Raw genomic sequence first — 121896 nt, 5'->3', positions numbered from 1 at the left:
CTAGGTTTCTTCAGCAATAAAATGGGAAGAATAATAGGTCCCTGCCCCTTAAGGGACTATTATTATTGTGTATATAAGATGAGACGAACCATGCAAGACAGACAGCGCCTAGCATGTAGAAGGTGCTCAGTTCACCCATTCTCTAAACCTCCCCCTGCCCTGTGTGCCTCCAGGGCAGGTTCTGGGTTTAGAATGTCTACACAGATATGAGAAGATGCTCTAAAATCCTAAGCCTTAATGGAGAATGTCTCCCCCAAAGACCCACATCCCGTTTTGTCCTCAAGCACCACTGGTGCCCCTAGTCTCCGCCAAAGACCCACATCCCGTCTTGTCCTCAAGCACCACTGGTGTCCCTACCATGCACCAGGAAAGCCACCTCCTGTTCCCTCTCTATCCTTATAAAAATCAGAGATGGTTTGAGTACTTATATGTTATTTCATTAATCCTCACAACTCTGTATGAGTGAGGGTGTTTTGGGCTGTAAGTAACATATACCAAACTAAATGGAGCTTAAACCATAAGGCATAAAGACATTTATTATTTCACTTAAGAAGAGTGGCCATAAGTGATTCCAGAAATGGTTAATTCAGCAGCTCAACTGTGTCAGGACTTCTCTGTAATTCTCATGACCTCATCCTTGCAAAATGGCTGCTGCAACTCTGGGCACTGCATCCTCTTTCAAGCAGGAAGAAAAAGGGGCTTCTCATCACACAGTTCTCCCCAACCCCTCCCCCACTTTTGTTAAATCAGGGAGGTAAATGTTTCCCAGGAACCTTCAGCAAACCTCTCTTTAAATCTCATCGGCCAGAATCAGATCACATGCCAATCCCTAAATCTGGCAAATAGAATTAAGATGAATTAAGATTACAAGGTTTGGTTTAGGCCAGTGAGGGGGCAGAGGGTGGGGAGAGGGTGCTAGCATGTTGCTTCCTGATACGGAGGGAAATTAAAGGTCTTTTAGCAAAGAGAAACACGGGATGGGTGTTGGCTGGGACAGGTGCTCAACCGTGTCTACCCCATCCTTGAATAAGTTAAAAGCTAACACTTCTGTAACACTCACTAAATGCCAGGCATTGTCCTAAGCACTGAACCCACACATGCCCAGGATCCTTAAGGTTTCCACTTCGAAATAAGAAACTTTCTGAAAACCAAAGTGTGTTCTTAAACTAACTTACTGGCAACACCTGACTGGAACTGACAGGAGGCTGCTTATTGTCTTTATTTGTCCTACTTAGGGAAAATGTTCTCTACGATTGCTCTAGAAAAATGTGTTTGAGCATGAAGGGCTGTGGCAGACTCCATTTGGGGCTGCATCATACCATCTTTCTAATATCTGGAAAATTCTGGAACATATCCTAGGGGTTTTGAAGAAGAGATTGAGGACTTGAATTAATTTTTTAAAATCCTCACCAAAAGTCTGAGATTGCTTAATTATTCTCATTTCCCGACAAGAAAACTGGGGCTCAGAGAGGGTGAGTGACCCCCTTGGGGTCACACACCGTGGGAGTGGGTGGGGAGGGAGCGGGCAGCGTCAGGCTTGGAACCTCGGGACCAGCGTGCGTGCTTTTCGCTGCAGCCGACCTGGTGGACCTGTGCGGCCAGACGTGGCAGGGGGACGGGCTGCTGCTGCGCTCGCACCCCGCGTCGCGCCGCTTCTACTTCGTGGCCCCGGACACTGACTGCGGGCTCTGGCTGCGCGCGGCGGCCCCCGGCGACAGGATCCGCTTCCAGTTCCGCTTCTTCCTGGTCTACAGCCTGACCCCGGCGGCGCCCAACGCCTCCTCCGCGGGGCAGGCCGATCCTTGCGCCTTCGGGTCCTACCTGCAGTTCTACGAGGGCCCGCCGGGGGCGCCCCGGCCCCTCGGGGCCCCGCTCTGCGGCCTGACCATCCCGGCTCCGGTGGCGTCCTCTGGGGACTTTCTGGGTCTGCGTCTGGTCACCCGAGGCCGCCAGCCCCGCGTGGACTTCGTGGGCGAAGTCACCTCTTTCCGGTTAGGTGGGTTGGGGCTGGAGCCCTGGGGATACCAAGAATGGACGGGCTGGTTCCTCAGAGAGGGGAGGAGGTGACACTTGGTGTCAGGGTTCTGGGGTTACAGTAAGGGACATTCCAGATCCCAAGAACCAACTCCATAAATCTGACTTCCATGGATGTGCATACCAGCCCCCTCGCCTGTTCACACACAACTCCCACGCAATTCCCACACACTTACACACCTCACACCCTGACACCCACCCACACACACTGCGCATGTCCACAACTCACACCTCATGCACAGAAATCCTTGCACACCCACATGCCTCACAGGCACTGTAGCACACAACCCACATACCTCACAAACTGCACACTGACACGGTTCACATCACACACACACCTCAGACACACACAATACTGTCTTGCACACTGATACAACTCACTCATGTTTATGCGCTGGCTCCTCTTTCCCAGGTCAGCCTTTCAGATGATTGCAGAGGGGCCAAGTTAGGATTCTCGTGATTGTAAGTGACAGAAACCCACTTGAGCAAGAATTTAACAAGACATTAACAATAATCTCTTATTAAGCATTGCCTTTGGCCCTTCCCATGCCACATCTCATCTGTTCCTCACAGCAGCTCTGTCTGGCTAGTGCTCTTACTCTCATATTTATAGATGAGAAACAGGCTCCGGGAGGTTAAGCAAAGTGCCGCAGGCACTCACAAGTGGAGCAGCTGGGATTTAACTGCTGGAGTTTGTCCTCTGCTGACACTGAGTCAAGGCTTTAGTCTCTGCAGGTTCCCCCAGGGCTGGAGACACTCACTGTTGTTACAGCAGATGAGCTGCCAAAGCCCAGTTTCCAAAACCACAGAGAAGCTTTATTGCCTTCTTTGGCAAAATATCCAGACTGAAGAATTAAACATGGAATTGTGAGCACTTTGAGACAAGAACATGAGGGGCTGTGAGCGCCAACACGGGTTCACCAGGAGCTGGACCCGGACATGCCCAGCCCTGGACAGCACTTCAACTTGAGCTGGTCAGAGAGTGTCCCGTTCTGTCTCATGTCTCAGTCAAGTCCCACCTTTCTTCTTTCCTGGAATTGGGCATGGTCTGAATTTTGGATTTTAGGTTCTCTCGCTCTTCCCCATTAGTGTCTCTGGCACTGGAGGAAACATAAAATTTGTACCCTAAATCCTTGGAGGTGAGGGGAGGCCTTCCGATGAGATGATATTTGAGCGGAGACCTAAAGGGAGCTAGCCATGCAGTTACTTGGGGAAGAGAACACCAGGCTGAGCTGATGGCAGGTGTAGAGCCACGAGTGAGGATTTGCTTGGCGTGTTCAGGTTCCCTGAGCTCACACATACTTACACACACTGGGTACCACAGTGTTGTGATCATGGGACTGAATTCCTACTGTGTTGCTTAGATACAAGCTGTGTGGCCTTGAGCTAGTGACCTAACCTCCCTGTAAACCTCCCTGTGCCTCAGTCTTCTCCTCTCTCAAATGGGGTTGGTAACAATATTGACCCCACAGGGTTATTGTGAGAACTTCATGAGCTGGGATGCAAACCCTGCCTGGCCTGGAACAGGAACTCAGTAGATGTTAGGAACCATTATCACCATCACCATCACCATCATCATCTTCATGATGATACACCTGTCTCCCATGAAATGCTCATCCATACTTGCATCTGTATGCACACAGAAACAGCCTCTCCTGCTCACGCCTCCCACATTCCCTCACTGTAGACCCACACATCTCTTGCTGCCTGCGCTCCTCATCTCATGATTCCCTTCTCAGCCCCAGGATCCTGTGGTGCCTACTTCCCGTGTCGGAATGGCAGGTGCATCCCCCAGAGCCTGGTGTGTGATCGCTGGGGCATGGACAACTGTGGTGACGGCAGTGACCAGGCTTCCAGGCCACCAGCTGACTGCACAGGTCAGTGATGGGTGTGGCCTGGGCCCAGCTGAGCAGCTAGAATGGAGGCTGGTTCTGACTCCCCTTCCCTGGGGCAGGGCCTCAGAGGGGAGGCTGGAGGCAGGGGTTCAGCAGGAGGGAGCAAGTTGAAGCACAGAAGTGGGCAATCTGTTTAGACCAGAATGCCTGATGATCAGAGGATGTTAGGATGAGAATGATGCTTGAGATGATCTAATCCAGCTGCTTTCAAATGTGTTAGTGGTAGAAGCTTTCCCTAAATGGACCCTTGCACAGAGAACCCAGGCATCACAAAGAGAGAAGCTCTGTTTAACTGGACATGGTGGGGCCCAGGCCCTGGCTGACTGATGTCTCAAAGGAGAGACTTGAGTTTGATCCTCAAGAATTACTTTGAAAACCATTGACCCAACTGGACTCCCACATTTTACTGATGGGGAAAGCCAGGCCTAAGGAGGAGAAATAACTTGCCCAAGGTTATAGTCAGCGAGTAACATAACCAGAAATGATCTCTGTAGATGGACAGACGATACAGACTAAGTTACCCAGGGTTATCCTTCCCAGGAATCTGGAAATGTCCCACCCCTAGCCAGGGCTGCCATGTCCTGTCGAACAGGTTGTTCACTGCAAAAAAGCACCTGGCTGGGGGTGAAATCCAGCTTCCCAGGGTCCCACACACTGCACTCCCCAGCCACTCCTCAGTCTCCTAGGCAGGTTCCTCCTTAGCTACCTTACACTATGCTTTGTGCCATGAGGCCCAATTCCTGTATCCTCTCCTCCATCCGCCACACCTGTTCTCCATGGTCTCCTTTACACTGTATCCCCAGCTGGACTTGTCTTTGAACTCTAGTTACATAACCACCTCCCTCCTGGGCATCGCCACATGGATGTGTAGGCAGTTCTCAGAGTTAACTTGCCTAAAACTGAGCTCGTGATCCACAGTCCCCCCTGCATCCTCCTTTCTTCCCCTCAGCCCATAACCCACCCATCCACATTGTCAGATTTAGGCTGATATTTTCCTCGTGATGAGAGTGGAGTGATGGGTTATCAGGAGGAAGACCAAAGAGGTAAAGTACCATTCACATCACATTGCGCCCGACCAGCACAGTTAATCACTGACATGATGTAATGAGGCTGATGTTGGCCTGGATCACTGGGCTGAGGTTGTGTTTGTAGGTTTCTCCGCTTTTACACTTTCTGCGTCCTCTCTCAACACTGTCCTCTTTGGAAGGAAGTCACCACATGCAGCCCACACATAAGGGAGTTAAGCTCCCCAGCCAGAGGAGCCTTTAAAAACACCAAGTCGGATTGCATCACTCCTGCACAGAACCCCCTACACTCCTCACTCAGCCCATGCAAGCCTCCCAGGGGTGCCACCCCAGCCCTGCGTCACCTGGCCGGTCACCTCCCACCTGCTCTCCAGCTCCCTTGGCTCCTCCACTCTGGCCTCTGCAGCTCCTTCCACGCTCCAGTATGGTCCTGCCTCTGGTCTCTGCATTCATGCTTTCCTCCGCCTGGAGAGCTTTCCTCCGAGATTTACATGCTCATGCCTTTGCCTTCTGCGGGTCTCTGCTTAACCTTCACCCTCTCAGTGAGCTTCTTCCTGACCCCTTTACTTAACAGTAGCAACCCTGTGTCCATTGAAAGAAAAACATGGTAAACAGAATGTGGTATGTCCACAAAATGAAGTATCATTCAGCCCTAAAAAGGAAGGAAGTTCGGATACAGGCTACAACATGGATGAACCTTGAGGACATTATGCCAAGTGAAATAAGCCAGCCATAGAAGGATAAGTTCCACTTATATGAGACCCCTAGAGCAGTGAAAATCATAGAGGCGGAAGGTAGAAGGAGGGTTGTCAGGGGCTGGGGGGGAGGGGGAATGGGGAGTTATTGTTAAATGCGTACAGAGTTTCAGCTTTACCAGATGAAAGCAGTTTTGGAGATGAATGCTGTTAATGGCTGCACAATAATATGAAGGTAGTTAATGCTGCTGAACTGTGCACTTAAAAATGGTAAAAATGATAAATTTGATTTTGTATAGTTTATCACAATTAGAAAAAGTAGCAACCCTGCTGCTCGCCAGCATGTCCTGACCTTTTCCCTGCTTCGTTTATCTCCATCTGACGTACTATTTGTGTTTTGTGTCTCCTCACACGAAAATGCCAGCTCCATGAAGACACTTTCATCTGTTTTGCTCACTGTCCCTAGAGCATTGCCTTGGGCATAGTAAATGATGGAAAAATACTAGTCGAATTAGTAGAAGAGTCAACCTCTCTATGTTTCCGTTTCCTTATCTGTAAACTGGGCATGATAAGCCTAACCTTCAGATTTGTCATGAACTTTGAGTGAAACATTGTGGGTAAAGGGCCCCAGCCCAGAGTGTGGTTCTTTGGGCACAGGAAATGTTCAATATATGTATATACTCCTTGGGAAGTAGCTCTGTTCAGAAACCTCAGCCCCTGGAGCTAGACTGTGAGTTTAAATCCACCCCTATCACTTTCAGCTGTGTGACCTTGGCAAGTGACTGAACCTCTCTGTGCCTCACTTCTCTTATCTGTATGATGAAAATAGTAACACTCTCTAGGTGGTTTGGGGAGGACTAAATGAGACATAATCAGGCCCCGAAGGGGCAGTTCTGTGTGTTGGCTCTATTATTTCCCACTGCAGGTCCCTCTCCGGTGCCCAGCCAGGCAGGGAGGATGGCCGATGGTACCTCCCAGCCCCTGACTCTTTCCCCAGCTCTTGGGTCTCCAGGCCCCCTGGGGATTGCAGCTGGGAGGAGTCCTCCAGCAAGCAGCGACCCTGCAGGACAGGATGCAGCTCCAGAAGGTAGATGGCTCCTGGTTACCACCTGCGCCCGCTCCTCTCACCAAGATGACACTTGTCCCTCTCCAGTGACAGATGGGGGCAGCAGGCCCAGGCTGAGGCCTGAGTGGACTCTCTTTCTTTCCGCAGGCCCCCGGCTGCAGGGGGTGGCGCTGGCCTCCTCGCTGCTCCTAGCCTCTGCCGGCCTCCTCATCGGCCTCCTCTGGTGCTGTTGCTCCTCCAGCTGGCTGGCCCGGCGGGCTGGTGCCCATGGCCTGTGCCCCAGCTGCACCATCTGTTACCCATGTCCTGGCCAGGTGGCCCCTGGGGGGCTGCGGCTGAGTGAGCCAGCTTTCCAGGGTCAGGGAGGACATCCCTAGAGAGGCTGTGGGCATCAGAGGAAGGAGAGTGGGCTCTGGGGTTGGACAGTCCCTGGGTTCCGCCCCACCCACCACAGGGCTGTATAACCTTGGGCAGATCACATCACTCTCTGAGACTCAGTCTGCTCTTCTGGAAAATGGGATGATTCCTGCCTTACAGGGTCATAAAGACCAAAGGAGACAGCTGGCCCTGCAACTTGCACGGTGGCTAGCACTCGGCTGGCTCAGTGAAAGGCAGGGAGTAGGGCCTTTGCTCACCTGAAGCTGCCTTGCTTCACTCCCAGACCTCCCTGCTTTGCCCCACCCTGGCCCCCTCTCAGGTACCACAAGTCCAGCCCTAGTAAGAGACACAGGAGACAGCCCTGGCGGGGATAGCACCGTTTATTAAGAAAGATCAAGACAAAGACCACAGGAGGGTCCCTTCTAGGACACAGAGGCCAGGCATCCTGACCCCACATCTGGGGGCTGCTGGTGGGGAGGGCGCTTGCCCCAGCTGGGCCCTCAGGCTCCCACAGATGGGGCAGGGCTGTTATGCCCCCTTCCTGTCCCTCCCAGTCATGAGTCCTGGCTTCCCCCACCCAAGGCACTAACTTTTTCCAACCACCAACGCCCTCCTCCCCCCATGTCCCCTGGGCCTTCACTTCCAGATCAGTGGGGGGACGTGGCCTGGTGTGGGCAGGGAGACCCTCTCAGTGCTGGGCTCTGCCTATAGCAGCTCCGGGTGAGAGTTGGGATGGAGTTTCCCTTGCAGCCCCTGAGGGCAGGGGCCCTGGGTGAGGTGTGGGGTGAGGGGTATGCAGGCCAGGAGGGCTTGGTGGGAGGGGGTGGCTGCCAGGGCCAGGTGGCCCAGTTGGCTAGGTGGAGGTGGCGGGGCTGGGACATGGGCTGGCGGGGGTGGGGGTTGCCTGCCCAGGGGTGAGCTGCCTTTTGCTCCACAGTTGGCACTAAAGAGGTTTTCCAACTCAGAGGAGGGTGGCGAAGGCCACTGCGATGCCCCCTGCTCCAGGTAGCTGGTGAGGTTCCAGGTAGCGGTGAGGCACCAGGCTGTAAGCTGAGGTTGGTTTGTGTAGGAATGAGGGCTGCCCAAGGGCTGAAGAAATGGGCAGCCCGCACTACCGTGGGGGGCTCTACTGGTGGGGGCAGTTCTGAGCCCACTCAGCCATTGCACCTGACCCCAAGTCCTGGTGGCCCTCTGAGGCACCTGCTCCCATCCAACCTGCCCTGCCCAGCGCCTGTGGCTTTGCCCAGGTGTGTCTGTGTGTGGGGGGTGGCGTGCCCACCCTCCAGTCCAGCCCAGGGCAGTAGCAGCAAAGCGTGGCATCGCCTCAGTTTCTTACAAAATATTCATAATAATAATATTAATAATAATATACTTGACGTCATGGGGCTGTGGCGTTGCCCGGGAGTCCGCGTGGGGCAGGTAGCGCCTATGAGGGGCAGGGGCGCGTGTTGGCCCCCGCCTGGGCGCGGTGTTGCAGGTCCAGTGGCTGTGGGGGTGGGGCGCCAGGCCGGGCGGAGTGCAGCACCAGATTCTTGATACAGCCTGTGATGCCCGAGGAGAACCTGCCCCCGGTCAGTGCCGCTACGTCGGCGGCTCCGCCTGCAGGGGAGGGAGAGGATGGGGCCTGTCAGCTCCAGGAGCCCAGGAGGCGAGGATGGCTGTGGGCTTTATCTCTTCGGGAGCCCCATTCCCTCCCTCGCCCGAAAGGTGGGCCCCAGGCCTGCACCGAGGCCCAAGCTCAAGACTTACCGATGTAGATGCTGCCCTTGGTGTTGACCGCCACGTTAGGGCCTGGGGACTGGCCGCTGACCAACTCCTCGCCGTCCAACTGGATGGAGCCTCTCCGGCCCTCTCTACGGTGGAACTGGGTCAGGCCCCTCCACCAGTTCCCCGTCCTTCCCAACCCAGTGAGAGTCCCCTCCCTTTGCTACAGAGACTGCAGACAGAGAAGTCTGCCCCCTGCTCCCTGAGTTCTTTCCTTCCCCTGCTGGATGAGAGATCTGGCCCCACTCCCATGTAGTTCTGTGGAAGTCTGTGCTCTGGCTGGTGGGCTGTCTCCTGACCCTGCCTTCAAGTTCTGTCTCCCCAGAAGTCAGTGCCTGTTCCGCTGTGCATAGTAGGGGGGTGTCCTGTCCCACTCCAGAACTTTGGGCTCCTTGCCCTAGTACCTGGGTGGGCTCCTTTACCTCAGTGCCGTCACCCGATGCCACTCGCCATCATTGATGGGGTCCTCAGAGACAAGGCGGGCCTCCCCACTGCCCAGCTGGTAGCTGCAGTCACACAGGCCCAAGCAGGTGTGAGCATGGGGCAGGACAGGAGCGGGTGTGGGGTGGTGGTGGTGGTGTGTAGCTGGGCACTAGGAGCTGCAGCTTCTTATAGGAGGAGCCGTGGGGTTGACCAGAGGGAAAACCACCGGAAGGTAAGGGGGGCAAGGGAAGGGAGAGGAAGGGTCAGGTGCCAGGACCCACCTGAAGACAAGATGCCCATCCTGAAGCCCCAGACCGATGAAATCTTTGCCTCGTCCAGACTCACCCACCTCCTGCCAGGGAAGCACAGGGTCTCTGGGGCCCCCAGCCTGGAGAGGTGAGGCCCCCGAGAGCTGTGGCCTCCTCCCTCCTCTCTCCCACTTCCCTGGCCATCAGGAGCCTGGAAGCCCTAAGATCCAGGGCCAGACGCCCACACTCACCACACCCTGCCAGAGCAGGAGGCCACTGGCCGTGCTGGTCCGAACCTCCAGCTCGATGGTCTCGGGCACCTCGGGCAGGCTGTTGGCAGGGTGGGGCGGGGGGGTGGGAAGCAGGTGAGCGGGCAGAAGTCCCAGATTTCCCTTCCCCACTCTGGGCCCACACACTGTCCCAACACCTTGTCTCACCTCCTGGAGAAGATGCGGCCAGGGAGAACAAGGAAGCCGTTATCATAGAAATAGGCTCCATACTGCCCGGGGGCATCTGCAGGGGGGTTGGGGGGGTGATAATGAGACACCTGCTCAGCCACATGGAGCATCCATCCCACGTCGATGCCCCTGACCCCCACCTCCACTCCCACCTGTACCACGCGGGGCTCTGAACCTGCCATCCCTGGAGACCCAAGGGGGCTGTGGACAGAATTCAGGGGCCTGTGAACTTGGATGGGAAAACATTACAGTTCTACTCTCACTCACTTCTCCCTGAAGGTTAGCAGTTCCTATGCAGGTAGCCAACAAACTAAAGGAGTAGCAGGGCCCGTGACTCAGTCACCAACTGGGTCACAAGGGCTTATCCTTGTCACATTACGGTAATTGCAAATATTTCAAAACACTGTTTATGCTTATTGCAGTTGTGGGAGCTATTGGGGCCACCACTGCATCTTGTTATTTAATGTGTGGCTAAAGAAGCAAAAAATTGAAAATATTTTGATAACCTTGTTTCCGTATAACTGGTTTCCTTTGAAATCCTATGTATTTTATCCTATGCAGTCAACAGGGTCCAGGTAAGGTGATCAACAATCCCTATTTGCCAGGTTTGTCCTGGTGTTAGCTCTGAAAGTCCCACATTTTGAGAAGCCCTTTAGTCCTGAGCGAAGCGGGGCAGCTGGTCACCTAGGTCAGTGGCAAATAAACGGTTCTGAACCCTTGTGTTTCCTCCATCTTACAGATGAGAAGAAAGGCTCAGGGGTGAGTGACTTGCCCAGGAAGTGGGAAGCCAGGATGGCACCAGGACCTTTTGGTTCCAACATCCATACTGTGTGTGATGCCCACATTCCCAGCCCTACCTGCTCAAATACATCCCACACTAGCGCTGGCCCCTGGGGCCTGGCAGCTACCATGGTAGGGGACACTTTGCCACCCTCCACCAAGTGATGACGATAACAGCTAACAGTTATATGCACCTACTATGTGCCAGTCACTGGGCAGGGAGCTTCACGTCCAGCTACAAACACGATTTTTAATTGGATCCTTGTAACAACCCTATGACTTAGTTATAATGTTAACAAAAGCTAGACCAGACGTTGCTCTAAGCATTAAATACGCTAAATAACTTGACTCTTGTGCATAATTTTATTGAAAGCCTTGTGGAAGGATGTTATGTCTTTCTATTTCATACATGAGGAAACTGAGGCACAGAGAGGTTAAATGACTCACCCAAAGTCATGCACCTAGTAAATGGTGGGGCTAAGATTTGAATCCAGGCTCTTAACCACTACCACTACCTCGTCTATCACATTAGTGATAAATAAGACATATATCTATAAAGCAGTTAGCACTGGGCCACAGGGGCTGTAAATATTCAACATTTTTATCATTATCATTGCTTTTAAACAGATTATGGAATCCTTGAGAATGAGGGTCCTGCCTTATTCATCTTATATTTATTGCTCCCAGGGCAAGGATAGGCACACATACACATTTGTTGATGGAATGCATGAATACAGAGGAGGAAACTGACATCAGAGGGGTTCAAGGTCTGCCCAAGCTCCCCTAGCCAGTAAACACAGGGCAGGACCCAGCTTTGTGGCTGTGCTCTTGTTTATTCAGTCTGTGCCTAGTGAGCTCCTGTTTTGTTTAGAGGCCAGGATGGAGGGTGTGGGATCATTGGAAGAGGAGCTGAGAGACCCAAAGTCTGGGAGGGACAAGCCCCTCAGCTTCTCTGGCTGGTGATAGCAAGGACATACCATTGCCCCCGCTGCCTTCAAGATGCCAGTCGGACTCCGCTATGCCATGTCCAGAGCCTGTGGGGAAAGGCAGGGTCTGCTTGGTGGGCTGTGCCAGCCCCAAGGCCCCAAGAGGGAGGTGGAGAGATGACGGGGAGGCTACCTTGTTGGCAGCGTGGGCCAGAGAAGCCTGGGGGACAGAGGCAGCGGGTGCCCTGGCAGGTGCCCCCATGCAGACAGGGCTCATGGAGCTGGCAGGGGTTCTCCTCGTGCTCACAGAGGTCTCCTGGGAGTCAGGGAAGAGGCGAGTGGGCATAGGCTGGAGCAGCCGCTGACCAGCCTGTGCCCCTCCCTCCCAGGGCCCAGGGCAGGCTCGCTCGCCTTTGAAGCCATCTCGACACAGGCACTGGAACTCATACTCGCCCGCAGGCATGCACGTGGCACCATTCTGGCAAGGCTGGCGCTCACACGGGGAGCTGTCGTAGCACTGCCCGATGCCCTGGCTGCCCAGGAAGCTGTAGGTGAGGTCCAGCCGCTTCCCGTTCACTGACACCTGTGGGCATAGGGACACTGAGGGCTTAAAGAGTGCAAGACGCAGAGGCACAGGTGTGCCAGCAGAAAGAATGCAGCAGAGGACAGCCAGGAACCCAAGTTGGAACTTGAGCATTAATGTGGGACTGTAGGGTGGGGGAGGAGGAACAAAGCTGAGTGCCTACTGTGTGCCAGGAACATCCACCAGGGCAGGCCATCCTCAGTACAAGCCTTCAAAACGGGTGTCAATATCTCCATTTTACAGAATTGGAAACTGAGGCTCATAGGTGAAGCGTCTGGTCCCAAGCGCCTGGGGTTGGCTGCAGGTGGAAGGAAATCACCCCACCCTCCCATTTGTCATCTGGAGCTGCTCCTCACCTCGCCCACACAGCCGCGGAAGTGGGCGCTCACGTTGGTGGCCGGGGGCAGCTGCACGGATGGCTCCACGCCGCCGAGGTAGAGGAGGGTGTTCAGGTTCAGGCCCTGGCTCTTGCCAGGCGAGGAGCGCAGCACAGGGCGCCCGCTGTTCACACGCAGGCTGCCGTCCTTGTTGAGACGCTCTGCAGACACCCGGTGCCAGCGGCCCAGGGCCAGCGGCTCGGAGCTCCGCAGGATGGCCAGCCCTGGGGAGGATACCAGGTGGGGTTGGCCCAAGGATGGCTCCCTGCCCTGCCCCACCCACTACAGGAACCTGAGCAGACAGGGAGGGTTCCTTCAGCCTCCTGGTGTCCCAGGGGAACCTGGGAGGTCTCGGGACTTGCTTAAAGTCACACAGAAAGAGGGAATGTGAAGAACGGGGGACCTGCAGTTGGTCTGAATTAGGAATTCATTCTCCTGTACCTCCTTGGGGAGTGGAGGGCCAAGGGGGTCACAGAGCTGGGCGCCTACCACCCATCTGCATTTGGTGTTGGTGCTCACCTGATCCCAACTCGTAGCGGAACTCCAGGTGGCTGCCAACCATCGCCAGGGACACAAAGTCCTCCACAGGCCCCCTTGGCCCCCCGCTGAATAGCAGGATCCCGTCGGGCACCAGAGGCTTAAACTCGACGTCCAGGCGTAGCTCGTGGTGTGTGTTGGTGAGAGCAGGCAGTGCCAGGTAGGAGCCCGTGCCCGACATGGAGGGGGTGGTCACAGTCACACCTGCAGCAGCCACAGCTCAGCCAGGGCAGTGGGGACGCTGGAGTCCCAGGAGGGCTCCAGCTACTCGCCTTCCTCTGGGGCCCCACTCTCTAGTCCCAGAGGCTCAGGACCAGATGGGCAATGACTGTAGCAGCCCAGAAGCCCCTGCTCCCGGCCCTGCAGATCAGGCTGGATCTCCAATTAGATGGGGTGTCCCTTTGGAGCCCTTGTGTGAAGGATTCAGGCTGGGCAGGAGCTTGGCCAGGTGACTCTGAGGCCCTCTGGCTCTAGAACAATTTTATCATCCATAGGGCCCATCATGGCCTCAGCATGCCCTGTCCAGCTTCCTCTGTCTTTATAGGGATCCCTGGGGGGTCTGAGGCCTGGCTCTGCTCACCTTCCTCACACCTCATCCCTGAGCGGCCCAGGTGGCAGCGGCAGGTGTAGCCTCGGCCGTCGGGCCGGTTCACACAGGTGGCGTCGGGCCCACAGGCCTCTGGGGAACACACAGACAAGTAAGGAGAACGTGGAGGTGGTTTGGGAGAGGATGGGGTTCTGATGCCAAAGCTCTACCCATTATACTCCAGGAGCTTGGGCCAGTGAGGGCCAGGCCAGCCTGAGAACAGGAGACTGGGAGGCGGAATGGATTTGGGCAAGAGTGGCGGGGGGAAGGTACAGCTCAGTGGTAGAATGAAAGCTTAGCATGCATGAAGTCATGGGTTCGATCCCCAGTACCTCTGTTAAATTAATAAATAGTAAATAAGTAAACCTAATTACACCCCCCCCCCAAAAACAAACAAACAAAAAAAGAGTGGGGCCAGAGGAGGCTGAGCAGAGGGACAGCGTGGGGGAAGTGAATGAGTGACTGTCAGTTGTTCTTGAAAGACTAGACCTGTATAACAGTGTGGAGCCATCGAGTACCTGGCTGGCAGGTAGTGGGGTGAGTGCCTTGGTAAAGTGGTAGATACTGAGGAGCAGTGATTACGGCAGGGCGGGTGCCTGGGTGCAGTGATGGGGGGATGAGTGCTTGGGTAGCAGAGATGTGAGGTAGAGTGAGTTATCAAGATGGCAGTGACGGAAGTCAGAATCCAGGAAGAGTGGTAAGTGCTTGGGTAAGACCAATGAAATGCAGACGGTACAGTCAGCAGCGGAGGTGGGGGTGGATATGAAGGGGTAGCAGTTGGCAGAGGGAAGTACCTGGCGGTGGCAGTGCTTGGGAGGAAGGGAGGGTGGGGTACACACCTGGGTGGCAGTGCAGGGCCTGCGAGTGTTCACAGCGGCTCCCGGTGAAGCCAGCTGGGCAGATACACACGTAGCTGCTGCTCTCTGAGTCCTGGCACAGGCCCCCGTTCTGCAAAGTAACCCCAGAAATCAGGCTGAGACTCTGTCCTTCCCCACTCCCCACTGGGCCCTGCCATGACTGAGGGCAGTGGCTTGGGCAGCCAGGTGATGTGTGCTGCGTGGGGTTACCTGGCAGGGCCGGTCCCGACAGGTGGGGCAGTGGGAGATGCCGTGCGCTGTAAGGTTGAGGTCATGGAAGATGATCTCCTCGCCTTGGATGCGCAGTTCCCGGACACAGCCTGGATGGGGCGGGCAGACAGGATGAGCCAAGGCAGGGTGCTGGGAGGCCTGCCTAGCCCCAGCCCACACACTATGGTGCCCTCCCCAGTGCCCAGGGGCTCTGCCAGCCAGCCAGGTTAGGTTTGGCCAGGGCTGAAGGTAGGGAGGAGGCTCACCTACGAAGCCGCTGCTCAGGCCTGCTTTGGGGATGGCGCCGTAGTCGGGATAGCCACCCAGGTAGAGCTCCTCATTCAGGTCCAGGCCCTGGAACTTACCCTGGGGAGTGGGGAAGTCAGGAATGGCAGACAGAGGCTGGGTGGCAGTGGGGAGGGGCTAGAAATAGGGGGACAGAGCTGGGTCTCACCTGGGAGGTCCCATTGACTGGAGCCAGGCTGCCCACGATCAAGGATCCCTGGGTGAGGCTGCGCAGCAGGGTCACCGTGTGGAACTGGCCCAATGCCAACGGTGTGGGGTGGCGAATGGTGGCCATGCCAGAGCCTGCATCAAACCTGCTCCATGGGGAAGGGGGTGGGAGGGCCAGGGCAGGAGAGACAAGATATGGGGTTTATAGGAAGGGCTGGGAAGGGGGCCCAGGCTGGACAAAGGTGTCGTCACCATTCCCTGCAGTCCTGCTCCTGTTTCTGTTCCTGCCTTGTCCTCTCGCCCCACCACCACCCCCAGCTCACCTCATCCCTGCCTCTCCCCATGTCACCTTCTCTCCCCACACCCTTTCCCTGGGAGCTTGTCCAGAGCGGACCCTGGGGCTCCAAGTGCCCCTGGCTCCAGGCCCTGCAGCCTAGCACCTGGCCTCACTGTTCCTCTAAGCACCCCTCCCTCTGAGATCACCTTGCTTCTTTCCTTCTTTGTTTACAGCTGGTCTCCCCCAACTAGACTATACTTTCCCACAAGAGCCAGGACTTGATCTGTTTTGTTTATCTCTGTATCAGTGCCTGGCACATAAATGAATAAATGAATGAATGAATGAATGAATGAACGAATCCTGGCCCACCCTGGAAGGATGCTCTCGGCCTCACTGAGTATTTCTGCGGCAGTTCTGTGCAAGTCTGAGGCTGCTTCCTCCTCCTCTTGGCTGTGCTGACTCCCGTAGAACGGTGGTCACGGAGGGTAACTGCCACCTCTCCTCCATCTTCCAGAACCTCCTCCATGTGACTCAGCCCAGGGTGGCATGTGCCTGACTAAAATCCTGCAGTCTAGTCCCCCAGCCCTGCTTCCCCTATAAACGGGAAGGACAAGGGTCTCACCGGAACTCGGGCCTTCCGCCCACAAGGCCGAAGGAGATGAAGTCGGGCTGCCTGCTTGCCAGGTTGGTGGGGCTCCCCGGGATCTGCTTCTGCCCATTGTACAGCAGCATCCCTGGGCGGGCACAGCTGTGTTAGGGCCTCCCGTCCAGCTATGGGCTCCCCGTCTGCCCAGCCCCGGCATGAATGACCCAAGCTTGTGAGCCTGACCCCTCGCTGACTCCTGTCCCTCCCCTGACACACCCCACACAGCCAGGGCCTTCCTGCTTTCAGGATGGGGACCTATTAGAAGGGCTGTGTTGAGAGCCCCTAGGAAGAAACTGCTTCACTTACACTGTAGGGTCTACCTGAAGGAGGAGAGGGAGCAGAGACTCACCCGAGTAGAGAAGGAGGCCTGGACAGTGAAAGTCAGAGACCCGTAAGAGGTGGGAGGAGACAGATGAGAGAGAGAGAAAGGAGGAAAGGGTGAGAGATGGGGGAATAGGAAGGAGGAAGGAGCAGAGACAGGAAAGGGAGATGGGCCAGGAGGCCTTGGGTTGGCTGCATTGATGGCAGAAGGGCCAGGAGGAGGCTTGGGCGGGGATGGAGAAGGGAGGAGGCAGGAGAGAACCATAAGGGGAGGCCCGGCAGGCCTGGGGGTGCTGGGACAGGGAAGGCTGAGCAGGTGGGGAGGACTGGGGGCTCCCAGGGCTCACACCATGAAGGCAGTTACTCAGAGACCCCCGGCTCTGGGCAACCCCATCAGCTCCTCTCCTGCTCACCATCTGCTGAGTCAGGCCGGAAGGTGATCTTGATCTCAAACTTCCTGTAGGCATCCTTGATGGTGGGCAGTGGCAGGAAGGAGTGAGGGGTTTGGGTGAAGTAGGGCACCACCCGCTCTGCCAGCAGAAAGCACAGTTTAGGACGACGCCCGTGAGGCTGTGGGCAGGGCATGTCAATCCCAGTGGGTGAGTTCTCACCTGGCACCTGCAGATGGGCGAAGGCTTTGACCTTGCCTTGGCGGTTGGTGGCAGTGCAGACGTAGGTGCCTGCATCCTGGGGTCGGACTGAGGGCAGCAGCAGCATGTTGTCCTCCAGGCGGCTGTCAGGCGGCAGGTTCCCATCCAGCTGCAGACACACCCGCACATTGGACCACGGCCTTGGCCCTCACCTCCACGGGGCTTGTCTCCCATCTCCGCCTTGGCCCACCCTCAAACATGGAGCTTATACTCTGTGCCAAGCCTAGGCCAGGTCCCAGGGGCCACCGAGTTGGTAGACCTGGTCCCTGCCCCTCGGGCATGCCTGTGATCCCTTGCCCAGCAGTTACCTTGGTCCAGGTGATGTCAGGAGTAGGGTAGCCAGAGGCCATGCAGGGGAAGACGGCTGCAGAACCAGCAGGCACACGGACCTCTGGGGGCGTAGAGATCTGGGGCAAGGCTGAGGGGGAGAAGGAGACACAGGCCATCAACCTGATGACAGCCACCATTTGTGAGCCCAGTTTGTGCCCTGACTCATTTAATCATCACACCATCTCTGGAAGGGAGGCACTCTGTCCCCATTTCACAGATGAGGAAACTGTGGCTTAGAGGGAAAAGTAGCTGTTCATTCCTGGTTGCACAAGTGGGACCGGGCAGAGCCAGGGCTCAGGGACAGGTCCATTTGACTCCACAGACTGAGACTCTTCAACACACCTGGGTAGAAATCTGTATAGCTCTTTGGAGATCTGAGAAGAGGGTACCTGGACAGTGTGGATAAGTTTGGGGGCAAGTCATAGGGCTTGGCGTGAAAAGGAATAGCCTTTGAAGAACACACAGATGGTGTCTGCTGGGCATCATCCGTTGCCCTGTTTTACTCTTTTATGTCTGTTTTGTGTTTGTATTTGTGCTGTCTTTGCCATCATACTGGGCTGTAGGTCTCCCTCATCAGAGCAGGTGCTGCAGTAGGTGAGGACTACACATCTGGTTTCCTCTCAATGCCGCACGGCATAGCTTTTCCCTGCAAGTTCCAGCTGCTCCCAGAGGAACGCTCACCTCTATCCCCCGCTGCCCCTGCTTGTTATGCAACCTGCCCCTTAAACACAAAACTGAAAATCTCCAAAAGTGGGGAGGAAGACCAGAGCAGGCAAGGCAGGAGAGGGTGGTGTGAGCAGCCTCCACCACGCTTCTTGTCCCCACCGGCCCTCACCTTGCACGAGTAGCAGCACGTGAGACTGGGTAGTGCCGGCGGTGTTGGTGGCGGTGCAGCGGTACTGTCCCGCGTCGGCCAGCTCCACGTGGGCGATCCTGACGACGCCTCCGCTCTGCACGATGCCAGGCCGCAGGCGCCCTCCGACTTTGCTCCATGTCACCTGAGGCTTGGGGTCACCCAGGGCCAGGCACTCGAACTCCACGGCATGGCCGACCACCACGGTCTGCACGGAGGTCCGGATGTTGATGAGCACGGAGGGCAGAGCTGGGGGAGGACGCAGGCAGAGTGGAGTGAGGCCAGCCTGCTGCAGGCCTGGGCTCAGAGAGGCTGAAAACTGCCCTGGAAAAGCGGAGCCCTGGAGCCCGAGGCATTCATCACTTCACTCGCTTTTTTGTGCATTCGCCCATGAGCACATGCACTCGTTTGTTCCCGTTTATTCATTACTCCCTTGTGCACCCACCGTCATTCCTCATTGGTTTGTCTGAGTGCCCACTCATTCTGCCTGGCTCCCTTCTTCCTCCCTCCCTTGTGAAATTTGTCAAGCCTCCTTACTCTAAGCTAGACACAAGCAAGATAAAATTGAATAATTCTCTTTATTCCTACGCATTTAAGAGGTTTCTTCGGGAAGATGTGTCTTTTATCTTTGTCCCCTGCTCTTAGCAGAAGCCTGTAGCCACCCTCCTACCTTGGACAACCAGCTGGGCACTGGCTTGGGCCTGTCCCCAGGGTCCATGGGCCTGGCAAACATACGTCCCTTGGCAGCTCTGGTCCAAGTTCTGGATTCTGTAAAGAAAAAATAGTAAGACATCAGTGAGTAAAAATAATTGGTGAAAATACTTTTTAATTGTGTCAGACAGAGTTAAAAGCCACCAGAGATCAGTACACGATGTAAACTTCTAGTCTCCCCTCAAAACCATGGAGGATAGGTAGGCAGGGTGAGTGTCACCACAACCATTTTAGACCAAAACTGAATCATGGTCTAGAGCTCAAGACCACACAGTTACCGAGCAGCACAGCTGAGCTCCAGGCCGCGTACCCGGCCTGTGTATACATCTGGCTTCAGAGCCTATTCTCTTTTCTTTAACAATCATGTGAATATGGGCCACTGATTACTGAAGGCCGTCCACGCACACAGCACTGTGCTAAGTGCTTTAGGTAATCTCACGTTGGTCTCATATAACCCACTGTAAAGCTGAGAACACTGAGGCTCAGGGGGGTGAGGTGACTTGCCCAGGGATATCCTTTCATGCTAAGCCCTACTATGTGCCTTGGGCTGGAGCGCCCGAGTTCAGTTCTGCCCCCATCCCCACTCACCGGAGCACCCCATCGTGCACACTGTGGCCAGGAGGCAGCTGACCCCCTTCCTTGAACCAACGGAGTTGGGTGCCCTGGTCGCTGGGCACGACGCAGTGGAACTCGACACTGGCCCCTATGCTCTTGGTCTCCAGCTGAGGCGTGACCTGAATGGTGGGTGTGGATCCTGCTGGGATGGGTGTGGCGGGGAGAGAGCCGGAGGGGCCTGTGGGAACAGGTATGAAGGTGTGTGTGTGTGTGTGTGTGTGTGTGATATCCCCGATGCCGATGCCCCTCCAGGGCTCAGAGAACCCCCATCCTAACATGCCGGGGATGTTCTTCCCCTGTTAACCTCTCTGACCAGGGGAAAAATACCTCTCATTGGTAGGTTCATTCATTTGCTCAAGTCATTCCATCAGCACAAATAAGAGTCTGTGGAGTGCTGGGCTGTGCGTTTACAAGCCCCCGGCCTTGGGGAGGGGAGGGCAGTCCAAGGTGCAAGCAGGAGGGGTCAGTCTTGGAAAGATTTAGACATTTAAAGGAAGGACAGCAAAGGCTATTCTGGTGCTAGTCTAAAATAGGATGGTCCCAGGTGAAGGCGCCTGCCTGTCCTGGTGCGGGGGGTGGGGTGGAGGGGAGGGTAGATCGGACGCGTATTTTCACCATTTACCAAGTGCCTACTATGTGCCACAGGCTCTACCTACGTGTACCTTTCTAAGTCAGCCTGTGTGTTGGTGTTGTTCTCTCTACTTCACAGATAAACAAACTGAGGCTTGAGGTTCACTGACTTGGCCAAGGTTGCACAATTGTCAAGTGACTGAGCTATGCACTGAATCTGGGTTCCAAGAGCCCAGGTTCTTGAGCGCTGGGCTACATGCTTTTCTGCTTCTAGAATTTGGGGCCCATCAGCACTTGCTGGGCTTTGTCATTGATGGAGGAATCCACAGAGATGCTAGATTCTCTGGAGATCCACTGAAACCCTGGGCGTGTGGGGGTGGGAGCTGCCCCGTCACACATTCATTGTTGTCACTGTCCAGCATTTACACAGCCCATTCTGGGTCCTGCTGTGGACAAGCCAGGGGCTGCTGAGATGACTGGGTCCAGGCTCTGCCCTGAGCATCCTCAGTCTGGCAGGTGAGGTGGGCTGGGGTACTTATGTAAACATAGCCTCTGGCAATGTGAGGTCAATGCCAAGGAAGGGATGCAGCAACGAGAGCTGGAGTTGTTGAGAACCCAGTGATAGGGGCTCTCCCTGGAGGAGGCAGGTCTACCTCGGGCCTGGGAGAACGGGGAAAGGAAGACATTCCAGCTGCGGTAATGGAGGGAGGTCATCGTGCTCCCAGTGGGGGTCCTCAGGTCCCAGTTGCCGGGTAAGTAAAGGGCTCAGACAAGGGCTTAGTGGAAAACTGACTGACCTCCTTTTGCCCAGCCTGAGCTGGGGCTGCTCACCTTGGACGAGCACCTGGGCGAAGGCTTCAGCTGAGCCCACCTTGTTGGTGACCTGGCAGCGGTAGCGGCCTGAGTCCTCAGGGGCAGCAGACTCAAAGAGCAGCAGCTCGTTCCTGGCAGTTGCCCTCCCAGGGAGGCTGCCACCCACACGGCTCCACTGGAAGGTGAGTGGGGGTGTCCCATGAGCCAGGCACTGGAGTTGCACCGTCTCCCCTGCCCGCACCGAGGCGTGCTCCGGGACTGTGGTGGCATATGGCGGGCCTGGGGTGGGGGGGACACAGAGGTCAGTGTGGCAAAGAGCAGAGGTCAAGATGGGAGCAGGTGTTGGGGCCTGCGACTTGCCAAAGGACCAGGGAAGCTGAATGGTGAGCCCAGAGGACTGGGGAAGAGGGAAGCGAAGGTCCGAGGAGGGGGTGTGGGTTTCAGGTTAGGGCAGGCTCTGGGGGCCTGAAGTTCATGGGGCCCTCGGAATGGGGTCTTTGGGGTTCAGTCCAGGGTGCAGCCTGGTTGGGGGGCTCAGCCTCCATGCAGTGCAGAAAGGGTAGCCCAAAGAAGGTGGATGAGTGCCTTACTTTCTACATGCAGGGCGATGGTGGCCTCAGCGTGCCCGACAGGGCTAGTGGCGTTGCAGATGTACTGGCCCGAGTCCTGCTGGGCTACCCGCGGGATGATCAGCGTGTCACCTTCCAGCTGGTGCTGCCAGGGCAGCGGGGAGCGAAGCTTGGACCAGTGGATGGTGGGCGTGGGGCTGCCTGTGGCGTGGAGTGGCAGATGGCAGAGGTCAGTGGACTGGCCCAGTGACCAGCTGGGGCTGAGGATGGTCAGCGAGGGACCTGGATGAACTTGCTCCTTCATGGGGGCACTACACGGGCACCACAGCGATCACTAGGAGACGCCAGCAAGAAAGCCCCTCCCCAAGCGTGACATCACCTTCAGATCTCCTGTGTCTAAATTCAGGCCCTAGGGCACGGCTGCTCTGCCTGCCCTGCATGCTAGCCCCCGTCCACACCTGTGGCTGAGCAGCGCAGGGTGGCCGTGTGTCCAGCCTCCACAGTCAGCTCGGCTTCTTCAACCTGGACCTGGGGGGCGCCTGGGGCCACAATGCCTGTGTCCACAATCACTTCCACCCGCTTCTGTGCTGTGCCCAGTGCATTCTGAGCTAGGCACACATAGGTGCCTGCATCTGATGGTTTGGCTGATGAAATCTGGAAGAAAGTGAGGATGCTGGTTACTGGGTCCCTGAGAAGGGATCTTGGCATCAGCCCCCAGCTCTGGCTTGGATTTACCTCTTTCTTCCAACTTTCTCTTTGTTTTCAACTTTTCTATTTGACTAGCTGCTTGAATGCTCACACTCAAGACATCCCATTAGTCCATCCATCCACTTGTCCATCAACTCATCCACCCATTCATCCACCCATCTACCCACCCATCTATCCACCCATCCATCCATACCCACCAACCCAACCATCCATCATCCACACATCTACTCATCTACCCACCCATCCACCTATCCACCCACCAACCTACTCACTCAACCACCCATCCTACCCATACCTTCTTCCACCTTCCTTCTTTCTTCCTGACAGTCTCCCAATCTACCCATCATCCACCTATTCCATCCTTCCCTTTCTCTCTTCATCCATTTATCACCCAACTGCCGATCTGCCAATCTTTCCTCCAAACATCTGGTGAAGGATGGGCCCTGACTGGGCCTCAGACCCAGAGGTGAGACCTGGCCTCTGGCCAGGGGAAGGCCGTGCCTCACCTGCAGCACTGTATGGCTGTCCAGGTGCCCGTACGCCCGCTGCTCCAAGTGGGTTGGGGTGCCAGTCCGGGTCCAGCGAGCAGAAGAGCGGGGCTCCCCCGCACTGACACACTCCAGGGCGACAGATTTTCCCACTTTCACCCGCACAGGGCCCTCGGGGAGCACCGACACTGTAGGGGGCCCTGCCCAGAGGAAGGACACAGCTAATGCGTATGCAGGGCTCTGCTGGTCATGTGCACTGGCACAGTCCCCTTATCAGTAACTGCCGGTGGGCACTAGTCTCCCCACTGCACAGATGTAGAGACTGAGGCTCAGAGACAGAGAATGTCCAAGAGGGAGGCAGTGGCAGAGGCGGGATTTAAACTCAGACTCTGAGCTTGGAATCAGGGCCGGAAACGGGAAGGCAGAGCCCACGGGGCTGAAGGCCCTCACCGTGCACACTGAGGTTCACGACACTCTGGGCCACACCGTAGGCGTTGGAGGCCACGCAGCGGTAGGCACCGTGGTTGCTGGGCCGGGTGCCCACGATGGTGATGATGGAGCCGTTGGGGCTGATGTGGACGTTGTCTGCAGGGTTGGCTTACGGTCAGTGAGGATGCCCTCATGCCTTGGTGTTGCCAGTAGGTGCACCAGTGCCCCATACCCCCCACCCCTCCAGTCTGGGGGTGTCCAGCCCACAGGGTCACGGATGGCTGATAAACAAGTCCTTGGAGACTCCTGGGTCCAGCCCCCTCACCATCCAGATAGAGACACCGCGTTCCCAGAGGGGAAGGGCTTTACCAGGGTCATACAGTGAGTTTGGTGCCATCCTTGCCTCTGCCCAGCCCCCAGGGGTAAGCATTGTGCATTCACACCTGCCTCCAGCCCACCCACCCCGCCCGGTTCACCCTCTAGCTCTTGGTTCCGAGTCTTCCAGTCAAGGCTGATGGGGGCTGCCCCGTCATGGATGAGGCACTTGAAGCTGGCATCTTGGCCCTGCTGCACGGTACTGCTGGGCGGGTCGATAGAGATGACAGGGCTCCTAAGGCCTGGGGGAGGAGGGGGGCAGAGGGCTGGGCTCGGCAGGACGGGGTGGGCTCAACCCTGCTCCAGGGTCTCCCTGCTTCCCCAGCCCATGGCACTGGTCTCACTCACGGTAGGAGGACCCCTCACTGGGTGGGACAGTGACCGTGAAGGAGGCCTCCTGCTCAGGGCCTGAGCTGCCAACCACGCGGCACACATATTCTCCAGAGTCGGCTTGAGAGACATGGTGCAGCCGCAGCCTGGAGCCGTGGGTCTGTTGGAGTGAGGAGGGGGTTGCCATCTCACCAAAGCACTTGGGACAGATTGCATCCTGAAGCCCGGCTGTGCCAGTGCCCAAGAGTTCTCCCTTGGGTCTTGGGAGCTCAGGGCTCCAGCTGGTGGGGATGAAGAAGCTTTATTCACAGAATCCTACAAGTCCATCCCCTTTACAGAGGAAAAAATTGGCTCAGGAAATGATTCAGCAACAGCCAGGAGAAAAACGCAGTCTCTTGACTCCCAGGCTGGTGAACTCCTCCCTGACAAGTATTTTATCCCCTGGGGTCTCCTAGTAGGCTGGGGTTGGTGTGAAAGTTTGGGATGCAGAAGGCAACCACAGGTCAAACCTTGCCTGCCCTGGAATGCTCCCTACCCTTGGCCCCATACCTGGTGCCGGGTGGGGAGGTTTCCCCCGCGCTTGTACCATGTGACCTGGGCGTGGGCTTGCCCAGGTACCACACAGTTCAGGTCCAGGGTCTGCCCTTCAGACACGTGGGAGGAGGAAGCCTCAATGTAGACAGGCTGGGCCAGTCCTGGGGCTGCAGGCACAATGGATGGGTGAGAAAGGTGAGGCTCTGAAGGTGCAGGCAGGGACCTAAGGTGGTGGCAGTGAGTGCCAGCTGGTCCTCCTGGAGGTGCAGTGGCTTGAGAGGGGCTGACGTGGCTGAGCGCCATTGACCTAAGAAGGGGCTCCATCTCCTGGGGGCCAAGATGCCATGGTTAGACCTTGGTCCCCAGTGGTGGGGGGAGGGGCTGGAGAACCATTGTGGAGCTGAGGGCTAGAGCCCTGCTGGGAGAGCAGGAGGAGCAAGGCCAGGAAGGGGCCTCCAAGCACCACCCACTGCTCCTGTCACTCACCAGGAATGGGGCCTGGGCTGGAGGCCTCGATGGTGACCAGGACAGAAGCCTCCAGGGTGCCTGAGCTGCCAGTCACTTGGCACGAGTACTCGCCAGAGTCGGCCGGGGACACTTGGTTCAGCCTCAGCAGGGAGCCATGGACCTGGCCAGGGTAGGGTGAGAGTGGGGCGAGTGAGCTGGGGGGCAATGGCCAAGGCCTTCAGATGCCCAGCGCTCTCATACCTGAACTCCAGGGCTGGACCACAGGTATGTACCGTGGTGGAGGCTGCCTCCTGCCAAAGACGACTTTGATATTAGACATTATAGAGTATGTTTACTATTACATTTTTCCTGGTGTCCAGTGTCTTGAGTGGGAGGTGTCTTTTTCTAATATGCACCAAGGGGCTGGGTGGCCAGTGGCGGCCCCGTCATGCCCAGCCTGTTCTTGACCTCCCGATTCCCAGTGATCTCCTGCTGCAATTTTCCTGAGGCCCCAGATGTTGTGGCCACCTTCCCTCCTGGACAGGGGATGGGATGGGGTGGGGTGGGGTGGGGTGGGGTGTTCCCATGGGGCATTTCCACATTCCACTTTCTCCAGCCTTCATACCTGATGCCGGGCTGGGAGGCTGCCCCCGCGCCTGTGCCATGTGACCTGGGCGTGGGCCTGGCCAGGCACCACGCAGTTCAGATCCAGGGTCTGCCCTTCCGCCACGTGGGAGGAGGAGGTCTCGATGCGGATGGGTGGGGTTCCGCCTGGGGCTGGGGCACAGGAAGAAGTCAGTGAACTGGGATTCCTACTCCTGTGCCTTCAGTCCCTGCTCCTAGTTGCCCAGATGCTCAGATCAGAGGCCATGGAGAGGTGGCCTTGATTCTTCTCTTCCCATTCCTCTGAGGCCTGAAGCAGCTGCGCTAGCCTGGGGCATGGAGGCACCTTATTCTCCCAGCCCTGCCTCAGACTATGGCCCCACCATCTCCTCCTGTGCTCCCAGCACCACTGGCAGCCAGGGTTCAGGGCCAGGCACCTCCACACAGATGGCTGTTTCCCAAACTTGAGTAGTGTGTGGCTAAGAACCCAGACTCAGGCCAGACTGCCTGGGTTCCAAACCCAGCCCTGCCATTTATTAGTTGTGTGACCTTCGGAAAGCTATCTCACCTCGCCATGCCTCAGTTTCCCCATCTGTGAAATGGAAGGAATAACTCTTCCTACTTCAAAGGGTTATTATTATGAAGGTGAAATGAGTTAATATGTGTAACTGTAACAGGGCCCAGTACCTAGTAAGTGCATAGCATGTTTATTACTTAGCAATTCAGGTACTATTATCATGATGTCTGCTATAACTATGTGCTGTTAATTCCTTTACAGTTCCCTTTCAATTGATTCACTTAAAAAAACTCTAAAATACTTAACCCCATTACAGGCACTGATTTCCGTGCAATCATGACAGGTTTGATGGGCTGCTATTTTTCCCCTAATACAGCACTATTAATATAAAAGATGTTTATCCAGGTACCACCTAAAATCACCCTCATAGACCCCAGGGCACAGTTCCAGCCTTTAGGGAACTCGTGTAGTTGCTGCAAGAGCTCTGCTAGTCCCACATCACAGATGAGGAAAGTGAAACACGGAAAGAAGTCCCTCGTGTAACACGCGGTGTGGACAGAGGAGCTGGAACTCAAGTCTGCACGTGCCAGACTCCAGAGTCTGCGCGCTCAGGCCCTACAGACAAAACGCACTTGACCTAGCTCTGATCTCTGTCTGCCGGTCCCCTCCTTTCTCCCCTCCTCCAGCCTCCCAGTCCCACTGTAGGAATCCTCACCAGGGATGAGAACAGCACCAGAGCTAGAAGCCTCGATGGTGACCAGGACTGAGGCCTCCAGCTGGCCAGAGCTGCTCACCACGCGGCACACATACTCGCCCGAGTCAGCCGGGGACAACCGGTGCAGCCGCAGCCGTGAGCCGTGGGCCTGAGTAGGGACAGGACAGGAGACGGAAAAGCAGAATGAGATGGCACTTGGAGTCCTTGAAGGCCTGGGGTCAGGGTCCAACCACTGACCAAGGCAGGTGCTGCACCCCATGGAGGTTCCCAGGCCTCCTTCCTGGGCAGAGATGGGGGACAGGCCCTTGGCCAGGGCCTCCACATCCAGCAGCCCTCCCACTGTTTCCTGCCCCCAACTCCCATACCTGGTGGTGAGTGGGGAGGCTGCCCCCACGCTTGTGCCACGTGACCTGGGCATGGGCCTGGCCAGGCACCACGCAGTTCAGATCCAGGGTTTGCCCTTCAGCCACATGTGAAGATGATGACTCAATTCTGATGGGCAAAGCCCCGCCAGGGACTGGGGACACAGAAACAGCAAGCTGGGGCTTTGGCCATAGTCAGATTTGGGAACAGATTTGGGAAATGTTCTATTACCTGCACTGTCTGATGTAGTGCTACCAGCTACACATGGCTCCTGAGCACTTGAAACATGAGGATGTGAATTTTAAATTTTAACTAAATTTAATTACCACGCAAGGGTAGTGGTCACTAAATTGGACAGGTCTACAAGGCTGGAAAGATTGATACCCACATCTCACTGATGAGGGTACTGAAGCTGAGGCAGGAGAGTAACTCACTCAAGCCCTTTAGTGGTACAGTCAGGATTCAAACCCAGGCTCCTTTCTGCACAGCCCTCTCCCTGGACCACCACCCTCATCTGAGGGCCCTGACTACAGAGCCCTTCCTCCCTAGAAGTACTGTTACCTGCATCTCCCAGTCCCTTCCTGACTCACCAGAGGGGCTGCTGGCACTGGGGGAGACTGAGATCATGATGGAGGCTTCCTGGGCATCGATGTTGTTGTTAGCCCGGCAGACGTATTCGCCGGAGTCTGCCACGGACATCTGGTTCAGCCGCAGGCGGGAGCCGTGGGCCTGGGGGTGTGGATGGGGAAGAAGGGAACTGAGGGACTAAGGTGCCGACGGCTGGCTCAGGCCTCCTCCATCGGACCAGCTACCCTCTGTCTACCCAGGACTGGAGGGAGCACTGCCCTGGGACTGCCAGCTAACGATTCAGGTTCTTTGCTCATGGGGCTGTTCCTGCACTGCCCACCCCACTGCCAGGCTCCACTTTGTACCTGGTGTCGAGTGGGAAGGCTGCCCCCACGCTTGTACCATGTGATGGTGGCCTGGGGCTGCCCAGCGACTACACAGTTCAGATCCAAGGTCTGCCCTTCAACCACTGTGGGGGATGAGGACTCGATCCTGATTGGTGGGGAGATGCTGGGCACTGGGGACAGAGAGGGAAGGATCACACAGCCATAGTCAGACAACAGTGATGGTGTGAGAGACCTCGTTACCTCACCCCGCACCCACTTGCCCAGACCACCTGCTCTATGAGTTCTCACCGTGGGATGAGCCACTGCCCTGGATGGTGACAATCAGTGAGGTCTCCTGGGAGCCGGCACCATTACTGACATGACACACGTATTCGCCCGAGTCTGCGGGTGTCACCTGGGGGATCCGTAGCCGGGAGCCCACGATCTGTGGGGGAGCAGGTGTCAGTGGATGGGTGCAGCATCTCCAGCACTGCTGCTGTTGCCCCCAGACTTCAGGAGCCTCCATGCCTTACCTGGGGTCTGTCCCTACCCTGGTCTCTTTCAGAACTCCCTCAGTGACCTTCCTGAGGCTCTGGGCTGGGTGGACAGTACCTCTAGCCTTTGTACTGTTCTCCTCCATCACCCCTGCAGGAAGTTTGCTGAGGCCCTCCCTGGTGATTCACAGTGACCTACTCTGGCTCCTATTACACTGCTGTCATTGGTATGTCCCCCTCACCCTCTAGCTTGTGAGCTCCCTTTTGAATCTTTAGTGCCAGGAGCAAGACTTGACCTGGATCAGGTTCCCAAGGAAATGCAGTGAGTGAGTAAATCACAGAATGTTCTATAAAAATACAGAATCCAACTGAGGTCAGTGGGGCTTATCTTTATATCCTCAGCACTGGTCCACGGCCCACCCAGCAAGAACAATCAATGTTTGCGGAATGACTGAATAAGCACAGAGTGGATGCTGAGAGCTCCTCCTGCTTCCCATCAGGGCTGGTGATCCCAGCTTTTGCCCTGCCTGACTCCATACCTGGTGCCGGCTGGGTAGGCTGCCTCCACGTTTATACCAAGTGATGGTGTGGGGGGCTTGACTGGCCACCAGGCAGTTGAGGTCCAGGGTATGTCCATTGGCCAGGGAGGCTGAGGAGGACTCGATGCGGACGGGGTACACGACATTCTGGACTGGGAGGGTGAAATGGAAGGCAAGGTTTGGGAGCCACTGAGGGTGGAGTGGCCCTCTCAGCCTGTTTGTTATGACCCTTGGGACACTCACAGCGAGTGGGGCCGAGGTGCTGCTGAATGGTGACAAGGACGGAGGCTTCCTGGGTGCCTGAGCTGCTGACCACGCGGCACACGTACTCCCCAGAGTCAGCTGGAGTCATCTGGGGCAGCCGCAGCCTTGAGCCATGCACCTGGGAGGGCAGGAGAGAGGCAGGCTCAGAGCTGGGCATGGAGGCTCACAGCCAGGCTCTGGCTCCCTTCCCTGGTCCCTCTCCCAGCCTGAACCAGTAAGATGGAGCTTGAGGGAAGCTCTCCCAGGGAGAACCACCAGTGACAACCGTTCAATTCCTTTGCCTAAGGGTAAGACTGGGTCCAGTGGGAAGAAGCGGGGGACCAGCATTTGTTGATGTACTATGGGGCAGGTGAGGGAAGGTAGTGTGAGCCCATTTGACAGATGAGGACACTGTGGACCAGGGAAGTCAAAGGACTGGCCAGGCAAGTGGCAGAGCAGTGTCTGAACTTAAAGCTCCTTACTCCGCAGCTTGAAGGGTCCTTTGGGCCCCCCCTTATTTCCCCGCCTCCTACCTGATGGCGGGCAGGGAGGCTGCCCCCACGCCTGTGCCACGTGACCTGGGCGTGGGCCTGCCCAGAAACCAGGCAGTTCAGATCCAGGGTCTGCCCTTCAGCCACGTGTGAGGATGACGACTCGATCCGGACTGGGGGGGTAACCCCCAGTGCTGGGGACAGAGGGCAAAGGGTCAGTCTCCAGCTGGGAGGGGAGGGTGTGAGTGAAGGTAGGGGCTACTGGTCTCTGGGGTCCTGCCATTGCTGGAGTGGGGAGCCTCCCTCCAGCACCACTCACCAGGCACAGAGTCTGCAGGCTCAATGGTGACCAGGACAGAGGCTTCCAGGGGCACGGAACCACCCACCACGCGGCACACATACTCGCCCGAGTCGGCTGGGGACACCTGGTAGAGTCTCAGCAGTGAGCCGTGAGTCTGGCCAGAATAAAAGTGAGGTCAGAGGGGGCCCTCTCAGGACCCCTGCACCTATAACCTGCAACCCTGCCTCACTCTGAGCCCGAGGGCTAGCTATTAGGTCAGTCCTGCTTAGAGGTGGAGAAGTGGGTGTCTTGTCCTAGGAGTGGGGAGTGGCCAGGAGGAGCAGTGAGGAACTGGGCAGACACTAATACCACTCTCCATCAGTTCTAAGGCACACTTTAAAATCAAGATGCATCTTGCAGTGAATTATAATTACAAATGGCAGACTTTTTTTTCTTAGTGGTACATAAAATAATGGTGCATCTTGCAATCAGTGGCATCCTAAATTCTGTAAAATACAGCAATAATAATAGCTAATGGTATTATAGTAATAACAGCTCAGAGCACTTTCTATAAGCCAGAGCTCTGAGCACTTTGCATATATATTCATTCACTTCATCCTTACGGTAATTCTGTAAGGTAGGTACTATTACCATTTTACAGATGTTGAAAATATGGTCCAGAGAGGTGAAGTAATCTGCCCAAAGTCACAACCTAGTAAGTGGTAGAAGCAGCATTCACACCTAGGCTGGCTGGTCCTAGAGCCTGGGTTCTAACCATTGCCTCCGGCCCTCCCCAACCCACCACCCCTGACCTCCACTCCACAGTGGCCTCCCTCTTGTCCCTTTCTTGGCCTGTCCATCCTCTGCTTCTGTACCTGGTGCCGGGTGGGGAGGCTGCCCCCACGCTTGTGCCATGTGACCTGGGCATGGGCCTGCCCGGGCACCACGCAATTCAGATCCAGAGTCTGCCCTTCGGCCACGTGGGAGGAGGAGGGCTCAATGCGGATGGCCTGGGTGCCACCAGGAGCTGGGGGAGAAGATGGTCACTGGTCAGCCCTGCTCTCTGCAGCTGCCCCATACCCCTTTCTCTGTCCGAGCCCAGCCTGGTGGTCTCACTCACGGTAGGCGAAGTTGGCTCCCTGGGTCCTGGTTACTGTGACTGTGATGGAAGCCTCCACACCATTGCTGGCCCGGCAAACATACTCGCCAGCATCAGCTGGTGAGGCCTGGAAGATGTACAGGCGGGAGCCGCGGACCTGGACAGCCGTGGGCAAGGGTGTGAGGGGAGGCTTCCCAGAGCCCAGCAGTCACCCTATTCCTCTGAGCTGGGAACTGACAGCCCCTCAGCTCAGGGGCTGCCCCCCCCACAACCCACTGTCCAGAGCTTGGCCTGGCTGACCCTCTCCCACCTTTCTAACACAGTGTACCTGGTGCCGGGCAGGGAGGCTGCCTCCACGTTTGTACCACGTGACCTGGGCATGGGCCTGCCCTGCCACCACGCAGCTCAGATCCAGGGTCTGCCCTTCTGCCACTGTCGGGGATGAGGACTCAATCCTGACAGGTGGGACAGGTCCTGGGGCTGTGGGGAAAGGGGCGAAGGTGGTAGATGTTCCCCAGAAAAGAAGGCAAGAAGGCAAGAACTGTCCACCCTGGAACCAGCTCAGCCTGGTGGGTTTAGTGGCCTGGGCTTGAGGTCCTCAGCTGAGCAACCCCGAGGGGAGGGCTGGGGCAGGAGCCCAGACTTGCAGAGGGGAGTGAGGAAGTGGGAGAGATGAGGTGACTGAGGCTGGGAGAGAGGAAGAGGAGGCAGGAGCAGAAACATGAGGAGTGACGTGGCCAGAGAGAAGGGATGGGGAAACCATGGGCTACTCAGAGCAGTGGAGTCCGCCTGCGGCCAGGCCCTATGGTCAGCCCCAACATAAGCTTCCTGCTACCCTCTTTCCTGTCAGCAACGGGAGTCACTAGGACCTCAGCACCTGGGAAGGCTCTCATCCTCCTCCAGCTTGCCCCGTCATGCGCAGTGACTCACCAGGGATGGAGCCAGTGCTGGAGTCGGAGGCCTCGATGGTGACTAGGACGGAGGTCTCGAGGGGCCCAGAGCCAAGGACTACACGGCACACATACTCGCCTGAGTCGGCTGGGGACACTTGGTGCAGCCGCAGCAGTGAGCCGTGGGTCTGTGTGCAAACAGGGAAGGTTAGGAGGAGGCTGAATGGCTCTATTCACTCCCTCCAGCAGGCTGGCCCTGGGGGGCTGCTGTACCTGGTGCCGGGCGGGGAGGCTGCCCCCACGCCTGTACCACGTGACATGGGCGTGGGCCTGCGCGGGCACTACACAGTTCAGATCCAGCGTCTGCCCTTCGGCCACGTGAGATGAGGAGGACTCGATGCGGACGGGCTGGGTACTGCCCGGAGCTGGGGCACAGAGGAGCTGGTCAGAGGCCTGGGCACCTGAGCCCCAGCCCTGCAGCCCTGGGACAGAGGGACCTGGGATATGACCAGGCCTGAGCTTGGGAGGGCAGATGGGAGGCCTTTCTGGGGCTGGGACCATGCTTTTCTGCCTCGGCACGGCCAGCCAGACTCCTCCCTCCCTCCTCAACCTCCAACTTGGAGTTCGAGGCCCATTTGCCCTCCCATGACTCCATGATCTGTGACAAACTGCTCTGGCTTACAGGGAATCAGAGTCCTTAGTGCCCAGGCTGTGACAAAGGACGCAGACAAGAATGCCACAGCTCTCTTCTTCGGAGTGCCTGACAGGTACTCACACCACATGGTGGTGGTATTGTCCCCATTTCAGGCATGAGGAAACTGAGGCCCGTAAAATAACCCGTTCAAGGTTGATGAGGGATAGAGCCAGGATTTGAACCCAGGTCAGCCTGACTCCCAACTCAATATTCAACCCTGACTCTGCTGCTTTCTGCCAAAGTGAAAACAGTACCCTTACCATGGGGTCCCAGGTCAGCCAGGTCAACCTCACCCCTACCCTCAGTTTCCTCATCTCCCCTCACAGGGAATGCAGGGTCAAAGCCTGCCTAGGGCGCCTCCTCCTGACCTGGTGTCACCAAAGAGACCACAGGCACCATCCTTGGAAACAGAGCGAGGCTCGAGGGCTCAGCCTCCACCCAGCCCCACCGGCTCCTCACCTGGGGTATAGCTGGGTCCTGAATGGGTGCTGTGGAGGACAGAGACGATGATGGAGGCCTCCTTGGGGCCTGACTCATTCTCCACTCGGCACACGTATTCTCCAGAATCAGCTGGTGAAACGTGGGGCAGCCGCAGCCGGGAGCCGTGCACCTGGGCCAGGTAAGGACAGAGCTTATGTGAGGACGGGCAGGGAGCTGCCCCATGTTGGAAGCTGGAGCAGGAGGGAAATAAGGGTGGGCCGTGCTTGTGCAGAGTGCAGGGCTGTGTGAAGGACCACCCCCAGGCCCCCTGCCACGGGCTCAGGGACCCTCATACCTGGGCATGAGGAGGCAGGCTGCCCCCTCGTTTGTACCACGTGACCTGGGTGTGGGCCAGCCCTGTCACCACGCAGTTGAGGTCCAGTGTCTGCCCTTCGGTCACAGAAGGTGCTGAGGACTCAATCCTGACTGGCGGGGAGCTGGCACCTGAGGCTGGGGCCAGAGAGGGAGTGAGCAGGCCTCAGGGCAGCCCTGGCTTGCCCTCCCATTCCTCCAGCCCCTAGAGGTCCCGCACCTGGAAGGACGACCACTTGGATCCGGGCCTGTGCGGTGCCTGCGGGGCTGGTGGCCACGCAGAGGTAGAAGCCAGCGTCGGCGGGTGTGATGGCTGGGATGAGCAGTGTGGCGATGTCTGTGCGCTCAGACCGGGCCTGCCACACAGTGAGAAAGGTCAGCTGCCAGAGGGGCCGAGGAAGCCTGGCAAGGGCTAGCCAGAGAGGGCAGGCAGAGAGGGCATAAAGAGTAGGGGTGAGCTCAGGGCTAATATTAGGGCCCAGTTGGGCACCAAGGAGCGTGGAGCCAGGCAGCAAAGTAAGAGGCCAACAGCTGCCACTTGCAGGATGCACAGAGCAGGATGTCTGAGAGGCCACCCCCTTGGAGGTGAAAGGAACCAGAAGAGATGGGCAGGGCAGGTGGCAAGTGTTGGGACCCTGCTGATCCTGTGCGCCTGGCCCGGAAGGATATCCTCACCTGTGGGGGGAGGCTGCCTCCTTCCTTCCTCCAGGTGATGGTGGCACTGGGCACACCTGCAGCCCTGCAGTACAGCCTAACAGTGCGGCCTTCATGTACCTGGGTCCTCTCTGGACTCACTTGGACCCGAGGTCCGCTGCCCCCTGCAGACAGAGCCCTGTGAGAACTTCTCTCTGGGCTGCCATGCGCCCCCAACCCTCACCCGCAGCCCTTGCCTCTCACCGTGCACGTGGAGCACCGCCCTGGCCACGTGCTGCCCGGAGCTGCTGACGGCGCGGCACAGGTACTGGGCTTGATCCGCGGGCTCAACGGCTGGCAGGCGCAGGATACCACCGTGGATTTGTGCCTTCTGAGGGAGCTGGCCACCAGGGCCCCCTGACGTGGAGAAGTGGGGTCAGCACCCATGGGACTGGCATTGCTGGGCCCCCCAGACGTTGTAGTCCACAGCCTAGAGTCCTGTCCCTAGCCCCCCAAATCCAGGAGAGCCAGGCCCTGACTGCCATTCCCCCCATGGCCTCACCTGTCCATTCGAGGGTGGGCGTGGGGTTCCCCGTGGCACTGCAGCGGAACTCAGCCACCTGCCCAGGCTGCACTGTGAGCTGTGGCGGGTGGATGGAGGCCATGGGGGCAGATGGTGTGCCTGAGGCTGACAAGGCAGGAGAAAGAAGATGTGGTCAGGGTGGGGAGTAACCCACAGCAACAGCCTCCTTGCTGCTCTTTGCTTCCACCCTAGTCCCTCGTGGCCGTTTGTCCACAGAGCAGCCGGAGGGAGTTTTTAAAATATCAGTGGGCTCTTGTTACTTTACCACTTAAGATCTGTCTGTGGCTTTTAGAACAAAATCCGAATTCCCTGCTGTGATTGGTCCATACTGCACACACTCACCTCTGCCTACCTCTTCAACTTCCTCACCTACCCTCCCTTTCATGGCTTCAGCCATGCTGGCCTTGCTGTTCTTCAAACACATCCACATGCTCCTGCTTCAGGGCCTTTGTAGCTGCTACTTCCTCTGCCAGCTCTTTACTACCTCTTTTCTTCAGGTCTCAACTGAGATGTCACCTCCTCAGAGAGATCCTCCCAGACCACCTCGTGTAGAAGAGCTCACCCATCTCCCAACTCATTTCTCGCTATCCTATCACTCTGTTTACTCCTGTCCCTGGTCTGGTCACCTGTGTAATTATGTTATTTGTTCATCCGTTCCCATGCTTATTGTCTCCCTACTAGAACATGGAAAACAGGAGGGCAGAGCTCCTGTTTCTCTTTCTCTCCCCACCCACCGTTTCTTCAGAGTCTAGGCCGGAACCTGGCATATCATAGTTCAGAAACTGTCAGTTGAACGAAGAAATGGTCACTGGTCCTGGTGGGTATGGAGGAAGGCCAGGGCTGGTGGGACAGGCATGGACATGAACAGCGTACCTTGCACATGCAGCGTGGCAGTGCCCTGGTCCATGGCGAACATGTTGGAGCCGGTGCACACGTAGGTGCCTGCATCACTTGGCTGTACATTGCGAATGGTCAGGATTCCATTGAAATCCATGGCTCGGGCTGGAAGTTTCCCATTATGCAGGCGGGTCCACACGAGGGTGTAAGCTGGAGACTGCAGGCGGGGCAAAGGGGAATGGGGTGAGGGTCAGGGTCAGGGTGGGGCTTGGAGACCCCAGAAGACAGATCCTCACCAAGCCACTCCCTGCCCTGCCCACCTTGCTCTTGGCAGTGCAGATGAAGGTGACGTCGGCTCCAGGGCGCACGCTCTGGCTCCGCTGCTCCTCCACTGTCACCGTGATGGGCTTGCTTGGAGCCTCTGCAGGGAAGAGAGGTCCCTCAGTGAGCTGGGTGCTGGCCAGGCCCCTGTTTGTGGCCACTCTCTCTCCATCACCCCATCCAGATGTCGCTTCCTTCCCAGCCTGGCTAAGATTTCATCCACTTCCTGGCGCCTCCCTTGCTCATCCTGGCTGAAACCCATCGTCCACTTTCTTCCTGCTGGCACTGAGCACCCAGCAGGCTGTGATCAGAGAACACCATGCCATCATCCACTTGGCTCCAGTTCATGATCACAGACCACAAATGAGCTTTTAACACTTCGCACTTCACTCCAACTGGGCTTCTCTGTCTGGTTTGAGTTTCTATCCTCCCAAACAACCATTTCACACTTCCTCCCAAATTCTCCACCCTCCCGAGCTCCATTTCCAACTTTCATGGCTAACAGTTTCAACTCACACATCTTGACAAAATCGAAACTATTAGTGAGGAATTTTCCATGTTCCCAGATCTACCCGCCTCCCTCCTTCCTGGTCCCTGAAGGATGAGCCTCTCCCCTCCTTCAGGGCCCCACCCTCTTCCAGAGTGCTGGAGCCCCTCTCAGGGACTTCCTCCCCCCACTGTGTCCTCTCTTGCTACATCATCCTCTCCCTCTCCCAGGATCAGTCTGCTCCACAGATGTGTTCTAGAAGTTCCCATCTCTGAAAACAACCCCTTGACCCTGTACTCCCCCCAGCCACTGCCCCATTTCTTGGCCTCCCTGCATAGCCAAGACTCTTGAAGGAGTTGTCTACATGTGCTGCCTTCCCATCCATTCTTTGCCTCCCTCCAGTCTGGTTTCTAGCCCTTCTCTCCAACGCAAACTGCTTTGTCAATGCATGACCTCCAAGGGTTATTTCTCTGCCCATATCTGACTTCCCCGGGGCATCCAGTGAGGTCAGCCACACTCTCCGGGAAGCCCTTTTCCCTCTTGACTCCTGACACCCCAACCCCTCCGGCTTCCTCCTGTCTACTGGCTGTGCTGCTCAGCCTCTCTGGCTGCCCTCCCTCCTCCATTTGACATGTTCAAGTTGGAGCTCCTTGGGGCTCTGTCCTGGGCCCTGTCCTTGAGCCACACTCTCCTGGGTAATTTCATCCTGCTCCAACCCTATGCCAAGAGTTCCTCAATTTCTGGCCAGGGCCTCTTTCCTGAGTTCCAGACTACATATCTAAGTGCCCGCCTGATGTACATTGACTTCAATGTTTCCCCAAACATCTCAAACTGTAACCAGTCCAAAACCAAACCTGTGTTTCCCTCGGACCTGTTGGTAGCTGGTGCTGCCGGCGTCCTGCCCATGACCCCTCATCCTGTCACTTTAGAACCCGCCTGCCTGACTTCTGCCAGCCACTGCATTTCTTTGCATGAGGACTTCCTTGGGCCACTGGTGACCATTGTGCTTGCCCATGAGGTGGGACAGATGGAAGGGAATTGACGCTCCTGGAACAGGCCCCAACCAGTGACTGACAGGAGCCGGTGGACACACAGCCCAGCTCCCTTGACCCTGGGGCAGGGTGACTCCAAGGAGTGTGTTTTATTCTGGAGTTTCCCAGATCTGCCTTGGCTGCATTCAGCAATCACTGCTCTAGGTGGTAACATGTTTGATGGCACACTGTTCACTGGATGCCTTCTCTTCCCTGCTTCACTTGAACCTCCCAAATAAACTATGTACACACAAATCCTTGTCTCAGCCTCTGCTCTTAGGGAAGCCCAAATGAAGATGCCCACCTATTGGAGCCTCTCTCATCTCAGTAAATGGTACCCCGTTTGCCCAGATGCTGGAATCCAGACTCCTGGGCATCTTCCTAGACTTTTCTCTCTTCCTCAGTGACCACAATCAAGTCCTGCCGTTTCTGGCTTCTAAAACCAGTCTCAACTCCACCACCTCTTTCCCTCTTTCTGGCTCGTGTCCTTGTTCGGGCAACTACCATCCCTTCTGGTAGATGAATGCACCAGAGGCCTGGGTCTGCGGTTTGCAGCCCAGCCCAGGACAGGCAATCTTGGGGATGGGAGGGGAACAGGAACTCACCAGTGACCAGCAACTCCGCCCTGCTGGTGTTGGCATGATGGAGATTACGACAGGTGCAAATATAGACTCCAGCATCTGAGGGCTGGACGCTGGGGAAGTGGAGCTCGGAGCCTGGTGGCAAGGAGACGGGAGGTCATCAGTACAGATGCCCCCTTCTCCCACCCAGCCCTGCACCTCCCCTCCCACTGCATACCTTGATGTCGCTGCTGGGTGCTGCTGGGCAAGGGCCGCCCATCTTCACGAGACCAGTAGAAGTAGTGGGGTGGGCTCCCACTGACCTGGCACCGCAGGGAGTGGGGACCACCTTGAGGTACTACGCTCCTAGTTGGTTGGACCTGGACCACCAGCGGGGCTTGGTCTGCTGGCGGAGGGACAGGAGAGGCCATTCAGGCAGGAGGCCCCTAGCACGTACACTGTCTCTGATATCTCTGGCATGCCCCACCCTTGGCCCTGCCCTCAGACCCTGTATCTCTCAAACTCCCTGGGCCCCCTGTCTTGCCTATCACCCCAACTCAGGGCCACAGTCCCACTTACCCTGTGGCAGGCACCGGCCCCCTCGCACATTGGGGTTACCCACGTATCCTGGAGCACACCTGTAAGGAGGAACAAGGACTAGCTCTTTCTGACCCCAAGGGGCCCAGTGCCTCATAGTGGACTCGGGGAGCCAGAAGCTCAGCTATCTGCCCAGTGTCGGGTGAGGAGGCTCAGAGCTCTGGAGGGACTTCAGAGACCAAAGAGGCTCCAGCACAGGACCTCTGTGAGCTGAGAAAGGGGAGTGTGAGGAAACGTCAGCAGGTTGGATAATGGAGGTGGTAAGGAAAACATTCATTCAACAAACGTTTATTAAACAACTACTATGCTAGGTGATAGAAACACAACAGTGAACGTGAAGAAGTCCCTGCTCTTATGGAACTCACTTATTGTAAAACCAACGTGGAAACCATGTAAATGAGAGGAGGGGCATGTATGGGGACTGCGAGGGCATGGAGTGGGGGGCAGTGATCTGGCCCTGAGAAGCGGGAGGCTTCCCATAGGATGGGACTGCTGAACTTCTGTATTTCCTTGGAGCAGACTGCACTCTATAGGGATCTACCACTGTTTATAATTACATATTTATATGATCACTCATTGTCTTGTCTCCCATTATAGGTGCCAGACTCTATGAGGGCTGGGACTGAATCTGCTTTTGTTCACCACTTGATTTCCAACACCTTGGTACACTGCATGGCACACAGCAGATGCTCAATAAAAACGTGCTGAATGAGAGAATGAAGTTGTGCCTTGAAGGCTAAGCACAAGTTAGCCAGGAACAGGGTGTCTGAGGGTGAAGACTGTTCCATGTAGAGGGAATAGCTTATGCAAAGACCTGAACACAAAGAAGTCAAGAAGCTAAGTCCAACTAGAGTACAGAGTTGGGTGTCAGAAGTGGGATGAGACTGAAGAGTGATAAAGCTACCTAAGGAGCTGGGCTGGTCCCAAGGGCAATGAGGAATCTTGTAAGGGTTCTGGGGAGGGGAAGGACATGATCTTGGTAGGGACCTTTCTGAGTAATACCATCGGGGACTGTCACTTAGGAGTCTAACATATGCCCCCCCCATCCCACTTATTTGCAAACTTACTGCTCACAATACTGGCCAGTGTAGCCAGGTTCGCAGGCTGTGCAGCGGTACCCACTAGCTCCCAGGCTTTCACAGGTGCGGGAGAACCTGGAATAAGAGAGGCAAAAGTCAGGCCATGGATGTCAGCTCCTCACTCTGTTCCTTCCACTTCTGCCCTCAAAGCCAGGGCAGTGCCCTCCACTCCCCAGTGGGAGTTCTTCCTTGGGCCTTGAGCAAGGGCACCCACATGTTCTCTGGGTTGGTCAGTGGGCAGGCACAGGGCTGGCAGTCTTCAGGTGTTCCAGCTGTGGCATCTCCATAGTAGCCAGGTGCACACAGCTCGCAGAACTCCCCAGCGGCGTTGTGCTGGCATTGCTGTGAGGCACAAAAATGTCAGCCACTCATCATTTGGCAAAATTTACCAAAAACTCAACAACTTCGTAATCCCTTGATCTGGAAATTCCATGTTTGGGAGCTTATCTTAAAGAAATAACCGTGGAGGGGCACAAAGATTTCACTACAGGAAGTTCATCCCAGTGTGTTTATAAAAGCAGTATGTTGGAAACAAACCATGAATAAAGAACTAGATAAATTAAAAAGACACCCATCCAACCATCAAAAAAAAAAAAAAATGATACCGATTGCATTTCTTACATTTTTCTACTTAAACACTTGAAGTACCAGAGGAAAGTGAAGGTGTACACCTGGGTTTGTGGGGGCAGAGTTTTGGACATAAGTACTTTATTGTAAAAATGTGTATGAGTTTTATGCTCTCCTCCAAAGAGACCCAGAGATCGTGCTTGTTCTATTTGTTATTTATTTATTTTTTGGGGGCGAAGGAGGTAATTAAGTTTATTTATTGAATTATTATTTTTTTAATGGAGGTACTGGGCACTCTACCACTTGAGCTATACCCTCCGACACTCGTGTTTGTTTTATTAACATAGCATATTCCTCATTCCATATTTAGCTTGTGGTTCTGTTGACCATTCAGTCCTTGACCATATACCCTGGACATACATCACTCTGAAGAGTTCAGGTATAAAAAGGTATTTGAATATTGAAAATGTTCATGAGCTTGTTAAGTGAGAAAGGCTGACCATCAAACATGATGATCCTATGTTGATTTGTAAAATGAAAAGTATATTAATATGTGTAAATATTTGCTCAGAAAAAGAGCAAAAGTCCAATGTTGACAGTCTAATGCTGACGGTAATTACTTCCAGATGGTAGGATTACAGGGAATTTTTACTTTCTTTTTAAGTTATCTCTACAGTCTGATTCTTCTACAGAAAACATGTGTCACTTTGGTGATAAAAAATAGCAGGAACCAAAGATTTCTTTATAAAGAAGGTTGTTATTCCATAGTTCTAAGCACCCCACTGTGCCTGAAACCCCTCAATGACCAGACCTGCTGGTCCAGGTGCTTTGCCCTATAGGCTGTGACCCATGACCTTGCCCCTGGACCTATGCCTAGCTTACCAAGCCCTATCCCACAGCCAGCCCTGATATCCCCACCCAAGCTGACCCCTACCCTGGCCATGCTTGCATCTTACCGAGCAGGATCCAGTCTCTGGGTGGCACAGGTCTGAGTGGCCATTGCATTCACACAGCTCACAGTGGCCAAGGTAGAGTCCACTCCCAGTGCGTGTGTAGCCGGGGGCACAGTCCTGGGGGGTAGAGAGGAGAGCTGGTCTCTGATGTGGTCCCACCCAGAGCCAGCAGACCCAGAATCCCTCTCCTCCTCCACCCCTCCTCCATCATCAAGACTCCCACTGGCCCTTGGAGGGGAGATTCCAGGTCCAGCTCTCCACCCCAGCACCCCCTCTCAGTAGCCCTCCCCCTCCATCTTCACTTTCCCAACACTCCAGAGCTGGGACAGTGTTCGCCCATCCTGCCTGGCATCTCCAGCTACTATGGATATACTGAAATAATAGTTCATCCAAAACGGAGAACCCTTCTCCATCCCTAGGGCTTTGCTCCTGAAAATTCTTCTGGCAGGGTCTTCACTGAAAAACTTAACCCCTAGATGGAAAAAAGAGGGTTCAGGAGACCTGGATTTGGAATAAGTCCTTGAAGACCTTTACGTTTGCTCATAAAGCAAAAGAGGTAGCACTCATACAACCAAGGATGCTTTTTACACACCTTCAGTGAGTAATCACGGGTTCTGAGAACCATGAATTTCTATTTGCTGCCCCTTCTTTCAAATCTCCCCAGGCCCTCCCTCCTCGATCATTTAAAAGGGATGTTTATGAATCTGTTTTGTTTCACTGCAGAAAATGTGCACCAAGGATTCTGCTTTCCCCAGGGGCTCTCCAAAATGTGTTAAATTGATAACTTCAAGGGACATGTAGTTCCTCTATCTGGATTTGAAAGTTCTTGTGGCCACAGCCAAGGTGCACAGATGTAAAGCTGCAGCGATGTGGACTTCCCACTGGGAGTTCCTGAGTGGGAGGCAGGGGTGGGCTGGCTGTTCCCAGGCTTGACCGCCTGCTGCCCACCTGGCATTGAGGCCCTGCTCCCCTCCCCCACCCAAGATTCCCCTTCCCTGGTTCCATATTCACTCATCAAATGTTACCTAGTTGTCTGCTGTGTGCCTGGGGATTCAGTGGAGCAGTCAGCTCGGGCCCCGCCCTCGTGTTCACGGTCTCCAGCTGAACCCTGCAGATGTTCTCGGAGTCCCTCCAACTGGCCCTCTGTTCTACCCCCCATTGCCCTTCCCTCCCAGTAGGACTCCCTGTCTCTCTCCTGCCCCATCCTTCCCATTCACCATGGGCAGAGGAATTTCCTGGGGCCAGTTCCAGTCCCAGCACGCCCTCAGTATCTTAGCACCCTCTCTGGACAGAGCCTTGCTCCAGGCCTGAAGAAGCGCCCTCCCTACTCAGCTTTCCAGGGGTGACCCTTCTGCCTCTCAGGCTATTTCCCCACACGTTCCTCCTTCTGAGATTCTGCTTATTCTGCCCTCCTGCCTAGAATCCTACTCCAGTCCACGTTGTTCACCATTCTGAGGCATCTCTACGCTCTGCTTTGGGCTAGCTTGAGTCTTTCTATTGTCTTCCTGTCTCTGGTAGGAGCTCCGAGAACACAAGCTGGGTCTTGATCTCCAGAGAGCGTAGCTGTGTGCTCTTGGGTAAGTCACTCACCCTTTAGTGCCTCATTAAAAAACAAAATCTGTTTAAAGGAGACTATTATACATTTCTCAGTGCTGTTGGAAAGAACAAATGAGATGTTGCCGAGTACATTAAAGTTACAATGGTAATCGGAGGCCACAGAAATCCCAGTGGGCCTGCTTGCTGATCCAGTAGTGCTGTGCAGGTGTCTAGGCTGGTCATCCTCACCTGGCAGGATGAGCCGACGTAGCCCGGAGGGCAGCGGCATTCCTCCACCTCAAGGGCCCGGGGTCCCTCTGAGGGCCCAGGCTGGGCGACCTCCAGGCTGACTGCGCTGATGCTGGCCGCTAGTGGCATCGAGGAGAATGTGGCCCGGACCAGGAGCTCATCCAGGTCGGCCAGCGCCATCAGGAGGTGCTCACGCGTGGCTGGCTGCCCGTCAGGACGGCGCCAGAATTCCTAGGTGGGGGCACACAGCACATGAGGGTGAGGGGCCTTGGGCTTTGTGTGCTGCTCCTGCAGTGCCCCCACCCCCAGTTCCAGCTTTCCAGGTGCTGGCTGAGGACAGTGAGCTGAGGATGGGGGAGTGAGAGGCAGGGGTAGCTGGTGGCAAAGCCAGGCTCCAAAGCGGGGTGGAGGGTGGGGAGGGTCAGACATGGTATGGCCAAGCGCATCTCACCTCTTGGAAAATGATCTCATAGCTCTTCCTCTCCGGGCCCTGCAGTGCTGGCTGGGAGGCCACCAGCATGATGTTGTTGCCCTGGAGAGACACCAGTGAGATTGGGAGGGGAACTGAGAGGCTCCCAGGGACAGTGGGATCCTCCAACAATCCCAGCATCGCCTAACACCAGCCTCCCACATCTCCAATCTCCCAAACTCATGTGCCCAAAGGTATCAGGTACACGCACACTGCCCCCATCTTCCAGTAGCTGGTCCTCTGCTTGGGTGGCATCCAAACAGATGGTGGGTGGAGACATGAGGCTAACCAGTGGGTGGGTGCCTGGCCAGCTGAGTGCTGGACTGAAGGGTCCCCCCTGGCCTCCACACTCCCTCTCCTTCTGCCTGCTGGCATGGAATCCACATGCTCACCGTGATCTGGATGTCAGGGTCAGAGAGCGGGCTGCCCTGGGCCCCCGCCGTGTAGGAGAGAGTGTAGCGCAGCTTCCCACCATAGGCCGCCACCTGCAAGAGGCAAGCCCTGCGTTCACAACCTGACTCTGCCCTCTTCTGGGATGTGTGGGACCACACAGGTGAGGGGGCGGAGCCTCTCCAGGCCCTTTTGCACCCGTGCTGTCCCCCACCCCCCACTCAACCAGAGGCCAGAGGTTGCCCAAGTGAGAGGATATCTCTCAGTTCCTTCAGTCTCAGACCTGGTGGCAGTGAGCCTGAGAAGCCTCTTTTCTGTTATATGCAGTTCCCCATGTCCCATCATCTGACAATTCCAGCAAACAAACTCCAAGTCCCTTCCGTTAAAGGAATTTCCCATAAAGCAGAATGAGGTAATGACAGTGACCACCAGGGGAGGTTGTAGAAGGTTCAAAAGTTCTCAGCCATTGTTGGGGTGGGGTGGAGGGTCCTGAAGGTAGCCACTTAGAGCTTTTGCCTCCTGGGTAGATGGGGTTTTTGTTTGTTTGTTCAGAATCCATTTCTCCCGTTTTTGTGAACTGCAGTCCTGGTTTCCTTTAAAGGGAACTGTTCTACAGGGAGGCCATGTGGTTTGAGGGGCCCGCCTTCTCCTCTGCACTGGACACATGAGCCAGGTCTGGCTCATCTGCATATTCCACCACTCCCTGTCTCTGCTCCATCAGGGATGAACATGTGAACCTGGCACTTCTGCTCTTTCCACTGGCACAGAGAAACCTCCTTTACTAGTCAGATCAGAAGTTGGAGAATGGCTCCAACTGAGATAAAGTCCTAATGAGCTCCTGGATCCAGCCATGCCTGATACCAGATATCCTTGGGCTTTGTAGTTACACGAGCCAAAAGATTCTTTGTTGCGGACAAGCCAGCTGGACCTGGGTTTTCTACTGCTTACAACTGGAAGAGTCCTTATACCTGCTGCTGGGCGCCTGCATGTGGGCAGTAAGGCCCCAGCTCTGCCCACAGGATTTTCCTTTCTCTCCTCTGCCAACAGGGCAGATGTTCAGATCAATACCACACTGTGGCAGGCCTAGTCCATTTGTTCATTTGTGTTCTTTCGGTTGATAAGCATTTATTAAACATCTACTGACTGCATGCCAGGCCCCAGGCTACACAAGCTCTGAGAATGTTCTCTGTAAGCTCAGGGCGAGGTAAGGAATTCAGGGGCACAACCAGATAACCATGAAACAGCTGGTTTCCCGTTTGCTTTGGATGCCCAAGTTCATTGCCATGTCTAGGACCAAGCTGCAGGCGTGTGCAGCAGGGTGGCTAAGGGAGCAGATTCTGCAGTCTAAGAGCAGAGTTCAAGTCCAGCTCTACTGGCTAGATAGCCTTGGACAAGTCACTTCATTTCTCTGAGCTCAACTTTCCTCATATGGAAATGGGAATACAAACAATATCCACCTTGAAAGGCAGGATGAGGATTAAGTAATACAGGCCATGTAAAATCCTGCACTCAGCACAGGGCCAGCCGAACACACAGCCTCAATGCTTGCTAACTCCTCACTGCACCCATCTCTACCCTTCGCTCCAGCAGATCTTCCCGATCTTCATTTCCCCCTGGACCAGGCTGTCTTGTCTGCTTCTCTGAATGTTATTTTACTGTATACTGTGTGTGTTCTTAAGAGGCAGGCAGTCACTTTTGGAACAACACTAACAATAATGCAGTGCTAATAATAATAATGACGATGTGGAGGCTGATGCCGTTGATGGCAGGAAGGATAATCAGACTAACAGGAGCTCTGGGAGGCCAGGATCTTGCTCCGCCTACACACAATACAGCACACAGTTAAGTACCAATTTATGCTTCTTGAATGAATGAATACAGTGCCCAGAGCTAGGTCAGTGATCTGGATACAGGGGACAAGGAGCCCAAAGAAGGGTGTTTTACCTCCCAGGAGAGAGCCCCTCTGCCAGGGCTTGTGGCCTGCTGAAGGGTAAGAGTGGAGCTGGGTTCAATCATAGCCCAACTTTGACCTGGATGTGGGCGCCCTCTCTGAGCCTTGGTCCACGCATCTGTGTCCTTTGACAAAGTGCCTCCTGATATTTTAGGATTCTATGGAACCCCTGTTACCTTCCCCCAAATCCTTGTTACCTTGTTCCCCAGGAAGGCTTTGGGCAGCTGCCAATAATAGAGTCTTTCAGGAAGCAGAGAGAAGCCTTCGTAGGACAGAGAGAACTAGGACAGAAGGACAGGCGGTGAAAGGGAGGGGACAGGTCGAGGGGGCAGAGATGGTCCTAATGGGGCGAGCACAGACCCTGGAGAGAGACCCAGGAGGGCGGAGGGAGTGAAGCCCCACCCCCACTCTCATAGCTTAGGTCCTGGCCCTGCTCTTTGGACAACCTGCTCCCCTGTCTGGACCTGGACACCCCAACGGCTCTCGCTGGCCAGCTTAGGTGGGTGTCTCCTCACATCTGGTGCTGTGCTTCTTGTGGAACATAAGATGATTTACGGGACACACCAGAGAACATTTTGAAATTTAGTGGCTATTTTAATGTGTATTTAAAAATGTATAACTAACATAATTGCATTGGTATGTGATTGAGTTAAAGAAACAGAGTAAATAATAGTGCAGCAATGACAGAATTTGTGAAGTTGATTCAGAATTAGCTGAAGTCTAGAAAACATGGTGGGTGGGGGTCCCTTGGTGGGTGCCTTGGCACATACCTGAGAGCCTGCTGAGGAAGAGAGGGAAGTGGAGGAGGAGAAGGAGGAAGAGATGGAGGAAGAGGAGGAGGAGGGAGAAGAGGGCGGAGCTTCTTGCAGAGCAGCTGCAGGCTGGGGATAGGGAGAGAGTCTCTGGGGAGGGGGATGGGGGTGGGCAGCAAAACTGGAAAGGAGCTGCCAGATCTCAGCATCCATCCGCCTCTGGGCCTCATCCACCTAGGGGACCAGGAGAGGGAGAAGGAAAGGAGCAGAGGGACATAAAGGACACCATGAGGCTTTTCCTACCCACCAGGCCATGCTGGGCCCAGCCAGCCATCCACTTCAGTGCTATCTGTTCACAAGTACTGATGTCTGATGCTCGGCCCTTGTACTCCCTGCCCTCCTGCTCCTCATAAGCCTGGTAGAACTATCCTGGAATGGGCCTGGACTATGAGGGAAAGGCCATACAGTGGGTGCCTGGGCAAGAGAGGGGCAGACACCCAGCCCAGCTCAGGAAAGAGGGGCTGGAGGCAGCCCCAGGGGCATTTGTGGTGGAGGAGACCAATCCTTGGACCTCACGGTCCATGAGTATCTACGGGACCAGCCCAAGCCATTCACAGCTCTGGAACGTCTCCTAAGGACAACAATGGGGTGGTCTGGGCATCAGCCTGGGGCCTGGCCTGGCAGGGGAGAAAATGACCCAGGATGACCTGGGTCTCAGCTCCAAGCTCCTACTTGGACAATGCTCTCTGGTTTCCTCCCCTAGACACCGCCTGTCCCTGGTCAGGCTTTGAGTTACCTGTGACGGCTGCTGTGCCCAGCCCTTGCCCCGTGGGGGCCCCGGGATCCTCCCCGCTGTCACAGCTGTCCGCAACTGCTCCTCTGAGAGGGACGTGCGGTTCTGACGGGTAGAGGGCACAGGCCAGCTCAGAACCTCTGAGCCCCAGAGCTAGAGCCCTGGTGAGTGTTCTCTCCCCATGGATATGGTGGCCAGAAAGGCCCACACTGACTGGGGAAAAAGATGCATGCTCCCCTCCCCAGGCTGGCATGCTGGGGTTAACTCCGGGCCGCTTGAGGGCCATACACACACAGGTGGTTAATGGAGGCTGCTTGAGAGGCAGTGCTAGGGTAACCTGGTGGGCCAGGTATAGTCACGTGGTTTAGCATCATGTTAGTTTCCCTGTCACCTCTCTGGCCACAGACAACTGGCACCAGGACCAGACCACACAGCAGATGAGGCACACACCCCTCCTGGCAAATTCCTGCCATCCCAGGGCTTGGGCAAAGCAGTGCCCTGACCATGGGCCATCGGGCCCAACCTGGGTCCATGAGGACCCACACTGCCGTGGGTACTGGGCACCTCCCCATGCGGGGCTGAGGGCATCCAAGAATACAGCATGCCAGGTCACATCACTCAGATCACAGGCCTACCTGGTGAGCCAGCCGTAGCCGTGCAAAATATGCCTCCCTCTGTGGGGCCCAGGGAAGTACCAGAACAGGGAGTCAGAGAGAGAGAGAAGGGTCTGAGAGCTGCGGGGCAGCACAGTAAGCAGGCAGACACGGTGGCCAGGAGAGGAGGAACCGAGAAGGGAGAAGGGACTAGAAGGCAGCCTGCTCTGCAAGGAGGCTAGGATACGTGGGTCTGAAAAAAGGAACAGGGAGAGGGCAGGCTCGGAAGTCCTCCTCCTCTGTCCCTGACCTGGGACCCTGGGCCGGGGGACACATCTGCTTGAACACTGGCCTTGGCCAGCAAGGGATTCGTGAACCAAGATCCACTTCCTCTGGGTGCCACCAGGTGGCCTTGACTGCCCAAGGAACACATTTGGGCAGGCCGCCCAGAGTCTGCCCCAAGACCCTGAGCCCCACAACGCCATCATCACCACGGCCCCATTGCCTCTCCACTAGACCACGACTTGGCAGGAGCAAAAACACGTTCATCTCTGACCAGTGTCGTATTTAAGGGCAGCCTCTGACCTGGTTTGAATCCCAGCATTGCCACCTTCAGGCTGTGCGAGCTCAGGCAAGTTACCTAATCTCTCTCACCTAGCGGTACAGTTGTGACTTACAACATGTAAGAGTGCTTGGAAGAGCACCTAGCACAGAGTAAGAGCTCACTGAGTATGACCTGTAATAAGAATGACTATTTGTCCAACCCCAGGCACAGGGCAGACAGCAAAGAGGAGTGAATTCTGAGTGAGCAAGTGAGTGACACTGAAACTGTCTCATTTGTCCTTGTGTTTCGAGGGCCTCACCCTGGACCTGTTTGTTGACTAACTGCATGAAAGCTAATAATCGTTACCAGGTGAGCACTTACTATGTACCAGGCACCTATGTACCACCAAGCTGCCCTAGAGCTAAGGCTTATCAAAAGGCAGCCAGCTGGGAAGTGGCAGAGCTCAGTTTAGACCGAGGTCAATCTGACCCCAGAGTCTGCACACTCAACCATGACGTAGCTGACACCTGCCTGCCAGCCTAGATCGCTCTAAGGTCAACTCGTGTCTGAGTCCCCGCTGGCCCCCGGGCACAGCAGGGGCTTGGCTCAGAGCTGCCATCAGGGAGGGCCTGGCAGGCCCTGCTGCGCGTCACACCTTGTCTCCCTGGTATGTTTCCGGCAGCTGCCAGTAGAAGGACTCATGGCCAAGTTGGGCAAAGTTGCCAAAAGAAAGCTGGGCGCCCTCGGGCACAGGTTCCACAGTGAAGCCTCCTGTCAGGCGGCTGTTACGCTGCGGGTTCACCAGGGCGAAGCCTTGGAAGTCCCCGGGGGCAAAGCGCGTGGAGATCTGGCAGGGGAAGGAGCATGGGTGTTAGCCTGGGCACTGGGGCAGGTACCCTGGTGGGGGAGGGGCACGGGAGAGCATTAAGGTGGGCAATGGGGGGTTGGTGAGATCAGGGCTGGGATAGAAATAATGAGGAAACAGAGAGGATACTGGGGGAAAGGAGTGGGGTTGGGGTCAATACTGATGTAAGCAATAATGGTGCATAGGGAGGGCATTAGGATAGGGGGCGAGGGTTGCTGGGATCTGTGCTTACATGAGCAGTATCGGAGGCATCGGGATGGGCATCCCTATAGGCAATGGGGGACACCACTGGGCCAGGCTTCTCACCTGCCCCAGTGATGACCCAGGAGAGGCAGGCGGCAGGCCCCAGTGCTGGGACAGTGAACAGGCTCTTACCAGGTGGCGAGTGTAGGAGGAGCTGGAGCACTGCTGGGTGATGCCCATGCAGAAGCAGGGCAGGCAGCCGTCCGGGTTGCTAGCGCTCAGGTGGAAGTGGTGGGGCCGGCAACTGTCGCAGGTGAGGCCTTCCACCTGGGCCTGGGAGGAAGGATGGACAGGTGGGTGCAGGGGGTTGGGACAGGTCACCTGCACCTCTAGTAGCCTTTGAGGCCAACCTTCTCAGACACTTCCAGCAGTTGTGGGGAGCCCCTGCTGCCCCCATGTCTAGGCTGCGGCTCCCATCGGATGCTGCCTGATTTCTCAGCAGGCCCCGAGCAGTGGGGCAGAGGTGGGTTTCGTGAGAAGGAAGGGTCACAGGGGCACAGGGACAGCGCCGAGGGTATGATGAGAGGGAAGGCCTGGCCACGGCCGTGGCTGTGGTTCAGGGCTTTGCGGAGGGCAGGGGTTTGGACTAACCTTGCACTGGCACTGTCCAGCGGCATCACACTGGTTGCTGACACTGCCCTGAGGGTCACAGCCACAGTCAGCCGGCTCTGGCAGTTGGCCGTCTCCTGAGGTGGAGGGAATCCACAGCTGGAGCCCCAAACCTGCCCCTGAGCACCTTCACTTCCACTACCCTTTGGGCATCTAACTCACCACCTGAGAGAGGGAGTGTTTGTGTCTGAACACCTACCATGAGTAGGCATTATACACATTCACAGCAGCCCTCTGGGGTGGGTGGGCCTTTTACTACTCCCATTTTATGGATAAAGAAGCTGAGGTTCAGAAAGGTAAAGTCACTTGTCCCAGGTTGAAGGAGAACACAGGCTCGGTCCCAGCTCCACCCCTGAGGTGGCCTGATCCCAAAGGCCTCCCCAATCTTACTCACTTCGACAAGGCTGGCCCTGGCTGGGGTTGCCATAGTAACCTGGAGCACACCTGCAGAGAGAGAAGGCATTGCATGAATGGAGGGCAGAACCACAGAATCCTGGACTGCGCTGGGGCCCCGTATTGGACTCAGTGACCTCAGAGTGCTGGAACCAATCAGCCTCACTCACCTGTTTCACAGACAGGAAAATAGATGGGAGAAGAAGGGCAGGGGCATGCCTTAGGTCACAGAGCCAGTGTGCTGGCACAACCTATTTCAGCAAGAAAGAGGGGTTTCCTGGGAAGACTCTGGCCTGGCTGGGGCAGGGGGTGCAGAGGCTGGAGGTGAATTGTAGGCCTAGATCTCTGAGGGCCTCAAATGCCAGACTAAAGGTTTAGGCTCTTAGGCGAGGGGAGCTGACTGTCTTCTCGGGGTCTCTGAAAGTGGGGGTGAGAGGCTGCTGGTCCCTCATGGTCAGGAGGGCTGGGCCCACTATGACTCCAGGGGCAGCCCCTTCTGCAAGCTCCCCACCCCGCCTGCGCCTGCCTCACCTCTCACAGTGCCGCCCACTGTGGCCTGGGGAACACGCATCACAGGTGGGGTGTCCGTCTGTGTCCAGAAAGCAAGTGTGGGTGGCCCTGCGGGTGTGGGGGCAAATTTCCAGTTAGAAGGTCAGTAGCTCTTCCTTCAGGACCAGCGGAGGAGGGAGAGAAGGAGCAGGCATGTGAACTAACGTGTCCTGAGCACCAGCTACGTGCCAGGCACTGCGCGAAGGGTTTCTTGGGCATCATCTCATTCTCACACCAGGGGCCAGGGTTGGGTACAGCATTATCCTCATTTCACAGATGAGGAAGTTGAGGCCCAAGAGGGAAGAAAATCTTAGACAAAGTGACACACCAAAGAGGTGGTAAGGCCAGGATGTATCCACTGCCTCTCAGAAGGTCCTCGGAGGAAGGGAACCTAGGAGGGGGCAGTGGACATTTCAGGAAAGGACAGGTACAGGCAGGGGCTGGACGCACTGGCCAGAGGCCGGGGCTCCGTGGCATGGGCATGGCTGGCAGTCCTGCGGTGTCCCACGCTGGGCATCCCCGTAGTATCCCGGCTGGCACTGCTCACACCGAGGACCCTCTGTGTGGTGCTGGCAGCCCTGGGGGGCAGACCGTGCGTTGAGGCTGAGCCCCTGGAGGCCACAGATCCCTGGGGTAGGAAGGAAGGAGGGTGGGACTCACCTGGCAGGAACCTGTTTCAGGCTCACAGACCTCCGTGTGGCCATGGCAGCTGCAGCGTTCACAGGTGCCCAGGTAGAGGCCACTGGGCATGCGTGTGTAGCCTGTGTCACAGTCCTGAGGGGGAGATGGCAGTGGGAAGGACTTCCTCAGCAGGGTCCCTTCTGGGCAGGGACCACTGGGTGGCGGGGCTGGGGTGGGCCTGGGGAGGTGGAAGAGCTAAGGGAGGAGGAGCCAGCGAGCCCATGGAGGGAGCTGACTGGACAGGTTGGTGCAGCCCAGGGCTCACCTGGCAGGATGGGCCACGGTACCCAGGTGGGCAGGTACACTGCTCCACTTCCAGTGCAGGGTCCTGGCCGGTGTCCTCGGGTACAGCCACATCCATGCTGATGCCAGAGACCCTGGGTGTGGCAAGACCCACTATGAATGAGCACTTGTGCTGTGCCAGGCATCCCTAGAGTCCTATATGCGATCACCTTGTTAATCTTCCCAACGGCCCTGTTGTGATGCAACTGGAGCCCATCCAGCTCCCTGACTGGGCATCCATCCAGCTGCTGCAAAGGCTGTGGTAAGTGGCTTATACCTGTAACTTTCTCCAGAGAACAAGCCTTCCTTGCCAGAAGAGGTCACACTCCCTTGGGGTGACCAATGACAAACTGACCCAGGGTACAAAGGTCCCTTTGCCTCAAGGCAGGATGACTCTGCAGGGCTCCAAAGGGATGGGACAGAGGCTGGTCTTTTCCAGAAATCACTTCCTTGCCTCGCCACTTCCCTCTCCTGTGTCCCTCCCTCGCTCCCAGGTTCTCCTTGTGAATCATGTGCACCCAAATCCGTCTCAGGCTTTGCTTCTAGGGAACCCGACATAAGACAAGCCCTGTGAGGGAGGTAATGTTATAATCTTTTTACAGCTGAGGAAAATGAGGCACAAAAAGGCCACATAGCCCGTAAGCGGGAGAGCTGGCCGTCTGGCTGTACTGCATCCCACTGCTTAGCCTGGAGCCGCCTACCCAAGCCCCCCCCACCCTCCTGCCCTCCTGCCCCAAACACCTGCTCTCAGCTGGCCGCTGGGTGTAGGATGCCTGGATCAGGAGGGTGTCAATGCCCGCCAGTGCCATCAGCAGGTGCTCCCGTGTGGCCGGCTGCCCATCAGGCCGCTGCCATGCTTGCTGCCAAGGAAAGGACATATGGGCTGTAACCCCTGACATCCTGACACCCCTGAGCGACAGGAGCAGGGAGCCTGCCTGCCTCCCCCACAGAGGTGTCCTGGGAGGGTGCCACTCACCTCTCGGAAGGGCACAGTGAAGGTGCTGGGCTGGCCGGGGCTAGGTTCCTGGGAGGTGTGATGCTCCAAGACGATGTTATTGCCCTGCAGTACCACCAATGGCTGCCCGTGCAGGGGCGCGGAGCCAGGCTGGGGCTGCTGGGTTACTGTGAAGCGCAGCTCTCCTCCGTAGGAGGTCACCTGTGACACAAGGTGGACAGGTGCTCAGCTGGGGCCCCCACTGTTGGGCCCTGCTACTGCTCCGGCCACCTCTAAGCCTCTTCTCCAAACACAACGTGCTGCCTGGAAGTCCCTCTCTCTTCCCACTCCCTGCCCACCTTGTCCCCCAGGAAGCGAGAAGGGAGGTTCCAGAAGTAGGGTCCAGACAGGAGGCTGTGGAAGGAGGAGAAGGCCAGTTCCCCGGGCCTGGGTGACGAGATGCCCTCGCTGGTGGTGTGGGTGCCCGCGGCGTTGGTCAGGCTGAACTGAGCAGGCTCCTCAGAGGCCCCAAGCACCTGGGAGGGGGAGAAGAGGCTGTGGTGGGGGCCGCAGCCTGAGATGGCCCTTGGCTCACTCAGCCCTGGGCTTGGTGGTCCCGCCCGTCTGCCCAGCCAGCCACCTCGCGTAGGTACCTGGGAGCGGCTCCAGGAGGAGCTGGTGCACTGGCGACTGACGCCCATGCAGAAGCACTTGAGGCAGCCGTCGGGGTTGTGGGCACTCAGGTGGAAAGAGCCGGCGACACACTCATTGCACAGGCGTCCCACCACATTGTTCTGCAGGCAGAGAGCTGGGAGCTGCAGGGTGGCCCCTGGAGGGGCTGCCTGGAGCTTCTGGTCTAATCTACCCATATTCTGGATGGGAACCACGGCCAGAGGCAGCCATGGAACGAGCACATGTATAAGGGATCGCCACCATGTGAACAAGAATACAATCAATCATTTTTCTCTTTTCTCTTTGGTTGCTAGGGGGCTCACAAATAAATTTAGATTTGAAATATAGCAATTTGGTTAAATTAATTAGTTACTATTTATGTAGTGTTTCATGCACTGTGCTAGTTTCTGTTTAACCAGCACCTCATTTAACATCTCTGAGTACCTTGAGAGGTATGTGATATCTCTGCGCTTCACATAAGGAAAACCAGGCTCAGGAATGAGAAACTATTTACACTGGATAACTCAGCTTGCTAACCCACACTAGGATTTAAGGTCAGAAATGCCAGACTCCAAAGTCTGTCCAGTTCTTTTTTCTACAGATACCTGATGCTACCACTCTCAATGCAAATGATTTCCCTCCTCTTCTCATCTGTGAATTGGTGATGCTAATTGCTACTTATCCCCTTGTGTCAATGTGAGAATGAAAGCATGGTTAAAGCAAAGGTGCAGTACGGATACAACGGTCACACAAAGAATGACTAGCAAAGGACCTGAGACTTGAACCCAGGTCACCTGCCTTCCCAAACCAGTGCTCCTTCCTGGCTTCAAGCCACCTCTCATGAGGGGGAGACTGGCTGGTCAGGCTCATCAGCCTGCAGCTAGGCTCCCAACCACTGGCCCAAGGAGCCATGGAGGGGATGGAGTGTCCCTCCTCCCTCTCCCAGCTGTGTGCCAGGACCCTAGGCCCCTGGGGTCGGGGAGGGGAGCACATGTGTACCTTACAGCGGCAGGCCTCCCCAGAGGCCCCTGTACTGCCTCGCTCATCACAACGCACGATCTGCTGGTCTGGAGACACAAAGTGGGTGTTGGCAGGGAAGGCAGGATGGGATAGACACAGTCTGAGCAGATGGGGGGAAAGTGGGGTGGCTCCCCAAGGACTATGGGGTTTGTGCTGGGCTCTGGGACTGTGGCCTGGTAGGCAGCCTGGGGAGGTGCCAGGGATGGTGGCAGGAATACTCACTGGTGGGCCTACACTTCCCGCCTGGCTGGATGGGGTTGCCCTCATATCCGGGGGCACAGCTGTGGGGGAGGGAGGGTTGTCAGCGGTACGCCCATGCCCCCACCCAATATGGCCTGCTTCCCCCAACCTCCACCATCTCTCCTTCACCTCTCACAGCGGCGGCCTGTGTAGCCTGGGGCACATGCATCACACGTGGCTTGGCCATCTGTGTCCAGGAAGCAGGTGTCTGAGAATCTGTGGGTATCAAGTGGACAGGACATGGGGCAGGGCTGAAGTGATGAGCCAGGCCAGGGTCTACAGTCCCACTCTAGGAGTGACTGCTGTCCACATGGATACAGCAGGCTATGAGGCAGGATGTTGTCTCTCTGCCCACCTACTCTGGATCTCATAGCAACACTAGGAAGACAGACAGGCCCATTATATGGAAAAGGAAACTGGGGCCCGGATAGCATGAGGAACCTAGAATAATTTAGTGTCCAGGTGAGGATGTGAAGCCAGGCTTCCCACCTCCCTGCCCAGAGGATGCCCCTAGCCTAAGGCATTGCCCGCTCCCCTAGCCATGTCTGTCCCATCCCAAGCTGGGTCTGACCTGCGGGAGGCATCAATGTATGGGCAAGGGCAGGGTCGGCAGGCAGTGGCCGTGGCCTTTGTGGCGTCGCCAAAGAAGCCGGCCTTGCATTTGTTGCACTGTGGCCCCTCCGTGTTGTGCTGGCAGTTCTGGGAGGAAAGGGAGGGAGTGGTTCAGGTTCTACAGAGCAGTCCTCTGCCCTCAACGCACTGGACCAGATGGGCTCCTTGAAGGTGGGCGGTTGAGGCTGTCGGGATCAGCCTCCCCCATCATGCTAGAATTACCCTACAGCTCTGCAGAATCAGGGGAACATCCAGCTCTATCCTGACAGGGAGCTCATCACTTCACATTGGCAGCTTGTCCCATAGAAGGTTTCAAATGCCTGCTTTGTATTGACCTAAACCCACATCTCTCTTCCAGTCCACACTCGTTGGCCCATCTGCCCTCTGCAAGCCACTCCTTCTACCCCTGACAGCTCTCCAGGGGTTTGGAGATAACAGCTCTCCCTGTTAGAGCCTTCTTTTCTGTCAGCTCTACAATCCCAGCTCCCCCTACCACTTGTAAGAAATAATGTATGACTTATAGGCTCCTTCCCCTTAAGGCTGCCCAGCTAAAGGCGATGCTTTACACAGTGCTCTCCAGGATTGGTCTGACCAGGGTAGAAGAGATTAGGACCTTTGCTTCCCTTATCTGGACATAATATCTCTATTAATACAACTAGAGGTCAAGATGCCTTGCCTGGCAGCCATGAGAGTCATTCTGGAGGCTTATGCTGAGCTTGTGGGCACAAGGAAGCCTCAGCCTGGACCTCCCACCCTGCCCTTGCCCCTAGCCAGTGTCCAAGTGTGAGCTGGCACGACTCACCAGGCAGTGGCCATATACAGGGTCACAGGAGCTGGCATGGCCATTGCAGTTGCAGCCAGAGCAGGTGCCCAGGTAGGGCCCACCAGGCACCCGGGTGAAGTGGGCATCACAGCTCTCACAGGACAAGCCAGAATAGCCAATGGGGCATCTGTAGGGACAGGACCAAGACAGCAGCTACAGAAACCATGAGGCGTTGCTGTTTCTCCCCTATTCTTCCCGGGGTCTCTGTGATCCCGGCCCTGCTGGGTCAGGCACCTGCACTCCTCTACGCTGTGGGCACGGCCGTGGCTGGTGGCATAGGTGACGGTGGTGTCCATGGAGATGTCACTCAGCCCCACGTTTGCCATCTTGGTGTTGTACACCGTCTGGATGAGCATGGCCTCCAGGCTCTGCAGCACCTGCAGCATCTCCGCCCGCTGCACGGGCTGGCCAGACTCATGCACCCAGTGCTCCTGGGTGTGGACGAAGGTCAGGGGTCATGCATCAGCATCTGCCCAGCCTATACCCCCTTCACCCCCAGCCCCGAGGGCTCAGGCCCCACACACCTCAGAGAACTGGACCTGGCGCTGGTTCACAGCACCCGGCTGGGTGGGAGTGTGGCCGCGGGAGAGCAGGCGATATCCAGCACCCACAAGGACCACATCTGGCCGCTGCACTGGCTCCAGCATGCCACGTGCCAGCTCATAGCGCACCTTGTAGCGCAGGAAGCCACCGTAGGAATCCACCTGGCCAAGACAGGGCAGATCAGGGGCGGTTGTGGGCATGCTTGATGCCCACTATGTGTCCAGTCACCCCCCTCCTTCCTCACTCTGCATACCTGGTGCTCACTGTGTGCTTGGCATGAAGCTGGGCACAGGGAAGCAGAGATGGGTGGGGCTTGGGCTCTGCCTTTGGGGTGCTCAGTCCAATATGGGGGAGGAGTCTGATAATGCTGTGTACAAGGTGCCCAGGGAGGCCAGAGGAGGGGCACTGAACCCTGCCCAGGCGTGGGGAGTGGTCCAGGAGGGCTTTCCAAAGGCTGAGTTAGCATTCCTCCCGACCTGGCCCGGAATGAATGAGCCACTGTCCACAGGGGGCTGTGCTGGGGCATGACACCCTTCCCCGAGGGGATACTGCCCTGCTGCCCCCCAGCTTCAGAGGGGGTAGAGCCCGGGCAGTTTCTGGGCATGTGTGTAGGGGTTCGGCTCCCTCTCCATCCAGGGTGGCAGCCCTGCCCCTCACCTTGTTGCCTAGGAACTGCTCAGGCAGAGTCCAGAAAGAGTCATGGACCAGGAAGCGTCGGGACAGGTCGACCAGCTGGAACTCCTGCAGAGCAGTGTCGATCAGCAGCTGGGTGGAGGAGAGGGGCTGCGTGCCAGGCTGTGAGGGCATTGTCACGTTCACACCTGGGTGGCGAGGGGGAGGAGTGAGGGCCATGCATGTGCCTGTTCCAGACAGCCACCTCGAGGGATCCTAAATGTAACTTCTACAACCATGGAGAAGTCCAGCCCCTCATCTGCGTAGCACCCAAGATGAGGCTACCCTGCACCAGGCCTTCCTTCCAGGGATGTTTTCAGGCCCCCTCTATCCTGGTCACCATCTACATACAGGCCACATGCTTGGCCTGGAATCCCTGCCTACCCTTCCCTCCTGATTCCAGTCAAAAAGGCCTGGGTTCCGAACTTGCCTTTAAACAGCTACATGACCCCAGTGAAGCTCCACAATCTTTCGGAGCCTCAGGGTCCTCATCTGAAAACATTAAAAACAGCTCCCACTTGCAAGGACTACTGACTGTCCAGTGACCACGAGTCAAGCCACAGTGCCGCCCGAGTGCTTAACAAATGGTGACCATGGCCGTCATTATTCCAAAATACTGGGGACAACTTTGGGAGGTAATTAGTTTTATAAGAGTCAGTCTGAGGCTCCTCAACCAATGAAAGGACATAATAGGCAACACTTGTTGAGTGCTCACTGTGTAAGGACCTAAGCCCTTTAATTGAATTTAATCCTCTGTGATAAAGGAAGTCAGATGAGGGGCTGCCTGGAGTCAGGTGATAAAGGACAGACCTGGGACTTGCACCCAGGTCCATCTGGTGTCTGGGTCCATAATATACTGCCTCTCAGAGACAGAGAGAACTGAATTCAATTGCCTGCTTTTATGTTTGTGAAAACAGGGCCAGTGAAGTCGAGTCCCAGAGTCACACAGGCAGTAACTGGTGCAGATGCCAAAGCTTGGGCTCTTACGCTCTGATCACTGGTACCTCTCTGGCTCTTAGCATGAGGATGATGAGGACGATGAGGATGACATTAGGGCGACGGTGACTTACTGGGCACATCCCACAGACCAAGCACTATTCTCAGGCGCTTACACATATTAATCCATTATGTCCTTGTAACAACCTGGGAAGTTATTATTTTATCCTTATTGTGTAGATGAGAAAATGGAGACACAAGACAGTAAGTTGACAAGGGCACACAGGCAGTAAGGGTCAGAGTCAGGATCTGAACCCGGAATCTGGCTCCAGAGCCCATCCTCATCATCACCTAATGTGGGCAAATGCCAACTGTGGACTTGGCTTTTCCTAAAAAAGTTTGTTTCCCCCAAAATGCTCTTCTTACAGGGCTCAGCATTTCTTCAGCAACCCTGTGTCCCCTCCGAACCTGGCCACATCTGTCCGGCATGTGCTGCTCTCCCGTACCTGCCCTCTAAGCCTGCCGGAGCCTGATGCCCGCCACCCGCCCACCAAGGCACCCGGTCACCTGCCTGCCCACCAACGCACCCTTGAAGTCATTGGGCTGGTCAAAGCGCAGATGGATCTGGTCTCGGAAGCGGCGGCTGCTCTGGCACACGTTGGTGATGCCAAAGCAGAAGCAGGGCAGGCAGGAGGCGCTGTGCTCCAGGTAGAAGTGCCCATCGGGGCAGGGTCCTGCTGGGCGGCATGGGAGTGGGCTGCAGCTGGTCCCTGGCAGGCAGCCCTGGCTCCACGCCCAGTGCCCACCTGCCCATCGGCCGTACCTCGCTGTGGGATGAGCTCCAGGACACCGTCGGGAATGCCAAACACCATGCCTCGGGCGTTCATGGCCTCACAGGTGTACGCACCCTGGTCTGCCTCCTTCACATCGCGAATGGTCAGCGTGCCACGGCCTCCCTCACTGGTCATTGTTATCCTGGTGGGCCCCAAGACAGGTGTGGTCAGGCCTCGTCCATGGGTCCAGCCGCCCCCAAGTCCGCAGCCCCTGCCCAGGCCCAGAACCGCACCTGGGATGAGAGGGGATGTGGCCCCAGTTGAGCCTCCAGTTGATGATAGGGGTGGGGACGCCGATGGCCACACAGGTGAAGGTCACCGTTTGGCCCCGGGAAGCCTGGATCGACTCCTGGGGAGGGGTCACCACCTGGGGAGGCACTGGGAGACCGGAGTAGGAATGAGGGGTGTGAGTGGCAAAGAGAGGAGGAGCAGGGGGCATGACACAGAGGAGCCAGGCTGGAGGACAGACTGTGGGGAAGGGCACCCGGAACCCAGAACCTGGCCCGGGGCCCAGGGCCCAGAGCTTGCCCCCCAGATCCCTGCTCACTGCAGCCAAACTCGTCGCTGCGGTCGGGACAGTCGCTCTCCTCGTCACAGTGGAAGCTGGCCGGGATGCACGCATTTGTGGAGACACAGCGGAACTGCGTGGGCCCGCACACGTCCTCGGGGCGCTTGGCGGCTGAGGACAGAACCAGGTGGTGTGGGTAGCCGGCACTGCCCCCACTGCCCACCTATACCCAACAGGCTACCTTGCCCACCCTCCCCAGGTGTCCCCAGGATCACTCTCTCATCTTGCCCACGTGACACACAGCTGCCCTGGCCAAGCCCAGACATTGTTGCCACGACTACCCACAATGTCATGGTCACCAGTCAGCCATCCAACAGCCATCACCAAGTTTCTACCTGCGTTGCCTGAAACAGAGTTCTACTTGGCACATCACACTCAGCCCCTCCTATATGCAGCCACCGGAGAAACACAAGACCCCCAGTCAAAGGCACAGCCCCAGTTGCCAGCATCTCTGGATACCGGTAATACCTGGGCAGTTCTCTCTACTGGAAAGGATGTGCAAGGGCCTGCCACAGCCTGGACCTTGCTGCTCTGGACACCTCTAACTGGCCCAGCAACCCCATGACCCTTCCTGAACCTCGGAGCCCCAACCTAAGGCAGCTACTGATGGACTGGCCAGAGGTCCCAGCTAGGCATCTCCAGTAGATGGTACCTGACATTCTTCTAAAGGGAGAGTGAACTTGAGACAGACACACAGGCAGGGACAGAGAGGGCAGAGTGGTACAGGAGGGGAGGCCACCTGTCCACAGAGAAGGAACGAAGAGGAGGCCAGGAGGCGGCCACCTACTGACGTTAACCTCAGGGGCTTCAGCCCCGACACTCTATGAGCCCCCAAAGCCATTCAGCTTTCACGTTCTGTTTCACACACTCTGTCACCAAGGACTTGGCCTTCCTTAGACTGTTCCCAGGAAGATGCCTCTGAGAAGGGCTTTTCAACTAAAACCCTCAATTACTTCTCTCTCCCAAGTGGCCATGGTGTCAGGCAAGCTTAGAGCGACAGAAGGGCATCACAAGACTCTGCCAGTCTGCGGCATGATGCTGCCTCTTTCCAGAGTCTGCTGCAGAGTGGGGAAGCGGAGGGGAGGCCAGGAGGAGAAGCAGGACCAGCATACGGTGGGAATGTCAACATGCACTCAGACATGTGACCCAAGATCACAGAGAAATGATTAGAAGAGTATCCTCAATCTTGGACTAACAAGCCCCAGGCTTCACCTCACAGGGAAAGGCATTCACAATGCTACCTGATACGCATCTCTGACTCTCCAGTCTCACCTATTTAACAGTCATAATTTCTATAACATTGACTACATAGGTCGGTGTCAGATGGATGGATGGGCAATGGGTAGGTGGATGGCTGGAGAGATGAATAGGAGGAAGGAAAGATGTTGGCTATATGAATGGCTGGCTGGCTGGAGAGCTGGAAAGATGGACAATGCATGGATGGATGATGAATGGGTGGATGAAGAGACAGATAGGAGGAAGGATGTTGGACAAACAGATGGATGGATGGACAATGGATGGATGATAGAATGGATGGTGAGATGGACAGAAGGAAGGATGTTGGAAAGATAGGTAGATGAAGAGCCTTGAGGATAGACAATGGATGGATGGATAGTTGGATAAATGCATGGATGGACAGATGGATAAGAGGGAGGAAGGATGTTGCAAAGATGGATGGACAGACAGACAATGGATGGTTGAATGGTTACATGGATGAAAAGTTGGGCAGATGGAGGAACAAATAACTCAGAACCAGCCCTAGACAAAAAAAAAAAAAAAAAAAGCCCCTCTTGGGGAGGGTATAGATCAGTGGTAGAGTGCATGCCTAACATGCACAAGGTCCTGGGTTCAATTCTCAGTACCTCTGTTTAAAAAAATAAGCAAATAAATAAACCTAAAATTACCTCCCCCTATTAAAAATCAAAAACAAAAACACCTCTAGGCCCATCAGGGAAAGGCTGTGACTCACACATACATCGGGGACCTGACCATTAAGGAACCCTGGTGTATCAAGTCCTCTTAGTCACTCGCCTGACCCACACATGAGCATAAATAACAAGGAGGTTAATGGTACAGAATAAAGAAATAAAGAGACATTAACCACGGGCAGTCTAGCAACATTGCTTGCTACAAAGGCCAGATCAGAGTCCAGGGTCCTTACTGCTGGGGTCAGAGAGAGATAAACCTTAAAGTTTGTCCCCAGGGCCTTCACCGCTCAGCCAGGGACAGCAAATAAACTTGCTGGAGAAGGGTGGGGGCTGGGGGAAGTAGGCCTGGGCAGGGGGGTTGGGTGGTGCCAGGTGGACCCTGGGACACTCACGGCAGTTGGCTTCATCGGTGCGGTCCTCACAGTCAAAGTCGCCATCACAGCGCCACAGCTTGAGGGCACAGTGCCCATTTCCACAGGGGAACTCATTGGGCTCACAGGGCGGGGTGGGGCCTGGGTGGACCAGGCGGGGTTCAGCTAGTGGCCTTCCCGTGGCCATTCCCCCCACCCCCCTACCCCCACCTGCACCCCTGCCCAGCCCTCACCGCAGTCCAGCTCATCACTGCCGTCCTTGCAGTCCTCCTGCCCATCACAGACGTAGTCTTTGGGGATGCAGTGCCCACTGTGGCATGTGGCCTCGTGGGGCCCACAGGGCACAGGCCTGTCTGGACCAGGGAACAGAGCCTGGGGAGCAGGGGTGGCTGGTAGCAGCTGTGTGGTGGTTGCCTCCGGCTGGGGCGGTAAAGGTGGTGTCTCCACCAGACGGGGTGGCAGGGAGCTGAGCGCTGGGACTGGCTCCTCTGTGGACAGAGCCCGCTTGGCGTTGGCACAAAGCAGTGGCTCCTCACTCCTGGCCCCCCACACTCCCCAGGCCCTGACCCTGCTATTACTCCTCCTGTGTCCCTGCCCACCTCCCTCGAACCCCTTTGCCTGCAGCAAACCCTCCCAGCCCCAGATGGACTTGGAGGCCCAGGCAGACTCTGGCCCTCCCCTGGTGTCTGGAGGTCACTGTGTCCCTGGAAAGCCCCTCACCACAATCGAGCTCATCAGACATGTCCCTGCAGTCAGGCCTCCGGTCACAGCGATACTCCAGGGCCACACACTCATTGTAGCGGTGGCAGGCGAACTCGGCCTCGGTGCAGGCCCTTGAGACCTGAGGCACTGTGGGGGTTGGGGGGAGTCAGAGGCAGGCAGAAGGTTAGTGGGCAATGTCACGGGTGGCATGGCCACTGCAGGGCTGAGAGTGGGCTCTGGTGCTCCGTGTAAGGCGACGTGGTTTCTGGCAGACTTGGTGAGGGCAGAGAGCACGTGGTGGACACATCCACATCACACGTGGGACACGGGATATGTGGTCGTGGCCTCACCCACCCCTTACACAGACCCCACACATGGTTAACATGCCACACCATGCAGCCACTACATCACACATGTGCAGGCCACCACCAGGCCTAGCGAGGATGCGGAGGAAGGGGAGGAGGGGTGGCCTGAGGGCTCTGCCCAGCCATTGTGCCCTCATCCTGTCCTTCCCCTCCATCCATTAACTTCTCTAGTTACCCGGCTGGGCCTGGGTCTGGCTTACACTCTCACCTGGTGTCGCTGCAGCCGCCACGGCGGCCAAGGGGGGCGGGGGTGTCTGTGCTGGAAAGGAAGGTGTGATCAGCAGCCATCCCACCTGGGACCTGGGAGCTGTGGGCTGCAGGGCTGAGCCAGGCCCATCCCACCATCCCTAGTCAGGAGACTCATTGGAAAGTGAGGAGAAGACTAGACCCCCAGGAATCTTCACACCTGGGCCTCGGGATGCCAAAGAACAAACTTGATCTTTGGGTGCATTGATTGAGGTTTCATGTGCAGAACAGGGAAGTGATGGTTTCACTATTTTTTTTTTTTTCGATTGGGTTACACCATGGTAGGGTTGGGGTTTGTTCCTTTCTGGGATCCACTGAGTCAGGGATGGCGACATGTTAAAGACTTCCCAGAGAGAGAGGACTGAGATGGAGTGGGGACTGCAGCCTGGGAGGAATGAACTGGGACTGTCTGACCCAGAGAAGACACTCAGGGAGTTGAAACAGCAGACAGAGCGGGCAGTGAAATTAAAGAGCTGGGCCGACTGAGAGTACAAAGGCCAAGCCTTTGTGTCCAACAGCTGTGTGACTTGGGGCCAGTTTCCTACACTCTCTGAGCTGCGTTTCTCATCCCATCTCATCACAGGTTCTGGCAAGACCAGCATAGACGCAGGGTTTGGTTCAAACTCTGGCACTTGTACTGTCTGTATTTGTGGATTTGGACAAGCCATTTTTCCTTGCTAGGCCTCAGTGCCCTCATCTCTAAAACAGGAGAAATAATATCTACTTCATAAGAATTACTGTGAAGACTGAATGGGTGGCTGGAGTCAGGGCCTCATGGTGTGCCTTGTGCATAGTCAGTGCTCAGTAAATAATTGTCAGTTATCGTGAAACACAAAAGTGTGTTGGACAGGAAAGTGTATATGAAGAAAGGAATTACTACCTATCGTCAATGTAGAGAGGTCAATAGGGAGAGAGAGAGAGAGCAGAAACTGGGTCTAATGGGTACATGTTAGAGGAAACAGTTTTGCTCATCCCAAGCCAAGATTGCATAAAGATTGATGGGGCAGACCCCTAAGGTAGTGAGCTCCCTGTCCCTAGTGGTGTGCAAGCCCAAGCTAGGAAAGCCCATGGTGGGGACACTGAAAGGGGGCCCACATGAGTCTGAGAAACTGGAGAAGGTGCCCCCAATTCCAGAATGGGCTCACCTGTGCCCAGGCGCCGGAACTGAAATCCCTGGGGAGAGGTGATGTAGGAGGCAATGGAGCCGCTGGAAATGACCGTGTGCAGCACCTCCTGAATCTGAGCCCCGTCCGCATTCCCTTCGGAGCCCACATCCAGCTCCACAAAGACCCAGCCATCCAGCTCCCTAGGGATAGGCATGGGGCAGGGCAGCAGGGTGAGGAAGATGCCTGCGGTCTCAGCTCCTCCCTTGGCCCCCTGCCTGATGCTCAAGCCTGATCTCTTGGCTCCGCCCCTGCTCCTGGATAGCCTGGACCCCAAGTAGGGCAAGTTAAGGTCCAAGCTGACCACCCACCAATTCCCAAATTCCCACCAATAGAGATTCAGCCCATTAGGCCTCTCCTGCCTCACCTCCTGGCACCCAGGCTTCTCCCCATCATTGTCAGTCCCTCACCAGCCCCCAGGGGACCCTTCTCACTTGATGAACACCACACTGACAACCTGGTCTCCAGGAATCTTCAAGTACTCTGACTCCAGCTGCAGAGGGACACAGCACCATCAGCCTCCAGACCCCTTCACCCCAGCTTCGGTCCTGCCCTGCCACACCTGGGGAGCTCCCCAAAGCCCCGTCACCTCACCGTGTCTACCACAGCCTCGGACACCTCTCGGAACTCCTCGGAGCTGGCATCCTCTAGCTGAGGGCTGTAGTCGATGGAGCGAGTGAAATTTACCAGGGCTCGGAAATAAACTGCAGAAGAGGAGGTAGGGGAGGGCACCACTGTGAGGGATCCAGCCTGGCAGGTAGTGGCCTCAGGCAGCTGGGCCAGTGGGTCCCAATGGGGGGATGGTTCGCAGAGGCCTCTTGCTGAGGCTGACACCTGTGCCCCACAGCTAGGCCCAGCACTGCCTGTAGGGGCATGTGCTGCAGTGGCCTTGGCAGGCCTGCCCAGGGGTCAAAGCCGAAGCCCCACCCTTGAGTGAGGGGCTTCAACTAGCAGGGAAAATGTCCTGACCCAGACACCAAGCAAAAGTGCAGAAAAGGAGACCGCCAGTGGCTCAGAGGAAGGCTTAGTGAGAAGAGGTGGCTTCCAGAGGGGGTGAGCCTGGCACAGAAATTACTTGAGAGTGACTGAGACATGCTTCTCCATGGTTCACGTCAGTCCCTCCTCATCCCTCAGGGCGCAGCTCAGCCATCACCTCCTCCAAGAAGACTGCCTGAACTGCCCTCCTTCCCCAACCCTGGCTAGGTTAAAGACCCCTCCTCTGGGCTCCCCCAGCCCTCAGCTTTTCCTATCAAAGCACCTTCTACCCTAAGTCGCATAGCCCCTGCCTGGTTACACACGGCTTCTAGAGCATCCTCATGAAAGTCATGGGTTCTGAGGTCAGCACACCTCAGGCATGGACCTCACTTCTCTGAGCTTGCTTCCTCCTTGGTCAAATGAGGATATTAATGACACCTACCGCACTGGGTTGCTGTGGGGAATAAATGATACCATGCTCACAGGCCCAGCTCCCTGCACACTTAGATGCAGTGTCCGGCAAGAAACAAGTGCTAGAGAATTGGAAGCTGTTGTCATCTTTCTCTCTCTACTGCTGGGTTATACATTTGATTGGGGGGGGGACCTTAGAACTCATTCACCCTGTACCCCCAGTGCCTGCACAGTGCCTGGCACACAGTAGGTACCTAATAAGTGATGGCTGAATAAATTCATAGAAGATTAGTGTGAGGATACACTTACAACTACTGTTTCTCAAGAACCTACTATATACATTTTATACATATTAAATCTCATAATGTTCATGAGTTCATACAGAAGTTATGAATGTGAGTTAATAAGAGTTGCAAATGAATCATATATATATATATGTGTATGTACACACACACACATACACAGTGCTTAGATTAGAGCCTGGTGCACAGTAGATGCTGAATCAATCCATAACATACCTATGGTATACACAGACTAGTGTACACACACACACACACACACACACACACACAAACACACACAAAGATTATTTTATGTACAAGATTATTTTATGCATTAATTCTCATAATGTTCATGAATTGAGGTGTAAATTATAAACAGTGAGTTAAAATGAGTTACAAATTAACTTAAATATGTACAAAGTGCTTAGAACAGAGCCTTGCACATAGTAGGTGCAATATAACATAAGCTATTACTATATAAGAGGCAGTGTAGCTTGGTGGTTAAAAGCTCAGCTCTGGAGAAAAACTGCCACTTACAGTCCTATGACAAGCAAGTTACTTAATCTCTCTGAGCCTCAGTTTCTTCATCTATAAGATGGGGATAATAGTAGTGCCCACCCCAGAGAGCTGTTGTGAGAATGAAATAACAAATGTAAAATGCTTGTAACAGTATCTGGCACACACTAGGAGCTTGTCGTCTCCCTAATTATCATCTCTGGTCTTTTATGACAAACTTGAGGCATGGATTCGGTTTTATTTCTTCCCATCTGAGAGAGGCATTCATCGCTTTAACAATTCTATATTGAGGCCCTATTATATGTTAAGCGGTGCTCTAGGGTCAAGGGATACAGCAGCGAACTCCAAAGATGACAATTCCTGTCTCCAGGAAGATCACTTCTAAGGGGAGGAGAAAGGAAATAAAATAAATGTGCAAGGAACATATGGACTATGGGGAAAAAATAAGAGTTGGGGGAGGGCATGCTGGGGTGGGGGTAGGTTGCTACTTTCCCAGGGTGGCCAAGAAGGCCTATCTTCAAGAAGAAGGCCTATCTTCAAGGAGAAGGCTTGAAGGAAGAGTGAACCACTGGGAGGCATCTGGGAGAAGAGCATTCCAGGTACAGGGAACAGCAGCTGCAAAGTCCCTGAGGCAGAAGTGGGCTCAGAGAAGTGACAGATGACCAGTGTGCAGGTAGCAGAGCAGGGAGTGGCACCGGCTGGGCCTGTCCTTCCCCTTCACTCTGTCAGGCCCACAGGTGCACAAGCCCCCAGAGCCAGGACCCTCCCCTGCTGCGGCTCATGGAGCAGGCCCTGGGGGAAAGGATGGGGCAGCCAAGCAAGCTGTCCGAGTGAACTCTTGCACCAAGAGAGGGTGCTGGTGAGGGCGGCGCTGCCTGCTCTGAACCTTAGGGGCTGTGCTGGGCGGGACTCCTGGGTGCCGGGCAGGCAGTGAGCTCCGCCACAGAGGCCCCTTGTGAGCCAGCACAGAGGCCCATTGAGAGTCCCCCACCCCGGCCCCTGGCCTCAGCCCCACGGCTCAGCGCGGGCGAGGAGGCCGGGCCTCTGCCCAGGAATGTGCCCACTCCTGGAGGAGGGGGCAGGGGCTCCACAAAGCCCCTTTCTACTAGGGCCTGGGAAGGGCACAGGCCCTCCAGCCTGACCCCAGGCCCCACCTTCTCCTGGACTAAGAGCAGGTCAGAGTGAGACCCTCCCTCTCCCACCCTGAGTAGCCTCCCCGTGGCAAGTATCTGAGGGCTGGGGCAGAAGGTGTCTGTTTCAGGAACCAGCCCCCAGAGCTGAGGAGGCTGTCAGGGGGTGATGCTGCCTGGGGGTGGGAGTGTTCTCTGGGTGCCTGCGCAGCCAGCCCTCTCCCTGCTGGCCCTCATCTGACCCCATCTGGAGAGCTCACTTGGAGCCAGAGGCTGGAGGGACGAGAGGCCCAGAGCTGTCCCGCACCCGGGGTTGGGGTGGGGAATGGATACCTGACAACCCCCAGCCCAGCCCCGGAGCCGGTTACCCCACCTATACCCAGCCCCTGCTCAACAGGACTCCTCCCACACACCTGGGCCCCAAACCCCAACCGGGTCCTTCCGGGTCCCCTGGGGGCATTCAGGATCAGCCAGGCCCGAGGTGGATATAAGTCATCTCCAGACTCTAGGGCCTTTCCCCAGAGGGGTGGCTGCACCTGTCTTGCTAACTGCCACCCTGAGGGGAGAACACCAGGAGCCCGGCCCACTGCTTAGATCCAGTGCCCAGATGGGGCCTGGCTGCCTCCCAAGCAGGGGCAGGGGAGAAGGCGGGGCCAGCTGGGGCAGGGCAGCAGCTGGCCTGGCCCTAGACCCTGCAGGGAGATGCCTCTGAGCCTCAAGTGTGACAAGTGCAAGCTGGGGAGGAGGAGGGAAGGAAGGAGAAAGGAGTGAGAGGAAGAGGTGGGAAACAGGGCCGGGAGGGAGAGCAGGAGCGAGTCCCGGGCCAGGCACTTACTGAGAGGAGACTCCTCATCAGGTTCCGAGACCATCACACCAGCCCCAGGAGGGCGGCCCAGGGGTGGCCCAGGGCCTGCAGAGTGGAGCAGCAGAGCCGAGGGGTCGAGGAGGGGCAGAGACAGCAGGGAGGTGGAGAGAGACAGAGGGGAGAAATGACAGAGACACACAGAGATGAAGACAGTGACACAGAGACAGATGGACACAGTGACAGAAATGGTGACAGAGACACACAGAGAGATATAGGCAGAGACACAGAGAGAAAGTGGTGGGGAGCAGAAGAGAGAGAAAAGACAAAGGTAGAAGGGAGAGAGGGAAAGACAGAGACATGAAAGCAGAGATGGTGAGTCCAGGAGACCAAGGGAGAAAGGCAGAATGGGACAGAAGGATGAGACACAGATGAGACAGAGACACAGAGTAGGAAAGAGACAGCCCAAGGCAGGGGAGGGAGGGAGCAGGAGAGACACAGGGACAGGTGTCAGAGCAGGACAGACAAGAGCAGGAAAGATAAAGAGACGGTCAGAAGATGGAAAGAAATTGGGTGAGGGGGAGGGTGGTAAGTGTCCCTGGGGAGGGGAGGCAGATCCAGGGGCTGCCAGGGAGGGGTACTGGCATATGGGAGTGGGGTGGGACAGGGCTGGGATGGAGCCAAGGGGAGCCACAACCCTGCCTGAGGGAACAGGAGAGGGAGGAGCCGTTTCAGGGCTACATTCCAGGATCCGGGGTTGGGCCAGGCAACGGGTGGCCAGACATGGCCCCATCATGGTCAGGAAGGTCTTTTCCTACCAGAGTAAGGAGACAAGGTTGAAGCAGGCACACTGACCCTAGGAATCAGGGAGACATATCTCTGCCTCCAGCTGCCTGGACCTGCCCCAAGGGCAGTGGGCTGGTGCCAGTGTTTGGGCCTGGAGGGCCTAAGGCCCACATCTTCCCACAGATCAGCCCCACTAACAAGGAAAGGCTCCTGCCCTGCCCTGGGGCCCTCCCCAGCTGCTGTTCTCCATCCCCACCTTCCCCCTCCTCTGCCTCCTCCAACCTCACAGCTGCTTCTCATGGGAGGAGGTGGGCTAGCAAGCACCAAGGATGGCTCAGAGTGGGCAGGGCTGCCACAGTGAGCAGCCCTGTGGGAGGGGCACAAGATGTTTCTGAATAGACAGGGTGGACTGGACCAGGGCCTCAGCAGGCAGGCCTGGCTTGGCAAGAGGCAGCTCCCAGGGATGTATCAGCACAGGCCTTTCTGGGGTGTGGGTTGTGTGCACAGGCCTCACCTGGCTCCCAGGCATCTGTAGCCACACGTGGAAAAGCTTCAGGCAGTATCTGAGTCCCAGGTGCTGGGAGGTCACAGTCAAGACCATGCCACCCAGGGACCAACCCTCCTGTCTGTACTGGCCCAGGTAGGATGCCACCTTCTGGCATTTGGATACTCGTGAGGGAGGCAACCCCACCCCTGGAGAGGCCCGGGCCTGCTGGGTGGGCAGCAATGGATGCAGTGCGGCCGCAGAGTGGTCACTCTGAGCTGAGCTCCATCTTCGGTCCTGATCACAGACCCTAGGCGATGGCTCCCAGAGAGGGCAGTGGGAACCATATGGAGCTGCTGGGCTTTGTTCCCAGTAGTTCCTTCTCTACCCAGAATCCCAGGGTGGGAGGTGGGAGGGACTCTGAGCCCCCACCCTGGTGCTGGGCCATCCCCTGCTCTGACGGTGCACTTGGAGTGCTGGCAGTGTGGGCAGCTGCAGAGGCCTGATTCCTTTTTCATCCATGAAGACTTGCCCGCTTTCCCCAACCCAGGAACACCTGGTTTCCCAGCAGGTGACCCAACCTAAGGCAGGTTCCCTCCCAGGTCCAGCTCTTGGCCTGCCAGAATGCCTATGTCCACCCCTACCTGGAGCCCCCTGCTCTGCAGCAGTTACCCCCAAGGAGGGCTCTGGGGAAGGACTCCACAGCTAAGCTGCCCTGGGAGGTGAGAATTTGGCTTTGAATGCTGAGCAGCTGACTTTCAGTCCCCACCAGAACCTGGCATTTCCCAGCACAGGCAGGCACAGAAACCTGGCCACCCCCAACCATGCAGGGACTGGCCAACCAACACATACAATTGTCACTCAGCAGGGACAAGACCATTCCCATTGCAGGCCCAAGGAGCCCTCAAGGCCATCAGCCCAGGAGATGGAGCCTCTGTGGCTGGGAAGACCTGCTCTGGGGCTTCCCCCAGGAACAGGATAGGGGCCTGTGGGATGCCCCCAGACACTTACCCATCTGGAAGTCCCCACTGCCCAGGTCCCCACTGCCCACGCCATCTGCAAACAAAAGAGAGACTTATTTAGCAACAGCAAATCTTTGTTGAGTACCTACTGAGCATCAGGCACTGTTCTGGGTATGTGGCACACAGTGGGGAAGGTCATGAAAACATAGCTGTTGCCTCCTCTCCACCCCAGGGAGGGCTAGCCTGTAAAAGCTGGCTTAGAAGCATCCATCACAGAGGGTGTGGACCAAGAACGGAGTGGATGGGCGGGGCCAGGTCAGATTGGCCTCCAGGTGAGGACAGGAGGAAGTGGAGGAGGGAGTGGTAATCACCCTCTACTGTGTATGGCCTACCACCTTCCCCTTAGGTCCTGCTCATCCTGTGCCGTCAGAAGAAGCAGCCACCAGCCCAGGGTCACATGGTTTTAAGTGGAGGATCCTGGAGTCACCGGGACCAGGGCTGAGGATGCAGGTAGCTCTTAGCTCACCTCTTTTTTTAATATATTTTTTAATTGAAGTATAGTTGCTGTACAATATTAAAGTTACAGGTGTACAGTATAGGGATTCACAATTTTTAAAGGTTATGTTCCACTTACAGTGATTGTAAAATATTGGCTATATTGCCCATGTTTTACAATATATCCTTGTAGCTTATTTTAAACCTAATAGTTTGCACCTCTTACTCCCCTCACCCTACCTTTCTCCTTCCCACTTCCCTCTCTCCACTGGTAACCACTAGTTTGCTCTAGTGGTTATATTCACTAGTTTGTTGCTGTTTTTAGATTCCACATATAAGTGATATCATACAGTATTTGTCTTTCTCTGACTTATTTCACTGAGCATAATACCTTCTCTAAGTCCATCCACATTATTCCAAGCTGCAAAATTTCATTCTTTTTTTACAGCTGAGTAGTATTCCACTATATACATACATATATATATACACCCCATCTGTGTATACACAGAGATGGGGTATATATATATATGTGTGTGTGTGTGTGTGGGTATATATACACACACATATATACACACATCTTCTTAATCCAGTCATCTGCTGATGCACACTGAGGTTGCTTCTGTATCTTTCTTAGCCATCTCTTTTGTTTGTTTTGTTTTTGTTTTGTTTTGTTTGAGCAGGGGGGAGGTAATTAGGTTTACTTATTCATTTATTTTTTAATGGAGGTGCTGGGGATTGGACCCAGGGCCTTGTGCATGCTAAGCATACACTCTACCACTGAGCTATATACCCTCCCCCCCTTCTCAGCCCGTCTCTTCAGGTGTCACCTTGGGCAAGTGTCCTGGGGCCTCTTAAAGGACAACCCCAACTCCGTCCCTCATCCCCTCCACTCCCAGCCACTAGGACCCTCTGCTCACCTCCAGAGGCCTCGTCAGCCAGGAAGTCCTCATCATCAGAAAGGTCTGAATAACTCCAGCCAGCCCGGCCAGCTGTGATTGTCTCTGCATCCTCAGGCAGGGACAAGCCATCGTACGCCCTCAGCCCATGGGTCACCTGTGGGAGACCACACAACCGATTGCATCACACTCTCCAGCTCCTGCCAAGCCCAGGACCTCTCTTCTCACCTCCAGGGGGACCCAGAGTCTCACCCCAAGGCCCCACAGTGGTTAAATCAGATGTGTTTTGGCAAAGAGAGTCAGGCTGGGGCTATATCACTGTTTTTGATTCAGTTTCCCCAAATTCCATTAGTCCCTGGAGGCCTCAGAGCCCAACCTGGCAAATTCATTGAGTCTGAATGAATCTTCAAATAAACAGACAATAAAATTAAAGTCACCTTGGTAAGGGATGAATCTTCTTCCTTTGAAGAAGTCAAGTGATATCCAGGATATGAGTTAGTGGACAAGGGGACACAGGCAGATACAGGGTGACCAGGGCCAGCAAAGATGGGGGCTGTGGGCAGGTGACTGGGTGGCCAGGGTCAGCATGGATGGGAAACAGAAGCAGAAATTGAGGGTGAGTCAACTGAAGCTGTTGCCTTCAACAGCAGCTCCCCCTCGACCCCACCTAAGCCGTCTTGGCCACCTCCTTCTGCCTCAGTCTGGCCTCTGCACTCCAGGCCACAGGGAACACATCCCAGCCATGTAGGAGATGGGCTCTGGCACTTGCCGCCACACTGACAGGCTGATCTGTTCACCCAGAGGTGGGGGTGGAGCCCAGCAGCTGGGCTGAATGGGGGCAGGACAGGCACGGTGTCAGCTCCACGTGACCCCAGGCTGATGCTGAGCCCAGCACAAGCCCCATGGAGGGGCTGCTGGGACCCCATGTCCTGCAGGCTGGCTCAGGAGGGCCCCAGCAGCCATAACATCTGCCTCTCTTAGGCTGGATGTGGGCCATGAACGCCTCTTTGCCCTTAGACAAGATTGACATGTTTTCAAAGGAGTTTTATGAGATAACTTAGAGGAAAACAAACCCTGCAGCGCCCAAGGGAACCCCAGAGTCCCCAAGCACAAGAGAGTACGGACTTGCATGTCCAGCCCCAGATGGCTTGGCGTGAGCGTCTCAGGCCCTGCTCTGGCCTCAGCCCTATCTGGGGAGCCCCGCCTGGCCAGAAGGAAATAGTCTCACTCGTGAAAACCAAACCCAGCCCTCACTGGCTAGACAAGGTGCTGGCAGCAGGAGGCCCCAAGGAGAAGAAAAAACCCAAAGACAGCCAATGCCTCTCCCTCCCCGTCCTGCCCTGACTTCACAAGTCCATGTCCCGGAGCCTCTGGCCTTTTCTCACGCTGGTCCCTCTGCTGGAATGCCCTTCCTCCTTTTGTTTATCTGGTTAACTCCAATTCATCCCCCCAAACTCAGCTAAACATCACCTCCTCTCGCTACTCAGTAGTAAAAAGGAACAAATCGCATGCCCGGAGACGTGGATGAATCTCAGACCCATTGGGATGAGTGAAAGAAGCCAGACACAAAGACCCCACACTGTATGATTCCACTTATATAAGACTCTGGGGGTGGGGGGAACCTAATCTACAAAGAGAGGAAGATCAGTAGTTGCCAGGGACCAGGGGTGGGGCAGGGCTGACTCGGAAGGGGCACGAGGAAACCTCTTGGATTAATGGTCCCCTGGGTATACACGTCTCATTCTCATTACTGAATTGTACATTTAAATTAGGTATGTTTAATTGTATGTAATTTATGCCTCAATAAAGATGACTAAAAGGAAAATCTCCTCTGGGAGACTGTCGTGACTCCTTGCCCTTTCCAGGCTGGGTTCTGGGCTCTCTGGGGCTCACTCACACTGCAGTGGCCTGTGCCTCCACTAGAATGAGAGCATCTTGAGGGCAGGGACTGTGATGAACTCATCTCAACCTTCTTAGCACCCCATGTTCCATAAGCACTTGAATGAATGAATGGACAAAAATGTCATCACTTATTAATTCTAGCTGCTTCCTGAAGATGACTTGCTTTGAAGGTACCACCCGCCCTCAGCACAGTCTATACGCATCTCCCTCCCAGGCTAGGAGCTCCCTTGGGTGCCATTTGGTCATCTTTCTGTTTCCAGTGCTACAAAGCCTTGTTTTAAGGTCTGCACAGCCCATGTCTTATTCCCTGCTATGGGCTCCTACCCATTCCTCGGCAATCCCTGGGCAAATCCCTCCTTCTGTTCCTTCTTCTTTCCCCTCCCTCTCCCTCTGGACAAGTGCCCATTCCTGCCCTGGGTCTCCAGTGGACTTGCAGGCCATGCCTACGAGGTTTGCATCCAGGAGTAAGCTGGAGAATCTCCAGAACTGGTGAGAAATATTCCTGGGCTCCTTCTCAGAACTACTGAGTCAGGCTCTCCTCACCCCAGGCAGGAGGGTTAAAGTTGTGCATGCTCAGGGGATTCTGACACTCACTGGTTAAGAAACACAAGACCAGCTCCCTACCTGAGGTTCCCTCCACCCCCAGCTACGGGTGGAGAGCAATGTTCCCACTGGATGTGGAGTGGGTCCTGAGCAGGTCCTGATTGACCTAAGGGGAGTGTGAGGCTAAGGCTGGCGTAGGGGCACTGACACTGGACAAAGGAGGTTAGAGGGGCAGGCTTAGATCCTCCTCATCAGGGGAGGTCTCCCTATGTGTCACTGCTGCCCCTCCTTCTCCTGATGCAAGCAATGCTTAGGTCCCAGAGACTCCTGGCACCCCCTAGATACCAGACCGCTGTCTGGAAAGGAAAATCTTGGTGGTAAGCAAGGTCCAGAGCCTCTCCCAGGGAAGGAGAGGCCATCAGGGCTTGGGAATGGACAGGAAATAGCAAAGTGAGATTCAACTTGGAAAAAATGCTAGGAACACACAACTGCAGTGAGAGAGTAGAATCCAGAGCATGTTGGGGCCTGGACCGAAGCCCCTCCATCCCAGGGACCCCAGGGAAGGGGTCCTTCCTCATGCCAGCCTGCCCTTGTTGCAGCCCTCTCCCCAGGACCCAAGGCTCTGGGGTCAGATCAGGGCCTGCAGCAAGGGATAAGTCAGCAAAAGCAGAGACTTCGTTTGTGAAAAGCTGAAGATCAAAAGGTTTTAGCAGCTGTATTTTACATCTGGGAGAGGAAATGAAGCCAGACCGGAAAGAAGATTCCAGAAAGAGCCCAAAGGAGCCTGAGACTTGACCATAAAGGGAACTTGGATTCAGACCTGGAAAGTCCAGGGTCTACTTAGGGAAGAAAAAGAACTAACATTTATTCAACACTTACTATGCATCAGGCACTCCTTTAAGAATTTTGTACGTGTTAACCCAGGTTCGGTGCTGGGCAGCCCCACTGTGAAGATGCGGAAATGTTTGAAGATCTAGCACATGATAGAGCTGGGATTTGAACCCCGGTGGTCTGGCTCCAACATCTACCCTTACCCTTACCACCGTGCCGCACCGCCTCTATAACCAAGGCTGAGGAGGGAGAGGAACCGACTGAGGTCAGTGACAATCACTCCCGCAAAGCCTCTCAACCACACTGCAGTTCACAGTTTACAGAGCATTTCCTTAGCCTCTGTGTCATTTGACCCTGACAATGACCCCCTGAGGTGGATGAGCTGGTGTGAATGGTCCCTCTTCACTGGCTGGCAGAGTCGGGACTGACCCAGGACCTCTGAGCTCCCTACCCCAAGCCCCCTGCTCCCCAGGAAAGGTGGTGGGGCTCGGGCTGGGCCTCCAAGCTGGCCAGGAGGCCTAAGCAGAGGGCAGGGCCAGGAAGCCCAGGGCTAGCTGGTCCCCACTTCCAACCAGACCAGCTCCCAGGATGACCCAGGGGATGCCTGAGCTGGCAGTGGCCTAGGACCATGCGATGGGTGCTTAAGGTCTCAGGGAGGGCAGTCAGTGGCTCTAAGGTCAAAGGCAGAAATAGAACCCAGGTTTCCTGCCCTCCAGCCCGTCTCCAGCTGCAAGGGAGCCCTGCTTCCTCCCAGAGGAACCCAGTACTTCAGGCAAGGGTTGGAGCCGGATGGTGGGGCCAGAAATGAGAGGTCCAGAGGGTCAGAGAGGAAGGAGTCAAGCAGAGAGGGGGATTTTCCAGACCCTGCAGGTTCCTGGTGGGGGAAAGGGGGGTGCAGTGACTCATACAGGCCAAGGACTATTCTAGAATGCTGGGAACAATTGTTTGGGGTGGAGGTATGGGCAGAGTGCCCCACCACAGCCAAGCACTCCCTGAACACAGGCAGGGCAGGCGAGGGGGACGAAACAGGTGAGGACTTCTAGGAAGCACCCACTCCCTGAGGTGAGGTTATAGGTGAGGACGAGGACGCATGTGGAGCTCCAGGCCCAAGTCTTGCAAAGGCCCTTGGGGACAAGGGGCAGAAGCTGGACCCTCCTGTCCTGGCCTACAGAGGATGCAGAGGGAGCCAAGCATGGCTGGGAAGAAGCGTGGGGGTGAAAGGTCAAGCTATTAGAAAAGAATATAGAAGGCAGAGGTTTGGGTTGCAGGGGGAGGTACAGATACAGATAGAAGATATAGTTTTAAGTGAGGGTTGTGGGTCCTGCAGAGGTTATGTGTTCAGATAAGAGTTTCTGAAGTTTCTACTAAAATCAAAGGTGTAGGAAGGTGGCGGCACAGAGAAGAAATGACAATAACAGTCACCATCCATGGAGGACTTTCTAAACACTGCGTGGACCGCCTCAATTAATCCTCACAGCACAGGGCCACCACCCCTCATCTGCAGTAAGGGAAATCCAAAGAGCTCTGAAAACCGAGGGTTTTTTAAAATAAGTTTATAGAAGTTCATTTGGTGCCAAGTCCTGACCTAAATTGACCTAAATTGACGTGAAGCTATTAATAGCTTTTTCACTCCACTTGGAGTGAACACTCATACATTTTGCTGCAGCAATATTAATATGTTTGATTATGGGGTGTTGCCCCAGACTCTATTGAGGATGTCACATCACAGCTGGCATGTGCTCTAGGGTACCTTTCTGAAGTCTGGAAACTTGTGAATTCCAAGACACATCTGATCCCAAGGGTTTTGATTAAGGGACAGTGAACTTATACTATTATTTCCATTTTACAGATGAGGAAACTGAGGCTTGAGAGGGTCATCTGTGTGAAGGCATTAAGCATGTTAGACACTCAGCATGGCACCTTGTATACAGTCAGGGCCCAATAAGCTCTAGAATTAGTATCACGCAGGGGATACAGGGTAGCGGTGAGGGGATGAGAGGTGAGGAGTGTGGGGTGTGGGCTCAGGCCTAGGGTCAGGCTCAGGTCTGGGATGAAGGAAGGGGTCTGGTTCTGCTGCCCAGGCCCTAGCTAGGGGTGACAACAAAGCTTGGTTCCAAGGCTCAAGTTGTCTGCCTGCTCTAACGTTGACACTGGGAGGCCTGGGTGACTTTGGGCTTCTCCATGGACATTCTTGGGCCGCCAGCCCGCCCCCCTACTCCCCATGGTCCAGGCCTGGGGCTGAGCCCCCCACAACCCTCCAGCTGGGCAAGAAGGTCTGAGCACTGCAGCTGCCCAGGGCAAGGCTCCAGGCATCTGGGCTGGAGTGAGCTCATCCCATCAGAATCCAGAGACAGCATGAGGGTGGAGGACAGACGAGCTGCTGCCTGCCCACCTGCCTCCTGCCAGCACAGACTCTGCCTCATCCCTGTCCACCCCCACCTCCACCCTGTCCACGGCAGAGGAGCCAGATGCTGTGACCCAAGGCCCCCAGATCCCCAGGGAGGGACCAGAACCCAGACAAAATCCCCCTCCCACTCTGCTATGATGCAGACTCCCAGGTAACTCCACAACAAGTGCTCCCCGGACTCTGTTTCAACCCAGCCCCCAGACACAGGGTTAAGGTGCCACGCCCCACCCCCAGGCCGCTGGGTACCCTGTCCACGGGCAGCAGACGGCAAAGGGGAAGGAATCTGTCTGGGCAGCACTTTGTTGTGCAAACTGCCAGGGGCGGGAGAGCCCAATACAAAGGCCAAAAGGCCTTTAATCCCCTGGGAGGCTGAGAGGGGCGCCGGGCCGGAAAGGTGGTGGCCACAGCCTCCTCTGGCATGCCTGCACTGCCCGTGCCACTCGGGAGGCCTGCCAGCTTTCCACACTTGGGCTCCCAAGGTGGAAGACCTTTGCCAGCCAGGTGGCCAGGAAGAAAAATGACCTCCCAAATAAGGAGACTGGCCGAGGGTCACTGTGTGCAGGTTCTGAGACAAGGTCCCTAGAAGGCTTATCTTATGCAAACCCACAGCCTCATAAGGAGAGGCCAGCGGCTCCCTCATTTTACAGATAAGGAAAGAGGCTCAGAGAAGTGAAGTCACCTGCCCAAGGTCACACAGCTAAGACAACAGAAATCCAGTTTGAAAGTGGGGCCTCTGTGCTAGCTCAAGAGGCACAGCTGCCATCAGGCCTCTCCTTCTGACCCCTGCCCTGTGTCAGCTCCAGTACTACTGCCTGGAACCCGGAAAGGCAGCATTCCAGCCAGGGCCCCATGGGAGCACTGAGGCCCAGTTAGAGCCTTCAACAGAGGCCAAGGGAGCAAGAAGCTGGTGTCTGGGGTCTCTAGTCCCAGCTCTGTACCAAACTTACCATGTGGCCTTGGACAAGCCCCTTGACACCCTTCCCTTCTAGCAAAGTGTAGTGAGTCCTTACTATATGCACTAGGCTTCCATATCAGGCAACTCACAAAAGCACCAGGAGGGCAGTGATTTGTATGTGTTTTGATCATTGCTGCATCTTCAGAACAGACAGCATGTAGTAGGTGCTCAATTAATATCTGTTGGCTCACTGGTAAAGGTGAATGAATGAACCTGCCCAACAACGCTGGGGTAGATATTAGCCCATTTGTCAGAAGAAAGCAAAGCTCAGAAAGAGAAAGCAAAGACTTGCCCAAGATCACACAGCTAGAATGTGCCAGAATAATCAAAATGGGCTTCATTTCCCCATGGATAACACTGAGGCCATAATACCTCAACCCAAGTGAAGGAGGGGACAGAATCACACACTCCCTGAAATCCATCCTAGGACACCTTGCCCTTGGAATGATGATCCCTCCAGGCCTCAGGTTCCTAGCTGATAAAATGGGAGCAAAACCCCCTGCTTTGTTTGCCTCCTTCCTGGGGCTACTGGGAAAGGCGAGTAGACTGAGGGGTGACCTGCTTCTGGAAGTGTGGCCAGAGAACTCTGAATCTGTCTGCCCTGTCCCAGGTGGACCTGATCCGGTCTCTGCCTTGAAGTCCCCTCTAACGCAGCTGGGGCAGCACTGGAAAGGGTCTGTTACTGCTGTGGGCGAGCAAGAACACGTTACCCCTGAGTCTCAGAGAGATGTGGCCGGTGGGGCAGAGAGGGTGGGCACCCCTGATTCCAGGCCACCTCAGCCACTTTCTAGCTGGGTGGCCTTAGTTTCCTCATCTGTTAAAAAAAAAAAAATCATCAAATAGACCTGCCCCATAAGTTTCAATTCAAGTCACTCTGACCTCAGGGAGGAGGGTATAGTGGTAGACAGCATGTTTAGCATGCACGAGGTCCAGTCTGATCCCCAGGACCGCCATTAAATAAAAAATACTAACAATAAGTAAATAAACCTAATTACCTCCCCCTCAAAAAAACAAAAGCAAAACCAAACCAAAACACTGTCACACTGACCTCTACTTATTGAGCACCTACTAGGGGCTGGCCCTGGGGATCAAGTGAGAAGGCAGATGGACACGGAGCACCGTGTTTCTAGGGGAGACACACCATTAAACTGAGTGATGACAACAGTGTGCAGAGGAGAGCTCTGCAGAGGAAGGACGGGGACTGGGAGAGCCCAGAGGAGGGTCCCCCTGCTTTGCATGGTCGGGTAGGAGGTTGGAAATGTTTCCCTGGGGAAGGGACGGTTCAACCAGGTTTAAAAATGATGTCACCTAAGCAGGATGGAGAAGGGAGAGTGTGCACCAGGCAGAAAGAAGCTGGGAGAGTGCATGGCATGGGCGGAGCTATGGGAAGAAGTCTGGTGCAGTGAGTGGTGGCAGAGGATCAAAGGAGACCAGCCCTAAATGGGCTTTTCCACTTAAAGAGCAGTGTCCCTTTCTGTGCTGTTGTCATGGTGCTAGTCACAGAGCCCAATTCTCCCCGTCCCAGTCCCCCCGGAGTCCCCACACTCTCCTCCTGCTCCTATACCCCAAGTACAGGCCTCTCCTGGTGCTTCCTGTGCTGCCTGCTAACTGGGAGGAAGCAGGAAGCTATCGCTACTGGGAAATGTCCCTGCCCCACCGGGTGCCAGGTGGGGCCAGTGGAAGGATGGGGGGTGGCCAAGCAGGAGCAGCTTCCGGGCTGGGCCGCCCAGCAAGAAATTCCCGGGGGGCTGAACATTATCCGCCCAGCACTGTGGGTGACAACAGGGCCCGTGGTGTTCACGTGCCTGCCTCCAGCCCACAGCCCGGCTCGCTCCTCAGATTCTCCAGCTGGCGGTGGCCCTGCTGCCATGGAACACTGGTGTGTCTGTGGGCATTCAAGGCCACACCAACTTGGTGGGGTGTGCGCATGCCTTCTGGGGTCATGACCCACAGATTTCATGAATGAAGTCCCCAGCACTGTGCCAGTCTTCTGGGAGGATAGGGGAGAGTTTGATGAAATGAGACACCACTAACAACAACCACCACTTCCTGAACCTACTAGGTTAGGCCTTTCCGCTGCGCTGGACTCACCAAAGGATTAGGGGGAAAGCCTTTATTATGGCCAACCAGGTCTTGTGTGATCCACCTACATACACAGTACACCTGTACACACCTCTGCACCTCATCTCCTACCGTGCTCTCCCCACTCCCTGCCACATTTCTCTCAATAGTCCTCAAACACACCAAGCCCTCTCCCACCTCAGGGACTTTGCACTTGCTTTGTCCCCTGCCTGGGACACCGCCCCCAGGTATACACACTCTTCTTCCTCTAATATCTGCTCAAATGTCACCTTTAGAGAGACCCACCCCGACTATATTCCAGGTCCAGAATCCATTAGTTAGCTGTCACTTCCCTTCCCTTGCTTCAGAGTATATCACCACCTACAGTGTACCCTATATTTACCTGCTTATCACGTCTCCCCAACTAGAACATTAGCTCCACAAAGGCAGGGACTTTGTCCCTTTTGCTCACTGCTGTATCCCCAGCACCTAAAAGTACCTGGCGTACAATAGATGCTCATTAATATTTGTTAAATTAACGAATGAATGGGGTTTACAAATGAAGAGACTGAGGCTCAGAAAGGTGACCTGCCCATGGTTACAGAGTTCAAACAGCCAAGACTTGAAGCCAGACCGCTGGTTCCAAACAGTGAACTCTGTTCTATCGGAGCCCTCCTCAGGCCATCTCTGACACTTAGAGCCTTCCAGCTCAGAGGCCCATTTCTGGGGGGACAAGAAGCTGCCCATGCCGGCAGCCCAGGGAATGGGCAGAGGTCTCACAGGCGAGCAGGCCCACAGCCCCGGCTCCAGGGCCTTGCGCAAGGCAGCCGGATCGCCAGGCCTTGGTGACTCCATTCCTGCTTGTTCCCATGGGCATTGGCAACAGGAAAAAAACAGGCTGGAAAGGCAGCCCAACAGCTGCGGACAAAAAGGCCAGCTCCCCCTGTCCCCAGGGTTTTCCTCATCTGCTTCCTGGAGGGGAGGAGGGGCAGGCAGGGCTGAGTCCGTGGTTGAAGACAGGCCTTCGGCAACAGGGCTGGAAATAAGAGGAAGGGCCTCTTCCTTCTGAAGTGCCCCCATCCCTTTTCCTCATGACTAACGTCCATTCCAGGGCACAGTAACTCTGGACAGGAATAGGTATGGGGGAGGGTAGTACAAACAGCTCTGGGAAAGGCTGGTTACACAAAGCTGAGCTGGTTCCTTCCATCCTAAATGTCCTAAACACCACGATGAGGAAACAGGGGAGGGATACAACTATTTAGTGTTTCACAAACTTGCTTAATTTGGAACCCTTACTTCTTACAGACCTCATGGGACTAGGGTTCAATACATTTGGGGAACACCCACCCCAAACATACCTTTCCCTCGGCTAGCGGCCAACTAGCTCTCCCTAAGTAAGGATTCAGATATAAGGTATGAGCCGCCACCACCACAGGGGTTTTGCAAAGTGGGCTCCTGAGACAGAAAAGCCTCAACTGAAGTCCCATGAGATGAAGTGCGGATGGGAAAAGCAGGCCAGGTGCCAGCTAGCTGGCAGCAGGAGGGTATGCTCTCTCCTGGGGTGAGAAAACCCAGACAGAAGCTGCCCCTTCCCTCCCTGGCCACCAGCTGCCTTCTTAGGAAATGAGTTCCATCAGACGGGACAGAGAGGCCTAGTGCCTGGTCACTCCTAGCATCCTAAGACCAAGAAGAAGGTCCCAGGGTACCTATGCCCGGAGACAAAGGGAGTTGAGTGTTGGATGGAAAGCTCTGATGCTGAGTGCAGAGACGGGGATGGGGGATTGCTAAGTGAGGGGCTGGTGGTCCTCCAGGCAGCAGGTGGGCCATGAGGGATGGACAATGAGCTTCCACCTCACCCCACTGTCTTGGGCAAGTCCTGTCCCCTCTCTGGACCTCAGGCTCCCTTGGTCAAATGATGCAGTAGGCCTAGATCACCGGTTTCCAATCTGTCCTCAGCAGCCTCAGGGGCCACTTCAGACAGTGGGTAAAAAGGGGTTGGGGGGGATAGGTAGAGTTTGGGCCCTCTCCCCCCAAGTACTAGCTTCAATAAAAGCAAATCCACCTTTTCCCATTTTATATTCTGAACTTCTACATAATATGCCTGGTTCAGTCCCTGGTTAGCAGTAAGCAAGTCACTTCACCTCTCTGTGCCTCTGTTTCCACATCTGTAAAGTGGGCAAGACAATTTATATTTAATAGTATCTACCTCATAGGGTTGTTGTGAAAATTAAATAAAAATGTAAAATGCTATAAATGGCCCTAGCACATGATGAATGCTCTATAAGAGTTTGCTGTTATTTATCAAAATATAATAGTATTTAATCAAAATACTAGTATTTTGATTGAAATAAGGGTTTTACTGCTTAATAAGAAGTTTGAAGGTTTTCAGCTTAAGTGATCCCAAAGGTTCCTTCTGGCTTTGCCATTTCAGGACTGAAATCCTGAAATGTTAGGATTCTAAAATTCTGGGAAACAACAAGTTTCTACTGTACAGCACAGGGAACTATATTCAATTTCTTGTAGTAACTTATGGTAAGAAAGAATGTGAAAACGAATATATGTATGTTCCTATATGACTTAAGTATTGTGCTGTACACCAGAATCTGACACAACATTGTAAACTGACTATACTTCAATAAAAATACATGAAAAAAATGAAAAAAAATATCCTGGGCTGTGACTCCCACCAGCACAGAGGGCAGGGCTCATGGAAGGAATTACAAAGTTAGAATCAAGCCATACAGAACAACTTCAGAGAACCGACCAGCAAAGGGTTACCGTCATCATCGCTGTCATCATCATCTACCTATTTATACTTCCCCCACTACCCTGTTCCAGAAACTCAAAGCAGCTTACAAAGATGTACACATACCAGCAAGAGAAAATTAACTGAAGATGCATAAGAAAAACTCGGGTACAGCAGACAGATACGGCATGGAGTGAGGTGGGTCGGCAGAACGCATGTGCTCAATTCTGGGGGTCTGGGAAAGTGACAAGGCATTGGGTTCTAAGCTTTCCAGTAGCCAATGGGAAGAAGGAAACCTGACCCGTCCCTGGATTCCCCAGGAGGTAAAAACAAACTGGTTGCTTAGAAGAAGCACAACTATTCCTGATACTGATGGCACGAGTGTCCTGAGGGTAAAGGTTTATCGGGCACCCTTCTTTGCCCTTGCCAGAGGGGCCAGCATCCTGCTGGAGTCCACTGACCGTGACCCTTTGAGGCTGAGGTCAGGGGCAGAGGCTACAGTGATCAAAAATCCAGGAGGCTGGAATGGAGGCCCAGGGAGTGCCCCAGCATCCTTGGTCTGGGCAGGATTACCCATCCCTTCCCATGCCTGAACACAGCCAATGCCCAAAATAGCCAGAGCAGGTGACTGGTGCCAGGAGGCCCGGGGCAGGGGACCTGGCTAGGCCCGCCCACAGTGGAGGGCCCAGTGGGCCAAAGCACACACATCCCTGGGGCACAAACGAGCACCTTCTCTTGGGCACACGGCCGTCTCTGGGAGTCCCCCACCCACCAGGCTCCCCCCTCAGCTGCACGTTGCTCACGCAGAGCCCAGGCAGCTGCTCCACCCTTCCCGCAAGGCAGGCCTTCCTGCAGGAGCCAAATGGAAAAGGCTTCACAGAAACAGCCGTACCATATAGGGAAGTGCTTGAAGACCTCCTCCCGCTCCTCACCTCCAGGACCAGCCTCCCTCAGGATTCTCCTGGATCTCCTCAGCTGCAGGTCAAGACAATGGGGGCTATTCTGGGCTGCATGGAGGGTATTTAAAGCCCTGGCTGGGCCTCATTCCTGGGGGAACAAGAAGCCTGACCTTGGCAAGACCTTCCTGAAATTGTTGCTGCTCAGACTGTTGTGGCTGCCTCCCAACCTCTCCTGCCAGGCCTTAAGGCCTTGAGGGATGCAGCACAAGTGCCTCCTCCTCCAGGAAGCCCTCAGGGCCACTGCCTCAGACCCTCAGAGGAGCTAGGTCCTGGCCCCTGCTTTGTCACTGATCTTCTCAGCCCCAGTTTTCTCACAAAATGTGGATGAAAGTACCAGAATATATACATGTACTCAGAGGCTTCTGTGGTTAAAATCAAGTTGTGTCTCCCCAGCCACTATGTGGGGTAGAACATAAGCGGGGTGGAAATCTTGTCTGTTTTGTCACTGCTCTTTTTCTAGCACCTGGCACACAGTAGGTGCCAAATAAATATTTACTGACTGATACAAATATTTGTGGAATGTGTCTGTAACCCCCACAGAACCACCCACAGAGCTGAGTACACAGGTGGCTAATACTTTTTGGTAGTAATATTGCCAGATCTCATTTGGGGCCCTTGAAATATGCCAGGCCTTATGCTAAGCACTTTACATCGCTTATCTCATTTAATTTGCTCAACAATCCCAAGAGGTAGGTACTATTATTATTTTATTTTACAAGAAAATGGGAATTCCTCTCCAGGTGATTAAGGAACTTGCTTGGGGTCTTAAAACTAAGCAGCCAAGCTGGGAGTCAAAGCCAAGAACCCAGAAGCCACTGTCATCCTGCACAAACACACTCCAAAAGAAGGCAGTGGGGTGAACACTGAGCTGGGAGCCAGGAGCTTGAATTCAGCCACTCAGTAGCTGTGTGACTTTAAGCAAGTCACTGGCCTCTCTGGAACTGTTTTCTCTTTTATAAAAACAGGAGCACTTATTCCTATTCCTTTGTGTCATTAGTAAAATCAAAGGAACTAAGGGATGAGACCATGTCCCCTATGTTCACCCCAACCCCTCCCCAGGGTCAGCAGCTATGAAGAATGGTGGGGAGATGTTCCGGAGAGGATGGGGGTGCCCAGCACTGGCTCTTTAACAAAGCTGAGCAGCTGCTGACAACAGCTGGTAAGAGTTCTGGGCCTGGCCCAAGCAGGGGGAGAAGGGGCGGGCTGAGAGGTCACCTCTGGCCCTCCCCTGTCACCCTTCCCTGCTGACAGCTGCAGGGGCCTCAGGGCCAAGGGTCCCACAGCAGGAGGCGGGTGGAAGCAGGCTGACTAGGGTCATCTCAGTCCTCATGCTGCCAAATGCTCAAATCCCAGGGTGCCTGGCCCCGCTGGGCCCACTGGCCAGGATACGGGCCTCACTGCCCCACCCCACAGCCCTTTCCCCAGTTCCTGGGGAAGTCTGGGGTGAGCGTGGAGGGGCTGGAGCAAAGGTCTGCGGGCTGAACAGGCCTCGCCTGGAGGCTGGGCTGCCCCAGGGACCCTGGCGGGAGGTGGATGGGCAGGGCTGGGTAGGAAAGGGGTCCTAGGAGAGGCCTTGTGGTTTTCCTGGCAAATGGCCAGGGTTGCAGGCCCTTCAGGGAGCCTCCTTGGAGCCTATGAACCCAGCCTTGCCCCGCCCCACCCCAGGGCCCTCTTGGCTCCTCAGCTCCACTCCCAGCTCAGTGCCGATCCCTCCGGTCTGCAAGCCCACGCGGCTCTCGCTCCTCTGAACTCTTGCACACCCGTAATTACCACTGACCATATTTTCCGAAGCAAACATGGAGAACAGTTTAACAAAGGATTCCTGGGCCACTTCCAGGTGTCAGAGGCAGCCTGGGAGATGTTCAAATACTAGGATATGGTCACAGTTTTGGTGAAAGACTATTCTTATATTATTTTATTCAAAAATCAAAGCTATCCTAGGAAATGTGTGTTGGCCACACACTACCTCACACCACGTAGAGCTGACTGGATGCCCTAGCCTTGCAACTTCCTAGCTGTGCAGCCCTGGGCAAATCACTAGAACTCTCTGAGCCTCTGAAGCCTCAGCCATGAAACAGGAGTAAAAATGGCCACCTCACAAGGCTGCTGTGATTCAACAGGACGACCCAAGAGCTTAACCCACTGTCTGGCATTTACCAGGTTTAAGAGTCATTTCTTGCCTTTTTTCCCCTCCCACCCCTACTCATCCAAGACCTTACACGTCAAGAGACCCCTGGGGAGAATAATTCCTATTCTGCCCCCTCACAGGCTAGGTAGGGCTCAAGAGAAACCTACCTACAAAAGGCTCCAACAGATTCCTGGGTCCTGGGCTGTCAGGGCTGGAAGGGATCACCTAGCCCGACACCCTCACTTATCAGAAGGGGAAACCAAGGACCAGAGAGGGCAAGTAAGGATATCAAGAAGGCCCAACCAGTGTTGGAGAGGCTGTGTTCACATTCCATTCGCCCTGGGTGATGCTACCTCTTGGAGCTTCATTTTAATGTACCTCCCCACCCCAGCACTGTTACAGGGATAAGCTGGATTATGTATGGCAAGTTCCCGGAGCAGTGCTGGGTACTTGGAGAAGATGTGGCAGATGAAGAAGTGGAAGAAGTCTCCCAGCAAGTTATTGACAGAGGCAATAGGAGTCTCCTGGCTCCTAACACAGGGTCCTCTGCCTCCCACGGTGCCCCTCCTTCCTATCTCTCCCCAAGGCTGGGATCTGGGCTGCACAGATGAGGACTCTGGGAGGGTGCCATTAGGCTGGGTCTTTGTGATGGGCCTGAGACCCCAGTCTCAACCTCTGGGATTGAGAACGGGTCCCTTCAGCCCACCTCAAGCCCCAGGCAGACAGGCCCTGCATCGGAAATGTCAGAAAGGGCTGGCAAGCAAGGGGTGCGTGTCCTTGGCAGGGAGAATTCACCTCCCAGGGACTCGGGTTACCGGGTTACCGGAAATGATAAATCTTCTGCTGCCTGCCGCCTCCGACCAGGAATGTCTGCTACCCCAGGGAACATCCTGTGCACCTGCCCCCAACAGCCCAGGGACAGCCAGGACCTGGCCCACCCTCTGCTCCAGACCCGACCCCAGGGGCCTTGGCTTGATCTCTCAGCCAAAGGGCACCTGCCGTTCTGGGATGGTGGGAGAGATTATAACTGACCAATCACAGGAGGAGAAGAGAGGGCTGGAAGGGAGACCCCCAGATTATTGAGAGCCACCCTAAATCTGTTCCATTCAATCTTGTTAAACGTGGAATCTGAGCCTCAAGTTTGGATGAAACTTGGGTAAACTCTTGTTAACTCAACGTAGGGGCAGCATCACGTTAAGCTCTGGGGTAGGATTAACCAGGCTGGAGGCCTGGCTCTGCCACTTGCCAGTTGGGAGGCTTTGGGTAAGTCACTGCAGCACCTCCCACCCCTCATCTCTGATACGGAAGTGACAAGGCAGTGATGGGCACCCTGTGACATGCATGGAGCTCAGCTGTGAGTCATTTAGCACAGGGCCTGCACACAGAAGTGCCCAATAAACAGTGACCATTAGGTACCAGGAAGTGTCAGAAAGGAGAAGAGAAGATAACCAAGAACTGTTACGTGAGCACATACTACTTTACTTGGAACCAGCTGGATCATAAACCAGTTCTTGTTAAATGGTGACAGTGCTACAAAGAAAGATATAATAGGGTGAGGGGGACAGGGAGTGGCTGGGTGGAGGTTGCTACTTTATACAGGCTGATCAGGGAAGGTGGCACAGAAATGTGAAGGAAGCTAGTGCATTCATAGAAGAGCTCTCTAAGCACAGGGAACAGCAACTGCAAAGGCCCCAAGGCAGGAGTATCCTTGGAATGTTCTGGAAACAGCCAGGAGGCCAGTTATCTAACCCTAACTGCCCTGAGAGTGAGGTATAATTATCCCCATTCCTCAGATGAGGAACATGGGCTCAGAGAGGCTTGCCAAGATCATAGAAGGAGCAAGTAGCAGAACCAGAATTCCAACCCTCTTCTCAGCAAAAAGTCTAGGGGCTCTTGTCCTCAGAGCTCCCATGGGGAGGGACGGAACAGGAGAAAAGTATGCAAGATGTTCAGTCAGAGGCCTGATTCCTCCAGACTGGCTGTGTGATCTCGGACAGGTTGTATCTCATTGCTGGGCCTCCATGTCCTTAGCACTCATGGACCAGTAGTGATGCCTGTTCGTCCACGCCCCAGCTGATGAGGGGCCAGAAGGGGAGGGGAGAGTATGATGCCGTGAGGTGACCTTGAGATTCTCTGGCACCTCAGACCCAAAGCTCCTCCCCTGATAGATGTGAATGCCACATACAGACCAGACCAACCTGAACTGCCCAGGGCAACCTCCTGCCTGGCCCCTGAGAGTTTGCACCCTGCCTACGCCTGCCTGGACCCTGTCCCCACTCAGCACCCAGGGCCCAGCCACAGCCAGGAATCTGTCCTGCACTCTAGCTCCAGGTGTCAGCCATGCCCCTCACCCCGGGGACCCAGGACCCAGCCCATAAATAGCTCCTGGTGTTCCTGGCCAGGCAGAGCCCATGATCAGCCTTTGTAACCAGGGATGCCAAAGCAGGCCGGGCCTCGCGGGCATCAGGCCAGACCCTGAGGCCCAGCCAAGTGCAAACAGCATGCTTGGCGCCCAGATACAGGCGCGTTAGAGCGGGCAGGCTGCCCACTGCCCCCGTCACAACAAACCATCATCTCCACCCTGCCGAGAGGGGCCCAGGCAGCCAGCACCTCTGCTGGGAGCTGGGGACTGCCAGGGGAGGCCTCCTCCCCCAAACCCAGGAATCGGCAGTGGGAATCTCCAAGGCTGGACGTGGAGATTCCAGATGCCAGCAGCTGAACGGGGAGCTAAGCAGAGGCAGACTGAAGGGAGTGGGTGGGAAATGAAAGCAGGAAGGGTGGGCTGGATGGAGCCAAGTCATGGACTTCTTAGTACTAGGTGTGGAGTCAGGGAAGGGGAGAGTGAGACCTCCCCAGCGCCAAAGGGAAAGCAGGCGTGGAACAGTGTGGCAAGAAGGGCAATCCTGTCTGCCTCCATCAAGGCCCAGGGGTCTCTCAGGCCTCCAGAGACTGCGGCTTCCAAAGTGGGACAAGGATCCAGTAACAATGACCACAGCTACTCCTTACTGAATGCACATGTGCTAGTGAACAGAACTTTCCGCGGTGATGGAAATGTTCCGTATCTACATCGTCCAGTAAGATAGCCACCAGCCCCCCTGTGGCTACTGAGCACCTGAAATGTAGTTAGTGCAACTGAGAAAGTTTGATTTTATTTAGTGAAATCTTAACTTTAAACAGTCACGTGTGGCTGGCGGTCACCAAGGGCAGCCATCCCCTCAGACAGGGCAAGGTTATACCATCACCAATCCTTAACCCAAGCCTGAAGGTAGAGCTATCTCCATTTGACAAAGCAGGATATTGAGGCTTGCCCAAAGCCAAACAGCTGGTGAATGGCACAGACAAAACCAGAACCCAGGCCTGGCCGCTCCATTGTGCTCCCCACCCAGGGTTATTGTCAATACTGGAAAAGACTAACGGAAATGGTACATGCACGGGCGATAAGGCGGCCCAGTTAATCAAGACGTCAAGTCTCTTGTTTTGGCCTGAATTCTGTCAGCTCCACCGGTTATCACATGTTGACCAGACGGGCCATTTATAAAAGTCTTTGATTTCTTGACATGAAAAAAAGGCAGGATGATGATGGAATAATACCATCTGGTGGAGAAGCCAAGTCTTTGAGAACACTGGGAATCTTCAGTGACAATAATGATCCGCTTTGCCTTCCCCACCTCATCACTCCAGACCCCAAGCAGCCCCTCGAGGCCGTGAGGACTGGATGACTCTCCCACAGGACACATTTTCCTGCCTCCAGGCCTTTATGTATGCTTTTCCCTCCTCCCAGAATGCTGTTCCTATGCCTCCCAATCAATCTACTCATCCATCCTTCAAGGTCTGGCTTAACTACCACCTCCACTCTGAACTCTTCCTGGACCCCCCACAAAGACATCTTTCTCCCCCACACATCCGTAGGACTTAATTTCTACCTCTTAGAGGACTAGAGATTTGGTCTTAATTATAGCCACTTGAGTAAATGTCTCTCCTCTCCTGTTGAAATCAAAGCTCCTTGGGGACAAATATCAGGTTGAGTTTTTTTCCCATCATACTTATATATACTATGAAAATACATATATATATATATACACACACATATATATATATACACATATATATATACAATGTGTGTGTGTGTGTGTATATATATATATATAAAACATTTGGACATTTCTCAATGCCAAGCAGCAGCAAGTGCATAATAACCAAATATTTGCTAAATTGAATTGAATTATAAATAGTGGCTTAGAAGTTTGAGGACTCAATTTCTTATGGCTCTGCCCTAATCTCCTGTGATCCTGACAGGCAAGTCCCCTCCCTACTCAGGACTTCAATTTATACATCTGTAAAATGGGGGCAATGATAGTGCCCACCTTGTTGAGAGATTGTTTGTACCTATTATATTTACTTAACCAACACTACGTGCCAGACACTTGACAAATATTATCTTCCTCATAACCCTATGAGACAGGTATTACTATCACTCTCCCTATTTTATAGAGAAGGAAACTGACTGTGAAATTAAACAGATAAGAAAGATAATGCAAGTCAGGTGTTTAGCACAGCATGTGGCACATGGCACGTACTAAATAAACTATAGTAACTTTTTTTTTCCTGTATAAAGAAAAGTCTACAGAATTGGGGGACATTTAGGATACCTTCCCAGGGCTGGGCATGTAGTATTTGCTGTTCGATTGACTCAATCCCCAAAGTACCGGTGATAGGAGGGGTGGCCCTAACTAAGCCCAGGGCAGCCGCTGCTCTGACTCCCCTGTCTCCCTCTGACCTGCCAGGCAGTGGCCACTGTGCATACCACAAGCACACCAGTAGGGAACCCTTTTCCTGCCCCCACTTTCTCCAAGGATGTGAAGTATGGAATGACTTTGGGGAGATGGCTCAGGCTCAGCTGTGCTGATCCCATGGGTGAATGGAGGGAACAGAGTCTGATTAAGTCTCAAAGGCAGGGGATACCCTTGACCTTCTCCAGTCCTGCCAGGGGCTAGGACACCCCATTCTTCTCCCCAACTCCAGCCCAGACCAAAAGAGGGGAAGGAGGAGCAGAACTGGAGAGAGATAACATTGCTGGGGTTCCTATGTTGGCCATCTCTCCAGGCCCCTGTTTTCACAATTGTCAAATGATAGTAATTCCTACATCACAGGGGTGGTTTTCAAGATACAATGAGACAACGCACGTAAAGTGGAGCTTCTCCATCTTTAACATGCACGTGAATCACCGGGATCTTAGGATCTTGTTGGCATACAGATTCGAATTCAGTAGGTTTGGGTGGGGCCTGAGACTCTGCATTTATAACAAGTTCCCAGGTGAGGCCCAAGCTGCTGGTGCATGGATCACCCTTTGGGTTATGAGGACAAAAAGGGACTAGAACAGCACCTTGCACACAGCAGCCTTCAGTAAAAGTTAGCTGTACGTTTTCTTCTAGAGATTTAATCCCTAGGAAACATCCCTAGGGCATTGGAACCATTATGTCACCCCTGGTAATACTGAGTCCAGTGAGGCTGAGTGACTTGCTCAAGCACAGAAGGCTAGGACTCAAGGCAGAAGCAGGATTCAAGGCCAAGTCTGCAGATCCATCCTCGGCATGCATCACACCACCCCAAGCCCCACCCACCTCAGTGGCAGCCAGAGGCCTGGAGCTGAGGACACACCAGCCCTGCCCCTCAGTGCCCTCTCAGGCCCCTGCTGGGCCAACCAGGCCTTTGGGCACAAGCCCAGGCTCCCCTCAAGAGAGGCCCTGGACTATCACCTCCACTCCCCCAGTGGCAGCTTCCAGCAGCCTCCCCCTCCACCGCCTTATAAAGCGCCCCAAGCTGCTCTTTTCCAAGTTGCAGTTTAATTTTATGTGGAGGGAACCAATTGTCCTCTCCCTGCAGCCTCAGCCTGACTGCTTCACACATTCCTTCTGGAGCAACATTACCTAATTTAACCATAGCCCCTGCTCTCCAGGGCTCTCAAAATAGCAGCTGCCAGTGGGGGAAAATGCCCTAATGTTATCAAAATAAACAATTCTCCCTCCTCCTCCACTCTTGGCCAGCACCAGCCTCAGGACCCAGCCCAGGGAGGAAGGAGGGCTGGGAGGACGAAGGTGGGCCAACGCCGAAGCCCCCTTCTCCCCATCCTTCCAGCCCTCTCAGAGATACCCTCTCATACATGTTCCTGGGACCGCCCCATGCCTTCTCCCCGCAAATCCTCCAGCTAATCCCACGGGGCCAACGTTGCCCAAGACTAGGATTCAACTTTCACTTTCGCCTAATAACAAAAACTATACTAGCAATAATTGCCACCATTCCCCAGGTACTCATTATGAGCTAAGTACTTCCCACACCTTGGCTTACGGACACCTGCAAAGCAGGGATTAGTATTCTCTTGTTTCAGATAAGGAAATGGATGCTCAAAAAAGTGCAGTGACTTGCCCAGGGTCCCCCAGCCCTGAAGTGGCAGAGGTAGGACTGGAACCCAAACCCACCTGCCTCAAAGCCCTAACTACCTACTACCTTGTGACTGGGACACCTCTGCAGGGTCTGAGCCCAGGAAAGGAGGAGCAAAGGGTTTTTTTGCTGCTAGAAGGGGCTTGCTCAGCTGGTGTATCACTGTAGGGTCTGCTCACATGGCTGGCGCCAAACCACAGGGGCCTATTATACCCTAGCTCACATTTCACCCAGACGTTTTACCCTAGGACTCCAAGGGCACAGGCTGCCGGTCAATCTGTGATTCCAGGCCCCTACTCCCTGCTCCCCCCGCCCCACGTGCCCCAGAGCAGGGCTGCCATATTAAAGTAGGGAACACCCAAGTGCCCACATACCTCAAGTGCAACCAGTGGTTAAGGAGCTGGGAGAGTGGGCCTCCCCCTCCTCTGCTCTCAACACACAGAGTAATCATTAACCAGCTCACAGCATCCCACCCCAGGGGCCCCTTCCCACCTAGGGTATTCTAGGGCCACTTTCCCAGCCAGCCACTGGGATTCTGAGGCCCCTAGTTCAGGGGAAGGGGCGACTTAGACCGGGAAGGCCTAATCTGTTATCACTAGGGCAGGTGGCCCAGCAGGTGCCTGGAGGGCACTTAGGAGCATCTGGGCCTTCTTCACTCACAACCTTCCCTGCCCTGCTCCCCTCCCCAAATTATGAAGATTCATAAGTGAAGAGTGTTGGACACAAGAATGGACACTAGGGTCCCCTTAAGGGGCAGGGGGAGGCAGAACAAAACCTAGCCCCAGCATTTACCCAGGACCAAGTACCAGGGACAGTCTTGAAGAGGGGAAGCGAAAATCACAAAATAATAGCTCCTGTTATTTATCAACTGCCTGTTCTGGCTGGAGGTGATTTACGTGATCTAATCCTCATCAAAGCCCTGCAAAGATGGTATTACCATTTCCAGCTAATAGATGAAGCTTAGAGAGGTTAAGTCACCAGCCCACAGTCACACAGCAACAAGTAACAGAGCTAGGACAGGACTCAGGCCTGTGCCTCCCGCCCATGACACTGTCCCAAAGCATAATCTGTAGAATTAACTAGAGCAAAATTAACTGATGGGAGGCTAACAGGCCACATAAAGGAGCATCTGAGCCCTGGCCAAAAACTCAAGGGGTGAGCGAGTTAGTAGGGGTGGGGATGGTAGGCAGGGTGCCCCCCAAATCTGGACATGCCAAGTAAAGGTGGCCCCTGGGGCTTCCACCCTTCCTGGAGGGGACCTGAGGCCTGCGTGAGGTGGGTGGGGCCTCTCAGAGTGCCGAAGGGTGGAGGGTGGGACCTGCAAACCCCTCCCCCAGGAGGTCACTTAGAGAATTCCCTTCGATTGCTCAGGTGAAACCTAGGTGAGGCCCAGGCAGGCTGGAAGCTTTGATCTTATCACACATTCCTGCCCCAGCCATCCCTGTCCCTGTCCCCTCCCTACCTCCTCCCACCCAGGAGGTGGGAAACCAGGAGGACTTAACCCTTTCCTCCCATTGCTTCAAATCAAATCCAGGCTTGAGCTGATCTCTGCCTCCCTGGAGCTCCCCATGAGAGCAGGGAGAGAGAAAAGGAAGGAAACTGGGGCGCAGGGGCTTCAGCCCTACTTCTCTTGTTTAAGTCACTCAACGCTGCAGAGCCCCAAACCTGAGCTGCTGGCAGCTTCCATTTCTCTTCAAGTAAAATAACCAGACCTGGGATAAGTAAGCCTCGCTATTTTTCACATCCATGAGCTCATCTGAGACTCACAGCAAAACGGCCTGCTCTCCAATCTGCCCTAGCCCAGGGGAGCGCTCTCCCTAACGGGGCTGAGACAGAGTCACAAAGACCCCAGATATCTCCCAGAGGTCCCGTGGCCCTAGGAAGGTGCTCTCAAGCTCTTAGATACCCTTTCTTGAATGCAGCCTCCTTCTGTCAAATGACCTCCCCTTTTACTGAGGAGTCCACCACCCAGCTTGTCGCCCCATCAGACTAGAAGCTCTTTCAACCCATACTTGGGGTTTATACCTAATACAAGGCTGGGTATATAGCTGGCGCTCCATAAATGTTGGCTGAATGACTGAATGAACGGTCTCATTTCGCCTCTGGGGAAAATTATGATCCGAGAAGTTAAATGACTTGCCCAGGATCACTCTGGTAGGGCCAGGAGGAGAATGACTTCTAGTCTAGCACTCACTTGCTAAACAAACATTCCAGGGCCCCTGGATGTTAGCTGAGGCGATCCTCCACGGGTGGACCACTGCAGGAGTGACCCCAGGTCCACATAGGAGGACAGGTGAGGCTTCAGGGAGGTCTTAAGGGAGCAGGGGAGGCTTCTCCTTCATCTATTTCCCTAGCCTGGGGCCTGGCACTTGTGGGCTGGTGGCATCACTGAAGGAAGACATGAGATTGGTAAGACGGTGGGCTCTGCATGGTGGCTCCACCAACCCTTGAGGGCAAGCTGGCAGTTTACTCCAGTAACTCAGTGTCCCTTTCCTCTGACTTGGCAAGTGGGCAAAGAGTGAGAAAGGAGCCCATTTTACGGGTAGGAAAAGTGAAGTCCAGGGAAGAGGGTCAGTGGCTGGCAACCAAGAGGAGGCCCAGGAATTGACCTTTGCCTCCTAGTCTGACCAATTATAGGGTAGGGGACTGGAATGCATGTCACCTCAGCTATCTTGGTGACTTCCTTCCATTCTTTCCCAGTGTTAATGACTCAAGCAGCAGGCCAGGGCCTTCCTGCTCACACACTTAACAATGTAAACCTAGGGGCGATGGGGACAACTTCTGGACCCCTGCCCCGGATGCCTTTCTCCTTTCACCAGCCACATCCTCCTTGCTCTTTAAGCCCGACTTCCTCCAGAAAGTCTTTCCAGATAATTCATGCCAAACTGATCTTTTCCTTCCCTGACAATCCACTATTGTTTAGACTGTGAGTTGTGCTGCGTAATTATGGTTCGTGAGTTCTACCTCTCCCAAAAGACCCAGAGCTTCTGGAAAGTAGCGACCATGGTGCTAATTTCTTCCAGGTGGACCGACAGAGCTGGATTCAGCTCCCACTTTCCTCTGCATTTGGCTATGTGATCTTGGGCAAGTCACTGTCTTCTCTGAGCTGTTTTGCACCTGGGAAATGGGGGCATAATCCCAACTACACAGGGAAGCTGATAATGCAGACAAAACATTAGTACATTGGTACACAGTAGGTCCTCAGGCAATGAATGAGTGAATAAATGAATGGATGCATGGATTCTTGATTCTTCCACCATACGAAGATGTTCAAATGACACAGTTTGGGACTTACATATAGATTCTGCTCCCAGCTGGGCCACTATTGAGATGGGCCCAGGGCTGGCTCAGAGCAGGCCTCACTCAGCAAAAATCCACTGAACTCTAAACAGGGCAAAACCTACAGGCCCTGAAGGGAGCTTGGGACTTGACTGAGAAGGGTCCAGGTTCCCAAGGGTCTCAGTCCCAGGGAAAGCCAAATCCATTTCCCTGGGGCATGTTATCACAAACTGAGCTAGAGGCCAAGGGGCAAAAGGCACCCAAGTCTGAGAAGTAGAAGCTGGATAAGCCCACGTGGCAGATATGCAGCTCGCCGTACCCTCTCCCAAGGCTGGCCCAGCCCACCTCCTCCAGGCAGCCTGTCCTGACCAGGCCAGCCCTCCCAGATTGACCTCTCTCTCCCTCCAGCAGGCTGGACCCATTCAGGAAGGGATGACAAGTCTGGAGTCAGACAACCTGGGCTCTACTCCCAGTTGTGCCACGTACTGAACGGATGACTTGGGCCAGCCATACCCCGTCTCTGTGCCTCATTTCCCCTTCTGCAAAATGGAGATAATAATGCCAACGTCAAAAGACTGCTGTGAGGATTACATGTGATAATGCCCGGAGACAGCCCTGTGTGGGGCTTGGCTAAGAGAGGGTGGCAGCTTTAATTAGAAGGTGTGAGCGCTCACTGAGCGCTGGCTGATGATCTGGGTGACTGAGGTCATTGGGGAGGAGACCCTGGAGGTCCCAGGGTACAGAAGAGATTGGTCTGTCCTCAGGAAACTCTGAGGTCTCGGTTCTTCTGGCTGAAGGGTCACAGGGAGGCAAACGGCAGGCAAACGGCAGGAGAGGGAGAAGAGCCGTTAAGGGACAGAGGCCACGGAGGCCAGGATTTATGAGGCCAGAATTTCAGAGCATCCAGCCCAGCTAGGGATCCAAGAAGAGGCATGATCCCAGTTCCCAACTATTTGAAAACTGGAAACACCAAACAAGGAGGGATGAGTCAGCTGGGGTGAGGAGGGGAGGCCAGGACCGGGGGCAGACAGGGGGTGTCATAGCTGGCTCTTTGGGGATCAGTACAGGGAGGCAGGGAAGAGAGAGGTGGGGTTTGGCTGGGAAGGGGCCAGAAGCAGCTGGGAATTCCCAGCCCCACCCCAGGAGAAGCATCTGTGGGGTCACCTAAGGCCGTCTCTACAGTCCTCCCCTGTCCAGCCCCAGGCTACCTCCCTATCCCCACAGCCTGGGATTGGGGAAAAGATGCCAAATATTAAAAAGTGAAACACCTGGGTGTGACCCACCCTAGTTGGGAAGGGGCATGTCTCTGCCCAGCAGCCCAAGCCCAAGGCACAGGGTCAGGGGAGAGGTTACCATGTACGAGTGGGTCTCTTTCCTTTAGTCCTGCTCTTTCTCTGAGAGCCCATGGGGGCCAGACCCAGAGCTGTACAGCCCCATCTACCCTGGCCACGGACCTGCTGCAGGTTTCCCCACAGCCCTCTGAGCCAGGACCTGCCTCCTCTAGTGGGCCTGAGGGAGGATGGGGCTGGGATGGAGTCCCAGGGAGCCCCCCTCCACCATTCCCCTTAAGATGCATGAACATCTTTTCTGCACCCATGGGAGCCACTTGGCCACAACTCTTGTTGCTCAGAGCCCACCAAATGCGCACATCTGGGAAGGGGACAATGCGTCCACAGGCTCCAGCCTTTCCCAGGCCACACCCTGGGGTGTGCCCCCCTCCTTCTCCCCCTCCAGGAAGGAGCAATCAGGGTGGAAGGGTGGACTCTGTCCTGCAGCTGTGGCCTCAGTGGGGGAAGCGGGGCTAGTGACAGATCAGATGCAGTTACATTCGGGGCTCAGAGGCTGAAAAAGAGAGGCAGAGGGAGCAGGAATGATCCCTTAGCTCCGTCATTCATTCCACCAGCCCAGAGCAGGGCCTGGGTCATAGATGGCAGCAGTTGTGATCAGGAGGTGTATCGTGCTGGGCACTGGGAACCTCAAGTCAAATACCACTCTGGCCTTACCCTCAGCAGGAATGAGACTACTAGAGCTGCCACCAATTGTCAAACACCTTTCATATTCCAGACACCGTGTGAGGTGCATCCACCTAGTCTCATACACACCTGTGAAACAGGCATCATGGTTCTCATCTCTGACCCGAGGCTCAGAGAGATGAAGCAATTTGCCCAAGGTCACACAGCCAATCAGGGCGGGGCCAAGACTTGAAGGCAGGGCCCTCTGAGCCCACACCTTTCCCTTGATCACAGAGCCCAGAGAAAGGGGCTCCGAGTCCTGGGACGGCACAGAGAAGTGGAAGATGGCAGGGTGGGCACCTTGGATTGTCCCACATGCTCCAGGCCTCAGCAGAGAGCAGTGGCTGGGAAGAACAGCTCCCCTGTTTCCGGGGGGGGGGGGCCAGAAGCAGCCCCTTCTCAATCCTCAGCAAGAAGCCTGGGCCTTCTTGGCCTGCTGGCTCCCTCGAGGCTATTAATTTATTCACCTGATAAATGTTCACCTACTATCACCTAGCAGCCTAGACTGGGCAAACTGCAATGAATAAAACTGAGTGCCTGCCCTCACGGAGCTTCCATTCTAGATGGGAGAAGACAGCGAATTCCAACTAAACACGTAATTATACAAGCTATGAGCTTAGGCTGTGGGGTTCCAAGGGATCAGTGTCTGCCGCTCCACAAATGTACACTCAGCAAGACCCCCTTCACCTGCCCTTACAGGCCAATGCAGAGGCTTCAATTTGGGGTGGGGATGATGGGCTGCCCTAGCTGTGAGTGAGTCCAACACCATCCCCACCCCTATGCCGTCTCCTCCATCACCTGCCGTTCTCTGTCTTCCTCCCAAGCCTGCTCCTGCTGGAGTTCTCCCGTTAGTGAAAGCTCCATCTTGCTGATGCCCAAGGCAAAGTTATGGAGACATCCCTGACACCTCTCTTCCTGTCCCCGTCCCCACCCCCAGTCCATCAGCCAATCCTGTCGGCCCGACCTTCAAAATACACTCGGGACTCAGCCACTTCTTCCCACCTCCATCGCCCCGGTACAAGCTCCCATCTTCTTGGGGCTGAGTCATGGACTCTTTGCTTTGGCTCTCGCTGCCTCACGTTGTCTTCCCCACACAGCAACTAGAGTGACCTCTCACCTACTCAGAAGCAAAATCCAAAGTCCCTCCCATGGCCAAGGCTCTGCCCCATCTTCCCTTGCCAAGCCCCTGGCCGCATCTACCACCCCTCACTCATGCTGCTTCAGCCATGTGGGCAGACACACCAAGCACCTCTGTGCCTTTTTGTTAACAGTTCCCCCTGCCTGGAGTGCCCTTTCCCTAGATATCGGCAGGGCTCATACCCTCACCTCCTTCAGATCACTCTCTACCCACTTCCCCATTTTATTTTCTCTTCCAAACACCACCACCACCTGACATAATCAATTTACTGTCTGTCTTCACCAGCTATCTGCCTGCACCAGCTATCAGGCAAGTAACCTGAGGGGAGAGAATCTGACTTTTTTGTTCTCTGCCGCAACCTTGGCACCTAGAACCAGGTCAGGTACTTAGAAGATGCTCAATAAATATTTGCTTAATGAATTTTGAGCATAACACTTCGGGGACTTCAGTTTACAGAATATTTAATCACATACATCATTTGTTCATTCATTCATTCAATACAGACCACAAGCTTTTGTGTGCCAGACAACCCCCTAAAATCCAGGGCAACAGAGGAGCAGGGCGCCCTCCTCTGTGCCTCAGGGAAAGGGCTCTGGTAGGTAGCCAGGAGCTGGTCCTAAGGACATCTCATGGATGCTACAGATGCCTCCCCTAGGGATGCTCTGAGGTCCCTGAAGCCCCGGCCCACATAGGCAACAGGGAAAGGAGGGGAGGGCAGGTTCTGGGGGCGGCTAAGACTTTAAGGCCCCACATTCCCAGGCCTCAAAGAACCGCCTTGTTCCTGGGACTTTCATGACGGTGCCCCTGGCCCAGCCACCCCCAGCAACCAGGAGCCACTCCCTTCTCAAGGCCGCTATTGACATGGACCCGACGCCACCAGGCTGGGCAGTGAGGCTGGCGGCTCCCCACGAAGCGAGTTCCACACATTCTTCTGGGTTTCAGTCAGCCAGCTCTGGGCGCTGGGGCAGCCAGCAGGCCCCAGTCAGGCCCTGGGAGCAGGAGAGGGCAGCAGGGCCAAAGAGGCCAAGGTCTGGGTTGGGGCAACATTCCAGCAGGGCCAGGACCCTCAGCCTAACCGCCCCCTTCCTGGCAGAAGTGAGATGGGGGGAAGGCCAGGGTGGTGGGCCCTGAGAGGAGGGACAGTCGGCTCAGCAGAGCTTTGGGAAGCTGCTGGGGGACGGGGTCACGTTTGCCCACTCCTCCTCCAGTTGATCCCTCACAGCTGGGAGTGGACTGGGTAGGGGGCAACAGGCCAGGGCAGGGAGTCCTTTCCGCATGCCCGAAGTGGTCTGAGGGTCCAGAACTCATAAGTCTGGCCTCCAAGTGGCTTCTGAATCATCACTCCAGATCTTTCCACATCTTGGACAGCCCCTCTCACCCTCCCTCCTGAGACTGGCCCCAAAGCCAGGCAGCCCTGAAGCCTCTTAAGATTCATCCTAAACCTTCAGCCCCTAGTGAACAGCCAGGGGAACCCAGTGAAGGCTTCATACAGAGCAGCCAACCATTCTCCCCTTCACTTCCCACACAGGGTAGGGCTGGCTGGGTCTTAAAGCCCCTGGATTAATTCAACTGTCTGTAGGGCCTCGTGGAATATCCGATGAGGAAATTAACAAACCTACAAACGAACAGGTAGTGCCACAAATGCCTGCCCAAGGGTTTAGTCTTTCTAGGCTCCCGCCAGGACAGGTGTCCCCAGCTGGCCTTGTGGACACTCAGGCACACCTATCCTGAGTGCCTCTGTCCCCAAAGCCAGGCTCCATTGTTCCTTGTCTGTGGTAGCCCCTGCACCATCTAGGACCTGAGTCTTTTTATCAGCATCAGTTATGAGTTTTATTCACACCTACTGCCTGCCTGCTACAAGCAAGTGGGATGCAGGTAGAGCGGCGAGGAGCTTTGTCTGCTTCCAAAGCCTGGCTTGTGATGCCACTGAGTACAAGTGTACAGGAGTCACTGGGCAAGTGACACAACCTCTCTGTGCCTCAATTTCCTCTGCTTAAAGAATGGGCACCCTACTAGTAGCTACAGCTTAATACATTCAACAGATATATTTACTGAGCGCTTACTACCTGCCAGGTGCTAAGGATACAGCACCCATGAGCAAATGCACATAAGTCCTGTACCCACGGAGCTGAAGTTGGGGGAGAGGACAGAGATAAACAAGTCAATAAATACACATCAGATAGTGACAAGAAAAAGCAAAGCAGTTTAAGGGGACAGCAAATGGTGGGCAGAGGAGTCAGAGACCTGAGGGAAGTAAGACAGGGGGGTCATGCAGATATTTGGGGAACAAGTGTTCTAGGGAGAAGGAACCGCAGATGCAAAGGCCCTAAGGTGGGGGTGTGTCTGGCATGGTCTGGCAACAAAGACTGGTGTGGCTGGAGTGAGCAAACAAGGGGAAAGTGGGCAGGAGGAGAGGGTCGAGTTGAGAAGGAGCCGGGGAGGCCGATCTGTAGGGCCTTGTGGGCTAAATTAAGTCAGGGGCTGCGGTCTGACTGTGAGCAACAGGGCAGGGTGCAGGGAGGTTCTGAGCGAGGAAACCACGTGTGAGGATTCGTTGAGAAATTTCATGCATGGCAGACAGTGCGCACTGGATAAATGTGAAGTCTCCATATCATCTTGTCAGCATCTGGCCTGGCACCCCAAGACCTCCTTCCCCACCACTCCAAGCCCTATACCCAGTCACCTTCTGCCACCTTCCCTCCACTCATCTCCCAGGCTGGGCCTCAGGCCCACAGATCCCAACTTGCCTGTGCTCAGCCTGAGAACAGGCCCGGGCCAAGCCATTCGGGGGCCAGGACTCCCCAGATACAAGAAGCTCAGCTGGGGCATTGTGGGATGGAGGGTCCATCTCTGCCCCTGCAAGCCTCTGCCTCCTTCTGTGGACAGACCTGCAGCCTCCCTCTGGAAAGCCCAGAGCACACTCAAAACCCCTCCCAGTGGCAGGTATGGAGCAGGGTGGTGTGGACAGGGCAGCCAGTTTTGTCAAGGGGAGGGCTGAGGTAACACAGCCCCTGAGGGTAGGGGAGGCTCCTCCATTTCCCGCCTGCCCACAGCCTCCCCAGCAAGGAAACCCAGCTGAGGCAGGAAACAGGTATCTGAGTGATTTCCCTCCTCAGCTCTGGAAAACACCATAATCACCCTCAAGAATCCTGTGTCTTGGCAGGTCTGGCCTCAAGAAAGGAAGGGCTAAGGCCCCAGCAGGAAGAAAAGGGGTCAGCAGGCCAAGGCAGGCCCTGAGTCACCCAGGCCTGGTCCCCTTCCCAAGCAAGCCTCCCCACCTCCTCTGAACTGAAATTACTCCCACACTTAATCACAGACCACTGTTTCCTCTGTCTCCTGCCCCCAGTGAGATCTGGAGCTCCCTAAGGACCATCTTAACCTCCCCTCATGTCCGACCTTCACCCACTAACTAAGGGCTTGTGGACACGAACTGAAAGGCAGAAAAGATAAAGGGTGGCAGGCAAGGAGGAGCCAAGGTTGCCTAGGGCACTGGGCTAGGAACCTGCTGTCGTTTAAAACCTACGAACTTCTCACCATTTTACAGATGTGGAAACTGAGGCTCAGAGAGACACTTGCCCCAGATCACACAGCTAGGAAGTGGCAGGGCTGGGATTCAAAAGTGGATTCATGAGACTTCGGTGGCCAAGCTCTTTTCAGCACTTTCACCTTCAGCCTAGGGTGGGACCATGAAGACCTCAGTGTGGTTGCCGAGGAGACTGTAATCCCACAGGATCAGAGCTGCCTGTTCACCCGTCTCAGTTCTGGGAAAGCACAGACAGGGCCTGTTCTTGCTCACTCATAAACCCCAGCCCCTAGTGCCACGCTGGGTGCACTGGTGCACAGTAGGTGCTTAGCAAGTATCTACTGAATGAATGAACCCTGAACTCCCACTCACTGTCATGGAATGCTGCTCAGAGATGAGGTGAATGAACAAGTGAATGAGAGGACTGGCTGCAATCTGGGAATTTCTGTGGAAATTCCTCCCACACACAGCAAACGGTTCCTCCGCCTCTCCCTACTCCTTCCAGGAGAACCCCTGATCGGGGGCAGAGCTGAGGGATCTCTGAAGAGGAAGACATTCCATGTACTAGGTTGGTGCCTACTTTTTGGAAAAGTAAAGATCAGTGCTGGGAGCTCCAAGTTCAGATCAAGACGGGAGCAACTGGATGAGTCCTGCTGGATGTGTTGGGGTGAGAGACTGAGACAGGATTAAGGAAACTGCCCAGATGGGCAGTGGGGGAGGAGAGGTGCTGGGTGGGTGGGGCAAAAGAGGTGAAGGGTCAGGTCTGGGGCGAGTGACTCAGGAGGGCAGAGGTGAAGGGAGCCAGCAAAGCGAGGACTGGGAGTCAGTCACTGGGTAAACACTAGCCGGCTTAGAAAAGTCCCTCTCTTGGCTCTGAGAACAGGGGACAAGGATGGCCCAGGACCACCTGAAAGAGGGTGGGGTGGCTCTGTGGTTCACCACACAAGCCCAGCTCCCCACATGTGCCCGCGTCCACATCTGCCACCAGCTCCCAGCCCAGTGACCCCGCCCTGCCCTTCTCGAGTTCACTGGGTCCTCAGAGCCTCTCCCTGCCATGTGTTCTCTTTTCCTCTGCAAGGGCCCATCCACCCAGAGAGCAGGGAACTGGGCTGTAGGGGCAGGCCACCCCTGCAAGTTGAAGATCTGAGAAGAAAGCTGGGGAAACAGAACTACTGAGTGTCCACCACGAGCGGGCCCAGCACCAGACACTTTCGTCGGTACTCCACCCAGTCCTGCACTTTGAGGCCACGCATTTTGAGTTCCCCGGGGCGTGTGGGCTGGTCTCAGAGAGGTTAACTAGCTTGTGGGAGGTCACACAACTGCTCAGTGAAGAGCAAGGATTGATTCAATTCCTGGGCTGTGGGACTCCAGGGCCCTTGGGCGATCCACAGAAGCCTCAGTTGTGTCCTGAACGGTTCTTTACTTGTGCCTGCCTGGTGACCAGCTCCGAAAGGACAGATGTAGTGGTAAAGTTCCAGTGAGGACTGATAAGGTCTCCATCACCACTGAGTGCCCCTTTTCCAAGTTGGCACAGAAAGGGGTGTCCTCGCCCTGCCAAGTTCCCACCCTGCTTGAAGTTTCTCCGCCTGGCCCCCAGGAACAGCAGGCTGGGCCATGCAGAGCGCGACTCGGAGACTCAGCAACGTGGCTGGGGGACCCACGGGCTCCCACGAGGGCAGGCCCCGCCCCTGGCCCCACGCAGGGTTCCCTGGGCGCCCCTCTGGACAGCCCCACGGCGGAAGGTGGCGCTGGCCTGTGCGTGCCCGGGGTCCCTGGCGGGCGCCGCCGTCCCGGGCCAGAATCCTAGCCGCGCAGCCTCGGCGCCCCCGCCAAGTTGGAGGGTGCGGCGAGCAGGGCCCGGGGCGCCTCCCGCCTCTCCGCCCCGCACACTCACCGCGAGCAGCCGCCCGTGTAGCAGCAGCGCCAGCAGCAGCGCGCCCGCCGCCCGCCGCCCCATGGCCCGGCCCGCTCCGCTCACTCTCTCGCTTGGAGCCAGCCCGCAGCCGCCCGCTGGCCAGCCTGCCGAGTCTTCGGGACGGCGCGGCCCGCTCCCGCCGCCCCCACCCATCCCGCCGCCCGCCCCGCCCCCGCGGGAGCCAGGCCCCGCCCCGGTCCGCCCCGCCCCTGGCGTCAGGCCCCGCCCCCGGACCGCCTCCGGACCGCGGGCTCCGCTCGCCCCTGCGGGCCGCGCTGCCAACTGGGCCTTTGTCTGGGCCCTTGTCTGGGCCCTCAGCCCCCTCTGCGCGAGCCGGCCAACCTAGCTCCCCGTCAAAACCGGCCTGGAGTGTGGGATGGGACGGGGGCCGGGACCCTGCGCGAGGGGCCGCCTTCCTTCAGCGTGCACACCTCTCCGGCACGCCCCCTCCGACCCCCACCCCTAAATGCGCGCTCACATCCTTTCCCACTTGGCAGACGTGACTCCACGCGGGCCTGCTCTCCAGGACCCTCCAGAATAACACGCGCTTACGTACGCCCCTTTCGTACGCGGTCATGCACGCTCATGCCAACTTGGACTCACAAGATCACCCGCACACTCACAACTTTCACGCACTAACGCGCTCATCCACTGCGCGTGAACGCTCGGCACACACACTCTTCATCCAACTTTCATGTACAGAGTCCTCACCAGCTCAAAAGATCATTCTACCTGTTAAAAGCCTTCACCTCTGCAGATGATACAGTGGACACCACTTACACTCAGCTGCCCACGTTCATATTCATATTTTCACACATTCACATATTTGAATCTCAAGACATGAAGCGTAAGTATGTTTTCACGCTCAGATTCCCCACAGGCGCTCACAGTTTACGCACTGGCCAACATAATTTCTCACATGCGTAACACTCACATTTTTTTACATTTTCTCACACACTAACCACAGTGCCTTACAGTAGGCACTAAATACTAAACTGAATTACCCCTGACACCATTTTCCACACCATTCACTCACAGACCTCCTTTGACTCACGTAAATCATGGCCCCAGTGCCAGAGACACACCGACTCACACACCCAGGCCCAGACACAGACACTGCCAAAGCTCCAGTCACAGATGCTTGGGGGGTAAATCCCAGTCCCCAACAGTCCCTGTCTGACACAGACCCACAGACAGCACACGCAGCCATGTCACCAGGCCTCTCCAGGCCATGGTCTCCTTTCTGCCTGAAAATTTCCAGGGCAGCCCAGGCTGATGGGTGGAGAGAAAACTGGGGTGTGATGTGTGGGGGTAGCTTAGAGGAAAACCTTTTGAGTAATGATGGAGGAGAATAAAAACTGAAGTTTCCATTGTTTCCTGAGAGAGTTGCTAGGTTCCAGAGACTCATAGCTGGGTTTGCAGCCAGGAGGGAGGTGAGCTGTGGACAGAAGGAAATGCCCAGCTAATTGGGTGGCACCAGGCCTGGCTCCGGAAGGCATGTTCTCTGTGATAGGGGCTTGGAGGCTCTCAGGGGCTCTGGGACCTCCCATCCAAGGGATGAGTAAACACTGGGGCATCCTAGCTGGCACCTGAGGGATTGAGAAAATAGTGACACCCTGACCCCCAGATAAAAGTCCCATCTCCAAAAGACTGGGTTCTTCTCCACCTATGGGATATTTCTAGGGGACCAGCTCAGAGCTGTAAGGGGCAGAAACTATGTCCATAGTGGTTTGACCAACTTCCTGGCCACAATCCAGATGCCAGGCACAGCACTGAATAAGGTCTGTTTCAGCCCCAGACAGGGACATGGGGTGGACAGAAGAGGGCTGCCTGATCTTGGCCCTTGGTGAACCCCTCATCTGATGGAGGGAAGGGGGAAGATACTGTCCCTGTCCTCATGTTGTTCTTAGTCTGATGGAGAATCCTGCCTCCACCACCTTGCTGGGCAATCTTGAGCAAATTATTCAACCTTTCCATGTCTCTGATTCATTATCAAGACAAGGAAAATAATGCTAAGACCTCCGTCACAATGTTGTTATGAGGATTAAAATGACTTAATATATTAATTTTTTTAAAGTACAGTTTCTGGCATATAGTAAGCACTAAATAAGTAATAGCCATTTCTTTTACTATTTCTGAGTGAGCTACCAATCTGAAGAGGGAGACACAATTCTGCCCTCCGGGGGCTTCAGTCTGATGGGAAAGCAGCTTCTGACCCAACATGTTGCTCCCAATCTGAAGGCCAGATGCAGCCCTCAGTCCAAGGATGTCCAGTCTGATGGGGGGGTATAGCCTTGCACTTGGGAACTCCCTGTCTGATGAGGCAGGCTGCAAACCTCTACTGACTTCAGAGTTGGCAGATGGCCAACCTCGGTGGCAGGATTTTTCCAAGGCCTTGCCTGTCCGTGGAGGGTCAGCATCCATGACAAATCGCATTTTGTGAGCTGCCTCCGTGTCTGTTCCCTACCTCGGGCCCTTTGAGTCCCAGAGCCTTGGCTTCTTGGATGATTTGCTCATAAGCAAAGGAAAAGGAGAACAAGCAACCCTTTGTAGATTTTTGGTCAAGACTAAATCTGAGCTATAAGTCTGGCTTCCTAAACGAGTTTGGGGGAAGAGATGGTAAAACTGACTGGAGACTGGAAGGAGCTGGGCTGACGTGGAGGGCAGAAAATATGGCCTGTCTTCCCTAGTAACTCCACCTACCCCGAGGATTTGTCATCCCCCTATTTATTCTGCATCCTCTCCTTCCCACTAAGGGATTTGGCCAGCTCTGATTTATTTTGCAGTCCTTGGTATCTTTAGTAAATGTTCTCGAGTTGCTTTGTCTAGGGCCTGGCTATCTCCTCATATGGCTTAGAAGAGGAGCAGAGGCAAGGCTCCCAGCTGAGCCTGGGAGGCGCCTGTAATCGCACTGTGCGTGCTTGTAGCTCAGGGTGCTGGTTATGCTCTTTGGGAGAGAAACAACTCAAGTCTTGCGCAAAGTTCCTTAGATAAAGAGAGACTATAAGAGTTTGGACAGGCAAGAATGGCCAAACAAGTTGGCTTCTGAGACATAGGAGTTGGGGACTTTTGGAACCAGCAGCCAGAGTTTGTGGGTCACCTGTCTGCCACTACAAAATTGACAGGACTCAGCTTCTCTTGACTTCTATTCCAAATATTTTCTTTGCCTTGGAGCTTCTCACTCATCTTGTATTCCTTTATTCATTCATTCATCCAGGGCCACAGTGGACAGTTGGGCAGGTTGTTCACTGAACAAGGATATGCAGCCAAGTGGTCCTGTTGTGGTGCTATATCTGCCCAGTAGGGGTACTTTTTGATAATATGAGCAAAGGCACTTTATGGTCTAGTTGCGGTCCTGCATTTCATTCAATAATTAAACATGCACAGTGTTCCAATGCCTGTGTGGGAAAACAGATGTTGGCAGGTTAAGGATATGTACTGGGGTGAAAATATAGAATAGGAAATTGGTGCTAAAGGGAGTGGGGATAGAGGAGAGGGAACAAGGAGATGATGTGGAGAAGAGGAAGGAGGGAGGACACAGTTCTAAGCGGGCAGTGGAAGTTCATGGAGAGGGAGGAGTGCATGCAAGATGGGAGATGTAGTTCTGCCCGGTTCCCCAGCCATATGCCTCCCCCAAAATGGTCTTTGCACATGCTGTTCCTTCTCTTCAAGTGCTGTTCTCACCCAACACCCACCCCATGTCACCCTACAACCCTCTTTTAGGATTCAGCTCAGACATCATGTTACCATAGACGCCTCCCTGACCTCCCCAGGCTAGATCACATCCCTCACACTGCTTTCTCACAGTCACCCTCCCCCAAGCTTCTCCCTCTTAACATTTTTGATAATCACAATAATTTGGAAGACCATTTAATGTTAAGAGGCATAATGAAGGCAGAGAATATGACTTTCTGGTTTCTGTCTTGTTTCCCAGTGGATCCCTGTAAAGAGTACAGTGCCTGGCAGTGTCGGCACTTGAATAATTTTACTTATTCAATGAAACAACAAGTTGGTTCAAGCATAAGGCGTAATGTCCCCCTTCTCGTTTGTACTGGGGGTAAAGGTAAACTCCCCTCACAGTCTGAGCAACATTGAAACTCATTTGATTATGGTCCCAGGCACTAGACAAGTGAGTGTGTTTTATTACTGCCCTTTCCAGACAAAGAAACTAAGGCCCAGGGGATGAAGTGGCTTGCCGACATCACACTGTCAGTACATGGGTGGAGCCAGGATTCACGTCCATGTCTGTCTGACTCTAGAACTCACATTCTCAACCATACCCAGTTCTGCCTTCTATTGGTTTGTTCTCAACTCTGCCCAGGCAGAAGTGTGAGTCTTCTGAAAATGGCCTTGGATTTGACCTCTCTGCCCCTTCTTCATCATTACCCACCACCCCTCATCATTGCTAATTATACAAATTGCTTTTTTTTTTTTTGCCTTTTTTGGGGGCAAGAGGGTAATTAGGTTTGTTTGTTTGTTTATGGAGGTACTGGGGACTGAACCCAGGACCTCATGTATGCCAAGCACACACTCTACCATTGAGCTATACCCGCCCCCTACCAGTTGCTCTCTTGCTGAGCTTCCGCCTTGGGTCCCAGGCCCAGGGCATGGTTCCTATGCTGTGCCTTGTGGATCACTGGCCCTCTGAGGTGCTCCTTGGAAAGGGGGTTCCCTGGTCAAGAAGTCTGGGAACTCTGTACTCTTCTCTACACTTTGGCCATCTCAAGGGACAACAACACAGGGAAAATTTCTGAGCAGGCCTCCAGGAAAGTTGCTCTTCCAACTTGGTTTCATTCAGCATCCCTCAACAGATTCGAGAATGGAACCCACTTGTCTGTACAGAAAAGCCTTTTACCATCTCATGAGACTGATGTTCCTCATAACACACTTTGCAAACACGGCCCCAGAGCCTGGCTCCCGGGCTAACCATAAATGGTCTCCGTCATTTGAATTTGTCACCCAAGCCCCCCACCCCCACCACACCCTCCAGCCAGACTGGAATTCTTATGGCCTCCATACACCCCCTCACATTCCTGCCCACATGCTCTGACTTCAGCTCCAGAAGACTTCTGTGTGGGGGCCGGTGGTTGGGGCTCCATCCATGCTCATTTCCCTTCCTTTGTCACCGCACGCATGGACATTCCCCTCCTGTGATCAGCGTTTGCCTACGATTTCATGTCTTGCTTTTCTCACTTAACATTTTTATAAACACAGTTAGATGTGTAAATCAAGACCAGAGCTACTTAAAAATGGCTCTGCGGACCAGTGCCAGTCCCCCAACTGTTTATTACCCGCCTGAGACGAGATAAGGAACTTGCTCAGAGTATAAATCAGCTGTGTCAGTCAGCACTCTGTTTAGCCTGGCTGACACTATTTTTTCCTGCAATACTTGGTCCATTTTGGAAGCAGAACATAAATTTACATTCTGGTATGAGCTCTTTATTGCAGATGGTAATTGTTAGCAGTCTGTGGGCCAGCTACTTTGAAGCCCAGTCATCTTGACTGTGCACATAATGTTTCCAATAATTATTTGGTATCATGTCTCATCAACACACTATCATTCACTAACCCTACCCTATCGTTGGGTATCTGGGCTGCCTCCAGGTCTTTGTGATTCATAAAGCATTTCTATGAGCAGATTATCTATGCATCTCTGTTTATTTTCACAGTTCCTTCAGTTTTTAAGGACCAAAAATCTGAGGTCAGAGAGGTGGAGTGGCCTCCGCAGGGTCACTAGTGACAGAGGCAGGCCTCCTGCTCAGGCCTCCTGACCCCCGGCCCCTTGTTCCTTCCTCCAGCCTGCACTGCCCTTCCTCCTGGGCAGATTTTCCGTCCCTTTCATGCTTTTCTTTGCTAGGCTATGAGCCTTCTGCAGTGTTCCCACATGTTGTCTTTTGGAGCTTGAGAGAAATCCTTTTGGAATGTCCTGTGCCTTCTCCCTGGAGTTCCCGGCTTTGTTCAATTGTTCATGAGAAATTCCTGCCCTGTTGGGAGGGGCCCAGGAGTCTGCCGAAAGAATTTGCCAAAAATGGTGGTACCAACTCAGGCACAGCACACGTCTGAGACTCTTTGCCTTTCCTGAAATTTCGACTTAGAAGAGGGCCGTGTGGATGCAGCTGGCGGGGAGCGTTGTCCCCGACTCTTAGTTTTCTGTTTCCTTTGTAGAGCAAGCAGGACCAGTCATGTGTAGACAGAAAAGACAGGAAGGGATAAAGTGGGCCTCAGGAATGGGGGGTGGGGTGAGCTGAGGCTTAGAGGGTCAGGTTCAGAGATGAGGAACGCTTAGGGTGGGGGGAGGGTTGGAAGGGGATGCGTGTGTCTCTCCAGCACACACCTGGCTAATACAAAAAGCTGCACTTATTTTCTAGTCATAGAATCATACTCTCAAAAGTATCTGTTTGAAAAGGGTCACATCGGATTGCTTTAAATATACAAAAGTCATTCTAATATCATGCCCCTCTACTCAAAGTTACCAAAGGATGCAGGGACCAGTACATTGGGCATTTGAGACCACAGGTGGGCTTTGAGGAAATTTCTCCCTTTGTTTACTATTTCCTGGAAAGAGCATTTTTCAGGTTAACACTGCCCTGTTCAGAACACTGGTGTTGGGGGCAGCCCATACCTCCGGGGTTAAATACTCCTTCGTTTGTCAAAATTCTGCCTATTTTGAAGGCCAAGATTTACCTCTCTTTCTCTTGGAATCTGTTCAATAAATACTAAGAAAAAAACTGTACTTTGGGTGGAAAGGACAATGGTTGAGGGTCAGAGCCTTGGGGTGGAATCCCAGCTCTGCAATTTTCCAGCTGCAGTTCCTTGGGTGTGTCAGTTTCTTTCTCTGAGCCTCAGTTTTCCCCTCTGTAAAACCGACACTAAAACCTAGCCTCGCAAGGAGCAGAGGGCTGCTGGACTGTTTTAGGCCTCGGCAGCATGCCTGACACACAGTGTGGGTGCTGGGTAGACAGTGATATACATCTGCATGTGTGGAGGACTCTCCCCGGCTGCCCTCAGCTTCAGGGACAACTTGGCTGCTTCTGTACACAAGGAGGACAGTACAGCGGGCTGCGGCACTGTTCCGCAGCCAGTACGCTGCTTCCTGTTTACACGGACCCTTGGATGCATGGCTTGAACAGTAGACATGGGGGACTTCCTGTAGCCTCTGCATGGCCACACAGGGCAGAGCGCCTCTCTAACGAAGAGCCTTATTTCCTCTGGACTTGGGCTGAGTGACTGGAGGAAAAGAACCATGAGCAGTGAGTTTCTACCCTGAGTAAGATCTGGGCCAGCACAGAGATCCTGTCCCTTTAGGGTACAATCCAGTCCTCGACCTTCAGACTTCATTTGAGCACCTACTGTATACTGGGCTCTGTAATGACATCTACCATTCGTTGAGCACCCTACGTGTGCATTTGCAGAGCACGTACTACTTGGAAGATGTTGTAAGTATGAAGAGTACATGAAGAGCCACTGTGCTCTATGACTGTAACCATCTTCATCACGTAATCACTTATATCCGATCTCTCTGTGCCTCAGTTTTCTCACCTGTACAATAGGGACAATCCTTCCTTAAAGGATTGAGGAGAGGATTAAATGAGTTAATGTACACAAAGCACTTAAAACAATGCCTGGTGTATAGTTAAGAGCCTAACGTTTGCTGTCATGATTAATATTATTAGTTATTGAACATCCATTAATGTAAGACACTGTAATTATTCTTAAGGCAATAGTAGTAAGGGTTGCTGAGCACCTGCTGGGCACAAGGCCTTGTAATTAACATCAATATGATAACTGGGCCCCTTTTGTGAGCCAGAATTGGGTGACATACTGGAGACCCCAAGAGCAGAATCCTAGGCAAGGGTCTTATCACTCTGAAGAGAGGAAATAGGACTGTTTTGAAGGTATCTCCAGGAGAGTCAGGGATGACTCTTATGCAAATATGGACCTAGAACAAGAAGGGGATGGCTTTCAGGGGCCAGAGAGGGGCTTTAGTAATCACTCTTGAACTATCTCTTGAGCTAGGTCAAAATGGATCCAACAAGCTGTATTCCTGTGAATGTTCACCTGGGAAATGGGTCACTGGGGGCCTGAGGACTCATCAAACAAAGGCCAAAGTCTTCTCCCTGGGGAGGGAAGGGAGGTAAGAGACAGAGAAAGAGTATGCTGCACTGGTGAGCTTTGGATCTGGGGAGGATGTCCCTTGTCCTCCAGAGATGGAATAAAAGTGGAGGTGAATTCAGTGGGCTAGGGGTTCAGTGCCCCCTTCCTTCCTCCTACCCTGGGACCACCGTAGGGAACTCCTGGATATTTAGGTTGCCACCTTCTCTGCTTGGCCGTAGGGCTAGGCCACAGCAGGTCATCTCCCCCAAGAGTCATGGAACCTTGTAGACCTCTGGGTTCTGCATTATTTCAAGGGCAGCCCATTCCACATTCTGAGTTGCTATTGGCCCTCACATTTCCAACGAAACAGGAGAGCTCCAGCAAGAAGGGACTGGGCCTGAAATTCAGAGTCACAGAGAAATGGGCCCTGAGGCCTGAAATGGCCCCTGGGCAGCCTGGGAAGATGGCTCAGGACTCAGCAGGCCTGAATTCTTGGGTGAGGACTCTCTCAGTTCTCAGATCAGGAAGCTCCAAGCCTGGCTTGGGACTAAGAGGAGAGCCTCAGTAATCCTCGAGTCTGGGCCCTTTAGAGACCATCAAAACTACGCCACTCAAGTTACAGAAGGGGAAACAGAGGCCTGGAGAGGGGGGTGATGTCCCCGAGGTCTCAGGGCAGGCTAGTGGCAAAACTAGTCTGGAATCCAGTCTCTAGAGTCCCTTAGGCAAAAGAATGAGTAACTAAATGCCTTGTGGGGCCTCATTCCTCAACACCCAGGTCAGTGTCTCTGATGGTTTGGAGCCCTTGGTAACCCAGGGAACATTTTCATAGATATTCCCACCAAGAAATTTGGGACCACCTTATTCTGACCCTTCCAGCCCTCACCTGGCCTGGACAGACCCACTCTCTTCAGAGATTTCCCAGGAAGGGTCTTCCCTCCACCTGCAACCATCCCTGGTTTCCTGTTCCAACGCATCTCACACTAGCCATCATCCAGGTTTTGTCTACGTCCACCCTGGGTCCTGGGCATTAATACCACATCTTTAAAAGAATAAATATACACGAAGCACTTAGAACAGCACTGACACATAGTAAGTACTCTACGAGGGTTTGCTATTGTCATCCTCCTCCTCCTCATTACTTTTCACCTTTCTGCTCACATGGGGCCGTGTTAAAACCGATAACCATCCTGCAAAGGTATAAATCAGAGATCCCACACTCAAGTCTGTATGTAGGCCTCATATTCAACCCACAAGTACTTTTGTTCAGCCCTCCAAGCACCATGAAATTTTGAAATTTGTTGCTAACACACAGAAATCAGATTCCTGGCTTCTCTTGAAAGGCAACAGCCTATTTGAGAGCTGGGTTTAGATGAGATATCCCCTCTCTCCTCAGCCATAGTCTCCACCCCTCCCTACTACCACCCAGCCCAATTCACCCATTCACTTGTACCTGCCCAGCCCTGTTGGTCCTCAAGTTTATAACCCCTGACTTAAATGGCTGTTTCCCCAAAATGAAGGCTTGGAAGGAGCATTTTGCCACAGAGAATTTATTTTCCACAACTGCAACCTGATGGACATGTGCCCACTTCATGGCTGGTGTCGATGTCACCACCAGCTGCAGGGTTTGGAGATGGGCTCAGGGGCTCTCCAGCCTGAGCGGATTGCTTCCCAGAACTTGGGCAGCCCACCTAAGGAAAAGATCCCGTTGCTGAACAGAGGGAGCTCAGGCAACTTTATGCCTGGCCTCTGCGGCAACATGGGAGTGAGGTTCCGGCTGTGAAGCCGGCGTTGGCAGCTCGTGTTGGAGGAGTCATCCACATACCGCAAAGCATTATCACCCCTCGTGGATGGCACCATGCAGGTGCTGATGCAGGAGTTGTCAGAGGCGGCCACTCTGGTGGAGTAACTGCGGGAGAAGGTGTGGTCTGGGTGGTCCAGGTGGATGGAGTTGGCAGTGTGTTCCAGGTAGTTGGCTGCAAGTCTTGGAAGGCTCAGGGCTGATTTTGGGCAGTTGGTGTAGAAGGCATTGGTGGATCTGTCGAGGTAGTTGATGCCTTTGATGAGTTGGTCCAGGAAGGTGGGGCTAGAGGGACCCGAGGGACGATCTGTGCAGAGCAGGCAGTGGGGGCTACCACGACAAGCAGGCTTTCTGGCCACCTTGGGGCAGTTTGCCAAGTGGCTTGTCTCTACGCACTTGGAGTTGTAGGGCCGGCCCATGCAGATTCTCCTCACTGAGAGTCTGGGGGAGCTGGGGCGGTCGGACTGCTCTGAAGGGGTGCTGCTCACCTCTGAGCCACTCGGGATACGAGAGTGCTTGGGGTTAGCCCCAGTCACATTGGGGCAGTGGGACCAGCCTGCAGTCTGGGCCAGAAAGGATACGTTTTTAGAATGGTTCAAGCGGCTGTAAGTGTTGGAACGGCTCATTTGGTGTCCAGACATCGTCCCGGTTGGGCAGACAAAGCTTTGTGGTAAGGAACTGCTGAGAACTCACCTGGAGGCTGTGTCCCTGGGCCTGGCAAGGAGGTAGCTGGGTCAGCTCTCCTTGGCTCCCTGCCACCTCCCTCCAGGCTGTCTCTCAGGGTGTTCCCTCTGCCTCCGGAAGGCCAACGCCACCCTTATCTCTCTCCGCATCCTCTTCCCAGGCCCAGGGATTTTCAAACTGGAAAATGGACACCGTATTCTTTAGAAAGCAAAGAGCAAGAGATGGGGAGGAAGGCAAGGCTCTTGAGAACAACTGAGGCCAGAGGACCCCCTAGAAAAAGTGAGGCAGTCTCCTTTTTCCTTTGGCTCTAGCCCACATTCTGAAATTCCCATTCACCTTTTAAGCAGCGACTGCAGAAGACCACAAAGGCCAAAGACTGAATCTCTAATGGTGAAATTCCAGACACTGAGACAGACATTCTTTGAGGTAATATCGGATAGCTAATCATCAGCTATACCATGCACCCAGATACTAAAAACTGTGTGTTAGAAGTGATGTGATGTATGCACTCTCTCTGTGCCCTGTCCTTTGCTTGGGCCTCATAAGTCTCACTAGAATTCAAGGAGATAGTTACTATTCTTCTCCTATTTGACAGATGAGGAAACTGAGGCTCAGAGAAGTGATGGGACTTGCCTCAGATTACACAGCTTATAAGTAGTGGGGACCAAGGTACTTTCTTAGGTGTATCTGATGATCCTTGAAAGACAAGGCCATGTTGTCAGGGTGACTTTGGCCCCCCTCATGGTCTACTAAGGAAAAATTCTCACCACACCTGCACCGCCTGCCTGGATGAGGGCACTGATGGGGAGAACCAGGTGGAGAGGGGCGCTTGCTAACTCTGTAAGTTGATCTTGACTTTAGGAAACCCAAGTGAGGGGGCCAGGGGCAAAGAGGTACTGTAAGTCTACTAATGGAGCTGGACTTGTGAGAGAGAACCTTCCAGAATATTTGGTCTTCATCCTCTCTGATAGCAGGGGATCTCCCTCATCTATCCCACAAGGGAAGGGAGCTTTGGGATTCTTACTCCTCCTGGTCCAAAAGTGGGCACTCCACAGGGACTAGGGCTTGACCAGGCTCTGGTCCATTTAACCCCACCTCCTGTCCCTGCGCCTGCCTGGGCAGTGGAGCCCCACCCCCCATTTCCATTGTCCCTCAGGGCCCCAGTACTCCCCCCAACCAGAAGGAAGGCTCTGATTTCTCTCCCCCACTTCTGCCAGCCTGATGTTAATTTTCCACTTCCGCCTAGTGAGAGCGCAGCCGTGTTTGAGCCTCTCCCACCCAGAAAACAGCTGCCTGCCCCTCTCGCATCGCACAGCCCCTCAGCTGCCCTTGTCCTTTGGGTCTGAATCGTGTGGAATGTCCAGATCCTTGCCTCTTCCATCCCTGGGTCCAACCCCACCCCATCGCCTCCTCCGGAAATATGGGAGGTGACTGAGGGCAAACCCCCGACGGCCTCACCCCTCCCTTCCTGGCTGGCTGGGCAACCCCCCCCCCCCAGCTGAAAGGGCCCTCTCCCACTCTCACTCTTCCTTCAGGAGGTAGATGACTTAGCCCTCCTATTGTTCTCCACTGGGGGACACCCTCATGCCGCCACTCCAGACTGTGGGCCATGTCATAAAATCACGGAATCCTGGGGCTGGGAGAATCTTCCAGGCGTCATCCCGGTCAGGCCCCTGCCCCAGGGCCAGCACCACATAAAGCTCTCCAGGACAGATGGGCCCTATTTTTAAAGTGAGGCTGGGGTGGATGTTTTCCAGGGTTCCCTGTTGTTTTTCTAGTGTCTAATTATGCTGAGAGTCAGGAAGTTCTGTGCCGGACCCAATATAACTCTCGTTGGCTGTAGTCAGCATCAATTACTTTTCTTTTCTCGTTGGGTCAGCAAACATTTGTTGAGTCTCCCTAAAGTGCTGTCCCTTTGAGTGACCTATAACGTAACAGCCCTTTCTTTCCTCCCTTCTCGCCTCGTCCTCATGCGGTCAACAGCCCCGTGTTGGGCACCTACTATGCTGTGGGCTGGAGCCTGAGGGTGCCATCGGGGGCCTCTAGTATGGATTTGTTAAATGAATGAACAAAATTCCCCCTTTGAGATCTCATGGTATTTGCCCTCCATAATTTCCTTCCTAAAACTATTGAAAATATACTTTTACTTTCTATTTTGAAAAATTTTCAAACTTACCGAAAACTTACAAGATAATGAACTCCCATACATTCTTCATTCAAATCTACTAATTATTAACATTTTGCCACATTTATCACCATACACAGACAAACACACACACACACACACACACACACACACACACACACACACACACACACAGAGACTATTATTATTTTGAGAGTAAGTTGCAGACAATAGCAGCTTTTAGTCCAGAATCCTTTGGTCTGTATCTCCTACATGCTGGGAGAACAAGGACATTTTCTTACATTTTCTTACATGTCCAGTTGTCGAATACAGGAGTGTTAACATTGGTACAGCATCATTAGCTAAGATACAGTCCACATGTGAATTTCATCAGTGATCCCTCTGATGCTCTTCATGGCAACTCCATCTCCCACCCAGGTACCAATTCAAGATCAGGCATTGCCTTTAGTTTCCAGGTCTCTTTGGTCTCCATTAACCTGGAAGGTCCTCAGTCTGTCTTTGTCTTTTGTGACATTGGCAGTTTTGAAGAGTGTGGGCAAAATTGTTTGAGAGAATGTTCTCCAATTTATCTGATGTTTCCTAGTGATCAGCTCCAGGACCACCAAGCACACTCACATAGAAACCTCCTCTGGGCATTCCCCAGCCCGCAGTCTCTGAGAGTGAAGGGCCTTGTGCCCTGCGGTGGGGAGGTTATAGCCGCTGAAATGGAGCCAAGAGGAGAGCTAGGAGGTACTCCCAAGAAGGAGGAAGAGGAGTGTAGGGAAACTCACTGGGCCAGGGAAGCAGTGGCAACCGTTCCCTTGTGGGGCCTCAGCCAGGCCTGGTTCTGCCCTGGGCTGGGGGCCAGGCAGGCGGCCAGCAAGAGGGCTGGGCCTCTGCATCGTTTGTCCTGACGGTACCCAGGCGCCGAGATCACTGGCCATTTCTGGCCTGGGCACTAAGAGCCTCTGGAAATAACTCCAGGACAATTATTTCAGGAGGAATGTGCTATTCCTCCATCTTCCCAGAAAGGCAGGCTCTGTCCCATAAGATCAGAAATGTCCCTCTCTGGCCTCCCCAACTCCAGGAGATCCCGGTCCTCTGGGGGCCACAGACACCTTTGGAGCCAGAAGGGGCTGGGAGCCCAGAATGGGGTCAAGGAGACTTAAAAGCCCCTTTCCCTGGTTGGGGGAAGGGTGATTCTGTCCTTAGATCCTGACTTCAGGCTGGGCCGGCTGGGGTCCAGCTGACTCCACGCCCAGGGACGCATGGAGGGGAGGGTATGAGGAAGCTGTCTGTCCCACCTCTTGCTTGGACCCACCCCTGAGAAAGTGATGTGGTGGAGCACCTACTATGTGCCAAAGAACCTGACACTGTCAGTGCCAGGCCACCACATCCACCCTCTTGTTTAATCCTCACAGCACTCCTAGGAGGTAGGTATCTTGTTTTCCAGATGAAGTCACTGAGGCTCAGAAAGAGCAAGAGACTCACCCAAGCTCACCCGGCAGCCAGAATTAAAACCAAATGTTCTAGTTCCAGAGCCGACAGACTTAAGCACTAAGCGAGGAGGAAGATGGGTCACCCATTCACTCGTGAGGATTCAGTAAGTGACCTTGTGAACTGAGGGGTTTGGGGAGGGGTCCAGTCTAGAAACACAGGCTAGAGGGAAGCTGTAGCTCTATCTCTCACTGAGCCCCCATCCTCCATCACCCCCCAAGGCCAGCTGCCTCTCCCTCCCTAGCACTGCAGGGATGGATGCCAGGGTCTCAGAATGTCCTGGGTTGGTGGGGCACCCCTTCCTGCACAGTCTCCAGCCACAGCGGCCCCCACCCTTGCCCCATCTGGGTCATCTCCAACCTAGGCTCCTTAAATGCATTGCCAAACCTACTGCAACTCATGGGCTTTCCATCAGGCCTTGCCCCTCCCACTCTCTCCCTTCCTCCTGACTGCCCCTCCTTGAGGACCTACCCACAACCTTTCTTTTCTTGTGCCCTACCAAGACCATCAGGGGTGCTTTCCCCACCCTAGGTTCAAAGAGTTTAAAGACGTCTCATTCTCCTGGGCTCCCCAAGAATGGAGGGAACAGCCCCCTTCTCCAGAGACCATAGGACACTGCCCCACTAGTGCATATGCTGCTTATTAGCCCCTCACCTGCCACCCAGCAGGTTCCCCCCACCCTGAGAGCCGTCCCCATACCTCACCCCACCCCACCTCCCACCATCCCAACCCTCACCCCAGCCCAAGAAGAGTGTCTCCTTGTCCTTTCAGCCACATGGCTCTCAGAAGCATCACACATAGGGAGCAAGCACTGCAGCTCAGCAGCCACACATGTAAGTCCATCTCAGTCCAGGGGACAGCTAGAGCCAAGAGCCAAGACACTGTCCCACCCTGCCTGGAGGACATCTGTCCCAGCCTCAAGCAACTATTGGCAGTGTGACTCACCTGAGACCTTATCTGGCAGGGGACCAGCCTGTCTGCAGGGCTGAAAAATCTCTCCTGGGCTGGGTTCTGGCCCTCCCCCAGCTGCAGCCTTCCATCCATGCAAGCACAATGAGTCACACACCCTCACCCCCTAACACCCTCAAGGATGTGGGCCCTCTACTCACCAGCTGCCAAAACAGCACTTCCCCAAGCCCACGTGTGGCAGGTACAAGCCAGGACAGATCTGAGCTCAGGGGCATGGGGCAGGTGTGGTGTGGCAGAGCCCCAGCCTGCAAGAACATCCCTCCTGCCAAGCCACCTCTGGGCTTTTGAGGTAGAACAGTCAGTCTGGGAGGGGACAGGACTCTGTCTTTACGGGGCTTGGGAAATTCCCTCTAAGGGGGATGCGGATGATGGTCATGTGTAGGCTTCTACACATCCTTAGATACACCCTTGCTGAGAGAAGACACGGGAAGGAGGAGAGCAGTAACTGGCTTGTGCTGTGACCCTGGGTGAGTGTTGAACTCCAAACCTCAATCTCCCATCCTGTAAAATGGGGGCAAGGAAGGTGCCCAGTTAAATCGCTGGTTCAACTGACTTGCGGTAATAGCTGATGTTCATGAAATGCCCCCATGTTGCAGGCACAGCGCCGCTGCAGCGGTACTTGGCTCACGCTGGCTCACAAGAACCAGCTCTTAAATATTCTAGAATCTGGTGAACTGGTTGTTAAACCATTGGTAGCCTGAAATCAGCCCTGGTGGGAATATTTATACCATAGGAATTGGCAAATGCGACACATCAGGGTTTTTAAAATTTGTTTGTTTTGTTTTTCTTTTTTCTTTTTTTGAGCCCCCAGTTCACCAGCACACCACTGAAGCCCTGTGACTGTGGCCAAATGACTTAACCTTTTTGAATCTCTGTTTCCTTACCTATAAAACCATAATAATCACAGCCTGCATGTATTGAATGCTTACTGCATCCCAGGTGCTGCATTTATGCTGCTGTGTGTAATTTTATGCATCAACTAGACTGGGCCATGGGATGCCCAGATACCTGGTTAAACATTACCTCTGGGTGGTTTTGTGAGGTTGTTTCTGGAAGAGATTAACATTCAGATTGGTGGGTTGAGTAAAGCAGAATGGCCTCCCCAATGTGGGTGGGCAATATATAATCTGTTGAGGCCCTGAATAGAAGAAAAAGGCAGAGGAAGGTTGAATTCATTCTCTGCCTGACTGATCGAGCTGGGACATCCATCTTCTGTCCTTGGTGCACCTGGTCCTCAGATCTTCAGACCTAGGCTGGAATCTACACCACCAGCTGTCTGGATCTTAGGCCTTGGAATCACGTCACCAGCCTTCCTGGGTCTCCAGCTTGCAGACAGTGGGTCATGTGACTTCTTAGCCTTCATAACTGCATGAGCCAATACCTAATAATAAATAAATATATGTGT

At 54.6% G+C, this 121896-nt stretch overlaps 3 protein-coding genes across 15 annotated transcripts; 1 reads left to right on the top strand and 2 right to left on the bottom strand.

Annotated features, from left to right (window-relative positions):
* Window positions 1–1476: 1476 nt before the first annotated feature.
* LDLRAD2 (low density lipoprotein receptor class A domain containing 2) lies at window positions 1477–7329 on the top strand (the record flags this gene model as incomplete). Its single annotated transcript, XM_045518384.2, has 3 exons — window positions 1477–1996; window positions 3774–3911; window positions 6575–7329. Coding segments are annotated over 3 exons (1176 nt in total), but the record flags the coding sequence as incomplete, so codon positions are not given.
* A 126-nt stretch (window positions 7330–7455) lies between these two features.
* HSPG2 (heparan sulfate proteoglycan 2) lies at window positions 7456–105478 on the bottom strand. Of its 13 annotated transcripts, XR_012511407.1 has the most exons (105): window positions 105304–105478; window positions 72509–72644; window positions 71146–71190; window positions 68898–68972; window positions 65344–65453; window positions 65184–65242; window positions 64732–64892; window positions 63549–63599; window positions 62994–63122; window positions 62507–62761; window positions 62295–62414; window positions 59954–60085; window positions 59640–59784; window positions 59397–59548; window positions 59161–59307; window positions 57623–57786; window positions 56947–57126; window positions 56657–56853; window positions 56402–56549; window positions 55559–55686; window positions 55117–55203; window positions 54970–55028; window positions 54727–54794; window positions 53709–53849; window positions 53415–53591; window positions 53098–53277; window positions 52863–52981; window positions 52105–52216; window positions 51819–51932; window positions 51609–51736; window positions 51141–51227; window positions 50611–50660; window positions 50199–50293; window positions 49740–49880; window positions 49155–49346; window positions 47998–48036; window positions 47366–47467; window positions 46588–46803; window positions 46015–46098; window positions 43869–43961; window positions 43459–43539; window positions 43008–43238; window positions 41226–41339; window positions 39917–40044; window positions 39691–39777; window positions 38606–38664; window positions 38265–38432; window positions 38072–38182; window positions 35948–36048; window positions 35664–35844; window positions 34770–34895; window positions 34472–34624; window positions 34250–34392; window positions 33795–33930; window positions 33558–33712; window positions 33242–33392; window positions 32362–32513; window positions 32129–32276; window positions 31527–31678; window positions 31220–31355; window positions 30975–31126; window positions 30139–30274; window positions 29862–30013; window positions 29329–29467; window positions 29086–29237; window positions 28362–28497; window positions 28092–28243; window positions 27750–27888; window positions 27162–27313; window positions 26797–26944; window positions 25587–25738; window positions 25001–25142; window positions 24530–24681; window positions 23999–24140; window positions 23752–23892; window positions 23297–23431; window positions 22865–23046; window positions 22109–22304; window positions 21672–21851; window positions 21100–21360; window positions 19672–19876; window positions 19043–19140; window positions 18355–18621; window positions 17498–17607; window positions 17151–17298; window positions 16953–17069; window positions 16568–16585; window positions 16195–16306; window positions 15297–15441; window positions 15109–15208; window positions 14843–14952; window positions 14615–14723; window positions 13770–13868; window positions 13172–13393; window positions 12632–12876; window positions 12104–12275; window positions 11886–12008; window positions 11744–11800; window positions 9966–10041; window positions 9780–9858; window positions 9562–9632; window positions 9280–9363; window positions 8843–8946; window positions 8466–8692; window positions 7456–8143 (listed from the first exon to the last, which is right to left on the bottom strand). XR_012511407.1 is itself a non-coding variant. In XM_074377227.1 (104 exons), the coding sequence occupies exons 1-104, from the start codon at window positions 105475–105477 to the stop codon at window positions 8520–8522; spliced, it is 13890 nt and encodes a 4629-aa protein (XP_074233328.1). In that variant the 5' UTR covers window position 105478; the 3' UTR covers window positions 7456–8519. The 13 variants fall into 13 exon arrangements, 12 of the variants coding, with proteins under 12 accessions (XP_074233328.1, XP_074233329.1, XP_074233330.1 ...); XM_074377227.1 differs by having other exon boundaries at window positions 7456–8692; XM_074377228.1 differs by having other exon boundaries at window positions 7456–8692; window positions 38265–38429.
* Window positions 105479–114986: 9508 nt separating this feature from the next.
* LOC105070879 (uncharacterized) lies at window positions 114987–115857 on the bottom strand. The gene has a single exon (XM_010957408.3). It carries the CDS (start codon window positions 115855–115857, stop codon window positions 115024–115026), a length of 834 nt encoding a protein of 277 aa, XP_010955710.1. The 3' UTR covers window positions 114987–115023.
* Window positions 115858–121896: the final 6039 nt, after the last annotated feature.

This window comes from Camelus bactrianus, chromosome 13, assembly GCF_048773025.1.
Source record: "Camelus bactrianus isolate YW-2024 breed Bactrian camel chromosome 13, ASM4877302v1, whole genome shotgun sequence".
In the NCBI taxonomy this organism is placed as follows: Eukaryota; Metazoa; Chordata; class Mammalia; order Artiodactyla; family Camelidae; genus Camelus; species Camelus bactrianus.
The sequence above is the reverse complement of the archived record's forward strand: the minus strand, read 5'-3'. Positions and strand labels throughout refer to the sequence as shown.

Bases quoted from the DNA above. Each gene is read 5' to 3' on its own strand.
- HSPG2 (XM_074377227.1), bottom strand. From the start codon at position 105,477: ATGGGTGGGGGCGGCGGGAGCGGGCCGCGCCGTCCCGAAGACTCGGCA. The intron at 28,498-29,085 runs GTATGGAGTCAG...GCTCCCCCACAG, and splicing joins GCCTACCCAGCCGGCACCAG to ATCGTGGGCTCCCGGCTACG. The intron at 23,893-23,998 runs GTGAGTGAGACC...CTCCTCCCCCAG, and splicing joins CAGTGAGGGGTCCTCCTACC to GCCTTAGGAGCCCTGTCATC.
- LOC105070879 (XM_010957408.3), bottom strand. From the start codon at position 115,857: ATGTCTGGACACCAAATGAGCCGTTCCAACACTTACAGCCGCTTGAAC.